General features: G+C 39.7%; 2 protein-coding genes and 2 long non-coding RNA genes across 5 annotated transcripts; 2 read left to right on the forward strand and 2 right to left on the reverse strand.

The window, feature by feature from the left end:
• The first annotated feature begins 1,632 nt into the window (after positions 1-1,632).
• LOC125251862 (protein ANTAGONIST OF LIKE HETEROCHROMATIN PROTEIN 1-like) lies at positions 1,633-4,017 on the forward strand. Its single transcript, XM_048164970.1, has one exon. The coding sequence runs from the start codon at positions 2,520-2,522 to the stop codon at positions 3,426-3,428; it is 909 nt and encodes a 302-aa protein (XP_048020927.1). The 5' UTR covers positions 1,633-2,519; the 3' UTR covers positions 3,429-4,017.
• Positions 4,018-16,780: 12,763 nt separating this feature from the next.
• On the forward strand, positions 16,781-20,541 carry LOC125251533. The gene is made up of 4 exons (XR_007181024.1): positions 16,781-16,870; positions 16,971-17,027; positions 17,508-17,581; positions 20,347-20,541. It is a non-coding gene; the product is annotated as an uncharacterized LOC125251533 (long non-coding RNA).
• A 5,403-nt stretch (positions 20,542-25,944) lies between these two features.
• Positions 25,945-75,401, reverse strand: cwc25 (CWC25 spliceosome associated protein homolog). Of its 2 annotated transcripts, XM_048165055.1 has the most exons (10): positions 75,235-75,398; positions 74,823-74,995; positions 74,426-74,662; positions 65,436-65,505; positions 29,566-29,696; positions 29,361-29,427; positions 28,738-28,943; positions 28,265-28,300; positions 26,442-26,606; positions 25,945-26,202 (listed from the first exon to the last, which is right to left on the reverse strand). In XM_048165055.1, exons 1-10 carry the CDS (start codon positions 75,250-75,252, stop codon positions 26,088-26,090), a joined length of 1,218 nt encoding a protein of 405 aa, XP_048021012.1. In that variant the 5' UTR covers positions 75,253-75,398; the 3' UTR covers positions 25,945-26,087. The 2 variants fall into 2 exon arrangements, with proteins under 2 accessions (XP_048021012.1, XP_048021014.1); XM_048165057.1 differs by lacking the exon at positions 28,265-28,300 and having other exon boundaries at positions 75,235-75,401.
• A 3,373-nt stretch (positions 75,402-78,774) lies between these two features.
• Positions 78,775-80,509, reverse strand: LOC125251675. The gene is made up of 4 exons (XR_007181061.1): positions 80,137-80,509; positions 79,884-79,974; positions 79,045-79,458; positions 78,775-78,969 (listed from the first exon to the last, which is right to left on the reverse strand). It is a non-coding gene; the product is annotated as an uncharacterized LOC125251675 (long non-coding RNA).
• Between the last annotated feature and the right edge of the window lie 63,670 nt (positions 80,510-144,179).

The raw sequence follows: 144,179 nt of genomic DNA on the forward strand, positions 1-144,179 counted from the left end.
CTTTTGGGGGGAGAGGGATTAAATCCTTTAAGTCTTCTGTACTTATATTGCTGAACTACTCTTAGTTGACTGCCCAGCTTGCTGTCCTTGTAAATATATTTTTGGGGGTTTAACTCGGAGCCTGAGCCAAGCCTCGGGTTCAAGCCTTCTTTGAGGACAGCAAGCCAAGTTTATTTTACCATTAACCATTCAGACTGAATGGGCAGGCAAACTTGTGAAATGCTGCTCCAAATTTAGGTTCGGGAGGAGTCTAAACATTCAGTCCTGTCATTTACGAGCATATATAAGCTGCAGTCACTGTGTCATCCCAGCGACAATTCTTCCAGCATCCCTCCTCCTCCTCCTCCTCCCCATCTCCTTCTCTATTTCTCTTATTCTCTCTCTGCGCAGTACTGTAGGGGGGTTTAACTTGGAGCTCAAGCCGAACCTCGGGTTCGAGCCTCCTTCGAGGACAGCAAGCCAAGTTTGTTTTACCATTAACCATTCAGACTGAATGGGCAGGAAAACTTGTGAAATATTGTTGTTCAATAAATATTATTTTATATAAATATGTTGTATTTGGTATTGGATATAATATTATGGACATCGTCCTGAAGAATGAATTTTATATCAGACACAAGTAATGCTCGCCCAGGCAATCTCTCTCTCTAATACTGTTTATTACATGGCTCTGTGGAATACTTGATTCTGATTGGTCACTGGCGCCATCCAGCGGTATGTTATTTCCTGATAACAATCGCTGAAAACAGATAACACAGGCTCATCTCGGTAACTGAAGTCTGCAGCGCTATATGCTTGCTAGGAATGTTTTTTCCTCGTGGAAGTTTTGCTTTTGGTGAGCTAATAAAATATTAAAATGCAGTCAAATTATTATTTTGTGTACAGTTATTTAATTATGTCATCCGGTATTGCTCTCTTGTTTCATACAAACACAGCCACTACCATGTAATGGTATTATGAAATGCCGTATAATATGTGGTATGACTGTACCATATCTCTTAAATGTCCGTGTCCATCTAGGTTGAACTTGCGCAGCAACTGCTCTTTCCACGGAAGCTTTGTGTTTAAAGAGCTAATAAAATATTTCGCCTCAGTTCAATATTTCATGTCTAATTATTTACTTATGTGGCAAGTAGCCGTCTAATAAAGCAGGATAATGTACATCCATCCGATTGCTATCGCAGATTGTTATTGCCTGTCGGGATTTATTCTGTGATAACCAGCTGGACGTATATTATCCCTTACTTATAAAACGGTTAGTTCCTGTCCTTGATTCTGATTGGTCAATAGCTGTGTTTTATTTACGATGAAACACTGCTATGACCGCTTTACCCAACGGTTCTGTGTATCACTACACAACACCCTTAGCAAACACTCTTAGCAATGTAAACATGTTTGTTCTCATCAGTGTTGGGCACGTTACTTAATAATTAGTAATTAGTTACAGTTACTTCTCACAAATAGTAACATCATAAAAGTAACTAATTAACAGGGAAAGTAACTATTTGTCACAGACACGTCAGGTTCCAACATCAACCAATCCCAGCGCACACTATCCCCAGAGTACTGATCACCGCCACCGCCACCTGCACCTCATCACCACACTCATCAGCAGCACCATAATGCTGTGTTCACACCAAACGCGAATAGAGCGTCAAATTCGCGTCTACCACGTCTAGTTTGCCGCTTGAACATTTTGAATGCATTCGCGCGTCTAGAGTGAAATAGACGCGCGTAAAAAACAAGCGTTTGAAGCTAAATTGATGCGCGTCCGAGGCGAAATCCGCTTCTTGTGGGAGGGGCAAGTGCTAGGCGGTTGTCTGTTTGCAAGATGGCTGATGTTGATCGTGCGTTCATCGAGAGAGCTACCGCTTTGTTTTTGCTCTGGAGAGCAGAACAGCGGCGTAGGGGTCAGCGTCGCCGTACTTGGGTCCACCAGACCCTCCGGAGGCGTTCCCAGTTTGGCGAGTATCATCATTTGCTCCAGGAGCTGCGCCTGGATGACGGCCGCTTTCAATCCCAATTTGATGACCTGTTGTCCCGCGTCGGAGCGAGGATCACCCTCCAGGACACCAACTACAGGCGCTCTATCCCAGCTGCGGAGCGCCTGTCCATCTGTCTTCGGTTAGTAAATGTGTATGTATTTTAAATGCAGTATATTATATATATTAAATACAGTATGCTAAAATACACTATGCTATCAATGTTTCTCAAACTACGGATACCACTGTTGGTGCTCTTTCTAGTGATACTCAGTAGGTCTTTGTATTTTAAGTCCTGATTTAATTTTATTTAGACCTGATTTTGTTCTGGTATAATCGTGGTTTAGACCTGGTTGAGTCCTACTTTTGTCCTGGTTTAGACCTGTTTTTTCAGTCACATTTTAATCCTTGTTAATTTGTGATTTAGGCTTCCTTTAAATTCATTAAAGTGGTACTATTGCAGTGTACTTATAATAATATTCTAATATTATAATAATAATATATTATTATAATAACATTATAATAATATTTATAACAATGTTTTCTAGGTTTCTTGCCACTGGGGACTCATTCAGGACCATAGCGTCCAGCTACAGGGTTGGTGTCTCCACGGTGTGCCAGATCGTCCCCCAGGTAGTGACTGCCATCTGGGACTGCCTTGTGGAGGACTACATGGCTGTGCCCACCACTGATGACTGGAGGTCCATCGCAGAGGGATTCCAGGAGCGGTGGAACTTCCCTCTGTGCTGTGGAGCGGTGGATGGGAAGCATGTGGTGATGAAGGCACCCCCCAACTCAGGATCCCAGTTCCACAATTACAAGGGAACCTTCTCCATCGTTCTCCTAGCAGTTGTGGATGCAAAGTATCGCTTCCGGGTGATCGATGTTGGGGGGTACGGCAGGACCAGTGACGGTGGGATTCTGGCGAACTCCGCCTTTGGACAGGCTCTCCGGGCTGGCACACTTCATCTGCCTCCTGACCAGCCTCTACCTGGTGCTGAAGAAAGAGGACCCCAGCCCCATGTCTTCGTCGCTGATGAGGCGTTCCCGCTGCGGAGGAACCTCATGCGGCCCTTCCCTGGACGCACCCTTCCTCCAGAGAGGCGTGTCTTCAATTACCGTCTCTCCAGAGCCCGGCTGGTGGTGGAGAACGCCTTTGGCATCCTCTCCTCACAGTGGAGGATGTACCGGCGGCTCATCGAGGTCCACCCTGAAGTTGCGGAGAAGTGTGTGAAGGCGACATGTGTTCTCCACAACTTCATGAGGTGTTCGGAGGGGAGAGAGGCACCTGCTGTGAGGGGCGCGGGACAAGCTGGAGAGGAGCTGCTGCCAGGTCTGGGTCGGGTTGCAGCAAACTACTCCTCCAGAGAGGCAGTCCGGGTGAGGGATGTCTTCGTGGCACAATTCTCGGCAGAGGGAGCAGTAGCATGGCAGCCAACAGAGTAGTGTTTGAAGTCCTACTCATGACTTCCCACAACGGCTCTTTTAAGAGCCACCCACAAACCTATAAAGAGCATGACTATCTTAAAAGAGTTTTACCCTTATTACTAATATATATACACACACACACACACACACACAAATATATATAATATATATAATATATATATATTTTTTAAGATTAAATGCAATATGTTCTATGTAAGATTATTGGTTTGTATGTTGTTTTGTTCTGCCTCCTCTCTGTTTGCAGGTCATGGCTGCACTGTGTCTGGTCTATCTGTCTGCTCTACTCCTGCTGGCCCAGTTCCAGGCTGTCAGGTCCACCACAACAATGCACATTTAATAATTTTAGACCCTGAGTCATTAACTTTTTCAAATGGTAGGTTTTCCACGTTAGTATATAAGGTAAAATGATAAAAGCAGGTAAAATGATAAAAACATTCATAGTTAACATAGCTGAACAAGGTCATTCCTCATTTGATGTATAATAATTCTATAGGTCTGTGCTGTTTCTTTGTTCAGGTTATTACTGTAAAATAATCTGTCATTTATTTTTGTTTTGATGATAAATGGAGCCAACCTCCAAAAGTAATTAACCTGTCCCGTGATTTCTTTGTTTTCTTCACACAACACTGTCCAGACACACTAAAGTATGTTGGTTGTCTTTTCATTATAATACATGTTTCATATAACCAAGATTTACATATGGAATAAATAGCATTCAATACAAAATGAATATGTGTCATATATTGAAATCAAGTTTTTATGTGATAAAACACTTGCTTTGTTGTGCATTAGAACCACACCAGGCATTTAGTCATATTTCAAAATAATTTATTCAGGCCAAACATAAAATAATTGGAATATAAACTTAAAAAAATACATAATGTACAAACTATTTACATACAGAGACAGCAATAAAAAGGACCTCGCTTGGAACGTGGAAGAGCCTCAGGGAACAAAATGTAGGAGAAGAGGAAGGAGGGCATTCTGCGTTTCCTGCAGAGCCTGCTGCCTCATTTTTTTTAAAGCCTACTGTGGGCTGTGGGGGTCCAATTGTTCCAAATTTAGCACAACGGTGCTGTTTTCCATCGCCAATTTGTACATTTGAAATGTTATCATTTCTTTAGCATGAGGCGGCATGCTCTGCAGAAAAGGCAGAAGGCTGAGGAGGAAGTGTTCGTCGGCAGACTGTGGTGGTAGTGGTGGTGGTGGAGGACGCCTCATGAGCTCAAGCAGCGCCTGCTCCACCTCCGACGGACCATCACGGGGACGCCGGGTGCCTCTCCTCCTCTGTTGGCCTGTGAAATCAAAAATACAACACAAAGTGCAATGAGAAGACAGAAAGATGATAATTGAAATAACAAAATTGTCTAGATATTGGGAGTGAGTGACATACATAGCCAGTGCTTAAATACAAGTGTGAAATTGTTTTGAACTTGCTTTAACATATTTTACATAATTAAAGTTATACTTCAGACATATAAACATTAGGAAGATAAACATGTAAAGGAACAGTAGTTAAAAAGTATGTATGCAGATGATTGGTGGCATACATTGCAATAGAATTGAGTCTGCATTTACAAATACAATGATTATTAGTAAAGGGACTAATTCACAAATTGTTTGGACTTTATGTGAATGTTAAAGCTATGAGTGGATACTGTACTGGTGTTTTCTGCACGTAACATGTTCAGATATTGTTTGTACTATTGCCTTCACACACCTGTGGGTGCAGCAGCAAGGGGTGAAGGACCAGGGACTGGGGAGACAGGAGAAGCGGCAGGGGATCTAGGATCCGCCTCTTCATTATCTGTAGGCTCTGTCAAGACAATACTATATGTTAATACAACACGTTGGTAACAATAGTCATAGAGAGATTACATTATACTCTTCATCTGTACACAATGACTTGGCTTGTGTAAATTGGCTTAATTGGAAAACTCACCTGTTTCTGTATCCCCTGCTTCCGCCTCTCCCTCTCCCTGGTCCCTGGGGTGGTTATACTCCATGACCTGGGCCTCGACCCCCACCATGTTACTGGTGGTCTCCCGTGGGGTGACGAAGGGCTCGAGAAATCCCAGGATCTGTGAGTACTTCCACTTCGTCACTGATCCTGCTGCTGACCCACTCCTCTTCTCCAACTCCTTCCTCTTCTCCTTCAGGTACGTGTCTCTGAGGCTTTTCCATTTTTTCCTGCACACGTCCTCTGAATAAACACATTATCTTGTTAGCGAAAAGTAGCTGTGGGGGGGGGGGGGGGTTGGATAGTTGTAAAAAAATGGCGGGAAGGACGCGCGAATGAGGCGAATTCGCGTCTTCCGCGCCGCGCTAAACGCCTCATTCGCGCCGCGAGACCTCCAGACGCGCATAAACGCGTCTGTACATTGACTTAACATTGAAATCATTCGCGCCAGACGCTCTATTCGCGTTTGGTGTGAACACAGCATAAAGAGTACACACACAGCACTCCATGTCCGGTCTCGTTCGCATATGCTTCTGTAAATGCTTACCTCAAGGACTCCTCATTCCATACTTACCTGTCTCCAGCGTGTCTCCTTCCCTCTGTGTGCCTCGTCTTCTGTGTGGGTGTGCTCCAGTCAGCTCCAGTCACCTCCAGCGATCTCCAAGCTCCAGCGTGTACATATCTGAAAGGAAAAGGACAGTAACTATCTCCATCATTATCATCAAATCATCCATTCACTCTACTCTGCTTACCTGTTTCATGCTCTATGCTCTACTGGTGTCAATAAACGCAAGTTACCTGTTTACATCTGTGTCTGCCTCCTGTGTACCGTAACACTATTGCGTTACTTAAAAAAAAATAAAAAAATAAAAAAAAGTCAATTAACTTGGATGCCCCCCAATATTAAATCTAAAAATCTAAAAATAAATTATTATTTGTTTAAGTAGGCCTATGTTATGTTTTAAATTTATCTATTTGATTATGAAAAGTGAACAACATGAGTAAGATAGGATACATCATAAGATGCACAATATATCGGGAGAAATGGAGTGGGTCAGACATGATTTTGACCACTTCATTAGTTTTGTTTTGTAGAAAGCCTTTCTTTAAAGTGAATTTCGTTTTGTAAAAATTGTATCTTAATTTTAATCAATGTTTCATCAACCATTTGGCTGGATTTAATAAATAAGAAGCAAATATAACAGAAAATATAATCATGACATGGAGGTGCCAGCGTGATCACTTGCACGTGAACTGGAGCATATCTTACAGGCTAAATGAACAGAAACTCAGCGTATAGGCTACTTGCCTCACAGACATGAGAAATATATCTATAGAAAGCTTGAAATGTCTACTTTCAAATGAAATAATTCAAAATTAAAAGAAATAGGCTACTCTCTGATTATGTAATCCGAATGAAATATGCATTTTCTCTCTAAGCGCGTCCACTGAGATGATGAGAGTCAGCAATGTGAACTTCATCTTTCACATTCATAATCATTACTTGGATGAAAGCCGCTTCAGCAAGCTCAATTATAGTAACGTGGCATTTTTTTGTCAGTAACGGTAACACCGTTGTTACGGGGGAAAAGTAATTCACTTGATTACTCATTACTGAAAAAAGTAACACTGTTAGTAATGCCGTTTATTTATAACGCCGTTATTCCCATCACTGGTTCTCATTGATATTGTTCATTGAAGCTTACTGTATTATGTAGAACTAGAAGAGTATTGTGAGAAAGAGACTGAATGAGCGAGTTTATTACCTGCATTCAGATTTAGCATTATCCTTCAGGTCAGTCCTATGTTCATAATAAAAAATTTGTTTAAATGTCCGATGTATTATCTTGTCCTTTTAAGAGTTAACGGGTTTTCCTGTGACTGACAGCACTAGTCAAAGCATTTGTCAGTTGCGTCTTGTTCCGTGTTTACAACAATTCAGTCTTTTCAATGTAAAAGTCTTCGCTACTGACTGACACACTCGTAAAGATAGTCTTTGCCGCCATCTAATGACGTAATAATGTAACTTCTGTTGCTGTTCACGGTAAGGGACTATTTTTTCAGATGGAATGAAGGCTTTTAGTGATTTTACTTGCATTGATACATATTAGTTGCATTGATACATATTTTTGGCTTTAATATTTGTATTGTGTGGTAACCGTTTTATAAAAGCAATAAGGTACTCGAGGCTAGTGCGGTATCGTGAATAAGTCATGGCTGAAGGGTGTTGTTAGGAGTCCTTTATCCGTGACTTATTCGCGATACAGCACAGCCTCTTGTACCTTATTGCTTACATAAAATGCAATGCGTTTCAATGAAGGAACTCAACATTCCTTCGTTAATAGTTCTAAAGTGACGTTTTAGAATTAGTAATGGAGGCTTGGTCAAACTGTCAACTTGAGATTTGAATCCATTGCGGAAGGAAGTAGTTCTTCACAAGAGAGGGTTATAAAGACACTCCGTTGTTATTTCTTATTTATTTACACACTTGTGCCATCAAACTGTTGTATAAATGCAATATCGCATGGCTACGGGTGTGATATTGTTCCTTTATATATATCCTGACAACTAGCAATGGAGTATTGTCCTCTTTAGAGAACATTATATTTTAGTGAATTTCCAGATTACATGTCACAGATTTAAGTTTGGATGTCCTGTAAAGACCTCTCCCTCTCGTTGGTCTTTAAAAATGGCTGACATTAATTTAGTGATCCAATTTAACACTCTTATGAAAATATATTTTATTATCATTTATTTCTGACTAATTTTCATTTCAATTTTCATTTAATTGTCAATATTCCTATGAAATATTATGGGATATTATTATGAAAATTTTGCCAATTACTCCCATTATTACACTTCTTTTTTCATTGTGTTGCTCCAAGAAAACATTAATATGCAAATTACATATGTGTAGATACGTTGTATATGATGAAAAAATGGAAAAAAAAAATATGGCGATTGCATAAAGCAAAATCCAAATCATTCTATTTTTCATAACATAGTTGAGAATCATCTTTATATAAAGTTTGGTATAAAAAAAAATCCTAACACCTAAAAATTGATTGGTGATTTATATATATATTAGGGGTGTAACGGTACACAAAACTCACAGTTCTGTACGTACCTCAGTTTTGAAGTCACGGTTCGGTGCAGCAGATGGGAACAAAAATAAACATAAAATTGCTTCTTTTTTCTTTTATTAAACAGTGGTTTACTGAACAAATTGTGTTTCTGTCTTTAAATATATTAAATTAAATTAAATTATAACGAAGTTGGATAAAAAATCTCTGCTAATGCTATCAACTATGTAAGGAGCCCTTAACTTGAAGATTATGCTACTATAATATTAAAGGTTATAATATAATATTAAACTGTGCTCAAACTATTAGACTAAATTCAATCTCTAATTGATTTTTAATTATAACACTCAAATAACAAATTGTATGCAAACATGTAAGCTGCACATAAGGCAGTTTTTGCATTAACTTCTAAATCTAATTATGAAATTGTTTTACTCCAATTCGTTGTTGAAATATAATCATTTATACACAGCGGCTGTCATTTTCACGATAGATTTATTTAAACATACATTAAATAATCAAGACATCACTAACATATTAAGTAAAATATAATGAATATATAGGCTAATACAGTGCATATATTAAGTGAAAGTTCATTTCTCTGGCGAACTAAGCTGTGGACACAAAATGGCTTTTCTGAGGTAAATGCTACATGACATATTACAAGCTGTTTTATTGACTTCTTTCTGCTGTTGAAACACTGAGCGATTACATGAGATATGACCGTTTCAGTAAGTTCTACTGTATCTTTCAACATACCTTTAGCTGTTCATTCATGTTTATTCTGTAACGAGCATTAACGAGGAAGAGATGATCGTGTTCACTCGAGCTCCGCGCTGCCAGATGAACTGTCACGCCACATCAAAGTGCATCAAAATGGCATTTTCTGAACATTTTGTGATTTTGTGGACAGAATTTGAAGGATGACACCGTTTCTTATGAAAATTTTGCCAATTATTACTCCCATTATTACATTTTCATTATGTGTTGCTCTGAGAACACATTAACATGCAAATTACATTCGTGTAGATACATTGTATATAATGAAACATTAAAAAATATTATGGCCATTTTACACACATATTGCATAAAGCAAAATCCAAATCATTCTGTTCCCTTTCGAAAGGGAACTCAACATTGCGTTTGACATGCTATGGGGAACATCATCATGTGAACCGGTGTCTGAAAGCAATTATCAAATCTCACCAATCCTATTGGCCAACGACAGCCTATGACGCCATTAAAGACACGACCCGGAAGTATAAAGGAGCGCCTAGAGAAGCAGTCAGTATCTTATCGTCTTCAGGGACTGCTTTGTTTGAACTGTGATTCTTCAAATCTGGTAGGAAAACAATATGTCTAAGAAAAGTTTCAGGAAGTGTGTGGATATGTTTCCTAGGTTTTTGACATCCGATGACACACAATCTGTGCGTTTTCTGTTTGGGAGAAGAGCATGCACGGACAATGCTTGAGGGCACTGTCTGTGCAAACTGTGAGCGTCTGCCTTTTAGGATGCTGCACTCTCGTTTGGCCCTCTTCTCGAGGGAAGAGGGGTTGGCATCTGTGCCTGGTGGTTCTGGTCCCGCCCGTGCTGAGGCAAAGTGGCAGCTGAAATCATGGGGCTCTCAGATGGAGCTGGCTGAGGAGTTTGAGAGAGGTGTAAATCTCTCTCAACCCCCAGCAGCTGATGAGGGTGAGCTGCTGGATGATGATGATGATGTCCTCTCATTGACATCATCAGATCCAGCAGCGAGTGCTCTTCTGGTGTTAAGCCCAAGAGAGCAGGAGGTGGCTGTTGAAGAGGAAGAAGGCGAGCCTTCTGAAACTTCAAAGCCCCCCTGCCCCGCATATGCGGAGCTGCTCTAGGTTATGGAGCGCACTTCTGGTAGGCTGCAGCTGCCATGGGAGCGTGTAAAGAAAGGGACCGCACGCGGACGGCTCGATGAACGGTTCCTTTCCGACCATATTCCGGCAGGCCCTGTGAGCCTTCCATTCCTTCCTGATCTACACGTGGGGATCGAAAAGGCATTGAAGAACCCGTACTCAGCTAGTATTCACCGACATCAGCGAGCTAATTTCGCTAATGTTAAGGGAATGAGCCAGCATGGGTATGTGTCGATGCCCCCTATTGACGAGACATTTTCTAACTATCTCGTCACAGGGCGGGCGCCAACATTAAAAGCTTCGGTCCTGCCTTTGAAGCCCCTTAAGATGACATCTCGCTTGAATGGCAGGGCATACACAGCAGCGGGTCAGGCTGGTGCTGCCTTACACACGATGGCAGTGTTACAGACTTACCAGGCTGATCTGTGCTGCACCACAGATATTACTCTCCAGGCCACTAAACAGACTGCTGCCTCAGTGGGAAGATCGATGGCAGCAATGGTGGCCATGGAGAGGCATCTGTGGTTGAACATGGCCGACATCGGGGAGAAAGAAAAGGGCTTTCTCTTCGATGCACCAGTTTCGCCCTCTGAACTTTTTGGCACCTCCGTCGAGGTGGTGATGGGAAAGTTCAGAGAGGCGAAGGCACGCTCAGCAGTGTTTAAAACCTGCATACCGCTCAGATCCGATTCTGGGCCCAGACAGACAGGAGGTCCAGTGTCGCCTCTCGGGCACCTCCTCCTCAGTGATTGATTTCCTCTCCATGAGGGTAGTTACAACTGTCCTCTCCTTTCTTCTTCCACCTCCTGAGTAATGATACATTTTTAACCCAGGCACTTCTTACAATCAGGCCAAGGGCTGGGCCCATGATGATGAATTTTCTGATGGCTCGCCTTCTGGCTTGATAGTGAAGGGGCACTTTCAGGCTTGAAAGAACCATAGATTCCATCCTTCTATGATGATAAGTCACCGTTCTTTGAGCCGCAGGGAGTGAGCTTGGTCTATATTTATATATTAAAATATACTGACCTTAGTTTTCCTGTATAGTTTTTCCTGAGTGTGTGAAAAAGGAAATATAAGGGCATTAGGGCCCCGAAGTTCCCATTAGGTTGGTTATCTTTGTGTTGGCTATATGGCCACCTTTACAGCCACCATATGGTAGAGTAGCTATTCTCCTCTGGTCACAAGCTAGAGTTTGTATTCGAGATTGGCACTATTTACTTCAGATAGATCTATGTTAAGCGTCAGCCTTCAGGGCAGCCTGACATTGTTTGGCTTGGGTTGAGCATCGCTCCTCTGAGCTCTTGTTTTATGAGTTTATTTTCAGAGTTGCCTCCTCTTTATTGAGAATTGAGGCGGAGTTTAAGACCCAGGCAGATCTATGCTTATGTGTGGCCCTATAGGCCCACAGCTATAGCTGGCCTAGGCTAGAACTAGGGTTTAGGTGATATACTGAAGCATTTAACCCTTTTATTACTACTCCTGTCAGGAGAGTGTAGTTTTCCTAGTTCTGGCCTCCTCTTATCAGAGTTGTCAGGCCAAGGCCCGTTACCCCTTTGGTGTAGGTGCAAGATACACAGCAGCTAAGGTAGCAGACTATTGCCAAGTCTACCTGGTGCCGTTGTCTCAGGTGGTAGGCCCCTTATCACTGTATGAATAAGAAAATGCTAGTGTTGCTGTGGCCCCACTTTTCTAGCGCTTTTCATTCTATACTTTTAGTCTTTTCCCCTGAACCCCTTGAATTAAGATTCAAGCTTGAGTGAAACAGTGTTAGCTTTCTTTAAGCTCCTGTTCCCTAGGGTTCAGTACAGATGTCTCGGTCTTTGGTGAAAAGCGCCCACCCTTGAAATTCACAATTTCAGTGTAGTATGAATGGAAAGGGAAGCATTCCCCTGTTTCTCAGGGTTGTTAACTCTCTGGAGTCGGTTAACGCGCCGCCGCGTTTTGCAGGATTTTTTTCACATTGCAGCAAAACAGACTTAAAATACTCCATCATTTCTTGTCATAAGTAATATATCAATTGAAACTATAGAATGTCTTCTTTTATTTGTGTACACTCAGAGTAAAAACACAATGTTGTGCTTTCTGTAAAATAAAGAAAACTAACATGAAGCGTGATCTCTCGTCTCCCTCTGAACGAAGTCCAATCTGATAGGTCTTATTTTCTCAGGTCTTATTTTGAGGTCAAAGTTGCTACTTTGAGAGCTCAAATTCAGGTTTCTAACATCAAACCCTTGATAACTGCTGCTCCACCTTACAGCTGGTCAATATTTGCTCCAGTTTCCCTGGAAACAGTCAAAGAGATTGCAGCTAAGTTAAAACCATCTCCTTCTCCTTATGACATTATTCACCCCCGATATTTTAGGTTAATACTTGATACAGTAGGTCCAGAGCTGGTCTCATTTTTAAATAAATGCTTGAAATCTGGAGAAATCCCAAATATTCTAAAAACAGCTACGATAACACCTATTTTAAAAAAAACCTAACCTTGAGTCTTCTATTCTATCAAATTACCATCCAATTTCTGTGTTGCCTTTTCTGTCTAAACTACTGGAAAAGATTGTGCTTAGTCAGCTCCAGTCTTATATAGATGATAATCATATATATGAGATCTTTCAATCGGGCTTCAAAGCACTACATAGTACTGAGACAGCTTTGGTAAAAGTTCTTAATGATATTCTAATGGCTACAGACTTGGGTGATTCTGTGATTTTGGTTATGTTAGATTTATCTTCAGCTTTTGATATTATAGATCATGAAACTCTCCTTTCTCGGCTAGAACATTATGTGGGTTTAGGTGGTGAAGTCCTACATTGGTTTAAATCTTTTTTTACAAATCGCAGTTTCTCTGTTAAAATTGGTAGTTTCACTTCTTCTCCGGGGCATTTGACTTGTGGAGTTCCTCAGGGCTCGATTTTATCTCCTATGCTCTTTTCCTTATACCTTCTTCCTTTAGGCTCTATTTTTAGGAAGTATGATGTATCTTTTCATTGTTATGCAGATGATCTGCAAATTTACCTGCCTGTGTCTAAGAAAAACCCTTGTGTTTTAAACACCCTGCACACTTGTTTAAATGAGATCAAATCATGGCTTTCCTCAAATTTCCTCTTTTTAAATTCTGATAAAACAGAAATCATTGTTTTTGGCCCCCCCAACGCCAAAGCACACCACCACCTTGACCTTCAGTCACTTTGCTCTACTACAGCTTCCCATGTTAGAAATCTTGGGGTTATATTCGATACTAATCTGTCATTTGATAAACAAATTAACTCAGTTGTTGGTTCTACTTTCTTTCATCTCCGTCTACTTTCAAAAATCAAACCATTTCTTTCTGAGCGTCCCCTAGAAACTGACATCCATGCCTTTATTACGTCGCGGCTGGATTATTGTAACTCCTTATATTATGGTATCACAAAGTCTCAAATCTCCCGGCTTCAGTTAGTACAAAATGCGGCAGCTAAATTTTTAAAGGGCTGTAAAAAATTTGATCATGTTACACCTCTGTTAAGATCATTACATTGGCTGCCTATAGAGTTCCGTATTGAGTTTAAAATTCTGTTACTTGTGTACAAATCTTTACATAATCTTGCTCCCCCATACTTATCTACTCAATTTTATCGGTATAGCTCAAATAGGAGCCTTCGATCAAATGATCAACTTCTTCTTCAGATTCCAAAAGCCCGCTTAAAGACAAGAGGAAATCGTGCTTTGGCTGTAGCCGGCCCCACCCTCTGGAATAAGTTACCCCTTGCAATTAAATTGACCGATGATGAATCTGATGAATTTGTGGCCTGAAGGTGCACAGAGCGCCCTCCGGCTGCAAGTATGAATTGAAAACACAGTATCCAGCACTCATAGTGATGACAATAAATATTGAATAAATATTACTCTGTATAGAAAACTGACATAAACATATAAGAATCCATCAATATTTATCCAAATGTGCATGCTTTTAAGCTAAAAGCCTATATGAAATGCCATAGAGGTAACATAATTGTTCAGACACTTTGCATCACAGAAATACAATATATTTTTAACGTATATAATAGAATACCATTATTTTAAATTGTAATAAAAAAAAAATTGTTTTCACAGTATTGCCGTTTATGAGCTGAGACATGATTACAGAGGGTTTTTTCACAGCCTACCCGACTGAAAGGCCTCATTAATATGCAAGTCATTACAGGTCATTATTATGTGAATCTTTTGTCTTCTAAGGTGTAAATGACCCATTATCCATGATGATTCACGCCTCCACGCATACTGTGTTTCTTGACAAAAAGTGTCTTACAAAAACTAAATCAATATATTGCTTTATATGAAGGAGTAGGCAGCATAATCATTCTGAAGCAAAAACTCTAGTCTACAACCTCCAATACCCAGAAGTCTTGTGAACACAGATTTAACCCTCAGGGGTCTGAGGCTGATTTGGGGCTTGGAGAACATGCCCTGACATTTGTGCTTTTTTCAGTTGTTCATAAACATATTAATGGAAAAAGTGTCATTACACTGTATTCAGCACAAACTAGGCTACAATAATATGTAAGGAACATGTATGTACATGTTTGTATTTTTGAAGGAATAACGTTTATGCGTGGTTATTGAAAAAACAAAAAACTTAAGTCACTGAAATAAAGCCAAAAAAATAATATTAAATCTGTGTTCACAAGACTTCTGGGTATTGGAGGTTGTAGACTAGAGTTTTTGCTTCAAAATTATGTAAAAATTATCATTCCTACTCCTTCATATAAAACAATAGAGAGATCTAAATTTTCTAAAACATCTTTGGTCAAGAAACACAGTATGCGTGGATGCTTGAATAATCATGAATAATGGATGATTCTCACCTGAGAAGACAAAAGAATCAGATAAAGAGCTCTAATGACCTGCAAACTCATCATAATGTAAATCAAACATACAGAAAAAACAGCAATACTGTGAAATATTATTACAATTTAAAATAATGGTATTCTATTATTAAAATATAATGCATTTCTGTGATACAAAGTGTCTGAACAGTTATGTTACCTCTATGGCATTTCATATAGGCTTTTAGCTTAAAAGCATGCACATTTGGAGAAATATTGATGGATTCTCATGTTTATGTCAATTTTCTATACAGAGGAGTATTTATTCATTATTTATTGTTATCACTATGAACGATGGATACTGTTTTTACAATTCATACTCGCAGCCGGAGGGCGCTCTGTGCACTTTTAGTCCACAAATGCCAATGCTAAAGAAGAATAGGCAATCCAGGAAATAACTGAACTAACAGAGGCCAGAGATCGCTAACTATGGCTATTCAATAGAATAGCGCTCGCTCCGTGGGCGTGGCCGCATTAGCGGATAATGAGCTGAATCACGGACTTCTGACATGGCTCTCTTTTCATACAGATTACATAAACACAGAAGGTTTGTTTTCGATTTGACTTACACGATTTAAAACCTGACATTTCAACGTTTCTTTAGACATAAGTCTAATTTTTTTGTCATTAGTATTCACTAAGTTACAGTTCATTTTCTGAGAACTATCAGATTGGACTTTGTTCAGAGGGAGACGAGAGATCACGCATCATGTTAGTTTTCTTTATTTTACAAAAAGCAGAAAATAGCTCACAAAATAGCTCTTAATTGTATGTGCAACATTGACAGAGTATTTTGAGTCTCTTTCACACTGGTTAGAAAAAAACTGCGGTGATCACGCCGGCGTGACCGCCGACCCAAGGGAGTTAATATACTTTTTTTGGCTTTATTTCAGTGACTTAAGTTTTTTGTTTTTTTCAATAACCACGCATAAACATTATTCCTTCAAAAATACAAACATGTACATACACTCTTAAAAATAAAGGTTCTTAAATGGTTCTTTGGCAGGGTATATGGTTCCATGAAGAATCTTTACTATCCAAAGAACCTTTCCATTGCACAAAAGGTTCTTTGTAGTACAGAAAGGTTCTTTAGACTATAAAATGGTTCTTCACACTCAAGAGTCTCATGTTGTGTGTGTGTGTATATATATATATATATGCTATATAACATTATTATTATTATTATTATTATTATTATTCAGGAAAGTGAAAAATATAAATAATGCAATATAAAGGCTCACTGAAAATCTTTGAAAATATAGTTATGTGACTTTGAAGGCGGTGTTCATTAATTTATTATTTAACAAAAAGCAAAGTTTAGTAAAAAAATTCTGCAGTAATGTTTTAAAATTTGTTTTAAACCCTTTGTAAAGGGTTTGCCTTGCCTAAATGAATAGTTCGTAGAACTACAAAATGAGTTTCAAATTTGCGATTGAATAATAATGTAATATAATGCAATATAATTTAATGACATTTTAAATTGTTTATGTAGTGTTTTAATTCAAGATGCTTATTTAAGTGCTGCGTGACGTGTTTATAACGGGCGTGCACTGCTGCGCGCTGAGTTGCCATGGAAACGGGCCAGCAACACCAACTGACAAGTTTAAGAACTCCGTCTTTCACTGATATTTTCACTGCTTTCAGGTGAGTTTAACCCCTAAAATCACACGAGAAATACACACAACTGTTGTTGTCACTTTCTTACATGTAATTGACACGCTTCTGTTGAATATTTACTTCATAGAAATGGTTCCGGAGTCTTCGAAAAAGTCCGTTAGCATCTCAACCGTTTTCCGAAGGGGTAACTTATGCTAAACTCATATTTATGAAAGTTTGGGCTTTTAACCACATCTTTATGTGTAGGTGAGCGGTTTCGATAGCTTTGTAAAGGGTTTGCCGGCGGTTTGCCAATGGTTTATTTGAAGTTGGCTAATTATTTATTTATTTAACCTAAAATATACACTGTAACGTAGCCTGTTAATCGGTGACGTCACTTAATACACGCAGCGTGAAAATTTGCTGCAAACTATTGATGACAGATGAGAAAGCTCATTAAATAACTTCATAGTATTTTTTTTTTTCTCACAACATATTTGCTTATGACCATGCATCTGTTATATTACAGTTTAGGAAGGCTTTGGCATCCAAAAATGAGTGATACTACTATGAGCAATGTTAAATAAGTAAATTTAAAAACATATATAAATAGGTTTTCTTTTAACAAACCTACCTGGCACTGCATGCTAAATATTATATGACAAATTGCATGTTATGTTTCTAGATTCTTCCATGCTGATGGCCGTGCAGCAGAATTGGAGCGGAACTCAATCATACACTAATGTTCAAAAGTTTGAGGTTGGTGCAATTTATTTTGTTTTTTTTTAAAAAGAAAGTCTCACCACTGCTGCATTTATTTGATTAAAAATACAGTAAGAATAGAAATATTGTAAAATATTATCACAATTTTAAAAATACCCGTTTTCTATGTGAATATATTTTAAACTGTAATGTATTGTAATGTATTATGTGATGCACACATTTAATGACTAGCTAAAACATTCTAAGACTGAGCTCAACACACAGCGATTGTTTCCTTCGACTGAAGCAGATTAGCATACTTACACATGGAAATTGAACACCGATTGTAATTGCAGACTGAACGCAACTGGCTCTGACTGGACGTGTTTGAGCATGATCAGGCATAAGTATCAATTTACATTCATAATCGGCCTTACAATCATTAAGTGTGTGCACGGCTTTAGTTGACTGGTAATGATAATCTTTGCAGGAGTGACGGTGATGACCAGGAACTGGGATGAAGCAGATGACAGATGACGGAAGACAGATGACAAGAATCCACAAAGGCAGGTAGGTACACAGGTTGGTATCGTGAAGGAGTCTGTTCGTGTACGTAGAGATGAGACCAGACAAAGAAGTGCAGGTTGTGAATGTGATTATGGTGTGCATTGATGAGGGGGTGCTGGTGCGGTGAATCAGAATTCCGGGGAGAGTGAACAAGTGGGCTGAGCGTGCTGATCTGGTTACGATGGGTTGATTGTGGTCTGAGATGGCTGCGACTCCACCCCTCCTCCACGGGCGGCTCCTGACGGCCGGATGGTACGACGACGGGGCCTACCTCGACCCCTAGGAGCTGGCGATCTAGGTGTTTGGTGTGAAGAACAGCTGGATCCAGAATGTCATCACGGGCAATCCATGAGTGATCCTCAGGGCCATAGTCCTCCCAGTCAATGAGGTATTCAAGTCTCTGGCCCCTCTGTCATGAGTCGAGGGCGGCCCTGACCCGGTAGAAAACTTTCTCGTCTGCGAGCTCGGGAAGAGGAGGTACCTTATCACCACCAGATTGTGTGAAGGGAGACAACAAAGGTTCAGAGTGAGGTTTTAGGAGTGACACATGGAATGATGGTGAAATGCGGTAGTGTGGTGGAAGATTGAGCCTGTAGGTGACCTCGTTGATCTGCCTCTGCACAGTGAACGGACCTATGTAACAGGGACTCAGCTTACGGCAGGGCAGGCGGAGACGGATGTCCCATGTCAAGAGCCACACCTTCTGACCTGGTTGGTAGCAAGGGGTCTGTGTTCTTCGTGTGTCAGCCTGCCTCTTGTGTCTCTGCACTGCCTGTTGGAGATGCACGTGAGCCGAGTCCCACACCCTCTCGCTCTGCTGGAACCAGTGGTTGACAGTTGGAACCTCCAAGGGCCCACCAGACCAGGGGAATAAGGGAGGCTGGTATCCAAGGATGCACTGGAATGGGGTGAGCCGGTGGTGGATTGCCTGAGGGAGTTCTGGCCGTACTCCGCCCAGGAGAGGAATTGGCTCCAGCTATCCTGGTTCTGGTGGCAGTAGGACCTCAGGTACCTCCCGATCTCCTGGATCTTCTGCTCAGTCTGCCCGTTAGTTTGCGGGAGGTAACCAGAGGAGAGGCTCAAAGAAACTCCCAGGAGTTTGAAGAATGCTTGCCATACCCGTGAGATGAATTGGGGGACCGCAATCTGATACAATGTCCTCTGGTAGGCCGAAGTGGAAGAACACATTTTGGACTTCTGCAGCTTCAAATGCAGTAGGTAGACCTTTCAGAGGGATGAGTTTATAAGCCTTGGAGAAGCAATCAGCGATGAAGAACACAGGTATTGTTATCAGATGGTGGAAGGTCGGTCATGAAGTCAATTCCCAGGTGTGACCATGGACGATGTGGAATAGGCAGATAAACCAGCTTCCCCTCTGGCGGTTTGCAGGGAGTGTTGGTAATAACAAAGACTGAGCATCCCCTGATGTATCAGGAGATATCTTGAGCCATGATGGGCCACCAGTAGCTGTGACGTAAGAGCGAGAGGGTATGTTGACTACCTGGGTGTCCAGAGCCTGGAGACGCGTGAGATGAGTCCATGAGGGATAGACGATTGGCTGGTGGTAGGTAGAGTAGCCCCTCAGGACCTCTCGGCAGAGCAGGATCGGAGTATGTAGCTTGGGTGATTTCTTCATTGATGGAGCATTGAATGGGACTGACGATCATGGCACAGAACTGGACGGGAATGCAGACTGGTGAGTATAACAGTTCAGATATGTATAGATGACTTAGCTGACTGGTAATGATAATGTCTCTTTGCATGAGTGACGGTGAAGACCGGGAACTGGGAAGCAGATGACAGACGACAAAGGACGGGAATCCACAATGGGAGGTAGGTATACAGGTTAGTATCGTAAAGGAGTCTGTTTGTGTACGCAGAGATGAGACCAGACAAAGAAGTCCAGGTTGTGAGTGTCTTTATGGTGTGCATTGATGAGGAGGTGCTGGTGCGGTGAATCAGAATTCCGGGGAGAGTGAACGAGTGGGTGGAGCGTGCTGATCTGGTGACGATGGGCTGATTGTGGTCTGAGATGGCTGTGACTCCGTGACAAAAAGTGGTTTGGAGAGTGAATGGATGAATGAATTTGCAAGATTGCACTTTGACTTGCATTGATTTTGTTTCTCTTCTTACTGCTGTTCAGTTTTTTCTTTTCTTTTTTTGTCATGTTGCATCATTATACTTGTGCTAAAACTATGAAAATTGAGAAACTAATTACATTTTCTTTTTCTTTCTTTTTTCTTTTTTTGTTACAGGATCCTACCCAGCCCCAATCATTTATCAGAAGGACTGTGAAAACGGGAACTGTTTAAACCACCAGTGGTGGTTTCCACAGGATAGTAGTGGATGAGAGGGGTACTGACATTAAAGGATTAGTTCACTTTCAAATTAAAATTTCCTGATAATTTACTCACCCCCATGTCATCCAAGATCTCCATGACCTTCTCTCTTCAGTTGAAAAGAAATTAAGGTTTTTGATGAAAACATTGCAGGATTTTTCTCCATATAGTGGACTTCAGTGGCCTCCAAAATTACAGTTTCATTGCAGCTTCAAAGCTTTCTACACGATCCCAGACGAGAAATAAGGGTCTTATCTAGAGAAAACATCACTTATTTTCTTAAGAAAAAATTAAAATTTTATGCATTTTAACCATAAATGCTCATCTTGAACTAGCTCTCTTCTTCTTCTCTATTAGAATTCCAGTAGTATAGACACTGCTAAGTGTATTACTGCCCTCCACAGGTCAAAGTTTGAATTAATTGTTATATACTTGCACTAGCATATTGTATATGACAATTTAGTTCAAACTTTGACCTGAGGAGGGCAGTAATACCCCAGAATTCTAATAGAGAAGATGAAGAGAACTAGTTCAAGATGAGCATTTAAGGTTAAAATGTATAAAAAATTTTTTTTTTTTTTTTTAATGAGCGATGGTTTCTCTAGATAAGACCCTTATTTCTTGTCTGGGATCCCGTAGAATGCTTTGAAGCTGCAATGAAACTGTAATTTTGACCTTCAACCATTTGGAGGCCATTGAAGTCCACTATATGGAGAATCATCCTGGAATGTTTTCATCTAAAACCTTAATTTCTTTTCGACTGAAGAGAGAAGGACATGAACATCTTGGATGACATGGAGGTGAGTAAATTATCAGGAAATTTTAATTTGAAAGTGAACTAATCCTTTAACACGTTGTATTCACTGTATTACACACTATAGTGTATATATATATTTTTAAATTCACTGTGACCATTGAGTACTCAGACTTGACGTTGACGATCATACATTAAAAAGATGATTGCAGTGATCGAGTCTCAGACAGTGTCAAGTCTTAATACTCCAGTACTTGTGCACACCCCTATTAAACGCACAAACACCGTATCAAGGTATGATGTATACTGCAATGATGTATAATGTAAAAGCAATACATTTTTTAATCATATACTGTATTTTGTCAAGTGTTGTTACTATTGGATTTACTTCTAATGTTTGAAATTATTTTATGAACTATTATATGAACTATTAAAGAACATTTATAGTATGATAAATGTGAGGGTATTGATCTAGAAGAAATGGGGCCATAAAGAACCTTTTCATCAGTGGTTCTTTGTAGAACCTTTAAAAAGAGTTCTTTGTAGTACAAAAAAAGGTTCTTTATGGCACCAAGAAAAAAATGGTTCTTTAAAGAACCTTTCACAAAACGGTTCTTTAGGGAACCAAAAAAGGTTCTTCTATGGCATCGCTGTGAAACCCCCTTTTTGGTTCTTCCTGGCACCTTTTTTTTAAGAGTGTACATGTTCCTCACATATTATAGTAGCCTAGTTTGTGCTGAATACAGTGTAATGATACTTGTGTCATTAATATGTTTATGAACAACTGAAAAAAGCACAAATGTCAGGGCATGTCAAAACTTCTCCAGGCCCCAAATCAGCCTCAGACTCCAGAGGGTTAAATGCTCCAGTTTGATTTTGCCCTACACAATGTGAGCCCAATAACTCTATTGCTGCCACAGGTTAGCACCTGTTTCTGTAGTAGTAGGCTTTGTTCTGGCCTCCTTCAGAGAATGGTGATTAAGTTTGTACTCCCCTTGCTAATAAGGGTAAAAAGTGTTTTTTAGTGTATAGTATGTTTAGAGTATATGGCCTGTTGGAATGCATAGCTCAGGTTGAGTTTAAGTGAACCTCACTTTTCAGTTTGGTTTTTATGTAGCTCCCTTTAGAGTTTGAACACTGCCACAAGGTGTTCATCATGTTGTTTGGAGTAGAAGGCTTTGTTTTGGGCCTCCTTCAGAGCACAATAGCTTGTTGTATCACAAGTTTTGTTGGTAGATGTTTAGTCAGAGTTTTGCTCACTTAGAACTAGCACTGCCACATGTTTATGCCCGTGATCATTTGAAGTAGTAGGCCGGTTTTGGCCTCCTTCAGAGCATGGCAGCATATATTTTTTGTACTCCCCTTGCTGTAAGGGTGAAAGGTGTTTTTACTGAGCACATTGCCTGTTGGAATGTGTAAATTAATTAAGCTCACGTTGAGTTAAGCTAGGTAACCTCACTTGATAGTTTGGTTCTCAGACTAGGCTCCCATAGAGCTTAGACACTGCCACTAGCTGACACCACGTGTCTTTCTGGAGTCGCAGGCCCTGTTTGGGCCTCCATCAAGAGCATGATGGCGTAAGTTTGTACTCCTCTTGCTTAAAGAGTAAAAAGTGTTTTTACTGAGTACATTGCCTGTTTGACTTGACATTTGATATTCAACATTGCTTTGATCTGCATTGACACCATTTTCTTTAAGAGCTGCTGTGCAGCCAAAATTATATAGCAGTTATCACTGTAAAGCTGCTTTGACAATCTGCGTTGTAAAAAGCGCTATATAAATAAAGGTGACTTGACTTGTTGGAATGTGTTGAATAGAATTAAGCTCAGGTTGAGCTAAATAGTTAACCTCATTGGATAGTTTGGTTCTCATATATTGCTCCCTTAGAGCTTAGACACTGCCACTAGCTGACACCCGTGTCTTTCTGGAGTCGCAGGCCCTGCTGGGCCTCCTTCAGGGCATGTTGGCGTAAGTTTGTACTCTTGTTTAAAGAGTAAAAAGTGTTTTACTGAGTACAATGCTTGTTGGAATGTGTTGAGGTAGACTGTTATGTGGGCACTCTACAGTCTTATCTGCTAGTTAAACTCGGTTTCAATCTGAACGAGTTCTCATGTTTGTGGGCTCTTTATCAGCAATTGAGCTGCTTTAGGTGTGTGGCCTTCACAGGCTGCCCTATAAGCATTCCCCCCACATCTGGGTGTCTTTTAAGCAGATTAAGCATTTAGTTTTCACATGTATGGCCTTTTGCAAGGCTGCTGCGATATATTCTACACGGTGTAGAATTACTTCATGTGGCAGGCCCTTTCTGGGGCCTCCATGATTTTGTGCCTACAGTATGGTTTATCTGTTAGGTTGAGCCCAGTACTCCCCTCGTTTAGAGGGTTTTCCTGTATAGTACTTAGCTCCCTAAGTCTGGTCAGTGGTTGTAGGCCTCTCTGATGCCTCCCTGTTGAAGATCAGCCCCTAGGCTGATTGTACTCCCCTTGTTTGAGTCCCAGACTGCACAGCCTCCTCAGTGCAAATAATCAAGTGCTGAGTAGATCCTAGGATTGAGCAGGATTTACTAGGATAATCCTAGGATTTACCCTCATTGGTGAGGGTAAAGCGCGCTAAGCTGAGTCCTGCTCTCCAGGATGCCCGTCTCTACATTCTGGTCTGAGTTGGTTACTGCCTCTTTGCAGTCCCCCTTACTGGATATCTTCTCTGAAGAATGTGAACTGAGACTCGGTGATCAGACAGGTCGATGACCAAGACTAGGTTAGTTTGATTAGACCAGGTCGGCCTGGAGGCAGGTGGCATTCAGGGTTGACTTTGTTCCCCTGACAAGTGACTGGCTAGGGTTCCTTTAGGCCCCCTGGCTACATTCCCTTTGAGATACCCTCTTTTCTTTGAAAAGAAGTTTGGTCCCAGAAGCCTTTGAGTGGCCTTGGTAGGCTTTCTGTGGAAGGCCTCTTTGAGGCTTATAGCTTGGGTTGTTGGCCATAGGGAATGTTGTCACTGACAGCCTGTGTGTGACCCGTAGGAGGAGTGGTTTTGGCATTTCAGTTGAAACTGCTAGTTCTGACGTCTAGCCATTTTTTTCCATGCACTCCCCTCAAGCATGGCGGTGTGGGTATATCGTTCCCCATAGTGTGTCAAACACAGTGTTGAGTTCCCTTTTGAAAGGGAACATCTCAGGATACATATGTAACCATGGTTCCCTGAGAACAGGGTAAGAGACACTGAGCAGTCCCTTCAGACAAATTTGAAGGATGACACTTTGTTTCTTATCGAAAGTAACAAAACAGAGCTTATTGCGATTATTGGTGGTTAGACTACAATGCAGTTCGTCGTGTACTTCTTTCATCTTATTCACTCAGTATTGCCAGATTGGAAATGTCCAAGTATCGGACCAGAAGCTCAAAATTATCGTATTAGGAAGAAAATTATCGTACACAAGTTTTTAGTATAGATAAATGAAATAAATTTATATATATATATATATATATATATATATATATATATATATATATATATATATATATATATTCAAGTTTTATTTATTTATATATATATATTTTTTTACAACGGAATGAATCAATACTGAACTTACTTAAGGTAGACAATTACACTATTTTAGCTGCTGTACAGCATTATGTTCCCTCTATCTCTGTAAGGATACTCTGACACAATCTGCATTGTAAAAAGAGCTATATGAATAAAGGTGACTTGACAAGTCAAATGTACAGAATACAGCTATTTATGTAGACCAACAACTTTTTGATATGACCTGCAATTACAATAGGCATACCTTAGTGAGAAACAACTGACCTAAAAACGCTGGGGCAGGAACATTATAACTTGTGCTTGTGAGAGAGAGAGTCATTCTCTCTCTCTCTATTTTATTATATATATATATATATATATATATATATATATATATATATATATATATGAGAGAGAGAGAGATGCACACACACACTATATTACCAAAAGTTTTGGGACGCCAGCCTTTACGTGCACATGAACTTTAATGACATCCCATTCTTAATCCGTAGGGTTTAATATGGAGTTGGCCCACCCTTTGCAGCTATAACAGCCTCAACTCTTCTGGGAAGGTTTTCCACAAGGTGTGTTTATGGGTTTATGAGAATTTTTGACCATTCTTCTATAAGCGGATTTGTGAGGTCAGGCACTGATGTTGGCGAGAAGGCCTGGCTCACAGTCTCTAATTCATCCCAAAGGTGTTCTATCGGGTTGAGGTCAGGACTGTGTGCAGACCAGTCAAGTTCCTCCACACCAAACTTGCTCATCCATGTCTTTACAGACCTTGCTTTGTGCACTGGTGCACACTCATGTTGGAACAGGAAGGGGCCATCCCCAAACTGTTCCCACAAAGTTGGGAACATGAAACTGTCCAAAATGTCTTGGTATGCTGAAGCATTAAGAATTCCTTTCACTGGAACTAAGGGGCCAAACTCAACCCCTGAAAAACAACCCCACACCATAATCCCCCCCTCCACCAAACTTTACACTTAGCACAACGCAGTCAGGCAAGTACTGTTCTCCTGGCAACCGCCAAACCCAGACTTGTCCATGGGATTGCCAGACAGAGAAGCGTGATTCGTCACTCCAGAGAACACGTCTCCACTGTTCTAGAGTCCAGTGGCGTGTGTGTGTATGTATATATATATATATAACACGTACATACATACATAGAGAGAGAGAGAGAGAGAGAGAGAGAGAGAGACCTACTGATGCTGATGACTGGAGCAGGTTGGTTGGGAGAAAGCCCTTTGCATTTTATTTACAAGCATGAGCCTCAATAAAAATGTAAAAACTTTAAAACAATCTTAAACCAGTAGAATACAATAGACAGAGAGGTATCTCAGAGAGGTTCCATGTATGTATTTTTAAGTTCTCTTCATCTTCTCATGAAGTTCTTCTCCAGAGCAGCAGGGGTCCTCTGAATGGAGTGAATGTTTCTTTTCACACGGTCCTCCACAGATGACGTGGCAGCACTCTCTAGCTTCATGTCACTGTAAAGAGATTACAGACACAAATTAATTTGAGAGGAAGTCATTATCCAAACAATTAATTCATGCCATAAGTGCTTTGCCCATAAGAATGTATGCTGAAGCAGAATTATGATATTCCTGATCCCCACACTTCTATGCCAATTAACATAAACCAACCAGGAATTAGACTGTCTGCTACAAATAAAATCACTGGGTGCAGCAGTATTAAGAATTCTGTTTTCAGTAATAAAAATACTGACTGTATAAAGCCAGCATGACGGTCCTGTTTGGCACTGTCGTTGGCTTTCTCCTGTTCCTCTTGTCTCTTATATCTCTTCACATTATTTTCCCTTTCGATCTCCCTTTCACGGGCAAAATCCATCATTTCCCTTCTCTTCTTCTCCAACTCTTCAGCTGAGAGGCGCCTGAGACAAGAGGAAAATGTAGTTGCATTTTATGTGGCTGACAAAACTGAAAGTCTTCTGCAGCTAAAACAAACAAATGAAATGTGTTCATGCCAGAGTTTTTACAGTTTTTTATAATTGCTTACACAATAAAAGCGGTACTTGAGGCCCACTCAGTGAAACCATTCATTTGTATACCTAATCTTCAGACCAAGTCTGTAAAACTGCAAGCACATTATCTGCCTTACTCTCAGTTTGCAATTGTAAAACAAACTTTTTGCAAAACACTAAACACAGTTCCCAACACTTCTTTTTGACATATCATTCAAAACTAACAGCTCTTGTGTTTCATTTTGAAAACATTGCCATTTAAATGCCACAATCATTTCCCAATAGACCCTTTTCACCTGTCCGGGTTTCTCGAAATGGAAGTCATCATAGTTGGGTAAAATTCTATGGTGGTGAATGAGAGAATACATTAAATATATTTTCTGTGTCCCCATTTTCTCAAATAGCAAAAGAAAAACTCATCAACAGTGTTTTCACAACTTTCAAAAAGAGGAAAAAAAAAATAGAGAGATCGATAATGGCAGTCAAAAGAGAGAAAGATGTCATGTTAACTGTCACTCCCATAGCTGCTGTATTAGAAACACCCTCACAACAGTATTAACTTTTTTTTGTAATTTGATGAAAAGGTAATACAATACTAAGTATAGTGTTATAAATGTACATACATTAAAAAAAAAAAGAAAATATAAAAAACTATGCAAGATTCACGATGCTGATGACCATTAAAACGTGTTATCACAGTCTGTGAAAAGGGTTTATTACCTATACCCAATGATCATGTGTGAAAACACTTGTAAATAAATTGATCACTTAGAAATAAAAGTGTTTTGAGAAACAAATACATTTTTCACTCTTGCATTTCTGTTTATTTTGTCAATATATACTGAATATTCATGTCAAGTCACCTTTACTTCTATAGTTCTTTATACAATACAGACTGTTTCAAAGCAGCTTCACAATAGTAACATTCAAATTCTGCTGTAAAACAGCTCTAACAAGCCAATCGTGTCATTATACAGCTCACATCAGTTCAGTGTTGATTCAGTTTAGTTCAATAACTGTAATAAAGTTCACCAAATGACCCTTCGCCGGGAGTTTGATTGACAAGCGATCTAACTAATCATAATGCCGAATCCACCATTTTGCCCGACAAAGCAGTCAGGAGTTAGATTAACCTTGGTGGACTTGAACTTGAAAAATGGTGTGTACTGACGTCTTTCCACGTTTGAAACAACATTCCTTCTCGTTCATTAGATACTATAAATGAACTAGTAGGAAGAGATGATCGGTTCACGAGCCGCTTGAGCTAAGGCGCTACAGCGATCTGTCACAACACATTAAAGAGCTAAAAAACAGTTTTTATTGTTTGAATTTCTTACATTACACAGTTTGAAAGCTGGGACTTTGTTTAATATCATAAGTAACCTGCTCTGTCTTGTTTGTCAAGGTGTTGTCAGTGTCCTCTTTGCTCAGTGATGTATTTTTCACTCTGTGTGGCATGACAAGTGCCATGGCTTGTCGGACAAAGCAACAGTAACTAATGGGGGTGGGTCTTTGCGAAGGGTCAACTGTGTATACATGCTGTATTTACAGTGTATTTGTGCACATACTTGTACGTGACAAACTCCTGTTTGCTCCACTGCACACTGAACATGCAAAAGACACAAGATAGTAGTGTTTTGTGTATAGAGTTTTGAGAAAATTAGCTGTAGTTTCAGATATTGTGCATCTATGTTTTGATCATCATTCTAAATCTGATCCAGATGTAGACTTTGACAAAAACACAATTTTCAAAATGTTTTTTTAATGAAACTTAATTATATTCAAATGTTGACAGAAAAAGAATACATGAAGCTAGCATAAAACAGTTTTTTTTTTAGTTTAAAAGCAGAGGATTTGCTCTTTCCTTTGATATATTGCATGTTCAGATATTCATACAAGAAAATATTCTGGGGACCATAAAACTTTCGCGAAAATTATCAAAAATGCTGGCAGTGGCTGGCAACTTTTTTAAAAAATGCTGGGGGGGAAAGTAAATCATTTAACCTACTACATGATATGGCAACTCAAGGACGTGTCATACTTGCTGTAATTGGTGTACTGCTGTCTTTGATGGCGGTCTTTGTGTCTCTGTGAGCTGGGGTCTTTGGTTTTAGGTCTTCCCTCTGACTCTCGAGAGGAATGATTGCCCCTGTCTGCTTTATGAGAAAATGGTGATCGACTCCTGTCTCTTGAATGATGATTTGTGTGGTTAGATGCTGAAGAGTGATGGGATCTATTTTCTGGTAACTGAAGAAAGAAAGAAAGAAAAAGAGTAAATTTCACTATTTCAAAGTTGCCATGAAATGCAAGTTGAAAGTAAAATGGCTTCTCTAACAAGAAAACAAGCAGGACTTGATTTAGTCCATGGGAAACTGATTGAATCAGTCAACCGTTGTGGTTTGCTATTTCAGCTATCTCATGATTAACTGGCTTGAGTATTTGATAAATATTACCAGATCAATGTTAAGCAATGGCGTAGTATTAAGTCCTGCAGATCCAATAACTACTCTAAGCATCTATATTACTGAGGTCAGCATGACCTATTATGACAATTCGAATGTCAATAAATGTAATTAAATATTAAAATTAAATAAAAGTTAATAATAAAAAAAATCCAAAAGAAACATGTCAGTAAGAAAGCCAGGGAAAAAAAAAAAAAATTACTTGAAGTCCATAGCCTGATTTAAGATGTCCATTAGATGTTGTGACATCTGGTCGTTCCTCTTTGGACCTGATTGGCCAAACAGACACACATATTGTTAGAGAACTTATTTAAATTAAGTATGCTGTCTCTCGAACAAGGATCAAAGAGAGATTTATGCCAGTAAATGAAAAAAATCAAAAGGCACATTAAAAATGTAATTTGTACCTATGCTTCTGGTCCTCCTCATCAGAGCTTGAACTCCTCTTTCTGTGCTTTTTCTCCTTCCTCCTCTCTTTCTCCTCTCTTTTCTCCCTTTTACGTTTCTTCTTTTTCTCCTTCTCAAGATTGTGACGCAACTATAAGGGTAGAAAAATGTCACAGAGCAGTGTTGTCATTGTTGAAACTCCTTTCAGAATTCAACTAACAATGCCTTTTGAATTCCAGTTCACTTACTGAATTTGAACTTAGACAAATGCATTATGCCTTTTTAAATGCTGCTACCTGATCAATTGCTCCTGTCTGCCTTCGCTGCTGAGTGGTTTGCATCTGTAGCTCCATATAGCTTTGTTTTGAATCTCTATTTACTATCATTCCTTGTTGTTTATACTGCTAAATATAACTTACTCATCACCATATATCTGATATTGTCTAATAATGCCAATTATATTAATCTGATGTTGCTAGCTTTTAATCTTTTAATCTAAATCGCTATCACGATGCATTAGCGTTTGCCGGGAGCCAGAGCGCCTGAAAGCAAATTTAAAAGTGCTGGCTGATGCTAATCGTAAATACTATTCACGTCAGTGCTAATGATGTCCGACTTCACCAGTTGGAGATCACTAAAATTAACATTAAAGAGGTGTGTGAACTCACAAATACAATGTCAGACACTGTAATCTGCTCTGGACCCCTCTTTGTTCACTGGAGTGATGAGATATTTAGCAGACTGTCATCACTCGAAGGATGGCTGTCTAAGTGGTGTCCGCAGAATAATATAGGGTTCATAGACAATTGGAAACGTTTTTTTGGGGCAGACATGACCTGTTGAAAAGAGATGCTGGGATGGTGCCGCTCTTTTCTCTAGTAATATGGCACAAAGTCTGAAACATTACAAATTGGGCTGGGGTCAAAAAGCAGACAGACTGGCTAAACTGACTGTCTGCTAGCTGTCTCACATCACAGAAGTCAGATAAATCCCAACACACAGAGACAATTTCACCTAGATATCATCACATAGAGACTGTGTCTGTTCCTCGATTTAGTAAATACAAAAAATTCCTAAACCCATTTAAGGGTAAAAATTTAATTGATGTTCAAAAAATAAAAAAACATATATAATAAAGTTAAACAAATGATAAAGTCTGGATTGCTGAATAATAGATCCCTTTCTTCAAAAGCACTTATTGTAAATGATATGATCACAGATTATAAACTAGATGTGCTGTGTTTGACAAAAACAAACCTGGCTAAAACCAGACAATTACATTACTTTAAATGAGTCCACCCCCCAAAATTACTGTTATAAACATGAGCCTCATCTGAAAGGCAAAGGGCGAGGTATTGCTGTAATTTATAGTAATATCTTCAGTATTACTCAGAGGTCTAGTTTCAAATATAATTTCTTGGTGCTTTATGTAACATTATGTAGTGTAAGTGATAAATCCCGTTTGACATTTGTGCTGGCTACTATATGCAGGCCACCAGGGCACCTGTCACATATCTGCTGTTTCTGTTTCCCCTGTGACTCAGTTTTCCCCAGTTTGATTATTTCACTTGTTCCACCTGTGTCTAGTTAATTATCTCATCACCTTGTTTAGTTCCCTTTGTTAGTCTCTTGTATATATACCTAGTGTTCTCCTTCACTCCTGGTCCGTTCTTGTTTGTGTGTACATGCTGTCATCCCTAGTAGTTATCTCCTGTGTATTATTAAAGTATTGCTTATATCGTTATCTTCGTCTCTGTCGTGCCTAGCTATACAGCAACTGTAACAGAAGAACGGACCAATACAGTTTATTTTTTGCGGCGTTTTCTTTAGTTTATTTTTTCCCGTTACCATGGAACCTGCTGTTTCCCTCTTGTGCCTGGAGCAGAAGGATCACTCCCTGGAGGAACACACCATGGACTTTTTGGAGTTGGTGTGCCTCACACACTATCCTGACCACTCGCTCTGTGTTTTCTACATCGCCAGCCTGAGCGAGCGGTCCCGTGCACGCCTCCCAGGGAGCGGTCCACAGAAAGATTTCGCCGCATGTGTGGAGTGGGTGCTGATAAACAACAACTCAGCGTTCACCATCGGCCCAGCAGAGCCTATCAGCACCACTCCACCAAACCCAGCGCCCAGTCAGCCTACGCCCAGCCAGACGGAGCTGAAGCCTGATTCCACCGCAGACACGGTGCCTGCGCCTGCCGCGGAGACAGCGCCAGCGAGCCCAGCTGAGCCGTGCTTTACCCCGGAGCCAGAGCCCGTTATGATGTCTAACCAGGTGAGCGAGTCGGCAACAACGCCCGTCCCTGAGGGAGTCTTAGTGGAGCTTGAGGGCTCGGAAGGAAGCCCCGCCTACACTCCCGCTGCTGTGTATGAAAGCCATATGGACACTGGGAAACAATTTGATTGTTTAGAGGAGGATTTAAGAGACTGGTTTTCTGAGGTTATTTCTGCAGACACCCCTGTATCTCCTGTTCTCCAAGTTTCTCCAGCGTTCCCTGTATCTCCTGTGCCCTATGTATCTCCAGCGCCTCCCACGTCTGCAGATTGCCCGCCCAGCCTCCCTCTCCCACCTCCTCTATTTCACCAGCCTATTTCTACTGCTGCTACTCCTCTGGTTCCTGTCTGCCCCTCATCTCCTCCTCAGCCATCTCTTCACGGTGCTGCGGATTCAATGCGGGGCTTCCAGTCCCCTGCATGGCCTTGGCGTGAGGATCCCCTGTCTTCACCTCCAGCCACAGAAACCTGCACTCCACCTGGATCCTATGACCCATTGGTTTCGCTTTGGCTCATCGCGCCCTCAACTCCACTGTGGCACGTCATCCCACCTGCTCCACCAGGCTTCCTCGTCTCACCGGCTGCGCTTTGGTCAGGCATCACCCTGGTTCCACCTCGGGATTTCTGGCTGCCGGTTGTACCTCTGCCCTCCATCCCTCCAGCTCCTCCGTTATCCTCGGTCGCACTGGCTCCACAGCGGTCTTCCTTTGCCCCATCTCCGCCTCAGTCCCATGAGCCGTCAGCTCCACCACGGCCCTCCGGATCTTCGGTGTCACCCAGGCTCCGTGTCTCTTCGGCTCTGTCTGGTTCTCCACCGTGGCTGGCAGCGCCGCAGGATGAAGTACCCCTGTCTCCTCCATGGCTCCTCCCTCCTGCACCACTGCCAAGGAACATCATGCTGACTGTGACCTGGGTCATCATCTGGCTTTCTCTGCCCCAGGCTGTCCCCTGGATCCTCCCACCCTCCACTCCCCCTTGGACTGTTTTGTTTTCTGTGGACTTTTGTTTTGCTCCTCTGCCATTCGCCCTCCTCCAGAGCCCGCTCCCTCCCTCCTCTGTTGGACTCTGACGGCGCGAGGACGCGCCTATCCGGGAGGGGGCGAACTGTCACATATCTGCTGTTTCTGTTTCCCCTGTGACCCAGTTTTCCCCAGTCTGATTAGTTCACTTGTTCCACCTGTGTCTAGTTAATTATCTCATCACCTTGTTTAGTTCCCTTTGTTAGTCTCTTGTGTATATATACCTAGTGTTCTCCTTCACTCCTGGTCCGTTCTCGTTTGTGTGTACATGCTGTCATCCCTAGTAGTTATCTCCTGTGTATTATTAAAGTATTGCTCATATCGGTATCTTCGTCTCTGTCATGCCTAGCTATACAGCAACTGTAACAGCACCATACAGACTTTATCAAAGAATTTGATTTTCTATTGGTTAGTACTGGCTGCTGATAAAGTCCTAATTGTTGGTGATTTCAAAATCCATGTAAAAAAAAAAAAGACGCATTGGGATTCGCTTTTATAGACATTTGTGACGACCCTGAGTGTTCTCCTTACCTGTTGGTGGCAGACTGTGGAAGTTTTCATAATATCCCATTTTAATATTGATTTGATTAATATTGATTGAACGGTGGTGTGTTAACCTTTTTTATGTTGTGGCTTGAAACAAGCTGGCTGTAACATTCTAAACTCTATTGGAGTTAGATAACACGATTCAGGACCCACTCATTGTCATAATCATACTTTAGATCTAATATTTTCACATGGAATCGATATTGATGCCATTAAAATTCTGCACCAGAGCGATGACATCTCAGATCATTATCTAGTCTTGTGTAAACTACATTTAGCCAAGGCTGTAAAACCGACTCCCTGTTACGAATATGGTAGAACTATCACTTCTACCACTAAAGATTGCTTTATAAATAGTCTTTCTGATCAGTTTAATCTCCTCATCATACCAGATAGCTTAAAAGAACTCGATGTTGCAACAGAAACTACTGACTCTCTCTTTTCCAGTACCTTAGACACAGTTGCTCCTTTGTGCTTAACTCCCTCGGGTCGGCGGTCACGCCGGCATGATCATCGCGGTTTTTTTCTAACTAGTGTGAAAGAGACTCAAAATACTCCGTCAATGTTGCACATACAATTAAGAGTTATACACCATTTTAATCTGTGGAATATCTTCTTTCATTTGTGTACACTCAGAGTAAAAACAAAATGTTGTGCTTTTTGTAAAATAAAGAAAACTAACATGATGCGTGATCTCTCCTCTCCCTCTGAACGAACTCCAATCTGATAGTTCTCAGAAAATGAACTGTAACTTATAAATACTAATGACAAAAAAAATGACACATATGTCTAAAGAAACGTTGAAATGTCAGGTTTTAAATCGTACAAGTCAAATCGAAAACAAACATTATGTGTTTATGTAATCTGTATGAAAAGAGAGCCATGTCAGAAGTCCTTGATTCAGCTCATTACCCACTAATGCGGCCACGCCCACGGAGCCAGCGCTATTCAGAGGCAAATTCAGTCAATACATGCATTCATCGTCTCAATCGTGTATTTATTGTCTTGAAAAGTGTTTTGAATAGCCATAGTTAGCGATCTCTGGCCTCTGTTAGTTCAGTTATTTCCTGGATTGCCTATTCTTCTTTAGCATTGGCATTTGTGGACTAAAAGTGCACAGAGCGCCCTCTGGCTGCCAGTATGAATCAAAACACAGTATCCAGCGTTCATAGTGATAACAATAAATATTGAATAAATATTACTCCTCTGTATAGAAAATTGACATAAACATGAGAATCCATCAATATTTCTCCAAATGTGCATGCTTTTAAGCTAAAAGCCTATATGAAATGCCATAGAGGTAACATAACTGTTCAGACACTTTGTATCATAGAAATGCATTATATTTTAATAATAGAATACCATTATTTTAAATTGTAATAATATTTCACAGTATTGCTGTTTTTTCTGTATGTTTGATTTACATTATGATGAGCTGAGACATGATCAACAGGGTTTTTTCACAGCCTACCTGACTGAAAGAGCTCATTATTTATGCAGGTCATTAGAGCTCTTTATCTGATTCTTTTGTCTTCTCAGGTGAGAATCATCCATTATTCATGATTATTCACGCCTCCACGCATACTGTGTTTCTTGACCAAAGATGTTTTAGAAAATTTAAATATCTCTATTGTTTTATATGAAGGAGTAGGAATGATAATTTTGACATAATTTTGAAGCAAATACTCTAGTCTACAACCTCCAATACCCAGAAGTCTTGTGAACACAGATTTAATATTATTTTTTTGGCTTTATTTCAGTGACTTAAGTTTTTTGTTTTTTCAATAACCACGCATAAACGTTATTTCTTCAAAAATACAAACATGTACATACATGTTCCTTACATATTATTGTAGCCTAGTTTGTGCTGAATACAGTGTAATGACACTTTTTCCATTAATATGTTTATGAACAACTGAAAAAAGCACAAATGTCAGGGCATGTCAAAACTTCTCCAGGCCCCAAATCAGCCTCAGACCCCTGAGGGTTAAAGAAGATTAAGGAAAATAGTCCAACATTGTGGTACAACGAGCACACTTGGGCCCTTAAGAGAGCAGCCAAAAAATTTGAGCACAGCTGGAAAAAAACAAAACTAGATTTTTTTGCATTTCGTGGAAAGCATTTTTGCTTACAGAAAGGCCTTAAAAACTGCTAGATCTGTGTATTTTTCAACTCTCTTAGAAGAAAATAAACATAACCCTAGGTATTTATTTGATACAGTGGCTAAATTGAGAAATAAAGCTTCAACTTCTGAAGTTTACAAACAGCACAGCATTAAGGACTTTATGAACTTCTTTACTTGCAAGATTGATAATATTAGAGAGAAAATTATAACCATGCAACCATCTACTACAATATCACATCACACAGTGCACTGTAGTGTCCCTGATGAAAAATTCCATTCATTCGTTGCTATAGGAAAGAACTGTCTAAATTCGTTAAATCATCAAAATCGACAACCCGTAATAACTGCATGCTATGAAGCATTAGTTAAGCATTAGTAAATAGTTAAGTCATCACTTATAAAGCATTAATAGACATTAGTAAGCAGTTTATAAATACAGCTATAAATGCTTTATTCTTGATTTATAAGCATATCTTTAAAGTGTTTAACTGTATTTTCATAATTTATTAATAATCAATTTATCATTTCTAAATTAAGTATTACAATATTTACAAACCAGTTATTTAGGAGTTGTCAGTGGTTCATACGTTCATTTAGGAAGTATAAGTAAATGATTAATAAACTATTTAAACATTGATTTAAACATTATTTAGACATATAATAATGGTTAGTGTGTTAATAAATGCTTTATTAACATTCCTACTGCAATTCATGATTAATTCAGGTAATTATAAAACATTTAGAAGTGGTCAGTTAACTATTTTTGTGAGCTCATCTAAAGTGAGGACTATTTATGCTTTGTAAAGCTTTTATAAATGAGATTTAAAGGCTCAGTGATCTTCTGCACTGCTGTTCTCTAATGTTTTAAAGTTAGTACTGAGGTAGTTTTGACACTAGGAATAAATGCTTTATTAACACACCAAGTAACTAACACTCTATGTCTAAATAATAAGATGCATAAATGTACATTTAAATATTTTATTAATCATACACTTCTTAAATGATCTTATGAACCACTGACAATAGAGGTCTGCATTCCTGCGGCTCTCCCGCGGGAACCGCGGGACCTGATAAGATTTCTTGCTGCGCGGGATTAAATTTTGAATGAAAGGCGGATTGTGGTCGTTAACTATAGAGTGCATTATGCAGGAGCGGGCGGTCTAACAATAACCCTGTCGCTCCCGAGATGCTTTGACATCAGCGCATCTGTGCTTGAACTTGAAGTGAACAAAACTTTCTGCAGTGGTGCCGTTCACACAGTAACCAGTTCCCTGTCCTGAGAAACCTGGCAAGATATATTCTTTGCATTAGAGACGTTCTGAAACGGTCGTCAGTCAGCTTCATTCTGTTCTTGCGTGGATGTTAAAAAAGATTTCATTTTGCAGTATAGCTAGTAAGCAAACAGTTTTCGTTTATGTAATTTTGGCTTAGCCTATAGTTTTGAGTGACATGTTGTAGGCTATTTAATTTAGCTTATTTTTCTCTGTGATATTTAGCCTATTATTCTTTGTGACATTTTTTCTCTGACATTTGTTAGGGTGTTGACAGCATCATAGACAAATAACAAATACTTGTATATATGCAACATTTTATATTTGTTATCCCCAATCACTCTCTTTCTTTAGGGGAAGTTTAAATGCAACGCAAGATTCTGGAAACGATCTTTAATGGGACCCGTCGGGTCGGGAAGAAAATCACTCTATGTGGATAGCGGGTAAACACAAGAGTGAATTTTAGGCGGGAGCGGGTTTGTGCAGAATAGAACCATTGCGGGAACGGGACGAAAAAAACAGTCCCGAGCAGACCTCTAACTGACAACTCCTAAATAACTAGTTTGTGAATAATGTAATACATAATTTAGAAATGATAAATTGATCATTAATAAAGTATGAAAATACAATTATTAAACTCATTATAGATATGCTTTAGATATGCTTAAATCAAGAACAAAGCATTTATAGCTGTATTTATAAATGGCTTACTAATGTCTATTAATGTTTTATAAATGATGAATTGACTATTTACTAATGCTTAACTAATGCTTCATGGCGTGAGTTATTATAAAATGTTGTTACCCATGTTTTTTTAATAACAGGTTAAATAATAGCCAGCTTAGAAGTTTTCGGTACATATCCTAGTGACAAAGATTAATGATATTAAGAAGAGGATCTATGACCTCTGGAAGCATCTCTTTCAATAGCTTAGTTTGTATATTAAACCCGTTTAAAAAAAACAACTTAATCCTAGAGAATGAATCAATTACAGGCTGATCTCAAATTGTTTGTTTATGATTTAATGCCATGCGAGCTACCTCAGCTGTATTCATGGCGAGAACGAGATTTATTTATTTTTTATATAAAAGGGGAAAAAAATTATTTTTAAATTTGATCTTAGATAAAAATTATTTTATCTAAGATTCATAAAAGTCAACAAAAAAATAAAGAGTTCTAACAGATTTCAAAATCCATCAAAATATGCTTCAATGATAATGGATTCTGGCACAAAGGAGGATCTTCACCCATTAACAGAAACATGTAGGTTAGCCTGGAGTGCCCTGTTGACAGCGTTTGTAAATAATATGATACCAGCGATTTTCAAACTGGACACAACATTTTGCACCAACCACAGGATTGATTTAAGTTTGTTTGCTGTACATTTATCCCATTCAGTTTGCCATTTCTTACAAATCTAAGTATTTATAATATGTTTGAGATCTGAAGGTGGCCGATCTCACATCCACCTTTTCAGTCAAAAATACTAGAATAGGTAGTATCATCACAACTGTGTTCCTTTTTAGAAAGAAATGGTATCTGCAAGGATTTCCAGTCAGGATTTAGACCGTACAATAGTACTGAGACTGTAATTCTCTATTAGTGGTACTGGATCTTAGTGCTGCATGACACCATCGACCACAACATTCTTTTGAACAGACTCGAGAATTTTGTTGGCATTAGTGGAATTGCATTGGCATGGTTCAAATACTTATCTGACCGTTATTAGTTTGTAGCAGACATATGAGACATACCGATCTCAAGTTCAGTGTGGAGTACCGCAAGGCTCAGTACTATGACCGCTGATTTACACAATATACACGCTACCCTTGGGAGATATCATTAGGAAGCATGGCGTTAGTTTTCACTGTTAAGCTGATGATATTCAGCACTATATTTCTTTGGATATTTTTGTCAGGGTGCAATTCACAATTTACGGAATGCATAGCTGATATAAAAAATTGGATTAGTAATTTCCTACTACTAAATTCAGAAAAAAAAACATAGATTCTAATTACTGGACCAAAAACATCTGCACCTAATAACCTAGAATACAGTCTAACACTTGATGGCTGCTCTGTTAAAGGGTTGGTTCACCCAAAACTGAAAATTCTGTCATTAATTATTCACCCTCATATCGTTCCACACCCATCATTCAAGACCTTCATTCATCTTTGGAACAAGAGACGTCAGAAAGCTGGATGAGCCAGCATTCTGATGTACAAACTGGAAGCAATGAACGTAAAAAGCGTAAGAGAATGACACAGAAGATATATTGTGGAATAAAGTAGTTATATTTGTTTTGTGTTTTGCACACAAAAAGTATTCTCATCGCTTCATAAAATTCAGTTTGAACCACTGCAGTCACATCGACTATTTTAACAATGTCTTTAGTACAGGGCTTGCCAAATCTGGCCCGCCAATCATCTTCATCTGGCCCGCGGCACCCTAATCAGAAAAAAATAGCGCTGTTTTCAGGCATTTCACTAGTTTACTTTGAACTTCACAGCATGGCCCAGTGGAGAACGAAAGCTTAAAGGAGCTGCATTTATTCATTGATTAAACTAGTTTTAAATCGGATGAAACAGCCTCATCATTCCCAATAAGACTGATGAGGAAAACAGGAGAAACGTGCTATGAATGAAGATAAGACTTTTAAATCTCAAAATCACAACACTAACACACAAACTTTTACCATGAATAAACTGTAGTAAATTACCATGGTTTGTGGAAATGTGGAATATTTATATTGAAAACTATGTTATAGCCATTTATATTGCAATATAAATATTAGGTGGGTAGGGGAATATAATTCATTTCTTTGTGAAGGTGTGTATAGTTTTTAACTGTGTTTAGGTGTTTTTATAGACCTTTATAACATATCATAATATATCATTTGACAGTGGTAGTGAGTAGCCATGTATGGTTTTACCTGTGGTTACCAAGTCTCACTGCGATGATATTTTCATTTAAGACTAATAATTAATAAAATCATTTTTACCAATAAGACATGACCTCAAGGCTAGATTATTAGTAGATTAATTTTCTACTGGGTGGTTGCTAGGGATGGGTACTGAAACCCAGTATTAAATGGTCCCCGGGGCTAAATGAAAGACCGGTGTATCGATAAGCTCTGGTGTTAACGGTTCTGCTGTAGGTACTAGTGCTGTAGTGGTACTCGAGTCCGGTCTCGAGACATTTTTCTGTTGTCTCGGACTCTTTGGTATTTGAACTCAGACTTGGTCATTGGTCTCGCTAAAAGTTATAGTTGGTCTTGACCGAGTCCAGCAGGTCAGTCTCACTTCTTTCCAATTCCGAGCCGATCCGTTGTTACCATAGACAATAACGTACATACAAAATTATGTCAAAATGCTGTCTTGCCGTTTATTCAGACAAACACAGTCAGTTTTGGATCGTTAACCCTCTGGAGTCTGAGGCTGATTTGGGGCTTGGAGAAGTTTTGACATGCCCTGACATTTGTGCTTTTTTCAGTTGTTCATAAACATATAAATGACAAAAGTGTCATTACACTGTATTCAGCACAAACTAGGCTACAATAATATGTGAGGAACATGTATGTACATGTTTGTATTTTTGAAGGAATAATGTTTATGCGTGGTTATTGAAAAAACAAAAAAAGCATATTAAATCTGTGTTCACAAGACTTTTGGGTATTGGAGGTTGTAGACTAGAGTTTTTGCTTCAGAATTATGTAAAAATTATGCTGCCTACTCCTTCATATAAAACAATATATTGATTTAGTTTTTGTAAGACACTTTTTGTCAAGAAACACAGTATGCGTGGGGGTGTGAATCTGCATGAATAATGGGCCATTTACACCTGAGAAGACAAAGGAATCACATAGTAATGACCTGAAATGACTTGCATATTAATGAGGCCTATCAGTCAGGTAGGCTGTGAAAAAAACCCTCTGTAATAATGTCTCAGCTCATCATAAACAGCAATACTGTGAAATATTATTACAATTTAAAATAATGGTTTTCTATTATATTCTTTAAAATATAATGTATTTCTGTGATGCAAAGTGTCTGAACAATTATGTTACCTCTATGGCATTTCATATAGGCTTTTAGCTTAAAAGCATGCACATTTGGAGAAATATTGATGGATTCTCTTATATTTTTGTGTGAATTTTCTATACTGAGAAATAATATTTATTGTCATAACTTTGAGTGCTGGATACTGTGTTTTTAATTCATACTTGCAGCCACAGGGCGCTCTTTACACCTTTAGTCCACAAATTCATAATATAAAGAAGAAAAGGAACTAGAAGACATGCCATTAGTTCCTAGAGATCGCTAACCATTGCTTTAACATCCAAATAAACACTTTTCAAGACAATAAATACACGATTGAGACGATGAATGCATGTATTGACTGAATTTGCGTCTGAATAGCGCTGGCTCCGTGGGCGTGGCCGCATTAGCGGATAATGAGCTGAATCACAGACTTCTGACATGGCTCTCTTTTCATACAGATTACATAAACACAGAATGTTTGTTTTCGATTTGACTTGCACGATTTAAAACCTAACATTTCAACATTTCTTTAGACGTAAGTGTCATTTTTTTGTCATTAGTATTCATAAGTTACAGTTCATTTTCTGAGAACTATCAGATTGGACTTCGTTCAGATGGAGAGGAGAGATCATGCATCATGTTAGTTTTCTTTATTTTACAAAAAGCACAACATTGTGTTTTTACTCTGAGTGTACACAAATAAAAGAAGATATTCTATAGTTTCAATTGATATATTACTTATGTCTCTATGACAAGAACTGACGGAGTATTTTAAGTCTGTTTTGCTGCAATGTGAAAAAAAACCTGCAAAACGCGCCGGCGCGTTTTCAGACCTCAGGGAGTTAAATATCTAAGAAAGAGAATGCATGTTGTGCAACAGTATTAGGTCCATTCATGAACTCTTAAAGGGACAGCAGTCCAATATTCCTGCTGCTGTCTGTCATGTTATTTAAAGAAAAGAAAGAAAATCACTTTCTGCTCTTGACTGAATACGTTGTATAACTTAAATGGTAAGAATAAATCTGTATTTAATATTTACAATAAAGAATACAGAAATTAAGGTAACCAATGTAAAATAAAACTCGATGTGTTATTTTACATTTGATTACTTTAATTTTATGTAGTATTTCTTACCTGAATAAAAACCTACTTAACCTGAAAATCTTAGTTTCATAGCTCTCTATTCTATTGCATTTATTTGTGCTGTTGTTTTTTTTTATTTGTTCTTATTTTATTACTGAGTTACTTTTGTTTTTAATGAAAATAAAACTTTGCGTTGAAGAAAAGTAGATTTTTGTTTATATATGCTGTCAATTATAGTTCTTAGAAAGAAAATCGGAATCGGCAAAAATAGGTATTGGCAGATCACACTATCAAAAAAATCAGAATCGGCCAAGAAAATTGCAATCGGAGCATCTCTAGTTCCAATGAAAGCCACAGCAGAACTGTGACTCATATCAATGTTTTGTGAACGAATCTGTGGTTGTGAAAAAACCATGAGAGTCAATGATTCAATTACGCTTTCAAAAATACCGCCACTTGCTTCGTTACTGAATGAATGAATGAATGACTCGATGACTCACTCATTAAGACAGTGACTTACTGCCACCTACTGGTGGTTTTAGTATAATATTTAAATGCATCGCTCATTTTAACATCATTGCTTATTTCTCTTTTGGACATTTTTAATTTAAAACATTATTTTATAAAGGTATTTATAAAAGGTAAAAAAAAAAAAGCGCACTTTAATGCACAATCAGTTTAAAGGGGAAAATATTGTCCCTTAATGGAAAAGGTGTGACTGCAGCAGTCTAAGTGGAAGAGTGGGGGTATGAAGAAGAATGTTAAATGCCTCAGGGGGTATGTGACTGTAAAATGTTTGGGAACCACAGCTGAAGTGAATTTAAATACAAGCAGGCAGCTAATATGCACGTTTAATTATTAGTTTATCTATCGCAAGTCATCGTCATTGCAAAAAAACCCACTGGTTTATTGTTTTAGTTACTTTATAGGCCTAAAATAGATTCTTTAGGACAAGTAATAAGTTTAAGAATAGGAACATGTCATTTTTTTTAGTGACACCTGTGTTGCTAGTTTGTTTTTTTGTTTTTTTTACATTTTCCATTGGTAGCCCAAAATGTGATTGTTACACTATAATAAAAGACTGAAAATGTGAACTTGCACTTCAGCTTTATGTGACTTTAGTGAAATTGCTATACCTAAAGTAAATAAAATGGCCTTATTTGATCCTACAGTGTTGCTACTCTGCACATGCTTTTTGATCATTACAAATAATGATGCAAAATTATTATCTTAAAATATAAGATATGCTGTCTCTCACATCACATAAATTATCAATAGTGTAGTATGTAACGTATCAATAGTATGTAACGTGGTTTGAAGAGGATTTTTTTTTTCTGTCTCTGTCTTGACCGTCTCATTTGGATTCAGTCTTGACTTGGACTCGAACCTATTTGGACTCGGTCTTGACTAGTGCTGGACTTGGACATGTCTTGGACTCGACAAAGGTGGACTTGACTACAGCCCTAGTCGGTACTGGAGAAATCATGAAGAAAATACACATAAATTTATTATTGTTATATAGACATTATCTTGCAAATTCTATCTCACCAGAGTCACCAGCTGTTTCTGTATCCAATAATATATATAGGACAATAGTAATAGGAGCTTTGTTTATGATGCATTTTTGCTATTCGCAATCCTGAGATCGCACTCACGCAGAGGAGCTATAGCTCGCTCACAACATTAAAGCCCTGTTTAATTGTGACGATGGAGGAGAGAACTAAACATTCAAATGTCTGCTTACACTTTTGGCCTGTGATATTAAGCTAATATTATTTCTGATTTCAATTTTGGCTTCCAAGGATCATCAGAAAGAAGATAAAACTATTAAAAACTAGTCACGTTTCGTCTAGCACACTTCCTTCCCTTCACAGTGGTGCACGTTCACTCCTCCCTAAACCCAAACTTAACATCAGAATCAGAACAATCGGAGATAGTTGTAAAATAGTCTTTACTGTTGCTAAACTGCATGATGTTTGATAACTATTATCAACGTTTTTAAAATTTGAAAGCACAATAATCCACGCAAGAGACGCTGTTCCCCGGGCTGAATTGTGTGTGCGTGCTCCAAAACGGATCACAAATAGACAAACAAATTACACTTTCGTCTTTAGGTGCATGTCCAAACGATCAATTACACACACAAATATGTCAAAATGACTGGCCTGGAGAGTGTTTAGCTACTTAAACACAGTTTATATGGACATGAACAGCTGGAAGTAAATCCGATGTGTTAATATATTGTCTTAAGGTGACAGCACTTCACCTTCTGATGATTGTGCCATCAAATCAAACAACAAAATGCAAAGAGAAAATCACTCACAGCTCTTAATCTGAATATAGTTTAATAAGCACTAATTGATTAATTTATACTGTGAAAGCCAAGCATTGGTATTTTAAATTTGGTTAGCCTATTAGATTTCTTTTGTATATGCTATCTTACCTGAACACATGAACAAATGAAAGCACTATTTATTTCATTTATATCTTTGTTTATTTTGTATTTGTCTGTTTGTTTTAACCACTGGTTGCCCTGCATGCTTAATCAACTACAGCTGGTTGAAAATGCAGCAACTAGAGTTCTTACTAGAACCAGGTAGTATGACACTATTAGCCTGGTTTACCAAATTATTATTAATTACCAAACAATATTCACTCTAATCATAGACCCAAGTAGAAAATAGCTACTTTCAACAAAGCACTTTCCCCTTGACAAAGTGCATGAATTAGTGGTCATGATACTAAAATTTCTAACTTCAATACAATACCCTGAAAATGATCAATATTCAGTATTATTTTAAATACCATGAGGAAAACCACCACATATTGTATATTGCCATATATATATATATATATATATATATATATATATATATATATATATATATATATATATATATATATATATATAATTTTTATGTCCATCTATTTTGTCATGGCAATCATTTTTTTCAAGCTTCAAAAAGCACAAGTCTCTTAATCAATTTGAATGCAGTGGTTTAACTTAAGTCTTCTGAAGAGAGTTAGGTCTGTTTTATACGATGAACAGATTTTAATTTAGGCTTTTGTTTACATATTTATACATTGATTAATTACCATTACAATAATCTTACTTAAACATTTGCTCACTCTGCGTATTTGTGTCGCTACAATAGGGTAACTTCGTTGCAATAGCTCACACGCAGTACAAGAAAGCTTGATTTCAAACTGAACTGAACTTACAAAAAAGACAAGTAAACAGTCAGTAATAAAATAAGAACAAATAAAACAAATTACCTCAATTCAGTTGAGGTATTCGAAATATAACTAGGCTTGGGCCGGATTTTGACGGTATGATAACCTTAAGCAAAAATAGCACAGTTTCATGGTATCATGGTATTGCAATTACAGCTCTAAAATGTGTTATTTTAAAATTTCTAGGTAAAAAACGTACTCGGTTACTAACGTAACCTCGGTTCCCTGAGATACGGAACGAGTACTGCGTATGGGGAAAGGTCTCCCTTTTTCCCCGCTGCTGAAGCCTTTTTCAATAACGCAGTGTAACTGCATCGTCATTGGTTCACTCATAGACAAGTTGTTGAACCAATGACGGCGCGGCATAGCTGCGCGACCTATGGCGACAAAGCGCGCGAATATTCCCGCCGAAATGGGCGGGGTTAGGGGCTATATAAGCAGGCGTTTCGCCATAGGATTTCAGTGTAATCGACTGAAGCGACGACCCTGAAGCCGCAGCCTCGTGGCACGGCAAGTGACGCAGTACTCGTTCCGTATCTCAGGGAACCGAGGTTACGTTAGTAACCGAGTACGTTCCCTTTCGATACTTCACTCGTACTGCATATGGGGAACGAATTCAACCACGCCGTGCCACGGCTGGGAACGATACAGCCTGATATTGGACACATGGGAGTGGGTCCAAAAGACAAGCGAGAAGGCAAAGCCTTAATCGAACCCTAGTTACACTTAAGGAAATAATTCCTGGGGTTGTGTGAGGCGGAACTCACCAGAGGCCGCTTAATCACAATGAAAGAACCCGAGCTTGCAAGGTCGGGACATCGAGATGATAGAATCTGACAAAAGTGGACGGGGAAGACCAGCCGGCCGCCTCACAGATGTCTTGAATGGAAACTCCGTTGGACCAAGCCCATGAGGAAGCCATTCCTCTAGTGGAGTGGGCCCTGACTCCTATGGGGCAGTCTGCACCCAGTGAGGAGTAGCACAGGTTAATAGCGTCCACTATCCAACGGGAAAGGCGCTGTTTTGAGACCGGAGACCCTTTGGTGCGGCCACCAAAACAAACAAAGAGCTGATCCGACTGCCTGAAAGGCTGCGATCGCTCCACATAGGTCCTCAATGCCCTGACTGGGCAGAGTAGCTCTAGCTCTCGTTCATCCGCCGAGGGAGGAAGAGCAGAAAGCGAGATGACCTGAGCTCTAAACGGGGTTGAGAGCACCTTAGGAACGTAGCCATGCCTAGGTTTCAGAACGACCTTCGAGTCTCCAGGCCCAAATTCAAGGCATGCAGGGCTCACAGAGAGGGCCTGCAAATCGCCAACGCGCTTAACCGATGCCAGTGCTAACAGCAGAGCGGTTTTTAGCGTTAGGGGCCTGAGATCGGCTGAACCCATTGGCTCAAAGGGGGCTCCCTTTAAGGCCCTGAGGACCAACGAGAGGTCCCAAGTGGGAACGGTGAGGGGGCGAGGAGGATTCAATCGCCTAGCACCCCTCAGGAAACGGATTATAAGGCCGTTACGTCCCACTGATTGGCCAGCAATGGGAGCATGGAACGCCGCAATGGCTGCTACGTAAACCTTAAGAGTAGAAGGGGTGCGCCCCATTTCCAAGCGTTCTTGGAGGAAAGACAGTATGAAGGATACGGCACTCTCCACAGGGTCTATGTTGCGTGAGGAACACCAATCAACAAAGACCGACCATTTCTGGTCATAGAGGCGTCTCGTGGACGGGGCTCTAGCCTGAGAAATGGTATTTAGGACGTCCCCGGGGAGGCTGGTCAGCTCCCATCGAGGGACCAGAGGTGCAGAGCCCAAAGCTCCGGCTGTGGGTGCCAGATCGTTCTGTTTGCCTGAGAGAGGAGGTCCCGTCTCAGGGGAATCGGCCACGGGGCTCTCAGGGAGAGCTTGAACAGCTCCGAGGACCAAACTTGGTTCCTCCAGAGCGGGGCCACCAGAAGGACTCTGTGTTGGTCTTCTCTGATGCGCCTGATGACCTGAGGGATCAGTGCGATCGGAGGGAAGGCGTAAAGGAGCGTGCTGGGCCATGTATGGGCCAGAGCATCGACTTCCTTCGAGAAAAATGTTGGGCAATGAGAGTTGTCTTCTGAGGCGAAGAGGTCTATCTCTGCCCTCCCGAAGAACTCCCAAATCTTGAGGACCACTTGGGGGTGGAGCATCCACTCGTCGGAGGGGATGTTGCTCCGTGACAACATGTCTGCGCCCAGATTGTTCCTGCCAGGAACATGAGTCGCTCTGAGCGACTGAAGCCTCGGAAGAGCCCATTCCAGAAGACGTTTCGCCAGAGCGCATAAGCGGCTGGACGAGAGACCGCCCTGGTGGTTTAAATATGACACCACTGTCATACTGTCCGATCGGACTAGAACATGACGTCCTGTCAAGTGAGCCTGAAAAGACTGAAGGGCCTTCATCACTGCTAGCATCTCTAGACAGTTGATGTGTAGACGGCTTTCCTCGTGACTCCACGAGCCGAAGGCCGGTCTGCCCTCGCACACAGCGCCCCAACCCGAGTTGGAAGCGTCCGTTGAGAGCACCGTCCTTCGTGAGACCGCCTGTAAGGGTACTCCGCGCTTGAACCACATAGGGTCCATCCAAGGTTTCAGGGCTAGAAGACAGGCCTGATTGACTTTGAGACATAAGCGGCCGTGCCGCCAGGCGCTGGGAGGAACCCGGAACTTCAACCAGTACTGAAGAGGCCGCATCCGAAGAAGGCCGAGCTGCAGCACCGGGGAGGCGGAAGCCATCAGCCCTAGTAGCCTCTGGAAAAACTTCAGAGGGAGACAGGCTTTGTTCTTGATCGAGGCCGTGAGCTGCTGAATCGTTAGAGCACGCTCCGGCGAGACTACTGCCGTCATGCGGACTGAGTCGAAAACTGCCCCTAGAAACGAGATTCGCTGGGTGGGGCACAGCGAGCTCTTGGCTAAGTTGACCCTGAGACCCAGACATTGTAAATGGCTGAGGAGCACGGATCTGTGGTATTCCAGCTCGGCTCGCGAACGGGCTAGAATGAGCCAGTCGTCGAGATAATTCAGGACCCGGATTCCCATTTGCCTCAGAGGGGAAAGCGCCGCGTTCATGCACTTGGTGAAAGTGCGAGGAGCCAGAGACAGCCCGAAGGGCAGGACCGTATATTGGTACGCCACTCCCTCGTATGCGAATCTCAAGAATCGTCTGTGACGGGGGGCTATCTGGATGTGAAAATACGCATCCTTCAGGTCCAGCGAGCAGAACCAGTCCTCGGGGCAAATGTGCGCGAGGATCTGTTTCAGCGTCAGCATTTTGAACTTCCGTCTCATGAGGGAGTGATTCAAAAGTCTGAGGTCTAGAATGGGTCTGAGACCACCATCCTTCTTGGGGACCAGAAAGTAGCAGCTGTAAAAGCCTGACTCGCTCTCTGTCGGGGAAACTATTTCCACAGCTCCCTTTCTTAGCAACGTCATAACTTCGGCTCGGAGGACATGAGCGTCGTCCGGATTGACCGAGGTTTGAAGCACCCCGCCGAAGCGAGGGGGCCGTCGTGCAAACTGGAGCGAGTAGCCCTGGGTTACGATCCCCATAACCCATTCTGACACATCTGGGATGGCCTGCCAGGCCTCGGCCCGAGTGGCAAGGGGTTGAATGATATCGGGTGACAGACCGCCGTTGAGGGGGTCGTACACCGAGAGGGGTGGAAGAGGAAATTTGCTCTTTTTTAGATGAGGTGAAATATTGTTCGCCGTGAAAACGGCGTTTGGAGTGGGCGCAACAGGTGTGGGCCCAGCTATCACTTGGAGCATGTTTCCCACGCCCGGAATTAAACGAGGCGGAGGGAAATTACTCGTGGGAGCTTTGGGGGCTGTCCGGTCGCAACGGGACGATCCCCCATCCTCTTCCTTCCTGACGAATCAGGACGACTTCGGAGGCACCGGGTCCAGCACAATCTTGAGCCGGGGTCCCTGGCGTCTCGGGAAGGGAGGGCGCTTCGCAGGGCGCGAGCGCTGGCGATGCTCCTTGGGTGGCGCTGCCTGTGTTGCGGGTGGAGCTGGCTTGTTCTGCTGAGCCGGCGCAGTCCTGGGGCGGCTGGACGCAGAAGCAGAGCTGGAGCGCTTCGGCAAGAAATGCCTCATAGCCTGAGACGATTTCTGCGCAGCAGTAAAGCGCTCGGTGAAGCCGTCCACTGCAGGCCCGAAGAGACCAGAGGGAGAGACCGGGGCATCTAAGAAGGCCGTCTTATCCAGGTCCTTGATCTCCGTTAGGTTGAGCCACAGGTGGCGCTCCAACACTACCAGGCTGGCCATGGAACGCCCGATGGCCTGGGCCGTAGCCTTCGTGGCTCGCAGGGCAAGGTCGGTGGCGCTGCGAAGGTCCTTGAAAGCCGGCGCGTCAATTCCAGACTCGTCCAGCGAGCGGAGGAGTTTGGCCTGGAAGACCTGAAATATGGCCATTGTATGGAGCGCGGAGGCAGCCTGGCCCGCCGAGGTGTAAGCCCGTCCAGCCAAAGTAGAGGTGGTCCGACAGGGCTTGGAAGGAAGGGCCCTCTTGGTCTTCCATCCCACAGCCGCGGGAGGGCAGAGGTGAGCAGCCACCGCTTCATCTAGGGGTGGCAGGTGCTCGTATCCCTTCTCTTCGGCGCTGTCGACGGCGGTGAGGGCGGAGCGGTGCGTTGTGTGAAGGCGGGCGGAATACGGAGCGCGCCACGACTTCGTGAGCTCCTCGTGGACCTCAGGAAAAAAGGGCGCTGAGCGCTGGCGAGGTGCTTGGCGGCGGCCTGGCAGGAACCACTCGTCCAGGCGGCCGCGAGATGGCTCCTCTGGAGGGGCCCACTCGAGGTCCAGCTCTTCCACGGCTCTGGACAGGATGCGGAAAAGCTCGGCATCCATGCCCTGGCCGTGCTCAATGGGCTCCAAGGGAGGCGGGGGAGCGGGGTCATCCGGCTCGCCAGCCCATCCTTCCGCTTCGGAAGCCGCAAGTGACATGGAGTCATCCTGCTCGTCGTCTGTTCCTCCGAATGAGACGAGGTCACTTGCTTCGGCAGAGGGACGCTGCTCAGGGCGAGAGAACAGGACGGGAGAGAGTTCTCTCGGAGGAGAAGGCGAGGCATGCGGTGGCTGGGCCGGCGTGAGCTCGCCTAACTCCGGGCACTGAGTCGCTCTACCCCGCTGTCTCTTCCTGGCCGGTTCGCGGGAGGAAGGAGACGGGAGGGCGCGAACGGCGAGATCGCCCTCCGTGAAGAAGGCGACCCGCGAGCGCAGGGAACTGAGACTCATGCACTCGCAGTGCGGGCATGAGTCTCCAGCAAGCGCGCCGTCCGCATGGGGCTTGCCCAGGCAGGCGACACACTCGCTGTGACCGTCGCTATCGTGCAGGGGGGCCCTGCACGTAGCACATGAGTGACGGGGCATCGTGAGACGCCGGTGCCGTGAAAACGGCAGTTGGGTGGCTCTTTGTAGAGCGGCGAGGGCCGCGGAAGCTCTTAGAAGCGGTGAAAACCGCTGAAATCGCTCTTTTAGAGCGGCGTTAAGCCGCGGGTGAAGCTCTCAGGCGGCGCGCCGGATGGCGGCAGGGGACGCACAGGAAGCGGCCGGGAGCGGGAAGCGGGAGGCGGCGGCTCGACGACGGCGCAGAAGCTGCAGTCAGTGAGGGCGCCGGCGCTGTCCTCAACCGGCGAGTCCAGGCGAGTCCGCTGCGGGAGCCTCTTCAGACGGCGGCGAGAGCTGTCAGGAAGGCGGCGAGCTTCTTCGGCTTCAGGCGGAGATCAGCGAAGAGAAGTAGAGGTCGTCGCTGAAGGAGAAAACACTGAAATCCTATGGCGAAACGCCTGCTTATATAGCCCCTAACCCCGCCCATTTCGGCGGGAATATTGTCGGCTATAACTTCGGCTTTGTCGCCATAGGTCGCGCAGCTATGCCGCGCCGTCATTGGTTCAACAACTTGTCTATGAGTGAACCAATGACGATGCAGTTACACTGCGTTATTGAAAAAGGCTTCAGCAGCGGGGAAAAAGGGAGACCTTTCCCCATACGCAGTACGAGTGAAGTATCGAAAGGGAACAACTTTTTTCCTTTGAACACAATATATTTCTAAGCAACATAGAATATTTGGAAAAGTAGTAAACGTGTATTTTAGATTAAATAATTAAAATAAATAATTTAATTCTTCTTAATTAAATTAAAATTACATAAAATAAATGCAGTCATTTAAGTGAGCCAAAACCTGTAGAATTAGAACAGAAATTGAATTATTTTCTGTAAAAAAAAAAAAAAAAAAAAAGTTAAAGGATTAGTCCACTACCTTGAGTTAAAGGATTAGTCCACTTTTAAATAAACTTTTCCTGATAATTTACTCACCCCCATGTCATCCAAGGTGTTCATGTCTTTCTTTCGTCAGTCGAAAAGAAATGAAAGGGTTAGTTCACCCAAAAATGAAAATTATGTCATTAATGACTCACCCTCATATTGTTCCAAACCCGTAAGACCTCCGTTCATCTTCGGAACGCAGTGTAAGATATTTTAGATTTAGTCCGAGAGCTTTCTGTCCCTCCATTGAAAATGTATGTACGGTATACTGTCCATGTCCAGAAAGGTAATAAAAACATCATCAAAGTAGTCCATGTGACATCAGTGGGTTAGTTAGAATTTTTTGAAGCATCGAAAATACATTTTGGTCCAAAAATAACAAAAACTATGACTTTATTCAGCATTGTCTTCTCTTCCGGGTCTGTTGTCAATCCGCGTTCAAGACTTAGTTCTTCGTCCGTGTATTTGGGTTTAAATAAATATGGCTGAGCAAAAAAATGCAAGTCTTTCCCTGAGTCGAAATCCTTAGACATGTTTGCGAAGGTTGTTTTGTTTACAGTGCGTGTCTCCCTCAGACTGTAAATGAAGCTCAGGCGCACCAGATAACACGTCAGCAGCGTCACTGCGGAGTCGTGAGCGCGGATTGACAACAGACCCGGAAGAGAATACAATGCTGAATAAAGTCGTAGTTTTTGTTACTTTTTGGACCAAAATGTATTTTCGATGCTTCAACAAATTCTAACTGACCCTCTGATGTCACATGGACTACTTTGATGATGTTTTTATTACCTTTCTGGACATGGACAGTATACCGTACATACATTTTCAATGGAGGGACAGAAAGCTCTCGGACTAAATCTAAAATATCTTAAACTGTGTTCCGAAGATGAACGGAGGTTTAACGACATTAGGGTGAGTCATTAATGACATCATTTTCATTTTTGGGTGAACTAACCCTTTAAGGTTGAGGAAAACATTCCAGGATTTTTCTCCATATAGTGGATTTCAACGGCTACCAACAGGGTGCAGCTTCAAAGGGCTTTAAACGATACAAGATGAGGAATAAGGGTCTTATCTAGCGAAAATGGCAGATTGTTTCACTAGATAAGACCCTTATTCCTCATCTGGTATCGTTTAAAGCCCTTTGAAGCTGCACTAAAACTGCAATTTGGACCTTCAACCTGTTGGTAGCCGTTGAAATCCACTATATAGAGAACAAATCCTGGAATGTTTTCCTCAAAAACCTTAATTTATTTTCAACTGACGAAAGAAAGACATGAACATCTTGGATGACATGGGGGTGAGTAAATTATCAGGAAAAGTTTATTTAAAAGTGGACTAATCCTTTAAGCATGTGATCAGCTAAAGAATATATTAATAGTCATAATAATATTAAAAAGTATTAATAGAGTTATTATATGATATAATTATTTGTTTTTTTTATATTACAGAACAACAGTAAGATTTCAATACTAATATTCATGGATGTCTTTATTTCTTGCTTTCAAACGTTAAATCCTTGAGCTTTTATTTTGGCGGAAAACCACAGGGAGATCCAGGAAGATGTTTTTTCTTTGAAAACAGATTTATAAACTACACTCTCAGTACAGATGGTTGGTGCACGTTGTGTTCCTAAATTCAAATTATAAGTGACTCAAACCCACAGCACTTGCAGAGCAGCATTCTCTGTGAATCGAAGCTGAAAGCTGTTTTACTCTATGGAGCGCCTCTATATATTTCTATAATTACTTCACAACCGTTGTGATTTGATGATCACACTAAGCCACATCACATTCTCACATCCATGCATTGTCAAAATTCATAAAAAGTTACCAGGCAACTGGTGAATAAGTGTTTTAGCGCAGATTTTTACTCGCATTTGGCGCTTTGAACCCTGGTGATCATGCTAAATGTCCCACAAATGGCGCTGCGAGCTTGTGCAGCTCTGTCAGAAGCAATCCGTGATTGAAATAAATGTAGGAACTGTGGATGAACCAGACAAATTAATCATTCAGATGACTGTTTCAAAATATATTTCTAATTCAGAATGGAGGTTTCGGCTCCGGCTCGTCTACAGAGAGAACCAATGCTAAGTGCTTTTATGACACACTATGCTTCCTGATAGCAGGAGAAGTGACAAACCAAAGGGTCACCCAAGAAGATAAAGATTGTTTGATCACCAGAGCAAAGAAACAGAGAGACAATGCAGACCCTTTTTCTTCCTTACTTCACAGAAAAACCAAAGAGACTGTTTACAACTAAAACTGCATCAAAATTGTTTCAACAATTTTAATGGACTTATCAAACATCTTTTAACTACATACATTTTGCATTATGTGTCCACAAGTACTACCTGAAAGTTATGCTTTAGAACACTCACAATTCATGTAAATGTGTTAGCCTTGACTGAATGACTGAAAGTATGCCTTATTTGGACTTGATTTATTTCTTTTCATCTTTCTTAAATTATGGCTTGAATGAAATCTGTTTAAAATGTATCATATTCCAGTTAACAGAAATTAGGTTAAAATGGCACTCTGCTAAAGCAGAGACAGACCGGGATGTAACACCTATGTTTATTGGGGGCAGAGGAAGGCCCTCTTGAAACAGGACAATGTCTGATTGGTCAAGACTCCTCAGAGGTGTGACAAACAACAGTTTAAATGATCATATTGCAAGATAGTGAACTGGTTAGTTAGTTCTGTGAAAAGAAGCCAAGACAAGTACCAAGAACAATGGAGTAACAAGGAGAAGCCATCCAACCTTCACTCACTTTTCTTTTCTTTTACTTAATTTTCCTTTACCGCTGAAAGTCTTGTGTCTTAAGTTTCGCCGCAAAGTTCAACCAACGACTTTTGCCGCTTCAACTCCAGCGACAAAGAGACTTCCTTTCATTGTTCCACACGGACCTGACCTGGACCAATCATCGACTTGGGAAACCCTTCTCTGCACGACAAGGGAAATTCACCTTTAAAGGCAATGCAAGCAAGTACCTCCAGATGAAAACTGAACTGGTGCATTTAAATGAATGATTCATGGTTCGTTCGGGTCTTTGAAATGCATTGATAGGAATTCTGTTAATCATCTCTCTCTCTCTCTCTCTCTCTCTCTCTCTCTCTCTCTCTCTCTTTCAAAACTCTTTCTCTCTCATTTCCTTCTTACTGCAACGCGTATGAATGTATGTGTGTGTGTTGGTGTTAGATTAGTTTGTGTTAGAATAAATAAAATCTCCTGTAGATTTTAAAAAGAGTGTCTTGTATTATGTGATTCTAAAATTTAATGTCTTAAACTGTCGATTTTAAGTTACCGTGCTCTAATCAGTGTTTTCACGATTGTTGGGTATTTATATCCATTACCAGAGCTTATTATGGCTCGAGCAAATGAACGCTGGACGAATCAGTTGCTCGGTCGTAATCTAAACAACTCTTTATTCATTTGAGCTAATTTTACTTCATAGGGTGTTTTCCCTACATAAAGTTGTTAGAAAACATTTGTTCATAAGTAATTGCTTGCACCAACCGAGGGGGAGGGGTCGTGTTACTCACTACGCTGCACACAGCCTGGAGGATTCCTGCACTTTGCGTCTTTGATGCAACATAAAAAATAGCTCATACCGCAGGAATGGTATCACGGAAAAATTTAGTGGTTTTGAAACCGTGACATTTTCAAACCACGGTATACCTTGAAACCAGTTACCGGCCCATGCCTAACAACAACACTGAATTTTTATATGCCGCGGATGTTAATGAAAATTTTGTCATTAATTACTCACCCTCATGTTGTTCCAAACCTGTAAGACCTTCGTTCTACTTCGGAACACAAATTAAGATATTTTTGATGAAATCTGAGAGCTTTCTTACCCTCCATAGACTGCAACGTTATTACCACTTTTTATGGCCCAGAAAGGTAGTAAAGTCCATGTGACTACAGTGGTTCAACCTTAAATGTTATGAAGCAATAAGAATACTTTTTGTGCACAAAAAATAAATAAATAAAATAATGATTTTATTCAACAATTTCTTCTTTTCTGTGTCAGTCTCTGACGCTGTTCACGTAGTAAACAGTGCAGCGCTTCTAGGTTCTACGTCAGAACGCCAGCTCATTACTGGCCAGCTCTTTTTTTTTACTTAATTTTTATTTTCCATTTATTTCTTTTTAAGAACAAACTTACATACATCCTGTGTGTAACATACATCATACATGTCTGTTTTTACATTTGTTGCAGGTCCACCTAGTCACCAACCATAAACAAAAAACATATTTAACAAACATTATACAACAATAATCTTCACAGGAAATAAAAAAATAAACAAACAAAAATATATTTTAAAATTATTAAAAACAATACACCAAAATAGGAAACAATTAACAAAACTATATAAATAAATTAATACTTGAATCCAACCAAGGAGGGTGGGACTTTTTATTTATTCATTTTAATTATAGGTATTACTATTGCTGGGTATATATTACTAGATGTGCCATGCCTGGAAAGCAGTCAGTCATAGTCCAAAGCCATTCCTTCTAACCAGGCTGCCCATCTTCTTTTTTTTTTTTAAATGAGGCGTATTGCAATCTAAGAGTATATGTTATTTTTTCCATAACATATTTCTTTAATTAAAGATAACCATTTATTACAGGTTGGAGGCTCTCTTTGGAGCCAATTTTTGGTAATAGCTTTTTTTGCAGCTACCAGAGTATTTGGAGTAAATATTTTCCCTCTTTAGATTTCACCTCTTTCATATTGGCCCCAAGAATAGCCACCATGGGTTCTCCATTTAATTTTATAACCAATGTTTTCTCTGCAATATCAAATACCTCATTCCAAAAACCTGTTAATTTAGGACAAGTCCAAAATATATGTGTGAGATTGGCCAGAGCCTCCACGTAGTCTCTCCAGCAATAAGCCGTTTGGTTAAGATTGATCTTGGATACCACTATTGGTGATCTGAAAAATCGGATTGAGCATTTCCAGCTAAATTATCTCCAATTAACCAAATTTGTTATTTAATGCAAGTCAATAAAAATATTTCTCCAGGCCTCTTCATTTATTTCCTTGTTAAACTCATTTTCCCATTTGTGCCTAATATGTTCAATATTATCTTTTTTCATATCAGATAAGGCCTGGTATAAAGTAGATACCCGTTTTACCTGCCATCTCATTTAGCTGAATTCTTTTAAAATATTGTTCTACTGTTGATAATTGGTTTAGAATTTCTTTTGAATTTGGACATTTAAGAAGAAAATTTCTTATTTGAAGATATCGGAGAAAAAAAAAAAAAGAAAAAAAAAATCAGCTCTTGGTAAACCAAACTCTAATTCCAGCTGTTCAAAAGGTTTTCAATGTAGTACCAGCTAGCAGTTGATGAATAAAACGTAAATTGTACAGTCTCCACCTCTGAAAACCTAAATCTAGCTGTAGGGGCTTTTTTTTTTTTTTAAACATGAGATTTCTGACAGGGCAGAGTCCCAAGTTAAAAGACCAAAACTCCGCTGAACTTCTCTCCACACTAAAAGAGTAATCACTGTCCACCTCCCTAAACAACTATTACAGCTCTTCTCTTCACAAAAAGGAATAGCTGACAATGGCACACATGAGCAATTTGTCTTTATTTCAAGCCATCCTGTATTAGACCCATCTGATATCCACACTGTCATGGCTCTTAATTGACATGCTAACCAATAGTATCTGAAATTTGGAAGAGCCCAACCTCCTTGAGATTTTTGTAACTGTTGAACCTTGTATCTAACTCTAGGGCGTATTCCCTGCCAGATAGATCTGGAGGTTAATCTATCCAACTGTGTAAACATGGACCGTTGAGGTGTGAGAGGTAGTACCTGGAATAGAAACATCAATCTGGAAAGGATATTCATTGTAATTGACTCGATTCTTCCGGCCATAGAGAGGGGCAACATAGACCACCTGTCAAGATCACTTGTAATCTTTTTAATGAGCTTGCTCCCAAATATGTTATGCCTTCTCTTGGCCATCTAAAATGAAAGGAAGCTTTTGTGTGAAGGGAAATGTGTGCATTTAAAGCTAGGGCTTCAGTTTTATTAACATTCTTTTTATATCCTGATAAATTTCCATATTGTTTAATTTCCTCCATTAATATTGGAACTGAACTTAAAGGATCCGAAACATAAACAAGGACGTCATCTGCATAGAGGGACAACTTGTGTACATAATTATCTATATCAATTCCTTTACTTTGTAAGTTCTCTCTAATAGCCTGAGCCAGGGGCTCTATACTCACTGTAAACAATAGTGGGGATAGAGAGCATTACTGCCTTGTCCCCCTACTTAATTGAAATGGTTGTGACAGACAGCCATTTATTCTGACCATGCTCTGTGGGTCTGAGTACAACAATTGGATCCACTTAACGAATTTAGGGCCAAATCCAAATTTCTCTTAACACCTTAAACAAAAAAGGCCAAGATATGCGATCAAACTCTTTCTCTGCATCTAACGCTAGTGCCATGCAAGGAAGTTGTTGAGAGGAGCTATATGTCATGATATTGAGTAGCCCTTGAATATTATCTTGCAAATGCTGCCCGATCACAAATCCAGTCTGATCTGGATTTATCAGATGCACAACAATTCTCTCTATACGCCTAGCCAGTATAGATGTTAAAGGTGCCCTCGAATGAAAAATTGAATTTATCTTGGCATTGTTAAATAACAAGAGTTCAGTACATGGAAATGACATACAGTGAGTCTCAAATTCCATTGTTTCCTCCTTTTTATATAAATCTCATTTGTTTAAAAGACCTCCGAAGAAGAGGCGAATCTCAACATAACACCGACTGTTACGTAACAGTCGGGGTGTACGCCCCCAATATTTGCATATGCCAGCCCACGTTTCCAACATTATAAAAGGCATTAGACAAGGGCAGCCAGTATTAACGTCTGGATGTGCACAACCAAATCATCAGACTAGGTAAGCAAGCAAGAACAATAGCGAAAAATGGCAGATGGAGCAATAATAACTGACATGATCCATGATAACATGATATTTTTAGTGATATATGTAAACTGTCTTTCTAAATGTTTCGTTAGCATGTTGCTAATGTACTGTTAAATGTGGTTAAAGTTACCATCGATTATTACTGTATTCACGGAGACAAGAGAGCCGTCGCTATTTTCATTTTTAAACACTTGCAGTCTGTATAATGCATAAACACAACTTCATTCTTTATAAATCTCTCCAACAGAGTAGCATTAGCCGTTAGCCATGGAGCACTATCAAACTCATTCAAAATCAGAAGTAAACAATATAACAGTATACAATACTCACATAATCCGACACATGCATGCCGCATGCATGACGAACACTTTGTAAAGATCCATTTTGAGGGTTATATTAGCTGTGTAAACTTTGTTAAGGCACTGTTCAAGGCAAGCGAGCTCTGTGGGCGTGAACCACGGGATTTAAAGGGGCCGCAGCATAAAATCGGCGCGTTTATAATGATGCCCCAAAATAGGCAGTTAAAAAAATTAATAAAAAAAAATCTATGGGGTATTTTGATCTGAAACTTCATAGACACATTCAGGGGACACCTTAGACTTATATTACATCTTTTAAAAACATAATCTAGGGCACCTTTAACAATTTGCAATCAGTGTTAAGGAGGGCAACTGGCCTGTACGAGGCACAATCCGTAGGGTCCCTCCCCTCTTTATGAATGACTGAAATTATTGCCTCCCTCCATGAATATAGCACTTTATCTGAATATAGCATTGTACCCGTCACTAAATGCTTTATAAAACTCATTTGTATACCCATCTGTCCCAGGGCTTTTATAATTCTTTAATTTTTTAATGGCTTCCATTATTTGTTCCTTTGTTATGGGGTTATCAATTACGTTTGAAGTTAAAATCTCCATCTTGGGGAGGTTAATTTTATCTAAATATGATTTTATTTGTTCTGGCTCTGAGCATATGTCTGCATCTGAATAAAGGTTTTTATAAAAAAGCAGCAAAGGTCTCTGAAATTTCTTTATACAAGAAAAGTTTATCAGCAGAGTTGGTCTTGATTTTTTTCACTATGTTTAAACCAATTTTTTTTCCGCAACTGAGAGGCTAACAAATGGTTAGCTCTGCTCCCATGCTCATAAAATTTTTGCTTTAAAGATGCCCTAGATTCAAAATTTGAATTTACCTTGGCATAGTTGAATAACAAGAGTTCAGTACATTGAAAAGACATACATTGAGTTTCAAACTCCATTGCTTTCTCTTTCTTATGTAAATCTCATTTGTTTAAAAGACTTTCGGAAAACACGCGGATCTCAACATAACACCGACTGTTACGTAACAGTCGGGGTGTACGTCCCAATATTTGCATATGCCAGCCCATGTTCCCAACATTTTGAAAGGCATTAGACAAAGGCAGCCAGTAACGTCTGGATCTGCACAGGTGAATCAACAGACTAGGTAAGCAAGAACAACAGCGAAAATGGCAGATGGAGCAATAATAACTGACATGATCCATGATAGCATGATATTTTTAGTGATATTTGTAAATTGTCTATCTAAATGTTTCGTTAGCATGTTGCTAATGTACTGTTAAATGTGGTTAAAGTTACCATCGTTTCTTACTGAATTCACGGAGACAAGAGCCGTCGCTATTTTCATTTTTAAAACACCTGCAGTCTGTATAATGCATAAACACAACTTCATTCTTTATAAATCTCTCCAACAGTGTAGCATTAGCCGTTAGCCATGGAGCACAGCCTCAAGCTCATAGAGAATCAAATATAAACATCAAAATAAATACTTTACTCACATAATTCGAAGCATGCATACAGTATGCATGACGAACATCTTGTAAAGATCCATTTGAGGGTTATATTAGCAGTGTGAACTTTGTAAATGTGCTGTAATATAATCGAGAGCTCGTGTGGCAGGGAGCACGCGAATTAAAGGGGCGGCGCGCTGAAAAAAATCAGTGCATAGTTAATGATGCCCCAAAATAGGCAGTTAAAAAAATTAATTTAAAAAAATCTATAGGGTATTTTGAGCTGAAATTTCACAGACACGTTCAGGGGAAACCTTAGACTTATATTACATCTTGTGAAAAAGCATTCTTGGGCACCTTTAAAAATCTTAGGTTCCTCTCTACTTTCTCTGTGAGTAAATCATCCAGATCCCTTCTCACCTCCTTGAGCTGTTTTAGATTCTATGTTATTGGGTTTTGCTTATGCTGTATTTCCAGAATTTTTATTTTTTGTTCGAGTTTGTTTCGCTTTTCTATCCTCCTTTTTTTAACGCGGAAGATCATTAAATAATTTTCCCTCTTAACACAGCTTTAGCCGCCTCCCATAATGTTATGGGTGATGTATCTGGTTTATCGTTAAGTTCTAGGTACTGTTCAAATTCATGTCTTATATATGTTTTAATCTCTGGCCTTCCTAATAGTGATGTATTCATCCTCCATTTACTACATGAAGGTCTTTGGCCAACTTCCCATATCAGTGACACAGGAGCATGATCAGATAATGAGATATTATAAATTTCACACTCTCTTGCTCTACAGACTATGCTTTTTGGCATAAAGAAGTAATCTATCCTAGAATATGTCCTGTGAGGATGGAAGAAAAAGGTATAATCTCGTTGTTTTGGATGTAAGAATCTCCAGATATCTAAAAACTCGACTTCCTCACAAACATTCTTAAGGGCTTTGGCCATTGATGTCTGAGGTGAGGATGAGAGTGGATATTTATCTAATAACAAAGAGATTGAACAATTAAAATCTCCCCCAACCAATAAAGGGCCCTTTGCTCTTTCTGTTATTACACTAACAATGTTTTTTATAAATTGTGGTTTATTGTCATTCGGTGCATATACATTACACATGGTTACCCATACCCCATCTATCATTCCATTTACTATGATATGTCTCCCCTCTTTATCTTTAAATATTGAATCTAAACAAAACTGAACTGACCGGTGTAATAAAATGGCTACTCCTCTCTTATGGCCTGAACTGTAAGAAGAATAGTAAACCTGTAGAGCCAAAGACTTACTTAATTTCTTGTGCTCGTCATCAGATAAATGTGTTTCTTGGAGGTATACAATATCAGAATGCATATTTTTAAGCTGATCCATAATTTTTCGCCACTTAATTGGGTTATATAAACCTTTCACATTATAAGATACATTATACCCCTTCATTTACGTTGTCATATTGGATTGCAATTTATTCTCCTGTTTTAACCAACTTAACCCTCCAATATCACTGCACTTATCCCTTAAACCATGACGTATTACCTGCATATGCACTTTTCTAAGTCCCACTCTTTTAATACTCTTACAATAAAGAAAAAGAACATAAAACCAAAAATAAATTAAACCTATATTGACAAGGAACAACAGCAAAGAACAATATATTGTGGAGTCTGAAAAAACATAACCACTTCCACAACAACAATCCCCCCAGAACCATGGGATTCCTTTAGCCATTTCTAACTGAGATGACAAGTTCAACGTTTATCACAGCAGCCCTATTGGTGCTTGGGCCTTCCCTGCCTGATGTAAAAGGCAGTAAAGCAGGTAATCTATTAGACTATTAAATGCCATTAATTATCTGCTTCGAATTTTCCTTCCAAGTTCGCCCTTTTTCATTCAACCAACCCCTTTAGTCAGCATCAAACTGGGTTTAATCCGTTATCCCTGAGTGCAACTAAATATTTTGTTTTTATTCTGTATTTAACACAAAGTCAAACATTTTATCAAGTTTGTGTAGTAAGGAAAACTGTTTACATAGGACAGTCTCTAGAACTTTTCTAAACTTTTAAGTCCGTACAACTTACTTGCCTGAGTATATTATTCACTTTGAGAGCAATTCAATATCCCCAACCAGAGTTTTAGATAACTGTGTCTCCATGCGTTTCCACGGCAGCAAGCCCAGCTTGAACAAGTCTCTTTCTCGCATCTCAGCCTCTGAAAGTTTCGCTCGGATCTCCAGATGTTGAAGACCTTCCACCGCCTCCCAGGCTGAGCTATAACTCACTTCTCCATCTTCAAGCTGAACTTTCAGTATCACTGGGTAAGGTGACTTAAACTTGATCTTGCGTTCTTTCAGCTGCTTTTTGATGTCTTTATACTCTCTTCATTTGCGTTGTACTGCATTGGAATAGTCATGATCCAGCGCGACACGACTCCCATTAAACTGCAAATCCTTAGTAGCCCAGGCTTTGTGCAAGACACACTGTTTCATCTGAAAATGCAAAAACTTAACCACGACTGATCGCGGGGCCGCATTTGGATTTGCCGGTTTCATCCCGAGTGATCTATGTGCGCGCTCTATACCCAAGTCCTCGGGTAGATGAAGTATCAATGTTGTCGAGACAAATTCAATCATGTTTCTGTTTCCTTCTGCACTATCTTCCAGTCCATATATTCTCACGTTTGAACGCCTTAAGCGGTTTTCCAAGTCCTCTAACTTCTCCAACTGAAGCTGTTTTTTCATCATATATGTCCGATTGCTCGCATCTGTCCTCAGTAATGCCAATTCTTTCTTCGGATTCCTCCATTCATTTTTCGAGTCCTTTTATCCCTTCATTTACCTGTTTCAGTTTCAATTCCTCCAATTTTCCAAACTTCTCATTTATTTCCTTTCTTATGCCACGTATTTCGTTGAGTATTTCAGAGGTCGGCGAGTCACTGAAATCATCCTGGTTAGCATTTGCGCTAGCCGCTTGGCTAGGCTTGAAGGCATCGGTTATTTTTTGGCAGTTCCCTCACGATTTCTTCGACTTTGCATTTTAGATTCACTGTTTAGTTACAAGAACGAATTTTCATACATTAACAACCCATATGTTATATTCTGAATCGTTGTCTGGGGCAAGTTTTAACTTAAGTGAGGAGCCCTGTTATTGTGCTGCCATCACAAGGCCAGACCAGAAAAAAAAACATGGCCAGCTCTTATATATATATATATATATATATAAAATTAAAATAGGTTTTCATTGGTCCGTTTATGATCGGATATCTTAATTGGCTACCGATAAGTCAGTCAAAGGTTTGAATATTAATTCAAATTGTAGGCGTACTCTGTAACGGAATGTGCTTTTACAAGTAGTAAAGTAGATTACTTAGCTTAATTTGTATTTAAGTACAAGTAAAATTACAGATTTAAAAATGTACTCAAAAAAGTACAAGTACCCAAAAATGCTACTTAATTACAGTAGCGTAGTAGTTGAAATTCATTACTTCCACCTCTGCTAATTACTTACAAAGCACTAAATGGTTTAGCTCCCCAGTACCTAAGCGAGCCCTTAACGCATTATAGCCCTTCACGTCTATTGCCATTTCAGGATTCTGGCCAGTTGGTAATACCTAGAATATCAAAATCAACAGCAGGCGGTATATCGTTTTCCTATTTAGCACCTAAGCTTTGGAACAGTCTTCCTAGCATTGTTTGGGAAGCAGACACACTCTATCAGTTTAAATCTAGTCAAGTCAAGTCAAGTCACGTCACCTTTATTTATATAGCGCTTTTTACAATGCAGATTGTGTCAAAGCAGCTTTACAGTGATAACTGGTAAACTATTACTGGTATAACTATTATACTTTTGGCTGCACAGCAGCTCTTAAAGAAAATGGTGTCATTGTCCATCTTAAGTAAATTCAGTATTGATTCATTCCATTGTAAGAATCAATAGTTATTAATTTAGTTAATTTATTTATATCAGCACTGGAGTAAACAGTGATGTCATCATCCAGGCTCAGTTCAGTTAGGCTAAAAAACACATCGCTTTAACCTGGCATACACATTTATCAATGTATATTTTCACATCCGTTAAAGGATTGTTAGGCTGCATAAATTAGGTCAGCCGGAGCAGGGAACACTTTCTGTAACACCCGATGTACTTGTTACATTATAAGAACAATGGCATCTATGCTAAAATTAGTCTCTCTGTTTATTCTGAGGTTTACCATAGTCAGCCGGATATGGGCTGTATCCAGATCAGAAGAAGGACCTGCGAATAAACACAAGCACAACACATCCCTGATGTGTCTGATCCCAATCTGACATGTAATGCTGCCTGAATCATAAGCATGAGCATGTTGGCCAGAGAAGAACTAGTCCCCTGACTGAGCCTGGTTTCTCCCAAGTTTTTTTTTTTTTTTTTTTTTTTTTTTTTTTTTCCCACCTGATGGGTTCCTTGCTGTTGTTACCTCTGGCTTGCTTAGTTAGGGACACTTGATATTTAACAATGTTTTTGATCTGCCTACACTGACACCACTGTATGTGAACTGAACTGAACTGAGCTGGACGATGACACTTTTTTCCAGAGCTGATGTGTATATATAAATTATCTAAATTAATAACTAATGATTTTTACAACAGAATGAATCAATACTGAACTTACTTGAGCTGGACAATGACACCATTTTTTTCTAGAGCTGCTGTACAGCGAAAATTGTGCTGCTTTGAAACAATCTGCATTGTAAAAAGTGCTATATAAATAAAGGTGACTTGACATTATTCCAGTTAGATTTTTATTTTAAATAGAAAAGTTAAAAAAAAGTAAAAAGAAGTCAAACATTATGCCACAGTTTCACAGACAAGGCTTAAGATAGTCCCAGACTAAAAAGCTTAAAATTTAGATTAAAAATCTTAAAATATGTCAGTGCCATTGTTTTGTCTCAAGATGCACACCAGTAATGTTTTGTTTCTAGGGCACGTTTATAAAAGATACTTAAATGCCCTAATTGAACTAAGGCTTTATCCTGGCTTAGTCTAAGCCCTGTCTGTGAAACCAGGCCTATATTTAATAAATTAACCTTTATTTTGTGGACCAGAGTGAAATGACACTTATTTTCCCAGAATTCCATTAATTGTTGGATTTCTTGGATTGCAATTGGGTAAACTCCTATTTTTGTCAAATTTCCAGTGCAACTGATGTGACCAATTAATGTCAAATTCCAAATAATGAATTAAAAGCAAGTTAAATCTTCAATTCTGACAACTAAATATCATGCAAAGTATTCTACTCACCATCTTTTGGATTTCTTTCATTTTAACAGGATTTGTTAGAACTACTCTCTTCTTCTCCTCCTCCCGTTTGCTGAAAACAAACAGGGATTATACCTACTGTAAACATTTTAATTTACCAGCAATTATAGGAATATTTCCAGACCCAAATAAATATTTGAGTTAAGCTCAAGCTACACATAATTTTAACTCATCCCTAGTTCTCTTTAAAATAGTTGATTACCCTTGCTAACAGGGCTGTAATGGTACACGTATTTGTACCGTATTTCAGTTTGACAATGCAGCATTGGTTTAAAGGCCCACTGAAGTGTCTTGGAACGCGCAGCATTATTCAATATGTTGATATGTTGTAATTTCAACTGAAACAGGAAGACAGGGCGATATATTGAATAGCCCCGCCCCTTTTTTTAAAATAGCCAATAGCGTTCCGTTTATAATCACAGCTCGGCCAGAGCCGTTAAACTCAGTAAAACCTCCGTTTCCTTTTAATATCTAACAGTTTATCCTCCTAATCTCCTCTATATCACTTTAAAATATAACATTCTGTGCAGAATTTAAATGGGTCTGATACCTTTCTTGGTCTGAGCCAACTCACGGACATGATCCGCTCTGTGCTCTAGTGTCCCTGGGCCATAGCAGACTGTGCTGTTGTTTACGTTATACTAACACGAAAAACGGACTTTATTCACGTCAATGGAAAGCATATTTACACTGTCTGAATCGTCCCTTATCCCCTATATAGTGCACTATGTGCACTTTACCATGTAGAAACTGGTATATGTGTGAACAAATGACCGATTTCAGCCACAGCTTAAGTGTCTGTTGACAGTGTAGGAGGGGGCGGGATTTCAGATTCTAGAGAGCATTTGATTGGACAGAAGATTTGATGAGAAGCTGAAGTGAGATGTGATGTCATGAAAATACGTGATCCATTTATTGGAAGTGAGAGACTAAGTTTTGAATGCTTATCTCCTAAATGCAAATTTTGTCATTGTTTTGGAAAACACCAGCTTATTCATAACCTTAAGCAGGGCTCGACAATAAGGACTGCTCGATGGCCCGGAGGCAGTGTGAACGACACTCAGGACAGGGGGACATTAAGGATATATATGAAGAGTTTGGTCCCAAAACGCGATGAACACCATTTTTTTTAAAAATTGAGTTTCTGCCAAAATCAGTATTCTGCTGTGCTCTGAATACACCCAGCATCCTAGTTTTCCTTATCTGCTTTGTACTTTGTGATCAACAAAAACAGAAAAATTAATACGTTTGACGGCATTGATGAACCTGTGGTGGTTTCTGTGGTGGGGAAGAAACGCAAGTCATTGAAATGTAATCATTTACGTGAGAATATTAAGATGAGGAGGCACTCGGTAAAGCTGTTGCTTGTTACACGACAGCATCAAACTTCTGTCACGGTCCACAAAACTGAATCATGGGCAGTTTTTAAAAGCCGTTTTTAATACCAATGTACTCGGCATATGTGTTTATTTTAACCGTGCGGTGGCGCCGGATACTCTTTAATCGGTAATGACAAATAATTAATTTATGACATTAACAAGATGACCAGTTGAATTCACTTTGGGAGCGACGACTGAATGTATTTTTAGTAAAATGCCTGTATATAAAGATAAGTACTGGCAAAGTTCAGACGCTGTCATATATGTGAATCAACTTACTTTGTTGTGTATTTTCAATTTTAAAAATAACTTTTTTATTGATGGATTAATGGACCCTTCGCTAAGCCATGCCCGAAAATCGCCACAGGCCAATCGTGGTTTAGCAACCGTTACTAGGTGCAGGAGGTCTGTCAAGCTTTCGAGCGAGGGAACGTGCCGAAGCATTGTGCTTTATGGATTGTGTTAACCTGATACCCGGTATCCTAAAAGTTTGGACGTGGTGGTGGAATTTTTTTCTCTTCCCGAAACCTAAAACCCAAGGGGAGAAATGCCGGTGTTCTGACAATTTGTGCTACCCTGTCAGATTTTGCTACCTCCCATTGAAACAGTAGGTAACGTTAGCAAAATCTGAAAAATGCTAACGTTACCCATCAGATTGTGCTTCCAACGTGATATTAACGTGGACTATGGCTTTATTACCATGTACACCTACCCCAACACTAAACCTACCCTTACAATAATGCATATACAGTAATTTTGTGTTATTTATCATGACAACAATGATGTAATATTGATGTATGCATATGCAGTAAGCCCGGGAGGACAACCTGACGGGTAGGTTAGCTAGCTAGCTAACTCAGCACATCATTGCTTGGAAATAATGACGGTTCTTTGTTCATAATGCATATATTTGAACGTGAAAAAAAATGATTAAAGGCAAGACGGAGTTACGTTAGCCTGGCGTGCTAAAAATATAAGCGGGAGAATGTTATCATTGCAAAGTGGTCAGGCTAACGTCTTGTGTTTATTCCACAATACTTGTGGATAAGCTGTTTGATTTATAATTATTTGGTTATTTTCACAAATTTCACTTAACCTGCTGTGGATGAACAAAGCTTTTCCTCAATAAATTGTGTGTTTCCCATTTGAATGGTCAGCGTATGAGGCGGCTGCTGCTCGCGCTCAGAGCTTTAGCTTCAATTTTGATCAAATTATTTTCTAATCGGTTACATATGTCGTGGATATATCCCTCGAATGCATACTGCAGTCCCTTTTGTCTTGCTCTCTCAGATATTTCACCTGTTCGCCAAAAATGACTAATTATCTCCTTGAAAATGTCTGCCACCGGTGCATACATACTGTAAATGACTTGCCAGACGCGAAAGCTTGACAGGCGTAGCAACAGTAACTAAGGAGGGCGGGGCTTAGCGAAGGGTCCATTGCATTTTGGAAAAAAAAAAAAAAAGAAAGTGTCATGGATTTATTGCATTTTGGGGGAAAAAATAATCCGCTTTTATAATAAAAAGTTTGAAACAGAAAATAGTGGTTTTCATCTTGCCGATTTCTTGGTAAAGAAAACACCTTTTTACTCAAATTAATCAAAATGGAGTTATTGCATTTTGGAACCAAACTCTTCATATCGTCTATCATATCGTAATTGTTGATTTAATGATCTGACATTATAGAGTATGTCCCTCACTTTACAAAAAACAAACACACACACATTGAGTGCGCGCGCGCATAAACTACATGACGTGGTCTTGTACGTTAGACTAGTGCGCGTGAATATTTAGAGTGTACGCTTTCACTGCGTGATTTAGTCTACTAAAATACCTTTAGAATGCCCCCAGAATTCAAGATAAGGACAAAAATGCCCCTGTATATCTTTTATATTTCTATAATTTAATATAGTTAACCAATATTACATGAAAAGTGCCATTTTTCTCGGAATATCAGCATGATTACAAATGGGATATTGATTTTATACATCGTACAGTTTAATAAACAAGCAGTTTATATTAAGAGACTTACATTTTAGAAACCCCATCACATGTGTGCTCTATTTCGCCAACGAAAATAGTCCCAAACAAAGTTCACAGCATTGTTTGGCTTCTTTGAGCAACACTTCCTGACTGACTCAGCCGTTTGAATGAATTGGTTGAATCTCAATGACTCGCTCAATAACAGGGATTTGCTGCCACCTCCTGGCAGGTTTAATTTCACATTTAAAGGATTAGTTCACTTTTAAATAAACTTTTGCTGATAATTTACTCACCCCGATGTCATCCAAGATGTCCATGTCTTTCTTTCTTCAGTCAAAAAGAAATTAAGGTTTTTGAGGAAAACATTCCAGGATTTTTCTTCATATAATGGACTTCAATGGGCACCAAAGGGTTCAAGGTCCAAATGACAGTTTCAGTGCAGCTTCAAATGGATTTAAACGATACCAAACGATAAATAAGGGTCTTATTTAGCAAAACGATCGGTCATTTAAAAAATAAATAAAGTTTAAGTTTTATAAGCACAAATACTCGCCTTGCTCTGTTCTGGGATGCGCGTTCGTGACGTCACGTAATACACAATTACGTTGAAAAGGTCACGCTTGACGTAGGCGGAAGTACGAGTCGTGTTTACAGATTGAACGTGCGAACACTAAGTTAAACGCCGTTTACAAAAAAAAGTAAAACAACAATGTCGAAAGATTTTGAACTTCGAGGAGAAGATGAGTTTTTCGCCCTGCCCTACCTTTTTGAACCGGAATACACAGAGGAAGAAATTAGGCAGATGGAAGAGACTGCTGCGGCGACACACACCTCTCCAGCATCGGGCAGACGAAGATCTAACAAGACGTGGTGGTGCACAAGTGGCAAATGCCAACAGAGGAAGAATCTAGATGCTGCCATGACTGGACCATTTCAATCCCGCCATTAGAATCAGTCGGTGAGTCCGTTTCCATCTCGCTGCATTACCGGACAAAATGGATTTCCACAGTTACTGAGCAACAGCGTTTTAAGGGGGTCGCACACCGGACGCGAAGCTCAGCACCGCGCCACGTCTTTAAAATTCAAATGCATTGTTTTCTATGAGTCTACACACACCGGCGGCCCCCAGCAACAACTCAAAATCCTGCCGTGCCACAGAGCGCCATGTACATTGTTTTACATTAAATGTATATTGAATTTCTCTCAAATCGTCATTAATGTACATACTGACTTCACCCTATGCTGCAAGATACATTAGTTTTACATTTTTAGTTTAACAGCTTGAATAAAGTCTAAAAATCTATAATAAACATAGCCTTTCTTTCCTTTTGCTTTTTTTTGCCATTTTTCCATGTACACTAAACTCAGTGCGAAATATTAAAGCGTAGGCATATGTAACGTTTCCCTGTTATTGTAAAACACTCCCATTGTGCAGCTCTTCTATCAGGAGTCGAGTCAAAATTGTGCTCACGCGTATATAATGTGCGCGCCGGTGTGCGATACCTGTGAGTTGTCAGAGACGTGACGCTTCGCGTCCGGTGTGCGAAGGGTAGGACAGTCTGATGGCACTGACAACACAGGGTGGAAGAACCATTAGTTGTTTTACCTTTTTTTGTAAACGGCGTTTGACTTCTAAACACTCGGTACTTCCGCCTCCGTCAAGTGTGACCTTTTTGAACATAACTGCGTATTACGTGACGTCATGAACGCACATCCTAGAACAGAGCAAGTGAGTATTTGTACTTATAAAACTTTTTTTTTTTTTTTTAAATGACCGATCGTTTCGCTAGATAAGACCCTTATTCATCGTCTGGTATCGTTTAAAGCCATTTGAAGCTGCGCTGAACCTGTCATTTGGACCTTGAATCCTTTGCTGCCCATTGAAGTCCATTATATGGAGAAAAATCCTGGAATGTTTTCATCAAAAACCTTAATTTTTTTTCGACTGAAGAAAGACGTCTTGGACATCTTGGATGACATGGGGGTGAGTAAATTATCAGCAAAAGATTATTTTAAAGTGAACTAATCCTTTAAAGTATCTTTATATTTTATAAATAATTTCAAATAACAGTATTTAATGTTTTACATTTTAAAAACATTATGAATCTGTAACTACTCTTGACTGATTAACTTTAATAAAGTTTAATCTATAGTAGGGCTGTGCAATTAATCGTATTTTCAATTTAAATTTTGATTTTGGCTTGCAACGATTATGAAAACAAGATAATCGAGGTAAAACGATTACTGTACCGCTGCTGCATTCCGTTCAGCACACCTTCCTTTCCTTCACAGTGGTGCGCTTTCATTCCTACCTAACCCAAACTTAACATCCAAATCAACCGAATAAGAGAGGGATGTAAAATGCAGTCTACTGTTGCTAAACTTTGGGATGTGCTTGATATTAAACAAACAGTGCTATTAAAAGCACATTAAGCCATGAAACGGACGCTGTTCCCTAGGCAGCCACCTGTGCACACGCTCCGAGACGTTGCAGAACGCACATTAGCAGAGGGCTTCAGAGACGCGCCTAAACAGTCAAATAGCCAACACAAATATATCAAAATTCCATTTTGGTAAGTATCCTCGTAAATGCATGTGTATTGCTGCCTTCACATGCTATTGGAAATTTGATAATTACTACTTCTGAATTCGTGATTACGAGCTCATCGCATTCATGTTTCAAAATGAAAGGGTGTTCATGTGCAATTTTTACCTAGGAAACTTGTATTTACCATAATTCCGAGACCTCGTGAAGGCAGCATAACAGTAGGCCTACGTTGGGTTCGTGCAGCTCTTAAAGGGACAGCAGCCAACATTAATGATTGCTAAAGTCATTGTTAATCTAACAAGAAAAGACAAAGATAAAATCACTCAATGCTCTTGAATGAATATTTTTTTATTTTTAAAGGGTCATGAAACCCCAGAACACATTTTTTGAGCTGTGAACAGATTTATATAGGCTGCAAATCATTGAAAACAATAAAGGTACTCAATTTTATTTAAAAGTTGAAATAAGTTATTTTTGCATTTTTCAGAGTGATTTCTGTCTTCCGGTTTGAAAAGCAAAGTCAGAGCAACGTCACAAAATCTGACGTCATCGTTTACTAGCGGCAAGATCCGGAGTTCTGATTGGCTCCAGTATGGGCTGGTCGAACATGCTGATGTCAACAGTTTCTGCATTTATTCATGACATAAAGCTCATTCAGTCCAATCACTGCACTGTAGTATGCATAAGATTATAAATGCGGTATTATACATGAGGAAGTATCACTTCTCTTGCCTCTGTCTCTGTTGTCATTCAGGGACATGGGTGCAATTGTTTCCTCAGTGCTACAACACAAAAAATATGTTTTCCTGTGATGCGACCAGAGCAGAAATTTGGGTGCATGTGGTTTGTTTTGCTGTAATCTACCAGCACAAATGGAAAATTGTTTGCATGAGATCGCATTACAGTGGAGAATTCAAATGTCACAAAAGTGCTGTTCATTCACCTCTGCCTGCTCTGCGTTTGGACACACGAGCCGTGTGTATGTTTCCCTCAGCAGAGCTAGCACGAGTGCTGTTTGAATTTTGCCCACGATGCGGTCAGAACTGGAGTTTTATTACGAACACATGAAAAATACGATTGATACACGCGGATATGATATGATCGGTTTCAGCGCGGAGCTCCGCTATGAGTTTAACAACACTAGCCACGTGGCTCATAGCTCACATACAGAATAAAGTATCCATGTTTAAAGTTTTTATAGACATATTTCACACATTCTCCTGCACCAAACATGAACCAGCACAGTGTATGCACACATATTTCATCAAGTCTTCTTCAAATGAAATATATGTGCAAACTGGACACTGATACAGTGGTGTGAACGTGATGACACGATTATTCTAATAGACAAAAGACTGATTTAGATCGAAAATTCAAAGAAAAATTGAGAAAAAATAAATTCTCTTTATTCTTTCTGTGTTAAACTATGTGTCATTTATCATGAGACTGCAGTGCTTGTAAACGTAATGAAAGTATTATTAGCCCTTTTAAATATTCTTTCGCATTTCTCCCTTGTGCTTGGGAGTTTGTTGTCATTTTTCTCCATGCTCATGTATTAATATTCATTATTTTGTATAATCAGTGTGTTGTAGGTCTGTGTTTCATTGGTTGTTCTCTCCCCTCTTCCCCCCCTCTACACTCCCACTTTTCCAGAGCTTTTAAGCTTTGAGGTGTGAACGACCAGGCTAAAACAGGGAGGTTTCATGACCCTTTAAATAAGAATTAGTTTGTAACCATCTCTTAGCTCTGTATCAAAGAAAAATTTGGTCTTATTTGCACTTTGAATATTGAGAGAGTGCGATGGTTGCACTTATTGTAAAGTGTTACCATAAAAATGAATAACAGTTTTCTCTTAATCTTATTAAAGGTGCTCTAAGCGATCCTGGGCGGAGTAACTTCCTGTTGACGTTCAAAGTGTTGTCAAACAAAACAGAGGCTAGCTAGACTCCTCCTCCTCCTCCTCCTCCTCCTCCTCCTCCTCCTCCTCCTCCTCCTCCTCCTCCTCCTCCTCCTCCTCCTCCTCCTCCTCCTCCTCCTCCTCCTCCTCCTCCTCCTCCTCCTCCTCCTCCTCCTCCTCCTCCTCCTCCTCCTCCTCCTCCTCCTCCTCCTCCTCCTCCTCCTCCTCCTCCTCCCCTCCGTGCTTCCTGAAACAGTCATGAACGCGCATTTAAAATCATTCTTGTCGGTTATTGGCTGGAGCATGTTTATTATGATTCGGGGTCCAGGCTGCAATAGTTTGTTTTTATTGCCATTTTCGGAGCTTGTGGCGACTACAGAGACCGTGTTTTTTTACAGTGTGTTCAGGGGACAGGCAGCTAGCGGATAATGAGGAGATGTTTGCTGTATGTGACAAAAAATGTTTTGGTCTAAAAACGCGTGACATCGCTTAGAGCACCTTTAAGCACAAACAGTAAGGTTTCATTTGTTAAAATTAGTTAATGCACTGTGAACTATCATGAACTAACAATGAATGACTAATTTTATTAACTAACATAAACAAAGATTAATAAATACTGTAGCAAATATATTGCTCATTGTTAGTTGATGTTGGTTAATACATTAATGTTAATAAATGAGACCTTATTGTAAAGTTTTACCATTTTTATTTATACTGTTTTTATTTCTATTATCAGTTTGTGGAAAGGAGTTCAGTTAGGAGGTCAAAAGTTGTAGAAGTTCATAAATCATATACAGTAAGGTCTGAAGAGACTGAAATCATACAGGACATAAGTCAGTCAGTTGAGTTTGTGGCAAAACCTTTTACAGTACTTGAGTATTGTTGTCTTTTACTGCATATGATAATTCATACTCAGAAAGTAGAACTGAAATGACATTCATTACAAGATGATTAGTTATTCAAATGCACCTGTAGAGTATTTTTTCTAGTCATGTATTTTGCCATTGAGGATTTCTTAAAAATAGTGTGTAAAAATCTTGTCTCGTCTCATCTCGTGAACTCAATCTCGAGTCTTGTCTCGTCTCGTCTCGTGAGATACCTGTCTCGTCACACCCCTAGTTACAAGCCTTCTAGGTAAAAAATAAAAATAAACCATTCCAGCTTACCGGATCTCAAAAAGAGGGTCTTCTCTGATCTTAGCAGCCATATCATTAGTAGAGGCAGAACCTGTGGGGTTAAATATGGAACCAGGCAGAAGGCCTGTCTCAGCTGATGGACCACTCTCAGGCTCCTCATACTGCTGGGTGATCTGCTTGTCAATGGGGCGACCGAGAAGGTATTCCTCCCGAGAGATCTGTCCCGCTGGACCCTGGTACATCCAGTCCAAACGGTCGTCTTTCTTCCTGCAATAGTGGGGAATTTTATATTACATTACAGGCTTAAACCAGAGTACGTTATTATTACGATTATTATTATTACATATTATTATGCGTTATAACATATTTTTGTAATGTAAAAGCGCTGTGTTGGGATTGACAGAGGAAGTGAATGGATGTTACACACTTAACAGCGCCTGTCTCTTGCGCATATCTGGTCATCTCCTCTCGGGCTCGCTCCTCTTTAAGTTCCTTCTGCAGTTCCTCGATCTTCTTCCTTTCCGCCTCATGTTTCTGCTCCGCTTTCCACACTCGCTCGATGTTTTTCAGAGTTTGCGGATGCCAACTCTTTTTCAAGTTCTGGTGGGATTCGCGGAAATTATGTTAAGTAAGTCAGATTTAGGTAAAAATGAACATATATGGAATCAATCATTTTTATTAAATGGCCAGAGTTCTTTCAAATAGACGTCTTCGTTTAAATAATTTAAAGCCGGTGATACCCATTAACAAGTCGAATTAAACCTCACTGGTTCTCATTAGCAACTGGGTTCTAGTCATTTAACATAACTGCGCTACTGACAAAAACAAATTGTACTTACAAGGTCACCACCTCCCATGTTGTTGAGGCTGCTGTACAAATAATATTATAATGTTTTAAAACTGTTTATTTCAAACACACAATCCTAATGTCGATTGCGTGTATCTAAACTTCCATTTTGTTGTGGAACGAAGCTCGAACGGACTTCCGGTTCAACAATACTGTTGCAAAATAAAAGTCCTGGTGACATTTATAATAGTGTGCACTGCAGTTTATTTCTGACATTCAAATATAATAAAAAAGGCTTTTGATCCAGTTCAGACAGCTCACATCTACAGAAAGCTTCAGGATCAGTAGCAGGATATACTATAGGTTCGGTACTATAGTGCAGGAAATAAATGTTTTTTTTTGTTTTTTTTGTTTTTTTGTAAAGGCCATCTTATTTTCAAACTAGCCTCTCATTTATTACTTTTTTTAAATTGCTTACAGTTTTTGAAACTATGGCTCAAATTCTTGAAACTCTGCACACAAAACATGCCCACAACATGCAAAATATCATACATATCTTTTAAAAGCAAACACTTAATTCAAAACTATTTTAACTCTTCTAAAAATGGTTCTATTGCATACAGTAACTCTACACACAAACCATCAAATCATTAACCATATACACCCCAAACTACACGGATGTGAAAAATGTAAAACACTACTATCTTGTGTCTTTTCCTTGTTCAGTGTGCAGTGAAGTGTGCAGGAGTTTGTCACTCACACATATGTGCACAAACAAACTGTATATACAGTATGTATGCACAATTGTTGCACAATTGATGAACTTTACAGTTATTGAGCAGAACTGAATCAACACTGAACTGATTTGAGCTGAATAATGACACTGTTAGCTTTAAATCTGCTTGAAGAATTTGAATTTGTTGCTATTTGTTACTATTGTGAAGTGGCTTTGAAACAATCTGTATTGTTTAAAGCGCTATAGAAATAGAGTTGACTTGACTTGCATATTCAGAATACATATACAAATAAACAGAAATGCAAGGTGTCGCTCCAGAGCAGGCCGCTGTCGCTCCAGAGCAGCCCGTTCTCCTTGTCAGTCCTGTCATGGCCAAGAGGGCTGTTTTCACTTTTTATGTCTTGGCTGTCCTGTGTGCGTGGAGGATGTACTCGAGCCCTGCGGTCTGCCAGTATGGGGGTAAATTGATGCCAAATCCATTGAAAATGGACAGACTAAAAGTCACAAATAGATATTACAACTTGTAAACACAAAACACAATCTACAAATAGATAAAAAATCCGCAAACAAAGTCCTCATGATCCGCAAATGTAAAACAAGATCTACAAATAGATACAAAGTCCTCAAACAAACTCTTTGTGATCCACAAATATAAAGCATGATCTACAAAAAGATTAAAAATCCACAAATAAACAAATCCTGATTCACAAATAGAAATCAGTGACTTGTACTTGAAAACCAGAATTTGAATGAATGTAAAGTGACTTGTTTGCAGGTGAAGATCATGTTCTGTTTGTAGATTGTGTCACATTTGTTTTCATAATTCTGACACTATTGTTTTGCTGTTGTGACAAAATAATGCCATAATCATTGAAAATGAAATTTAAAATCTGCAAATGTAAAACACAATCTGTAAATAGATTCCAAATCTGCAAACAAACTCCTCATGATCCGCAAATGTAAAACAAAATCTACAAATAGATGAAAAATCCACAAACAGACTCTTCATGATTCACAAATAGAAATCAGTGACTTGTACTTGACAACCAGAATTTGAATGAATGCAAAGTGATTTGTCTGCACATGAGGGTCATTTTTTATTTGTAGATTGTGTTGCATTTGTTTTCAGAATTTTGGCACAGCTGTTTCGCTGTTTTTTCCTCACAATTTGCAAACAAACACGGTCTAACTTGTATTTTCAAACCACTGTAAAAAGACATTCGTACACATTCTGTGCAAAGCTCAGCATGCAAGTGTTCAATCTGTGTTTGCAGATCACAGGGCATTCACAGATCCCTCTGCACACGTCTACAGATCTTTTTGGCACTATCTTTCCGCAGAGTGTGTGACTATGATCCACACGTGTAGTCAGCCAATCAGGGGTATTGCTTCAATGTGATATCACGCCCCCTCAATAAGCCCTTTTCAAAATAAGAGCTGACACTTCTCTGATGTGTGGGCTGGGCTCACTGCCATTTACCGTTGCCGGTGTCACAGCGCTGACAGGCGGACAGAGCCTGGGCAGCGCTGCAGTAGGAGTAAAATCTTTAATACGTGGAAGGGGGAGCTGCCACGGGACCTGCCACCGTTATATGCGCCTGCCTCGGGACCTGCCACGGTACTATCTTTTTAAGTACACTAGTAGGCTACTTAAAAAGATCCTTAAACAATATTTCACAGACCACAATGTGATTTTACCTGTTCAATTTACTCACCTTGGCTGTGACATGTTTTGTTCTGTGCTCTCCTGCATCAGTCCTGGGTGTCTGGTAGCTGTAAACAGTGAGAGATCTTGAGGCAGACGCGACGCTAAGCTGTGGCAGGCGCGACGCTAGTAGGAGCTAAGAGACGCGCTCCATATGGGCAATAAGAGCGAATAAAATATAAGTTAAGATGACAAATTGTGCAATCCTGCTCTTATTTATGTATCCGTTTGCTCTCATGTGTCAATCAGAGTGTCTGGTACCTGTAAACAGTGAGAGATCTTGAGGCAGGCGCGACGCGAGCAGGAGCCACGAGACGCGCTCTATTATGGGCAATACGAGCGAATAAAATATTAAGTTAAGATGATAAATAGGTACATAAGAGCAGGATTGCACTGTTTGCACGCATTCATCAATCGGCATATATCATATATGCATCATATATCCGTGGCAGGTCCCGAGGCAGGCGCGTATAACCGTGGCAGGTCCCGAGGCAGGCGCGCATGACCGTGGCAGGTCCCGAGGCAGGCGCGTATAACCGTGGCAGGTCCCGAGGCAGGCGCGCATAACCGTGGCAGGTCCCGAGGCACGCGCGCATAACCGTGGCAGGTCCCGAGGCAGGCGCAGGTCCCGTGGCAGCTCCCCCTTCCACGTATTAAAGATTTTACTCCTACTGCAGCGCTGCCCAGGCTCTGTCCGCCTGTCAGCGCTGTGACACCGGCAACGGTAAATGGCAGTGAGCCCAGCCCACACATCAGAGAAGTGTCAGCTCTTATTTTGAAAAGGGCTTATTGAGGGGGCGTGACATCACATTGAAGCAATACCCCCCCATACGGTAAAAAAATATATTTTCAAATATATTTTTAAATATATTTCAAAATATAAAAAAATTGGCCAAAAAATATATTCGCTATAAATATATTTTCACATATAAATATATTTTCTAAAAATATGTTTTTCTTGGCCATTTTTTGTATATTTTTAAAAAATATATTTTCAAATATATTTATATAAATATATTTTCCTAAAATGTATTTTTTGGCCATTTTTTGTATATTTTTTAAAAATATATTTTCAAAATATATTTTACAAAAGCATTTAAAAATATATTTTGCCCTACATATATTTCAACCCAAGAAAATACATTCACATGTCACATTTGAAAAACTTTTATTTGTTGTCTATAACACATGAACATTTGAATAATAATCAGCAAGGAACATACTTTACAATGTTCAAAAAATTACAATATTCAAACAAATATAACTTTTTTGCTTTCAAGAAGTCTCAGTTTCCCCACGTCAAATCCTCAAAGCCTCTTTGGACACATTTGGAAATCTCTTCTTGACTGTGAGACAAAAATCAGTTATTTTTTTAACTTAATGTTTCTAGTAAATGTTCCTTTCACTAAGTATTAACTTACCGTATATATGGCTGCCATGGTTTCCTCATCAAGGGCACTTCTTCTCTGTCTCTACCACTGTACTCATACAAAAGACAAAACACAATAACTGAACATCAGTACAGGTACAGAGAGCATGCACTTTGTCCTCTAACTAGTTTTGGATTTCCTGATATTTTTGTTTACATTGGAACTAAAACAATTACAGGTATACTGGATTTTAAAGATATTTAATGGGACTATTTTTAGACAGTACAGTAAAGAAACTGATGATTGAGGAGAGGTCGAATTAGCCTTTCTTTACACTTCTGCATTGCATTTTCACTTTTACAAATGAAGGGATAGTGGAATATCACAAAGTCACTCAGTTAAGCTAACTTAACAAAGGGATACTTATCCTCATGCTGTTCCAGTTGATTATGACATTCTCTTTTTCTTTGGAATACAAACAGAGATATTTAGAAAAATAATCCATCTCTGTGTGTTCACGCAAGAAGGTCAAAAACCAAAGTGAACATGACGGTAATCCACATGACCTCAGTTGATTAATCAACTTCTTCTGAAGTGAAACAATAGGTGTGTTTTTGGAAAATACTGTTATGTTAAATTTGTTACATTACAGATTTGCCAACTGTCCAATATGGGCTCAAAGTCAAGATGTTGTAATTTGTGATGTGTTTTAAAGCTTGAGGAATCATTTGGATGTACAGACTTTAAAATATTAGTATTTTTCTAACACACACCTAGTGTTTCACTTCAACTAGGGTCATGTTGACTATTTCATGTTTATTACTGTGAAGCTGTTTTGTATAAAGTGCCACAGAAATGAAGATGACTTGACTATGAACATTATCCTGTACCTGTGACTTGTGGTTCTCCAGCACAATCGTTGGGCTGGTGGGGCGGACAGCAAGTGGACAAGCGTCTTGACAGATGGGTTTTGACCCGCACCTGTTCCAGACAGAAACAGATATTAACACAAGTGCAGAGAACATATCAATTCATAAATTACACCAATAATAATAATAATAATAATAATATAATTTGCTTAACAGTGCTTAATTTAAAAAAAAAAAAAAAAATCTACTTCTTAAAGTGTCTCATCATTCTCACCTGGTTGCTGTTGCACAAACCGTCTCTGCTTCTGCTACTGAAAATAAAAAGTATATTTTTTTACAGTAATGAATGACACATGTAAACCTGTAAGTCGTGACAAATAAGCATCTTCTGTTACAAGCAACTTACTGAATCACTGGCTCAACTGGATAATCGAAAACAGCTTGTCATTCAGCAGAAAGTGAATAAAAATTATATTATAGTAAGGCTATATTAATAATGATAATAATAATAGTAGAAAAATTGAGCGTACGAAATGCCATTAATGCCAAACCAGCATATGCCTGAACTTTAATAACGAGCAAATAACGTGTGCCTAATTAACAAGTTTAGTAAAACATTAAATTTAGCAACAACAACAAAAAAAAAAACTTACATTACAGGCTCCACTATCAGTGACAGGAGCATCATAGATCGACAACTATGGAGTCAAATTAATGCCTTAAAGTTTTGCACAAAAATAAAGTTTTGCAAAACAAAAAAAGAATTGAGCAATAAAAAAATGTTTTGCAAACAAAAATAAAGAATTGCAAAGGAAAAATAAAGTATTGAGCAGAAAAAAATAAGTTTTGCAAACAAAAATAATAAATTGCAAAATAAAATAAAGTAGTGCAAAAATAAAAATATAATCAATTACAAAAATCAATGACAGCTGTAATCCTATTTTATCTTTGCCACATATTTTTCATGCTCAAACCTACTAAATCATTTGCAACGCTCATTTTATTCTGCGTTTCAGTCAAGCGTGCGCTCACGATACCGGTTTTCTTTTGCGCTGCACTTTTCTGTGCGGATCTCTTTATGGCACTGGTTTGACGTGGGGGTGGAGTCAAGAAACGGGGCACAAAATGCATTGGAGGGGAACGTAATCGGCGACAGGTGAAATAATTCTTTGACATGGTTAAAAATAATGAATGGTTTGTTTTTGTTGGTTTGTTTAGCATATGTTGTCGCCGATTACGACCCCCTCCAATGCATTTCTTATAGTAATATGACCTGTCTCACTGCCTGTATCCACTTTTGTGTCCTTAAACATTAGTTTTTTGGGGTCGACAGCTTATAAAAACTTATTTCTGGGTTTTTTAGCTTGTTAGCTGTACACCTTGTCACACAGCAGCTTTTAGGCATTGTTCTGTTTTTTGTAATGAGTCAGAAAAGACAAGGAGGCAGCCTCATGCATTACAAAGTCAATGGAGACGGTTGGATTGATTTTTTCCCCCGGTTGGATTGTTTTTCCCCCGGTGGGCGTGGTTTTCAGATTATAATAAATGCGCTCTGTCTCTATGCTTGATCTGTTCTGTTGCGATCTGCGTCTCCTGTCGATGACGTGTTTTGCGGGGGCGTGCCCCCGTTTCTTGACTCCACCCCCACGTCAAACCAGTGCCATAAAGAGATCCGCACAGAAAAGTGCAGCGCAAAAGAAAACCGGTATCGTGAGCGCACGCTTGACTGAAACGCAGAATAAAATGAGCGTTGCAAATGATTTAGTAGGTTTGAGCATGAAAAATATGTGGCAAAGATAAAATAGGATTACAGCTGTCATTGATTTTTGTAATTGATTATATTTTTATTTTTGCACTACTTTATTTTATTTTGCAATTTATTATTTTTGTTTGCAAAACTTATTTTTTTCTGCTCAATACTTTATTTTTCCTTTGCAATTCTTTATTTTTGTTTGCAAAACATTTTTTTATTGCTCAATTCTTTTTTTTGTTTTGAAAAACTTTATTTTTGTGCAAAACTTTAAGGCATTAATTTGACTCCATAGACAACAGCAGGCAGCACGGTCTCCCAAACACTCTACAGCTGAAATTTAAAAAAAAATATTAAACATTTTTTGTGTGTAACGTTAGTTTTCACGTGTCCAAATTAAAAACAACTAACTTTAAAACGGAAATCTGAAAATATCAAATGCGTCTCATGTGAGCAAATAAACAAACGGGGCATTAATTTGACAAATAAAGTTAAAAAAAAAACCTTGACAAAACATTATACATTCAAAGTAGCAATGAACATTACATATGTGAAAAATGACGACTAAAAATAAAGTTATAACGTTAGCTCTTACCTTTTACTCCGAGAACTCCTGGTTGACTGACGACCGTTACAGTTCAAAATGACGCGCATGCGCAGTACTCCAAAAGTCCGTGAGCGCTGCTAGTGGTTTCCCATTCAAATTACGTCACAGTTAACATCGTACATCTAGCGATTTTATTAATCTATTTATTTGTATTTGACGCAGATCTAAACGCTATATTACACTGACAATAAATGACAATTAAATAAATAAATAAATAAATGAATTAATTAATAAGTAATAGACTAAAACACACATTTGTGAGGTGCCATGATCACTATTACACAGATCTGTATTTTTTGGGAAGATATGTGAACAAAGTGTCAATGTAGAAAATATGTGGAAATTCATGTTTTTCTGTAAGTGTTTAAAATTCTTCAAACATAATGGATAGTTTTGTTCGCAAGGCTTTCTTCCACGCACATTTGCATTGTCGACTGTAAGATTGGAAATGTATTTTCTTGCGCCCTGAAATATATTTTTTATATATAAATATATTTTTCCTGCCCCTGAAATACATGTTTAAATATATTTTAAGTATATGAAGGTTGAAACAAAATATATTTTCAGTTTCAAAAATATATTTCATTGAACTTCACTGTTTGTAACATATATTTACCATATATTTAAAATATATTTTGGCCAGATAAAATATATTTTTTTACCGTATGGGCCTGATTGGCTGACTACACGTGTGGATCGTAGTCACACACTCTGCGGAAAGATAGTGCCAAAAGGATCTGTAGACGTGTGCAGAGGGATTTGTGAATGCCCTGTGATCTGCAAACACAGATTGAACACTTGCATGCTGAGCTTTGCACAGAATGTGTACGAATGTCTTTTTACAGTGGTTTGAAAATACAAGTTAGACCGTGTTTGTTTGCAAATTGTGAGGAGGGCATTTGTAGATTTTTTAATGGAAAAAAAACTGCGAAACAGCTGTGCCAAAATTCTGAAAACAAATGCAACACAATCTACAAATAAAAAATGACCCTCAGGTGCAGACAAATCACTTTGCATTCATTCAAATTCTGGTTGTCAAGTACAAGTCACTGATTTCTATTTGTGAATCATGAAGAGTCTGTTTGTGGATTTTTCATCTATTTGTAGATTTTGTTTTACATTTGCGGATCATGAGGAGTTTGTTTGCAGATTTGGAATCTATTTACAGATTGTGTTTTACATTTGCAGATTTTAAATTTATTTGTAGATCTTGTTTTGTGTTTACAAATTGTAATATGCATTTTTGACTCATAGTCTCTTCATTTTCAATGATTATGGCATTATTTTGTCACAACAGCGAAACAATAATGTCAGAATTATGAAAACAAATGTGACACAATCTACAAACAGAACATGATCTTCACCTGCAAACAAGTCACTTTACATTCATTCAAATTCTGGTTTTCAAGTACAAGTCACTGATTTCTATTTGTGAATCAGGATTTATTTATTTGTGGATTTTTAATCTTTTTGTAGATCATGCTTTATATTTGTGGATCACAAAGAGTTTGTTTGAGGACTTTGTATCTATTTGTAGATCTTGTTTTACATTTGCGGATCATGAGGACTTTGTTTGCGGATTTTTTATCTATTTGTAGATTGTGTTTTGTGTTTACAAGTTGTAATATCTATTTGTGAATTTTAGTCTGTCCATTTTCAATGGTTTTGGCATCAATTTACCCCCATATTGCCAGCCCGAGCCTGCTGTCGTCCCAGAGCAGCCCACTGTTGTCCCAGAGCAACCCGCTGTTGTCCCAGAACGGCCTGCTGCCGTCTCAGGGCAGCCGTCCGTCCTGCTGCCGCCGCCCAGGCCGTCTGACCTGCTGGAACCCGTCTGGTCAGTTCCTCCAGCGCCGCCCTGGCAAACAGCCAGGACTCCAGACCTGCTGGAGCCCGCCTGGTCAGTTCCTCCTGCGCCGCCCTGGCAATCAGCCAGGACTCCAGACCTGCCAGCGCCCGCCTGGTCAGTTCCTCCAGCGCCGCCCTGGCAATCAGCCAGGACTCAAGACCTGCCGGCACCTGCCTGGTCAGTTCCTCCAGTGCCGCCCTGGCATTCAGCCAGGACCCCGACCTTCTTAGAGTCCCCGTGGTTTGTTCCTCCGGCTCCTCCCTGGCCTTCGGTCGGGGACTCTGGACCTGGCCCACCATCCCTCCCTCTGGTCCTCCTCCAGTCCACCTCCCTCCTGAGAGTTTTGTTTTTTTTGTTTTTGTCTTTTGGAGCGTCTGGTAGCTGCTCCCTAGAGAGGGTACTGTCATGATCATTACTGGGAGTGCCCTTGTCTGCCACTAGGGCACTCCAATCTGGACTCTTGGTTTTCATCACTCAGAACTTAATTTCCCATAACCCACTTCCTGGACTCATTATCCTTCATTGCACTAGCTGTTTTGAGTTTGTAATTAGTGTTCTGTCTATTTATACTCAGTTGTTTCTGTCTTTGTTTTTGGTTTGTTGTATTATGTTACGTGCACTTTTGTATCTCTGGCTTTCTGTTTTTGTGGACTGTTTTTGTGGAGTTTGACCCTTGCCTGTTTCCTGGATTATGTGTTTGGATTATCCCATTAAAGCTGCGCTTGGATCTTACCATCTTGTCTTTGTGTGCAAGACGTGACAGTGTTTTCACACATGATCATTGGGTGTAGATAATTGGGAAATGATTCTGGCATTTAAATGCTAGTGTTTCCCAAATGAAACACAAGAGCTGTTAGTTTTGAAAAATGTGTCTAATGTAAGGAACTGTGTTTAGCATTTAGCAAAAAAAAAAAAAAAGATTTACAATTGCAAACTGAGTGTAAAGCAGATTGTGTTTGCAGTTTTGCACACTTAGTCTAAAGATTAGTATATGAGTGACGTCTGAACAAAGGCATGCAAGATGGGCCAAGTGTATTGGGCTAAGGCTAAACAAATGGCCTCACTGTAAGGACTGCAACAGACATAATAGATTGTGCCTCAACATGACTAAAGTATTAAATTATAAAATCTGAATATAAACAGACATTTTGTTTATAGGCATGCAAACATATTTTAGCGCACACTTTCAGAGCTTTTGCTAGCTAAATGTTTACACCAAATCTAGCGAAATTATGCTGTACACGTATCCCCCGAGTTTTCCAATGTGGGGCAGATATTTACCTGTATTTCCTTTTAGATAGAACTATCTGAAGGCTACATTTCATGACTCCTGATACTGCTCTTAAATATAAAAGATGCCGAACAGGACAATGAATGCTCTTCAGAGGAACTCTGCTAGACGGAGATGGTCGCATAAAAAGACAGGAGGACAATAGCTGAATCCACCACTGACGTCTTGATGAAACAAGCTAAACGCAGAGAAGGCTGCAGGTTTTCCTACTATAAAACGTGGATCGCTTGCTAAAATTTAAAAAGGCTTTTTTTTTTTTCAAGTTGTGCTTGTGCATAGCATGAGCGAGTGTTGTAACACAATTCGTTTATAAGTCTGTATTTTTTTTTTACCTGCTACAAATTAAAATATTTAAGAAATCTGCTAGGCTGATTCTGTGTAAATCGATGTCAAACATAAATGTGTGGTTACAGCTATCGGGGAGTTGTAACAATAGTAAACATTTCAATTTTATGCTTGAATTGTGTTAATAAAATGTATTATTCAAAATAAATAATAACTGGGGTACAAGCAAAAATAGCCCATGTAGATGATTAGCGATCCAATATCTTATGATGTGGTTTTTGTACAGCAATAGCCTATATTTAATCATGCCTGGAAACTTGAAAAATATGTTTTACTGAAGTCTATAAAAGTTAAACATTTAATTATCCTGTGGAACAACATTAACATCACAATCTTCATCATCATTTAAGATGGCTGATAGGCTAGTTTAGAATCTGCTTTTAGCCTCCTGAGCACCATAAATTAATGTTGCTCAGAATGATATTTCTTTTTAGAGAAGTTTACTTTTTGCACACAAAATATAAGCATAATTGTAATAATGTGATATACCAGACAAATGCTAAATGGTTTAATAAATCAAAATTATTTTGCCAGCATGGTCTAGAGCTGTATGTGCATGTTCTACCACCAGTGTGTTTGACATGTTGAACAAAAATTTGTGTTTTTAATAAAAAACAAATAAATAAAATAAACAAATAGAAATATATAATTGATAGGCTAACTCTAAAGCATAACTGTGTACGTGTTATTTGCTGGGGCCTGTGGTTTACACTGGCCTGACTTTTTGTGCAGTCTTTGTGGGTCAAGCCACTATATTTCTTTCTTTTCTTTCTTTTGTTTTGAAAACAAAATGTGGGGTCTCATTTATAAAACAGATCTGAACTTGTGTACACTGTCATCTTTGATGTGGAAAAGTGCTTAGCACCACGACAGGGTCTAAGCAGACGTACGCACTTTCCTTGTGCCAGACAATTGGAGTTCTCAAACCATTCAGTTGCGCACAGTTTCATGTGTGTGTGTGTGTGTGTGTGTGTGTGTGTGTGTCTGCACATACGTTCTCTGAATCACACATAGGCTACGCTGTGCATTTGAGAAATGATCATAAGATCAAATATAGGACAGTTTCTGCTCAACATTTTATAAATGAGGCCCCTGCTGTTTTAGGTGACACCAATCTGTCATTTAACATTCATAGTATGATCAAGAATACACTTCATGTGACATTTTACTTTCTGACCTCAGACAGGCTTGTCCTGTAAATCTACAAAGATTCTACTGTGGTGGTGTGTGGTCATATAGTCACCTTTGAAAATAATTTCAAATTGGTGTTATACAGTAGCCTAAGTCACCTCCCTGATTTCTCCTTTACAATATCACAGTTGCGATACTGACAAAAGAAAGAGACAACCTTTTTACGTAATGATAACGATACACATGAAGGTTTTTTTTTCAGCATTTTTTTTATGTAGTCCTCATAAATGCTACCATTAGCAGGTTATTTTGACCAGATCCAGATTCATACAATTTAGAAATAGCCTACACATTACACAGAAGTGTGCAGGAAAAAAAAAAAAAAAACAGAGATATTGTCTACTTGCCTGCTTACTGTAAAAGTACTGCTCTCGCCAGGCATTATCTGCTCTACAGATCCTTTTTGTCCAGGCCATTTTTGAGGAGTTATGATTTGACTAAGAGAAGGAAATGAAATTAGAGAAGTTGTATTATCCCAAATGATAATATTAAAAACTCTGATATGATCACATTTTACATTCTTAATTAACATAATTATTTCAGTGAAGAAAAAGGTCACTCTTCTGATGAATGCAAAAATGCCTTGCCCAGTTGTAATAACTGGCATTGTTGTATTCTGTTGTACTGTAGCTCAGGAAACAAGAACATGTTTCTGTTTCCAAGGAACTAGAGCCCTGTTGTACATTTGTAAATGAAATGTCCCCTGGTGATAATTAGATCACATTAAAGTGTGATCTAATTATTTTATTCATAGACCAAAGCAGTTGCTTTGCTGCCCAGTCTATGGAGAATCCCCATAGTGATAATTCTATTCATGGAAGATGACTGTAGTTTTAAGGAAATGCTTTCTACACAACAGTAAGATCAGTTAGTGTGTGATCATAACTTGGATTGATTGAGCGGAAGTTAATATTTTCTCCATGTTAATTACAACACGTCCATGTTCTGCATTTATTCACATACTCTTCCAGAAGAAAAACATGAAATCACTTTTAGATAGTATCTCTTTTTATCTTTCCTTGTTTTCACGAAACCCCTGGAAACCCCTGATCAACTGACCTTGATCAGTAATATTAGCCAAAAGAGTCTCTCTGGCCAAGAGTTTAATTTGATTCTAATGTCAAAATAAAAACTCAAGAGAATAAAATCTTTACTTTGATTAATTCCTACCAGAGAAACATTTGAAATTTTTATCAAGACTGGCAGAAACTATCATTCCCAGCTGGTTACTCACTCTTGTCTCTTTTACCTTCTGTTGAAGACTTAAGACACTGCAGTAAGAAAAGGTGACTGTGAACACACCAGTCAGAATCAGCCATCCATCTGCATCTGAAAGATGCACACATATACATAAACACATTTGTGGCAAGCATAATTGTGAGCAAACATAATTAGACTAATAGGACATCTTTAGGATTCACTGGAATGGTCCTGCCAGATTGTGGCACATGTTCACCCCTGATGTCCCTTTAGAAAAGGTCAAAGAGATGGAAAAATGTAGCTATTTCTGACCATGGGGGCACCATGTCCCCAAGGAGAGTCCCCTTGTGAGGACCAACTCTCATAGCAGGCAAATAATCCCAGTCATCAATGCGTTCTTCACTGATCCTGGAAAAGGATGCATCAAATATTATGCATGGCAAAAAAACGTCTCGGGTTACAACTGCAACGCAGTGCGAGTTCCCTTTCGAAAGGGAACTTATGACACTACACACTAAACTATAAGATGAGCTATTTGTGTCTAAGTGGAGACCAACCTTCAGACAAGACGAAAAAACATTAAAATTAAAAACATCTGTTTTGTTGAAAAATTGCAAAGTTAAAAAATGAATCTAGTAGAATGCGCTAAATAGGTGAGATAATATAAATCATGATGTGATGATGCCTGTTTATTCTGATACATCACAAATATATCATCACCTTACTCAACAGTAGGATTCACTGAGGAGATGAAGTGTCACTATTGAGTCTTCTTTTCCCCCTCTTGCTTCAATCCCTTTAATAACTATTTTATAGATTCCCCTGGATCTCTGTCTCTCCAACCAGCATCCTCCATTTCCATGACATCATCATCACCCTTCTCCAGAATCCTATTTTAAAATGTTATGTTATCAAATATTTATAAAGGTCCTTGACAGAAATGTGTCAGTGACTCTAGTCGTCTTTTCAATCTTTTGCACATAACCAAGCCTTTAACCACATGTCTGGCACCTTCAGGTGACCAATGCCAGGGCCCGTCTGACTGAGGCTGATCTTTTAATGGCCCCCTGTGTATTTATGTGTGAATGGGGTGGGGCTAAAAAAAAATCACACTTATGACATTTACACTCTGATGCCCTTTAGTTCAGTAGAATTACATTGTGCTGAGCATGTATTGTAAAAACTAGGATGTTAGCTGAAATGAAAGTCCTTGGGGAGTCTAAAGACAGTTGTGGCAGACTCAGACTGTATGACTTTGAATAAATCAGCATTGACCCACATAGACATATAAATAAGACCATGGAACATAGAAAATAAGAAATAAGAAATAACATAGAAATAAGACCATGAATTTATATTTTTAGCTTGGATATGTATATCTCACAAATAACATGGATATTGTATTGCAAGGAGCGTCAGACTTACTTTTGAAAAAAATAGTGAGGTAAAAACAGCTGGTGTATGGATCCTATCTCAGGCCAGCTTCCCTTCACCAGCAGAGGGAGTGAGTGTTTTACAGATCCTTTGACTGTGAGAACAATGGTCATGTCCATGTTCTGAAATCGCATCATTACATGGTTGGTTTCAGAGCAAAGAATATGTGAAGGCTCTTTACAAAAAATAACAGATCTTAATTGCTTAATAAATGCTTTATTTGGGAAAATATAATCTTACCACTAATCATGATTGGACAAGTTGTGATCATAATCACTATAAATAATATTGTAAATAAATAATATTGTAAAAAATGTAATGTGAACTTGTGGCAATGTATCTGTAATTCTTTAAAAATTGAAATGTGAAAAACTGAAAATTGTATAACTCTAGTCAGTCTCAACTCTCTGTTGGCTATCTTGTCACTGAATCCCAAAAGTAATGTAGTGAAAGATTTTAAGCCCGGAACACACCAAGGCGACGCTGTCGAACTAGTGGTGACGGAAGCAGACTGCAGGGTTGACTCATGTCGGCAGTGTCTTGAAGTTGCCCTGACACGGCAAACCGTCGCTCAACACCCAACAGCCAAGTAGCACGTCTGTTCTGTGCCTACGTAAGAAAAAATGCCTTTCCGTACCAGCAGGTGGCAGTAGCTGAATAGTTTATGATTAAATTAAATAGTTAAATGATTAGATCGCCTGACTGACTGTTGAGCTCCGATACCGATTCAACATGTCGAATCGGTTGAAAAAAGCCGACGAGGACCAACTTCAGCCAACAGGTGTGGAACACACTGAGAAAACTGCCCGACGGCCAACCGTCGGCTTGATATGTTCCGGGCTTTAGAGAACAAAAGAGAAAAGACACACTTGACAATAAACAGTAAAATGTACTTTTAGAGAAGCCTATTGCAAACATGAATGGAACCAATCACAACCAATCACAGTTGTTTCATTGTATCTTTGGAAATTATAGTCAATTAAACACATCATTTTTTGTTTTGCTGTATACAATGATTTGGATTAAGCTTTGATTTCTAAATAAATAATTCCACACCAGACTAGTGTTGTCAGGCATCCATACATGGAATATTTTTGGCAAGGGAATAAGTTTTATACCTGCCAATTTCCATTCACTCTCTGTCACACTTAAGTTTGGAGAAACACCCATGGGGTTGAAATTCATCATATTTCCACAGGATTAAAAACACAATTTTAATGTAACTGGTCCATTTTTTGATTTCTTTTTCACCACAAATATTGTGTTTGTCAGTGAATTTGTCCCCAGACTGTAGGCAGGAGCTAACAAAGCTCCAAAACATTTATATTTTCTCTTTAAGGAAAAGCAAATGCCCTGTCTTTGACTGAATGGAGAAAGTAAAATTATATCCAACAGTTCAATAAACAAGACATTAATGGGGATTTTAAACAAAAATAGTTCCAAACAAAGCTAAAGCAGAATCAGCCATGCATGGTATGTTGTGTCTCTGTAGTAGTGCTGTTTTGTGAATTAATCAGAATTTTTTTTTAAACCTTGGTTGGTTGAATGATTCAATAACTCACTGCTGTAATGAAATTACTTGCAGCAAAGGTTACTGTAAAAACTTCACTATGTAACTCTGAAATCATAGAAACAGTGAAATGTCCCAGTACTGTTGAACCAAAATTTTAGAACCCTTGTATAATAGCTATCCAATATACAGTGCAATATCTGCAATAAAAAAGTACATTTGTCTACCAACAGGTTCCCATTACCATGTTTTCATTAGTCACAGTCTTGCTCGATCTGTCTTACCGCAGCCACCACAGCACACAAACAAATGTTGAGTTATGCAGTTATTTTGGGACACTGTCTCTCCATTAGGTTGTACTGCTGCTTGTGAGAGTATGAGCTCTCTGCAGAACAAAAGTGGGTGTTTCTGTATTTGTGGGTGTTTTCAAACTGGTGGGTGTTTATATATCATGCAATGAAAATGATCCCCTTCACCAGACCCCACCCCCACACTCTGACGTGGGCAAATCAGGTAACGCTCTCAAAAATGCCCCTCTGTTTATGGCCTCGCCCATCAATCATTAATGTCCTGCAGAGACCTGGGGCCTGTACCATGATGGTAGTTGAACAAACTCAGGCTTATAGGATTAGTTTCAAGTTGACAAAACCAAACTACTCCAATCCGGCTTTGTTAGTACCATGATGCTAATCATCAACTTTCTCTGTCAACTCAGGCTTTGATCCTTAGTTTGTGGAGCATGTGCACATGAATCCATGACATCAGAAGCAAACAGCCAATCACATGCCTTGCAACAGAGATAAACTATGTCATTTACTTCTCACGAGAGAGTCGGCGCGATTTAAAACTCTTTTGCTGAAAATTAAGAATTTAAATGTATTTACACCAATGGAAAATACTTGTCTGTGAAAGAGAACAAATAAAAGAAATGATCTTTCTCTATCAGTGCAAATGAAAGTTGTGAAGTTATATAGTTGATAATATATAGAGATAGAGACTCAAACATACAATGTCACATGTAGTCATATTTAAAGCGTATATTTACACCTTATAAATATTACATATGATCTATATATATTAATATTCATTGAAACTAAATGCTTAATAATAACTGTTAAACTAAACTTGCATGTGTGTAATGGTTTAATAAAAATATAGATCATATTATTAGACAAAAATTATAAAATAATTCTAAGCAATTATCATTAAAACCACACAATTTCATAAATATTTGTTTTTACTATATAATGACCTTTAATTTGGAGGAAGAGAAACTGGGGGAGTGACTTTATTATGTTGGGTGTGTCAGTGTCACTTTGCTCACATCCGATTGGTCCAATTTCAGTTTGAGATCTCTAACCCAGAACATAACCTGCCCTGGAGCAGGTTAGCCGTGGAGTGTAAGTTACCATGGCAATGAACACCGCTAAAAGTCAAGTCACTTTCATGATACCTAAAACCCAGGATTGGCGCAAACTAATCTGAAACTTACCTGGCTAGCCAGCTAATCCGGCTTCATGGTACAGGCCCCTGTACTTGGCTTGCGATGGTACTTTGTTAGCTCATGTCATGTCTGTTGTCACTGTTTGTGATAAATGTTCCTGCAAACTGGGAATATTGCATAATTCTGTGTGTAGGTGTCCCCGCAGCTAACCCCCATTGTTTATTTATGCTATAGATTTTGTTATATCTTTGGCTCAGAATGCATTTTGAAATCCACACTGAATTTTGCTACAAATATCACATGGCGTTATGATGAAAATGCAATCCTAAGTATCTTAACCATGAGTTTAAATGCATTTAGGACAAATAACATTTAAATGATCATTTTGCTACTGTTATGGCTTGGACAGTGACACATACCAAATCAATTTGAGTAAAACATTTTCATTTTCATTTCGCAACTTATAAAGCATTAAAATGAGTATGTAATTTACATATTAAAACTACTATTGGAAATGGCAAAAGTAAATTATATAATTTCATTTTCATTTTCCACCAACTTTGCACATATGGTAATGGAAAATGTAAATTTAAATAGAGAAATACATTGCCATTTTGCATATTGCATTGCCATTTTGCATATTACTTTGCAAATTCTGCTACACATATGCTTCCATATGAGATCATTAGTATATATAGAAAAAGGTTTTTAGCATTTTGAAATGTAGAGTTTTTATTTATTTAACAAAATGTGGTTTTGGGCAAAAAATTAACTATTTTGCTAATTGTGTGATGTAGGTGTGTTGCTAATGCTTGTTAGTAATTCTAAAAAAAAAACTGTAAATAGACAAAGAGAGAAACAATCTCAAACACAATGTTAATCTATTCTCCATAAAAAGAAAAGAACAGATCATCTGCCTGAATGCAGCCCTCCTCCCCCTCCATCTCCTCTTCTTCTTTCTTCTTACAGACAGTAGGGGAAGTCTGTTTCCATGACAACAAGTAGAATAAAGGGCAGAGAAGTGCAATTCTAAAATGACAAGTTGGATTGCTTTCTGAGTGTAATATCAACCTGAAAGTTCATATCAACTTTCAGGCTGATATGACTTACCCATACCTGGACTTGGGATAAATCATTATTCAATCATTTGAATTTTGCTTAGACTTCTGTAATAAGGCATTAGGATTGCTCTGAAGAGATTCTGTGCCAACTTTAAATTTTGTGTAGAGACACAATGCCACATTAAAAACCATACTAAATTAGTTATGCATGTATCTCTGACTCACCTCAGGAGATGGTCCTCACTGCAGAACACAAGATCCAAGGGGCGGGGTTGGATCTAGATCCAACTCCTCCCACTTTCCATAGCCCTAAACCTACCCGACTCCGCCTCCCGGCTCTAAACCTACCCAGAGCCATAGAGAGAGAGAGTTGCGACAACTCCATTAGACTTGTTCGACTTGATGCAGCGCTGCACAGACCAATCGGCGGCTGACTTGAAGCAGTGTATGCCGGTAAGAAATTTTGTCATTTTGTCAGACAGCGCAGACGCCATGTGACTGTGACGTATGGCTTCAAAGTACCGCAAGAGCGATTCGAGATCAGCCACCTAAGTCCATAGATATACATAATAAAGCAGGGGCGCAGGAGACATTTTCAAAGTGAGGGGGACCAAACTGCGTTCCGGGGGTGGGGGGGGGGGTGTTATGACAACGTGCTGTGCATGTATGCATGTGCCGAACGCGTCTTTCCCATGGTCTTTCGGCGCTCATGGGCAAAGGAGTTTCTCTGGAAGGCTCGCGCGAGACTGAACGGAACGCGGGAATTTAAGTATACCCAGGCCTTAACCGCTCTAAATTGTAATGGACTGGAGCTCACGTTCACATCGGGAACACGGGAGCACCGCTAAGCGACCGCAAAAGGCACTTTCACTTTCACGATCAAAGTGCACACCATTGATAAGCATTGTAAATGCAGTATTACAGTATACACATACCAATGAAATGCACAGATCTCCTCTCGTGCATCCTCCACTGGATGAGGCAATATCACTTTCGTTTCTATTTCAGATATCTCTTTTATAGATGCCATCAATGCTTTTGCCTTTCAAGATGTAATTACCGAAATCAAAACAGTCCATAAACTATAAATCCTCACAAAAACTTCAGTCAAGCCAGCTCGCGCATCAACCTGAGAGATCAGCCTCCTTACCTTAAAATGTCAAATTTCTCGGTTTCTGAATGGACGGTTTGGCTTGATTGACAAACACTAACGTTCAGGCATGACCATCAACCTGTCCTAAAACGTTAGCACGCTTTGATCGATGGTTTGGAGATCGTGTGTTTCTCCGTTCGAGAGCGCATTTCCTGTTCACATCCGCGACAAAACAGCTGATTATTTACGAACGGAAGCTCACAGAAACGTGAAAATGGTCTCATTTGAAAGAAAATATCCTAATCTAAAAGATGATATATGACTAATTGAAGCAGCCCTTATCAAAAGTGTGGGGGTCGACTTCTATCTTTTCAAATCTGCGGGGGTCCTGACCCCCCTGTCCCCCGTGCCAACGGCGCCCCTGTAATAAAGGCTAGATGTCTCGTCCGCGCTGCTGGCCAATGGAGGTCGACGTCCGCACCTGGCGGCCATCTTGTCACAGTCAGCTCGCTCACTCGTAACATTGTGTTTTAATGGTGCATGTACTTTTTAAATAACCATAACTAACTGTTTGGTTTGTTATAAACGTCAGAAATGTACTTATGACACTGCATACTTATGAATAATTATAACCATGGACTTCCATATAAAAATAACATTGAACAGAACTGATAGGTGCAATGAATATACACACAAGGTATTTATGTTAAATCAATACATTGGCTACTAAAAGTTTAGTGTACAGAATGGCAACATGAAATATATATATATATATATATATATATATATATATATATTCATTATAAAAGTGTGTATATATATATATATATATATATATATATATATATATTTTTTTTTTTTTTTATATATTTATTATGTATAGTATGGTTACGTATATATATATACTATATATTTATAAATTTACTATATAATAGTAATATTAATATTCATATATTAATATAGTTGTTACGGTACACAGGAGGCAGACACAGATGTAAACAGGTAACTTGCGTTTATTTGACACCAGTAGAGCATAGAGCATGAAACAGGTAAGCAGAGTAGAGTCAATGGATGATTTGATGATAATGATGGAGATAGTTACTGTCCTTTTCCTTTCAGATATGTACACGCTGGAGCTTGGAGATCACTGGAGGTGACTGGAGCTGACTGGAGAACACCCACACAGAAGACGAGGCACACAGAGGGAAGGAGACACGCTAGAGACAGGTAGGTATGGAATGAGGAGTCCTTGAGGTAAGCATTTACAGAAGTATATGCGAACGAGACCGGACATGGAGTGCTGTGTGTGTGTGCTCTTTATGGTGCTGCTGATGAGTGTGGTGATGAGGTGCAGGTGGTGGTGATCAGTATTCTGGGGATAGTGTGCGCTGGGATTGGTTGATGTTGGAACCTGACGTGTCTGTGACAGTACCCCCCCCCTCCACGGCCCGCTAATGAGGGCCGAGGACCCCGACACCATGGTGGTCGTCCTCTTCCCCGCGGTGCCGGTCTGTCAGGGTGGTTGTCGTGGAAAGTTTGGAGTAAGTTGGGATCAAGGATGTCGTTTCTTGGGACCCATGAGCGTTCCTCGGGGCCGTATCCTTCCCAGTCGACTAAGTATTCCAGCTGACCACCACGACGAGTCCAAAATCTCATGAACCTCGTATGCCGCGCTGTCCTCCAGGATGAGTGGAAGGGGGGGTTCGGCGGGAGCCACGTCAGGTCCTGTGGAGAGAGCAGAAGGGTGGTAAGGTTTGAGGAGAGAGACGTGGAAAGTGGAGTGAATGCGGTACCCTCGTGGTAGCTGGAGTTGGTAAGTGACTGGGTTGACCTGCTTGATGATGGGAAATGGGCCAATGAACCTGGGACTCAGCTTTCTGCAGGGCAGACGCAGTCTGATGTCCCAGGTGGACAGCCAAACCTTCTGACCGGGCTGGAAGACAGGGGTGTCGGAACGTCGAAGGTCAGCTGTCATTCTGTGTCTGCGCAGGGCTCGTTGCAGCTGATGGTGCACTGAGTCCCAGACCCTCTCGCTCTCTCGGAACCAGTAATCCACTGCCGGAACGTTAGAGGGTTCCCCGGTCCAGGGGAACAGTGGGGGTTGGTAGCCGAGTACGCACTGGAATGGTGTGAGTCCTTGTAGTCGACTGCCGGAGAGAGTTCTGGGCGTACTCGGCCCAACCCAGGAACTGGTTCCAAGAGTCCTGGTGGTCATGACAGAAGGTACCTTCCTTTCCGTCTGCCCGTTCGACTGCGGATGGTATCCCGAAGTTAGGCTGACGGCCACACCTAGGAGGGAATGGAATGCCTTCCACACTCTGGAGATGAACTGGGGTCCTCTGTCTGATACAATGTCCTCTGGTATCCCAAAATACCTGAACACGTGATTGAATGACGCGGTTTCCATGGCAGTGGGCAATCCTCGTAGTGGAATGAGATGACAAGATTTGGAGAAACAGTCTATGATGACTAGGATGCAGGTATTTCCATCTGAAACAGGGAGATCAGTTATGAAGTCCACTCCTAGGTGTGACCATGGTCGGTTGGGAACGGGCAGAGGAAGGAGTTTCCCAGCTGGCAGATGACGAGGACTTTTGGAGATGGCGCACTCCCGACAGCCCTGCACATACCTTCTGACATCAGATGCCATCCCTGGCCACCAGAAGCGTTCTTTTAGCAACGAGAGGGTTTCATTGACCCCCGGGTTACCAGTGCCTAGTGACGTGTGAGCTGAGTGGATGGTTGGAGTGCGTCGTGTCCGGGTGATGTAGAGCAAGCCAGGTGGACAGCCCGGCGGAGGGTTTGTGGAGGTATTGGAGGAGGGAATGGTCTCCTCTGACCAAGTAATGGGGCTTACAATGAGTGAGCTCGGGATGATAGGCTCGGGTTCATCTTTTGGCAGAACGAAGATACTCCAGGTTTTTGTGGTCTGTTAGCACCAGGAACGCATGTTTGGCTCCCTCCAGCCAATGCCTCCACTCTTCCAAGGCAAGCTTACCAGCTAGGAGTTACCTGTCACCGATGGAGTAGTTGACTTCCGCCGGGCTGAGCTTGCGGGAGAAGAAGGTGCATGGATGGAGTCTACTTGGCGTCCCCTGCTGCTGCGACAACACTGCTCCCACTCCAGTGGTAGAGGCGTCCACCTCTACGATGAAGGGTTGTTCTGGATCGGGGTGAACGAGTAAGGGAGCGGTGGTGAAGGCTTCCTTGAGGCGGTTAAAGGCATTGGTGGCTGCTGGGTTCCAGGACAGAGACTTGGGCTTGTTTCGGAGAAGGCTGGTGAGTGGATGGGTGATGGAGCTGTAGTCTTTGATGAATCAACGGTAGAAGTTTGAGAATCCAAGGAAGCGCTGTAACTCTTTGATGGTAGTGGGTTCTGGCCAGTTGGTGATGGACTCCACCTTCCTCTCGTCCATCCGGATGCCACTGTGGTCGATGATGTATCCGAGGAATGAGACGGTGGGTTGATGGAATGAACACTTTTCTGCTTTGAGGAATAGATGGAACTGGCGTAGATGGGTGAGGACCTCCGCAACGTGTTGGCGATGTTCGGCCTGGCTCCAGGAGTAGATGAGTATATCGTCGATGTAGACTAGGACGAAGCGGTTGAGGAACTCCCGGACCACCTCGTGTATGAAGTCCTGGAATACAGAGGGGGCGTTGACCAGGCCATACGGCATGACAAGGTACTCATAGTGACCAGTAGGGGTGATGAAGGCGGTCTTCCACTCGTCCCCCTCACGTATCCGGATGAGGTTGTACGCCCTGCGGAGGTCCAGCTTCGTGAACACAGTGGCACCACGGAGATGTTCCAGGGCCGCTGGGACGAGAGGAAGGGGATACCTGAATTTGACAGTGATTTTGTTGAGAGAGCGATAGTCAATGCATGGCCGCAAGCCTCCGTCCTTTTTAGCCACAAAGAAGAAACTGGAAGCAGCAGGGGAAGTAGACGGCCTGATGTATCCTCGGGCTAGGGCCTCCTTGATGTAATCCTCCATGGCCTTCTCCTCCGGGATGGATAGTGGGTAGATCTTACCCTTCGGCACTGGTTCACCCAGAAGCAGGTCGATGGCACAGTCCCATGGCCGATGTGGAGGCAGCTTGGAAGCCCTCTGTGGGCAGAAGACGTCGCTGAAGGGGGCGTAACACTTGGGGATGTCGATGGAGCGTTGTTCAACTGGACTCTCGATGGATGTAGCACAGAGGGAGAGATCAGAAGATGGAGAAGATGGCACAGGAAGTTCAGTTAGACAGCGAGAGAAACAGGTGTCGCCCCACTTCAGGATTTCGCCTGTCTTCCAAGAGATGGTCGGGTTGTGCTGCTCCAACCAGGGGCGCCCTAGAACCACGTCAGCGGTGGAATCCTCCAGAACCAGCAGATGTAATTCCTCTTGATGGAGTAGACCGACTTGAAGCTTGAGGGGTCCTGCTACAGTGCGGACATGTTTACGGCTGAGAGGCTTGCCAGTTATGGAGTTGATCTGGTAGATCGTCGGAGATGGAGAGGTCTTGAGACATAGCTGCCGGCAGAGGGCGCCGGAGACGAAGTTGCCGGCTGACCCTGAGTCGAGGAGCGCGACCACTGTAAGGGAGATATCAGCGGCAGTAAGATTGATGACAGTGGTGAGTGGTTTCATCTTTTGAGTAGAAGGAATGATGGCACTCACCATGGGTCGAGGAGGTTGTGTGGGGCACGCTGCAATCACATGCCCAGGAGCCCCACAGTACAAACATAAGTTCAGGGTCAGCCGACGGCAGCGCTCAGCAGGCGATAAACGTGAGTTCTCTACATCTATTGATTCGTTGGCTGGTTCTGGAGAGCTGACGGGTTCGGATCGGCAGAGGAGCGTGTTGGGAAGTGACGGGTCCTGGTGCTCTTGGAGGCACGCCTGCATGCGAGTGGCAGAGCGGATGGAGAGCTGGATGAACTTCTCGAGGCCGATGGAGTCCTCGCATGCAGCGAGATGCAGCCGTACCCGAGGTTCCAATCCTTGACGATATGTGGTAATCAGAGCTTGTTCGTTCCATCTGCTAACTGCAGCAAGCGTTCTGAATTGCAAAGCATAGTCGTAAATAGACATTGATCCTTGTTTTAAATTATAGAGTTTCTCACCAGCAGACGAGTCCGTTATCGGCTTTCCGAACACCTCCCGGAAGTGGGAAATAAACGCCGGATAGGACTGTGTCACTGCACCACGTTGTGACCAGATGGAATCGGCCCACTTCAATGCTTTGCCGCTTAACTGAGAGACGATAAAGGCGATTTTGGATGTTTCGCTCAGGTACAGATGCGGCTGCATCTCCAGGACCAGTTCGCATTGCAGCAGGAATCCACTGCAATCCTCCGCCGATCCTGAGCAGGGCGGCGGTTTGGCCATGGGACTGGCGTACGGAGGCGGTGAAGAAGATCCTGTTGTGCTGGCTGTGGTGTTCGCTGGTGCAGGTGAGGGAGAAGTGACTGGAGATGGTGGCGGTGGATTGGCGATGAGGGTTCGCCGGAGCACATCCACCAGGGCCTGAAATGGATCCGGTTGGCTCATACTGGGTCTGCGGTGTTGGTCCGGTCTTCTATTATGGTACACAGGAGGCAGACAGGTAAACAGGTAACTTGCGTTTATTGACACCAGTAGAGCATAGAGCATGAAACAGGTAAGCAGAGTAGAGTCAATGGATGATTTGATGATAATGATGGAGATAGTTAATGTCCTTTTCCTTTCAGATATGTACACGCTGGAGCTTGGAGATCGCTGGAGGTGACTGGAGCTGACTGGAGCACACCCATACAGAAGACGAGGCACACAGAGGGAAGGAGACATGCTGGAGACAGGTAGGTATGGAATGAAGAGTCCTTGAGGTAAGCATTTACAGAAGTATATGCGAACGAGACCGGACATGGAGTGCTGTGTGTGTGTGCTCTTTATGGTGCTGCTGATGAGTGTGGTGATGAGGTGCAGGTGGCGGTGATCAGTACTCTGGGGATAGTGTGCGCTGGGATTGGTTGAGGTTGGAACCTGACGTGTCTGTGACAACTATATGGTACAAGTTTATTTAGGCTATATTTAACATTCACTGTGACATTTTCACCCGTTTAAACTTAAAAATTCAGTCAGTTTAATAGTATTAAAAATTCAGGTTGAATCTAGTATAAAAATGCTTTAAATTGCTTAAATTAATTCTATGAGTTAAAGTAGCCAACCTTAAAAATGTGTTGTCATGACTTTTTCATCATATTTTTTTTACAGTCTGATAACGAGCTGTATTCATTTTATATTTTTTTCTTACATATTTTTTTTTTTTAATTTTTGTATTAGTTTATTGAAAATAAAGTGGCTAAAATAGAAGCAGACACATTTAAATTAAAACATCCACAAAAACATGACTAGGTCTTGAGGAAAATATATATATATATATATATATATATATATATTTTTTTTTTTTTTTTTTTAAAGAAACCGCCAGATAAAATACAACTACTAACATATAATATTAACAGATATTTAAAAGTATTTAAAACAAGTGTATTTTAAGTGAAAGTTTCTTCAAAAGTACAGAAGTCAGTGGGCAACAGAGTTTCAACAGGAGAGTTTCAAAGTGGCTTATTGTGTAAACTTTTTTTTCCTACCACACACCAAACTCATAACATTAAAAAAACAAACAAACAAACAAAAAAAAACACGACGCTCCGACTTTTAAAAAACTCTCCTCGCTCCAGTCAAAACTGCGCACATACTCTGCTCGGCAGCAGCAGACACTGGCAGATGCGCTGGGGGAGGGTTGGTCCCATTGACAAACATTTTAAACAGAGCGCCCTTCCCCCTATCTCAAACTTGTGAAGTGTTGCAGAGCAAGCACTGTTAGGTTGGGTGAGTGCTTTTTATGCACACAAGATAATGTAAACATTATACATTGATATATAAACGGAACACAATTGGTTTGTTGTTTTTGTTTGTTTTTCTTTAACATTTTTATTTTATTTCTTTGTCTTTAAGGAACATTGGATGGCAGTAAAGATTCTGTACAGTTATTGTTCTAATAATACGGAGCCATAATGTTACATATTTTGGTAAATTCAAACATCAAACATCAGCAGTTATTGAAATGAACTGAATCAACACAGATCTGCTGATATAAATAAATAGGCCTAAATAAATAGCAAAAACCAAGATTGGGTTTGTACGGTAGTTCATTTGAACTATAATTTAATAATTTATGTTATGATGTTATAGAGATACAATGTACAGATGGCTATATGTTTTGCATAAAGTAAGAATATTTAATAAAGAATCTTAAACTTCCAATGTTAAACATGTTCTCGTCATTTTGCTCTTAACTGCAGTCAAAATACAAATAGGCCTATAAAATATTCATATGCATTGTGTAGCCCATTGTGGAGAGTCTGATTAGGCGCAAACTATCTATAGCAGTAACTTTTTATCTTAATAGCCTAGCACTTGTTGAAAAACAAAATGTTGATTATTGATATATCAACGTTTTTTTGTTCATAATTGTGTAGCTTATGGCATGACATTTCTTTTTGTAATGTTTATGAGCGTGTTAATGGATACAAACTGCACAATTGCAGTTTATCAGATTGTTACATAGCTATAATTGCACGATATAGTTGAAACATTAACACATTAAAATCGTCTGATAATCATACAGTAGTTAACATGAACCCTTTGTAAGCGATGTATTACCATTACATTAAACTAATCCTAATGATGTCACACCACTGATGTAACATACTAGAACCAAAACCACGGAGCTGTAGCCTCTACATTAAACTGTTATATATATATATATATATATATATATATATATATATATATATATATATATATATATATATATATATATATTTTTTTTATAAAACAATTATCTAACGTTTAACAATTCTTCAATAACTTTTTTAAATTTTCTTTTTTGATTTGTTTTTTTCATGCATTAAAACTCTTAATAAGAATATGCTAATTCATCTCTTCTTCAGTTACGTCACACGCCAGTAGTAGCCTGTTATGTTATGCTGCGTTCACGTCACCTTGTATTTACCGGATTCTTGAAATGACAACACGTGACGTTATATTCAGAGCTGTTCACGTCCTTTTGGTCTTTGGACTGGGAATTATGCGTTTCCATGGCACCACTATCAACGCCTAAATGAATCTACAGCTGTCAGGTGGTACAGCGGCCACGTGAGACATGTGGGAGCTTTCAGAAAACTCCCAGCTTACAAGCTGTAATTACGAGCTCTACGAGGACGTGAATGCTTTTTATAAGCTAGAATCTCGTAACTACAGGAATTACGAGGCCGCGTGAACGCACCTTTATTCGTGCAAATATCCGGATTTCAACCAGCAGCGCCCTTTTTATGTTAAAAAATGGCTAACCCGCTATCTATTATGCATTTAATAAAGAAAAACGACTTGACAAGGATGACAGGACGCCGTAACAACTTTTATCGTTTGAACGAGAACTAACAGATAGGCTAAATGAGTTTATGACGATATCAACATCTTCAATTCAAAACCCAGCTGACTCTGACTTGTTTAGAACAGACATCAGCCATACAGGGAAAGCTATAGGTGTTTAGTCTGGCCCGCCATGGCATGATAATGCAAGTGAATAAATACATAAATTTGCCCTGTCCATTGTATATTGTAATGGTCTCGTGGTAGAATTTTTGGCAAGCGTTTCTGTTGTAATAACATTTATTAAAAATGCTAATAGCTTTATGTAAATGTGGCCTATTGTAATGAGACTTGTTTTATTAGGTTCAGTGGGTCATGCTGAGAACATTGATGCCAATTTTACAATAGTCATCCAAACTTCCTTTCCGCCATTTTGATTTTCTTTAAAACCTACTTTTTCAAACTGCTCTCAGACCATTCATCCAATTTTCACCAAAATCGAATCGTATCATCTTCAGACCATGTCGAATTAAAGATATGGATTTCGTGTTGATAGACGAAACAGTATTCATACACCACAGCGAAGAATTAGAGTCTTGATGCCCAAATGACTCTTGAGGATGTATTGTTATTGTTGTATTGTCTATTGTTATTGTTGCCGTTCTTTTTTTTTTTTTAGGGGCCAAGCACCGAAGGTGCGGAGGCACCTATTGTTATTGTTGGCGTTCTTTTTTTTCTTTTTTCTTTTTATTAGGGGCCAAGCACCGAAGGTGCTTAGGCACCTATTGTTATTGTTGGCGTTCCGTACGCTTATTATTATTCTTCCGCTTCTTCTTCCGCTCTTGAAGTCTATGGCAGCCCATAGAACCGCTTGCGGGAAAGTTGTGAAATTTGGCACACAGTTAGAGGACAGTCTGACCTTTGTCCAAAGCAAATTTGGAGTCTCTAACTCAATCCCTCTAGCGCCACCAGCTGTCCAAATTTGCACTTATATTTATGCTAATAACTTTTGAACCATAAGGGCTAGAAACAAAATTCTTCCTCCCCCCTGATTCCTTGGGTCAAGGTCATTCGAAAGCACCATATGACGTCTTTTTACGTCATGAAAACTTTTCCACCATTTTGAATTTTCTGAAAAAACTACTTTTTCGAACTCCTCCTAGGCCGTTACTCCAATTTTCACAAAAATTAAACCAGATCATCTTCAGACCATGCTGACAAAAAGTTACGGAATTCAAGTCGATTCCTCAAACCGTTTTCGTAAAACACGCGAACGAATCGTACGTAGTGCTTGCAAAAATAGACATAAGGCTGTATCTCCGCAACGCTTTATCGTATTCAGACCAAACTTGGTACCTGTCATCACAAGCATGACCTGAGGCACCATGCAGTGTTTCGGCGCAGCGCCACCTACTGGTGCGGAGATATGAAAAATGGGTATTTTTGCTTATAACTTCTGATGGGTTTGGCCAAAAATCATAAATTTGGTCTCATTGGATTCGGGGAATCATGCCGAGTCGAATGATATCCAATTTTCCCACTTTGGCCATTTTGGCCGTCGGCCATTTTGAATTTTGTGCTAAAATGCTGTATTTTACGAACGCATTAGCGTATCATTACGAAACTCGGTATGAGTCATCAGCACAATGCCCTGAAGGAGCCTGAGAAGTTTCGGACCGGCGCCACCTTGTGGTCAAAAGTTATAAGAAAATTTACAAAAATGCTAATAACTTTTGTCTATATTAACCGATTGTAATGACACTGGTCTCAGTATATTCCTTGGGTCATGCTGAGAACATAGATATCAAACTTTCTATAGTCAGCTGAACTTCCTGTCCGCCGTATTGTTTTTCTTTAAAAACCTACTTTTTCGAACTCCTCCTAGACCGTTGCTCCGATTTTCACCAAAATCGAACCGTATCATCTTCAGACCATGCTGACAAAAAGTTATGGATTTCAAGTCGATAAGTCAAACCGTTTTCGTATACCAGAGCAACGAATTTGAGGCATGATGCAAAAATGACTCTTGAAGCTGTATCTCTTCAGTGCTTTGACATATTGACACCAAACTTTGCAAGTGTCATTGTCACCTCACTCTGACCATACCACAACAATTTGGACACAGCGCCACCTATTGGTCGAAAGTGATGAACCAGTAAATCCTCATTTTTGATCATTTTTCAGCTATTTTGCATAAAATGATCTTAATAGGTCTTTAATTGCTCACTGCTGCTGTTGGTCTGATGCTCACAGCCATGTTGGCTTGCTTCTTGTGCCGTTTTTGTGCTTGGCCCCGTAATAGCTATATTTAGGGGCCAAGCACCGAAGGTGCGGAGGCACCTATTGTATCCGTTGGCGTTCTTTTTTTTATTTTTTTTTTATTATTATTATTCTTCTTCTTCCGCTCTTGAAGTCTATGACAGCCCATAGAACCGCTTGCGGGAAAGTTATGAAATTTGGCACACAGTTAGAGGACAGTCTGAGCTATGTCCATAGCAAATGTGGAGTCTCTAACTCAATCCCTCTAGCGCCACCAGCTGTCCAAAGTTGCACTTATGTTTATGTTAATAACTTTTGAACCATAAGGGTTAGAAACAAAATTATTTTTTTCCTCTGATTCCTTGGGTCAAGCCGAATCGATTGCACCCTATGACGTCATTTTCCGTCATGAAAATTTTTCCGCATGCTGAGTCGAATGATATCCAATTTTCCCTCTTCGGCCATTTTGGCCGTCGGCCATTTTGAATTTTGTGCTAAAATGCTGTATTTTACGAACGCATCAGTGTATCATTACGAACCTCGGTATGGGTCATCAGCACAATGCCCTGAAGGAGCCTGAGAAGTTTCAGACCAGTGCCACCTTGTGGTCAAAAGTTATAACAAAATGTACAAAAATGTTAATAACTTTTGACTGTATTCACCAATTGTAATGAAACTGGTCTCAGTAGATTCCTTGGGTCATGCTGAGAACCGAGATATCAAATTTGCCATAGTCAGCTAAACTTCCTGTCCGCCATATTGTTTTTCTTTAAAAACCTACTTTTTCAAACTCCTCCTAGACCGTTGCTCCGATTTTCACCAAAATTGAACCGTGTCATCTTCAGACCATGTTGACAAAAAGTTATGGATTTCAAGTCGATATATCTAACCGTTTTTGTATACCAGAGCAAAGAATTTGAGGCATGATGCAAAAACGACTCTTGAAGCTGTATCTCTTCAGTGCTTTGACATATTGACACCAAACTTTGCAAGTGTCATTGTCACCTCACTCTGACCATACCACAACAATTTGGACACAGCGCCACCTATTGGTCGAAAGTGATGAACCAGTAAATCCTCATTTTTGATCATTTTTCAGCTATTTTGCATAAAATGATCTTAATAGGTCTTTAATTGCTCACTGCTGCTGTTGGTCTGATGCTCACAGCCATGTTGGCTTGCTTCTTGTGCCGTTTTTGTGCTTGGCCCCGTAATAGCTATATTTAGGGGCCAAGCACCGAAGGTGCGGAGGCACCTATTGTATCCGTTGGCGTTCTTTTTTTTATTTTTTTTTTATTATTATTATTCTTCTTCTTCCGCTCTTGAAGTCTATGACAGCCCATAGAACCGCTTGCGGGAAAGTTATGAAATTTGGCACACAGTTAGAGGACAGACGGAGCTATGTCTGTAGCAAATTTGGAGTCTCTAACTCAATCCCTCTAGCGCCACCAGCTGTTCAAAGTTGCACTTATGTTTATGTTAATAACTTTTGAACCGTAAGGGCTAGAAACAAAATTCTTTTTTCCTCTGATTCCTTGGGTCAAGACGAATTGCACCCTATGACGTCATTTTCCGCCATTTTGAATTTTCTGAAAAACGTACTTTTTCGAACTCCTCCTAGGCCGTTACTCCGATTTTCACGAAAATTGAACCAGGTCATCTTCCGACCATGACAACAAAATGTTATGGAATTCAAGTTGATTCCTCAAGCCATTTTTGAAAAACACGCGAACGAATTGTACGTAGCGCCTCCGAAAATAGAAGTAAGGCTGTATCTCTGCAACACTTTATCATATTCAGACCAAACTTGGTACATGTCATCACAAGCATGACCTGAGGCACCATGCAGTGTTTCGGCGCAGCGCCACCTACTGGTGCGGAGATATGAAAAATTGCTATTTTTGCTTATAACTTCTGATGGGTTTGACCAAAAAACATGAATTTGGTCTCGTTTGATTTGGGGCATCATGCCGAGTCAAATGATATCCAATTTTCCCATATTGGCCATTTTAGCTGTCGGCCATTTTGAATTTTTTGCTAAAATGCTGTATTTTATGAACGCATTAGCGTATCGTTACGAATCTTGGTATGGGTCATCAGGACGAAGCCCTGAAGGAGCCTGAGAAGTTTCGGCACTGCGCCACCTTGTGGTCAAAAGTTATAACAAGATTTACAAAAATGCTAATAACTTCTGACTATATTTACCGATTGTAATGAAACTGGTCTCAGTTGATTCCTTGGGTGATGGTGAGAACATAGATATCAAATTTTCCATAGTTGGCAGAACTTCCTGTCCGCCGTATTGTTTTTCTTTCAAAACCTACTTTTTCGAACTCCTCCTAGACCGTTACTCCGATTTTCACCAAAATCGAACCGTATCATCTTCAGAACATACCGACAAAATGTTATGGATTTCAAGTCGACACGTCAAACCGTTTTCGTATAACGGAGCAATGATTTTGAGGCATGATGCAAAACACACTCTTGAAGCTGTATCTCTGCAATGCTTTGACATATTGACACCAAACTTTGCGGTTGTCATTGTCAACTCACTCTGACTATACCGCATGAATTTGGTCACAGCGCCACCTATTGGTGGAAAGTGATAAACCTGTAAGTCTTTATTATTGACTGTATATGTGATTTCTCAGCTCTTTTGACTAAAATGATCCTAATAGGTCTTTAATTGCTCACGGTTGCATTTGGTCTGATTCTCACAGCCATGTTGGCTGGCTTCTTGTGCCGTTTTTGTGCTTGGCCCCGTAATTGCTGCTTGCAGCTATATTTAGGGCCCAAGCGAAAATTCGCGCAGGGCCCTCTTGTTCTTCTAAGGATTATTATTATTAGGGCCCAAGCGAAAATTCGCGCAGGGCCCTCTTGTTTTTCTAAGGATTATTATTATTTTTTATTTTATTTTTTTTATTTTTTTATTTTTTTTTTTTTTTCCGTCTTCCGGGGCTTTTTGGGGGCCTTAACATGCTCAAAAACTCTTGAAAATTGGCACACACATTGGAATCCGCGGCCAACAGGGCCGGGCAGAAGCTGGTACCCGGGCGTGGCAGGGGGGCTCAACAGCGCCCCCTTGAAAAAGGTCTGAAAATGTGGTCCATATATTAAACACGCTTGCACGTATTAGTCTGAAACTCGGTACACATATAGACCTCATCGGGCCGAACAACTTTCGTGCTCTAAGTTAAACGTCACGCCAACAGGAAGTCAGCTATTAAGGGTTGTTTGAAAAACGCATGCTCTGGAATTTGATATACTCCTCCTAGACGATTAATCCGATCGCCACCAAACTCGGTCAGCATGAAGTCAAGACACTGATGATGAAAAATTGCCAGGGGATTTTTGATATCTCAAACGGTTTGTCCGTGGCGAGGCAACGAATTTATGGCGAGAAAAAGGAAACAGGAAATGTGTTATAACGTCTGCATACATATATTGATCTTTATGAAACTTCACAAGTGTGTTCGTTATAGGAGTCTGATCACATGTATGTGACTATTGTGAGTCAAAGTTATAGCGCCACCAACTGGCAGCAGGAAGTGTATCACTTTTTGAAATGTTTTGAGATCACCCTCTTATTTTTACCTGATTTGCTTCAAACTTCATCAGTGTAATGTCAATACACAGCAGATGTAGACCTATGACAGGATTTTTGATATTTGAAATATTGTTGCCATGGCAACAGGTCAAACTGTAATAATATTCTTGAGTGTTTTTGAGGCTCTTAACATGCTTCAAATTGCATGAAACTCGACACACACATCAATATTGTCAACCAGTAGACATGGACAAAGCCATAGAAATGGGCGTGGTGGAGGGGCTCAGTAGCGCCACCTTTTGACAAAAGTGGGGGGGGTTTGTTTTTCCTACAGTCACCAAACTTGGTACACATATTGTTCTCATCAAGCCGGACAATTTTCTAATTTACATTCATTAGCTCCGACCAACAGGAAGTCAGCTATTTTGGTTTGAATGTTAATTTTTTGAAAAAACAGGCTATGAATTTTATACTACTACTCCTACAGGGTTTATCCAATTTACACCAAGCTTTTTTTAACTTGTTGCTAACACATTGAAGTTGTTTAATTGCAAACGGATTTTGGATATCTCAAACGGTTTGGCCGTGGCGAGGCAACGAATTTATGGCAAGAAAAGGGAAACAAAGTGTTATAACTTCTGCATACATTAATTGATTTTGATGAAACTTCGGCTTAGTCTTCGTTGTACAAGGCTGATCACATGGATGTGACTATTGTGATTCAAAGTCATAGCGCCACCAACTGGAAGCAGAAAATGTGTCACTTTCAGCATACATTGAGATCACCCTCTTATTTTTACCTGATTTGCTTCAAAATTCATCAGAATAATGTTAAAACTTGGCACATGTAATCCTTTGAAAATGGGCAGGGAGGAGGGGCTCTATAGTGGCACCTTGTAGTGCAGTAAATGTGGAGTGAATTTGACATAGTCCTTTGATGTTTAACCGTTTTAAGTGCCTATTGCCCGCTGTGCACAGTTGCCCTGAAGCCACCGGGGTGGCGGTGCCACCGGGCTTGGGCCCGCCATCGCTGCTCGCAGCTATATTTATTATTATTATTTTTTTTTTTTCGTCTTCCGGGGCATTTTGGGGGCCTTAACATGCTCAAAAACTCTTGAAAATTGGCACACACATTGGAATCCGTGGCCATTAGGACGCCGGAGAGGCTGGTACCCGGGCGTGGCAGGGGGGCTTGACAGCGCCCCCTTGAAAAAAGTCTGAAAATTTGGTCCATATATTAAACACGCTTGCACGTATTAGTATGAAACTCAGTACACATATAGACCTCATCGGGCCGAACAACTTTCGTGCTCTAAGTTAAACACCACGCCAACAGGAAGTCAGCTATTAAGGGTTGTTTGAAAAACGCATGCTCTGGAATTTGATATACTCCTCCTAGACGATTAATCCGATCGCCACCAAACTCGGTCAGCATGAAGTCAAGACACTGATGATGAAAAATTGCCAGGGGATTTTTGATATCTCGAACGGTTTGGCCGTGGCGAGGCAACGAATTTATGGCGAGAAAAAGGAAACAGGAAATGTGTTATAACGTCTGCATACATATATTGATCTTTATGAAACTTCACGAGTGTGTTCGTTATTGGAGTCTGATCACATGGATGTGACTATTGTGAGTCAAAGTTATAGCGCCACCAACTGGCAGCAGGAAGTGTATCACTTTTTGAAATGTTTTGAGATCACCCTCTTATTTTTACCTGATTTGCTTCAAACTTCATCAGTGTAATGTCAATACACAGCAGATGTAGACCTATGACAGGATTTTTGATATTTGAAATATTGTTGCCATGGCAACAGGTCAAACTGTAATAATATTCTTGAGTGTTTTTGAGGCTCTTAACATGCTTCAAATTGCATGAAACTCGACACACACATCAATATTGTCAACCAGTAGACATGGACAAAGCCATAGAAATGGGCGTGGTGGAGGGGCTCAGTAGCGCCACCTTTTGACAAAAGTGGGGGGTTAGTTTTTCCTACAATCACCAAACTCGGTACACATATTGTTCTCATCAAGCCGGACAATTTTCTAATTTACATTCATTAGCTCCGACCAACAGGAAGTCAGCTATTTTGGTTTGAATGTTAATTTTTTGAAAAAACAGGCTATGAATTTTATACTACTGCTCCTACAGGGTTTATCCAATTTACACCAAACTTTTTTTAACTTGTTGCTAACACATTGAAGTTGTTTAATTGCAAACGGATTTTGGATATCTCAAACGGTTTGGCCGTGGCGAGGCAACGAATTTATGGCAAGAAAAGGGAAACAAAGTGTTATAACTTCTGCATACATTAATTGATTTTGATGAAACTTCGGCTTAGTCTTCGTTGTACAAGGCTGATCACATGGATGTGACTATTGTGATTCAAAGTAATAGCGCCACCAACTGGAAGCAGAAAATGTGTCACTTTTAGCATACATTGAGATCACCCTCTTATTTTTACCTGATTTGCTTCAAAATTCATCAGAATAATGTTAAAACTTGGCACATGTAATACTTTGAAAATGGGCAGGGAGGAGGGGCTCTATAGCAGCACCTTGTAGTGCAGTAAATGTGGAGCGAATTTGACATAGTCCTTTGATGTTTAACCGTTTTAAATGCCTATTGCCCGCTGTGCACAGTTGCCCTGAAGCCACCGGGGTGGCGGTGCCACCGGGCTTGGGCCGCCATCGCTGCTCGCAGCTATATTTATTATTTTTTTTTTTTTTTTTTTTTTCCGTCTTCCGGGGCTTTTTGGGGGCCTTAACATGCTCAAAAACTCTTGAAAATTGGCACACACATTGGAATCCGCGGCCATTAGGACGCCGGAGAGGCTGGTACCCGGGCGTGGCAGGGGGGCTCGACAGCGCCCCCTTGAAAAAAGTCAGAAAATTTGGTCCATATATTGAACAAACTTGCACGTATTAGTATGAAACTCGGTACACATATAGACCTCATCGGGCCGAACAACTTTCGTGCTCTAAGTTAAACGCCACGCAAACAGGAAGTCAGCTATTAAGGGTTGTTTGAAAAACGCATGCTCTGGAATTTGATATACTCCTCCTAGACGATTAATCCGATCGCCACCAAACTCGGTCAGCATGAAGTCAAGACATTGATGATTAAAAATTGCCAGGGGATTTTTGATATCTCGAACGGTTTGGCCGTGGCGAGGCAACGAATTTATGGCGAGAAAAAGGAAACAGGAAATGTGTTATAACGTCTGCATACATATATTGATCTTTATGAAACTTCACGAGTGTGTTGCTTGTAGTAGTCCGATCACATGGATGTGACTATTGTGAGTCAAAGTTATAGCGCCACCAACTGGCAGCAGGAAGTGTATCACTTTTTGAATTGCTTTGAGATCACCCTCTTATTTTTACCTGATTTGCTTCAAACTTCATCAGTGTAATGTCAATACACAGCAGATGTAGACATATGACAGGATTTTTGATATTTGAAATATTGTTGCCATGGCAACAGGTCAAACTGTAATAATATTCTTGAGTGTTTTTGAGGCTCTTAACATGCTTCAAATTGCATGAAACTCGACACACACATCAATATTGTCAACCAGTAGACATGGACAAAGCCATAGAAATGGGTCTGGTGGAGGGGCTCAGTAGCGCCACCTTTTGACAAAAGTGGGGGGGTTAGTTTTTCCTACAGTCACCAAACTCGGTACACATATTGTTCTCATCAAGCCGGACAATTTTCTAATTTACATTCATTAGCTCCGACCAACAGGAAGTCAGCTATTTTGGTTTGAATGTTAATTTTTTGAAAAAACAGGCTATGAATTTTATACTACTGCTCCTACAGGGTTTATCCAATTTACACCAAGCTTTTTTTAACTTGTTGCTAACACATTGAAGTTGTTTAATTGCAAACGGATTTTGGATATCTCAAACGGTTTGGCCGTGGCGAGGCAACGAATTTATGGCAAGAAAAGGGAAACAAAGTGTTATAACTTCTGCATACATTAATTGATTTTGATGAAACTTCGGCTTAGTCTTCGTTGTACAAGGCTGATCACATGGATGTGACTATTGTGATTCAAAGTAATAGCGCCACCAACTGGAAGCAGAAAATGTGTCACTTTTAGCATACATTGAGATCACCCTCTTATTTTTACCTGATTTGCTTCAAAATTCATCAGAATAATGTTAAAACTTGGCACATGTAATCCTTTGAAAATGGGCAGGGAGGAGGGGCTCTATAGCGGCACCTTGTAGTGCAGTAAATGTGGAGTGAATTTGACATAGTCCTTTGATGTTTAACCGTTTTAAGTGCCTATTGCCCGCTGTGCACAGTTGCCCTGAAGCCACCGGGGTGGCGGTGCCACCGGGCTTGGGCCCGCCATCGCTGCTCGCAGCTATATTTATTTATTTTTTTTATTTTTTTTTTTTTTTTCGTCTTCCGGGTCTTTTGGGGGCCTTAACATGCTCAAAAACTCTTGAAAATTGGCACACACATTGGAATCCGCGGCCATTAGGACGCTGCAGAGGCTGGTACCCGGGCGTGGCAGGGGGCCTCGACAGCGCCCCCTTGAAAAAAGTCTGAAAATTTGGTCCATATATTAAACACGCTTGCACGTATTAGTATGAAACTCGGTACACATATAGACCTCATCGGGCCGAACAACTTTCGTGCTCTAAGTTAAACGCCACGCAAACAGGAAGTCAGCTATTAAGGGTTGTTTGAAAAACGCATGCTCTGGAATTTGATATACTCCTCCTAGACGATTAATCCGATCGCCACCAAACTCGGTCAGCATGAAGTCAAGACACTGATGATTGAAAAATTGCCAGCGGATTTTTGATATCTCGAACGGTTTGGCCGTGGCGAGGCAACGAATTTATGGCGAGAAAAAGGAAACAGGAAATGTGTTATAACGTCTGCATACATATATTGATCTTTATGAAACTTCACGAGTGTGTTGGTTATAGTAGTCTGATCACATGGATGTGACTATTGTGAGTCAAAGTTATAGCGCCACCAACTGGCAGCAGGAAGTGTATCACTTTTTGAAATGCTTTGAGATCACCCTCTTATTTTTACCTGATTTGCTTCAAACTTCATCAGTGTAATGTCAATACACAGCAGATATAGACCTATGACAGGATTTTTGATATTTGAAATATTGTTGCCATGGCAACAGGTCAAACTGTAATAATATTCTTGAGTGTTTTTGAGGCTCTTAACATGCTTCAAATTGCATGAAACTCGACACACACATCAATATTGTCAACCAGTAGACATGGACAAAGCCATAGAAATGGGCGTGGTGGAGGGGCTCAGTAGCGCCACCTTTTGACAAAAGTGGGGGGGTTAGTTTTTCCTACAGTCACCAAACTCGGTACACATAATGTTCTCATCAAGCCGGACAATTTTCTAATTTACATTCATTAGCTCCGACCAACAGGAAGTCAGCTATTTTGGTTTGAATGTTAATTTTTTGAAAAAACAGGCTATGAATTTTATACTACTACTCCTACAGGGTTTATCCAATTTACACCAAGCTTTTTTTAACTTGTTGCTAACACATTGAAGTTGTTTAATTGCAAACGGATTTTGGATATCTCAAACGGTTTGGCCGTGGCGAGGCAACGAATTTATGGCAAGAAAAGGAAACAAAGTGTTATAACTTCTGCATACATTAATTGATTTTGATGAAACTTCAGCTTAGTCTTCGTTGTACAAGGCTGATCACATGGATGTGACTATTGTGATTCAAAGTCATAGCGCCACCAACTAGAAGCAGAAAATGTGTCACTTTCAGCATACATTGAGATCACCCTCTTATTTTTACCTGATTTGCTTCAAAATTCATCAGAATAATGTTAAAACTTGGCACATGTAATCCTTTGAAAATGGGCAGGGAGGAGGGGCTCTATAGCGGCACCTTGTAGTGCAGTAAATGTGGAGTGAATTTGACATAGTCCTTTGATGTTTAACCGTTTTAAATGCCTATTGCCCGCTGTGCACAGTTGCCCTGAAGCCACCGGGGTGGCGGTGCCACCGGGCTTGGGCCCGCCATCGCTGCTCGCAGCTATATTTATTTTATTTTTTTTCCGACTATTCGGGCATTTTTGGGGCCCTTACCATGCTCGAAAACTAATGAAACTTTGCACATACATTGGAACCCGCGGCCATCAGGGCCGGGCAGAAGCTGGTACCCGGGCGTGGCAGGAGGGCTTGACAGCGCCCCCTTGAACAGGGTCCGAAATTTTGGTCTATATATCAAACACGCTTGCACATATAAGTATAAAACTCAGTACACATATAGACATCATCGGGCCAAACAACTTTCGTACTCTAAGTTATACGTCACCTCAACAGGAAGTAAGCTATTACGGTTTGTTTGAAAAACACATGCTCTGGAATTTGATATACTCCTCCTAGGCGATTAATACGATCACCACCAAGCTCGGTCAGCATGAAGTCAAGACATTGATGATGAAAAATTGCCAGCGGATTTTTGATATCTCGAACGGTTTGGCCGTGGCGAGGCAACAAATTTATGGCGAGAAAAGGGAAACAGGAAGTGTGTTATAACTTCTGCATACATTGATTGATGTTTATGAAACTTCAGCGGTGTGTTCGTTATAGGAGTCTGATCACATGGATGTGACTATTGTGAGTCAAAGTTATAGCGCCACCAACTGGCAGCAAGAAGTGTGTCACTTTCAAAATGCATTGAGTTCACTCTGTTATGTTTACCTGATTTGCTTCAAACTTCATCAGTGTAATGTCAATACACAGCAGATGTAGACCTGTGACAGGATTCTTGATATTTTAAATATTGTTGCCATGGCAACACATCAAACTTTAATAATATTCTTGAGTGTTTTTGAGGCTCTTAACATCCTTCAAATTGCATGAAACTCGATACACACATCAATATTGTCAACCAGTAGACATGGACAAAGCCTTAGAAATGGGCGTGGTGGAGGGGCTCAGAAGCGCCACGTTTTGACAAAAGTGGGGGGGGTTAGTTTTTCCTACAGTCACCGAACTCGGTACACATATTGTTCTCATCAAGCCGGACAATTTTCTAATTTACATTCATTAGCTCCAACCAACAGGATGTCAGCTATTTTGGTTTGAATGTTAATTTTTTGAAAAAACAGGCTTTGAATTTAATACTACTACTCTAACAGGGTTTATACAATTTACACCAAACTTTTTTTAGTTGGTGCTAACACATTGAAGTTGTTTAATTGCAAACGGATTTTGGATATCTCAAATGGTTTGGCCGTGGCGAGGCAACTAATTAATAGCAAGAAAAGGGAAACAAAGTGTTATAACTTCTGCATACATTAATTGATTTTGATGAATCTTCGGCTGTGTCTTCGTTCTACAAGGCTGATCACATAGATGTGACTATTGTCAGTCAAAGTTATAGCGCCACCAACTGGCAGCAGGAAATGTGTTACTTTCAGCATGCTTTGAGATCACCATCTTATGTTTACCCTATTTGCTTCAAACTTCATTTAAATAATGTCAAAACACGTCAGATGTAGACCTTTGAAAAGAATTGTGATATCTCAAACACAGTTGCATTGGCAACGCATCAAACTTTTATATTGGTTTTGAATGCTTTTGAGACTCTTAGCATGCTTCAAATTGTTTGAAACTCCACACACACATCAGGATTGTTAGCCAGTAGACATGGGCAAAGCCTTAGAAACGGGCAGGGAGGAGGGGCTCTATAGCGCTACCTTGTAGTGCAGTAAATGTGGAGTGAATTTGACAGTCCTTTTATGCTTAACTGTTTTAAATGCCCATTGCCCGCCATGCACAGTTGCCCTGAAGCCACAGGGGTGGCGGAGCCACCGGGCTTTGGCCCGTCATCGCTGCTCGCAGCTATATTTATTATTATTCTTCTCCAAAGTGAATCGCATTTTTGAGGTCCTAAACGTGCTCGAAAACTCATGAAACTTTGCACACGCGTCAGAAGTGGTGAAAATTTACATCTGTTATGGGTCGCAGCATTAGGCGTGGCAAAATGGCTCGATAGCGCCATCTAACGTACAGCCCCCCTCGCTACATTTCACTAGGGTTTTGAAATTCAGCCCAGTACCTACAAAAAAGTCTCTTGGAGCGAAATCCGAAACTGAACAGGAAGTCAGATATTTTGAATTAATTCACCGTTTTTTGCATTTTCCAGACGTTGTACTTTAACAAACTCCTCCTAGAGCTTTTATCAGATCAATGTCATATTTGATCAGTCTAATCTAAAGGCCTTTGCGACGTTAAATTGCGAAGATCTTTTCACTGAAGGGCGTGTCCGTGGCGCCCTGACAAAGTTTGATGTTTTCGCCATGAAACAGGAAGTTGTTGTAATTCAGACAAACAATGTCCGATCTGCCCCAAACTTCACATGCTTTATTAGAGACCTGGCCTGAAGACATCTTCATAACAATATTCGGTTACAGTCATAGCTCCACCTGTAGGCAACAGGAAATGACATGTTTTACACTGTGATTAACTCATCCTAGAGATTTAACCAGATCAACATTGTATGTTGTCAGTCTAATCTTAAGACCTTAGTGATGATAAATGTCAAAGATCTTGAGTTTTCATTGAAGGGCGTGTCCGTGGCGGACTGACAAAGTCTGATGTTGCGCCATGGAAGAGGAAGCTGTTGTAACTCAGGCATACTATGTCTGATCTGCCCCAAACTTCACATGTGTGATAAGAGTCCTGGCCAAAAGACATCTATTTGACAATATTCAGTTAGCTATAGCACCACCTGTTGGCAGCAGGAAGTGTGGCACTTTTACATGATTTTGCCATAATTCTCCTATATTTACTCGCTTACATGCATGTCACCCACTTTTCACTGTTTTCCTGAGGCCAAAAGGTGGCGGTTAGCACGGGTGCGAGGGCCCTTTCATCACTGCTTGCAGCTTTAATTATTTCTTCTTCTTCTTCTTCTTCTTCTTCTTCTCCAAAGTAAATCACATTTTTGAGGGCCTAAACGTGCTCGAAAACTCATGAAACTTTGCATATGCATCAGAAGTGGTGAAAATTTACATCTGTTATGGGTCGCAGCATTAGGCGTGGCAAAATGGCTCGATAGCGCCATCTAACGTACAGCCCCTCTCGCTACATTTCACTAGGGTTTTGAAATTCGGTACACATATTTATACCTACAAAAAAGTCTCTTGGAGCAAAATCCGAAACCAAACAGGAAGTCAGATATTTTGAATTAATTCACAAGTTTTTTGCATTTTCCATACGTTGTACTTTAACAAACTCCTCCTCAAACTTTTATCAGATCAATGTCATATTTGGTCAGTTTAATCTAAAGGCCTTTGTGACATTAAATTGCGAAGATCTAGAGTTTTCACTGAAGGGCGTGTCCGTGGTGCCCTGACAAAATTTGATGTTTTCGCCATAAAACAGGAAGTTGTTGTAATTCAGACAAACAATGTCCGATCTGCCCCAAACTTCACATGTTTTATTAGAGACCTGGCCTGAAGACATCTTCATAACAATATTCGGTTACAGTCATAGCGCCACCTGCAGGCAACAGGAAATTACATATTTTAGACTGTGATTAACTCCTCCTAGAGATTTAACCAGATCAATGTCATTTTTGGTCAGTCTAATCTTAAGACCTTAACGATGATAAATGTCAAAGATCTTGAGTTTTCGTTGAAGGGCAAGTTTTCCATGGCGGCCTGACAAAGTCTGATGTTTCGCCATGAAAGAGGAAGCTGTTGTAACTCAGGCATAGAATGTCTGATCTGCCCCAAACTTCATATGTGTGATGAGAGTCCTGGCCTAAAGACGTCTATATGACAATATTCAGTTAGTCTCAGCTCCACCTGCTGGAAACAGGAAATGGCTTGCTTTACTCTGTAATTCACTCCCAGAAACACATTTCAATATGCCACGAAGTACCAAACATGCTAGAGACACATTAAATCATGCAACACTTGGCTAAGTGCTAATGTATGCAATTAATGCCACGAAACAGGAAGTTATTGTAACTCAGGCATACAATGTCCGATCTGCTCCAAACTTCACACATTTGATAATATGTCTGGCCTGAACACATCTATATCACAATATTCGGTTACGGACAAAGCGCCACCTTTTGGCTGCAGGAAGTGTGGCACTTTTAAATGACTTTGCCATAATTCTCCTGTATTTACTCGCTTACATGCATGTTGCCCACTATTCTCTGTTTTCCTAAGGCCAATGGGTGGTGGTGAGCCCAGGTGCGAGGGCCCTTTCATCGCTGCTTGCAGCTTTAATTAGGGCCCGAGCACCGATGGTGTGAGGACCCTATTGGAATTGCTCCGTTTATTATTATGCCCAATGTGCTTTGTATGCACATAAAGTTGCTTTAGAGGGCATTTTCTCTGGGTCATATTTCTAAAATAAAACATCAGAAAATGTTCTAATGCAGGATCTCGTTAGAGAGTGATTTACTGTTGCCCTCTACGTGCTCCTTTTCTTGAGAACCTTTGAAATAACAAAATTATGACATGCCCAATGTGCTTTGTATGCACATAAAGTTGCTTTGGAGGGCATTTTCTCTGGGTCATATTTCTATAATAAAACATCAGAAAGTGTTCTAATGCAGGATTTTGTTAGAGAGTGAATTACTGTTGCCCTCTATATGCTCCTTTTCTTGAGAACCTTTGAAATAACAAAATTATGACATGCCCAATGTGCTTTGTCGGCACATAAAGTTGCTTTAGAGGGCATTTTCTCTGGGTCATCTTTCTGTAATAAAACATCAGAAAATGTTCTAATGCAGGATTTCGTTAGAGAGTGAATGACTGTTGCCCTCTACATGCTCCTTTTCTTGAGAACCTTTGAAATAACAAAATTATGACATGCCTAGTATGCTTTGTATGCACATAAAGTTGCTTTAGAGGGCATTTTCTCGGGGTCATATTTCTAAATTAAAACATCAGAAAATGTTCTAATGCAGGATTTCGTTAGAGAGTGAATTACTGTTGCCCTCTACATGCTCCTTTTTTTGAGAACCTTTGAAATAACAAAATTATGACATGTCCAATGTGCTTTGTATGCACATAAAGTTGCTTTAGAGGGCATTTTCTCGGGGTCATCTTTCTATAATAAAACATCAGAAAGTGTTCTAATGCAGGATTTTGTTAGAGAGTGAATTACTGTTGCCCTCTACGTGCTCCTTTTTTTGAGAACCTTTGAAATAACAAAATTATGACATGCCCAATATGCTTTGTCAGAATACAGTTGACTAGGGCACGTTTCTTCAACAGCACATCAGAAATTGCGGTAATACAAGATTTAATGCGAAAGTTAAATAATGTATATATCTCTTTAATCCCTTACAGTAATGGGTAAATTCCAAGAAAGATCTAAACTGACAAAACCATTACATCACAGCTGCAAACAATATTTGCTTTTTCCATTCATACAGGGTATGTTGAAAAAAGACATTGAGTAAGGCATAGAGCTTAAAGAAAAGAACTCTGCCTGAATTAGTCAGATGCATCATTTATTGAAACAAACAATACATTTTTACAGAACTATATATTTTTACCGTTCAATGTTAAAGGTGCTAAAGAGGATGTTTTGTTTTATACATTTTTGCAATATTACTTGAAACTGTCTTTACTAACTAATAAAAGACTATTTATTAGGTACACTGAAAGGAATAATATTAATATACAGTAGGTGGCCATCCAAAACGGTGTTTCTACCGCCGCGCGTGCCGCCGCCGCCGCGTCGCAAAGTGCATTTGCAGCTTTTGACCGCTGAGTGGCATTTTAACCACATGTTATCCAACAAATGCATCAAAGCACATTTATCTTTATGCAAAATGTCAATTTTCTCACATATTAGGCCTATATTTATCACAAATACATTTTTATTTATGTTTTAAACTCATTTAATAAAACAGCATGGATTTTTGACACGCACATACTTTGTTATTTGTTACCTGTCCTTTATTTGACAGATAACTACTTAGGAAAAATATAGCCTATCTGTTTGGACACTGATTAAGAAATTGTTGCGTGTTTCATGAATTATATCCTTTATTTTAGTAAAACGTGAGTCACTGAATAATTTCGCTCCCATTATTAAGGCACGATTTAGCTAAATCATTGAAACTAAAAAGAATAGACGGATTAATAAAACGTCATAAAAAAACTGCAACTCCTGCAGCTGCATTTAATGTGTATTCTATTCCTTAAAATATCAAATATCAAATTCAGAAACAACACATTCCAGCGGATAGATTGCCTCTTATTTAACACAGACCTACGAATTTATTATCGAATTGAGATATTTCTTTCTTTTTAGGTACAATTATTCACTGAGTTTAAGTTCACTTTTGAGACGTTTCAAATTCTCGCAGAGAGACAGCTGAAAGCGCACCCTGTTTTTATTTTATTTTATTTTATTTTATTTTATTTTATTTTATTTTATTTTATTTTATTTTATTTTATTTTATTTTATTTTATTTTATTTTTCAAAAGTACAAGGTTTTGTTGTTATTGTGAGCGTACACAAATAAAAGTAGACCATTTGTAGTCTTGCACTAATCTGTAGGCTATCGCCAAAAATGACGGAAGGCCTGTTTTAAGTTGTTTCAGCTGTCATGAGGAGAAAATCCATCAGAACGTGCCGGCGCGATCGTCGGTCAGAGGGATAAAAATGTAACCAATTTAGTTTCATATTTATATTTAAATATTGGGCTATAGCTTAATATAATTTTTTTTAAGATGTCACCAATGTTGATTATGAAAAGTGAATAGCATGACAGATGCGCAATGTTGGGAGACAAATGCAGCGGGTCAGACATGAGTTTGACCACTTCATTAAGTTTTGTTTTATAGTAAGTCTTTCTTTAAAACGAATTTCGTTTTGTAGAAATTGTATCTTAATTTCAATCAATGTTTCATCAACCAATTATTAATAATTAGGAAGAAAACCATGAATGTCGGGTGTAGAATGGATTGAAGTGCGTAACAAACGAACTCATGTTTCCACGGCCTTTGAATAAGGCTGAAGCAATAGACGTCTTTCTGTTTTTATTAAATTTCTTAAATACATGCCTTTATTACTTAATTCATTGATAAGATGTTTTGGTCTAACAATATATTTTAGGTGGTCTAAATTCTAAGTTAGACACAAATTTGCGTATAGGCTAGGCTATATAAGGTTCCCTTCTAGACAAGCGCGTAAATTGCTGTTTCGGCCGCAAATTTTCAGTAATTTCGATCGGTGCATCATATGATATAGGCCTAAACTAAAGTCATGTATTTACAGTAAAAGAATAAAGAAATAGATATTTAAGTAGATATTTTTACGTTTGGGCAATATATAATAATAATAATAATAATATCTCAGCAAAGACCGAACATATTTATTTTGTCTCGGCACACGACCACTAACAGTAACACAGTAGCACAGCGCATCAAAGCTTGCTGTTGTCTTGGCTACCTTACAAACGGCGATGGAAACAGTGATTTTTTCCCCCTTTTGTGGTAATTTAGCACTATTTTCTATGGTATTCTGCTTACATTTTTGGGCTTCAGCTGGATGCTTAATTTTTATCTTTAGTCAATTTAGTTTAGTTCTAAAAAAAAGCAAAGGCTTTGGTGGTGCGGGGGTGTCCCGTACGCCCATGATGTAATGGTAATACATCGCTTACAAAGGGTTCATGTTAACTACTGTATGATTATCAGATGATTTTAATGTGTTAATGTTTCAACTATCGTGCAATTATAGCTATGTAACAATCTGATAAACTGCAATTGTGCAGTTTGTATCCATTAACACGCTCATAAACATTACAAAAAGAAATGTCATGCCATAAGCTACACAATTACGAACAACAACAAAAAAAACGTTGATACCCCAATAATCAACATTTTGTTATTCAACAAGTGCTAGGCTATTAGGATAAAAAGTTTCTGCTATAGTTTGCGCCTAATCTGACTCTTCACAATGGGCTACACAATGCATAAAAATATTTTATAGGCCTATTTGTATTTTGACTGCAGTTAAGAGCAAAATTACGAGAACATGTTTAACATTGGAAGTTTAAGATTATTTATTAAACATTCTTACTTTATGCAAAACATATAGGCATCTGTACATTGTACCTCTATAACATCATAACATAAATCATTAAATTATATTTAATAAATTATAGTTCAAATGAACCGTACAAACCCAATCTTGTTTTTTGCTATTTATTTAGGCCTATTTATTTATATCAGCAGATCTGTGTTGATTCAGTTCATTTCAATAACTGCTGATGTTGCAAACTGTGGTTAAGCTGTAAAGCAGCTCGAAAGAATTGACCAAGATATGTAACATTATGGCTCCGTATTATTAGAACAATAACTGTACAGAATCTTTACTGCCATCCAATGTTCCTTAAAGACAAAGAAATAAAATAAAAATGTTAAAGAAAAACAAACAAAAACAACAAACCGATTGTGTTCCATTTATATATCAATGTATAATTTTTACATTATCTTGTGTGTATAAAAGGCACTCACTTGCTCTGCAATACTTGACAAGTTTGAGATGGGGGAAGGGCGCTTTGTTTAAAATGTTTGTCACCAAAGCCATTAATCCAGAGGGCGGGAGACTCAAAATATTAGCCTAAGCTATGCGTGTGACAGACCTTTTTGCAATCTTGGTGCTTTTTGTTAATTTTAACCCTCTGGAGTCTGAGGCTGATTTTGGGCCCTGGAGAAGTTTTGACATGCCCTGACATTTGTGCTTTTATCAGTTGGTTATAAACATATTAATGACAAAAGTGTCATTACAGTGTATTCAGCACAAACTAGGCTACCATAATATGTGAGGAACATGTATGTACATGTTTGTGTTTTTAAAGGAATAATGTTTATGCATGGTTATTGAAAAAAAAAAAAAAAAAAAGTAACTGAAACAATACCTCAAAATGCATACTAAATGTTTTTTCACAAGACTTTTGAGAATTGTATATTTTAGTGTAGAGTTTTTGCTTCAAAATGATGTGGAAATGATCCTCCCTACTCTGACACATAAAACATTGTATTGATTTTAAATTTCTAAGACACTTTTTGTTTAGGTAGGCCATATGCGAAGAGGTGTGACTCTTCATGAATAATGAAGTGATTTACACCTGGGGAGATTAAGACCCTGCCCCTAATGAGCCGCATAATGAGCCATTCAGTCAGGAATGTGACTGAGTCAACTAAGAAAATGCAAAGACAAGACATATCATTGTTTTTTTTCTTTTTTATTTAAAATAAAGTTAACAATATAATCCACATATAAACTATGGTCAAAGGCACATTTTGTGTATACAGGCAAATAAAGGTAAGGTTTATAAAAAAAGCCCACTTTTACACCCTATACATAACCTGCTTGATCACATATAGATAATCTTTGCAGCCCAATGGTCAGTGAGAGGTGGTGAACAGAGAATCTGAACAGTCACACATCTGTGTGCCATTTTTGAAAACAGTTCCTTTTCAACTGAAGACACAAGTAAATGTCACATGCCTGGCATTTCCAAGGTGTGTCTTGCCTTTTACCAAGCTGTACTTTGCATAGCATGCAGTTCCGACGACCAGCGGTGGCATTATTCCTTGCATCTGATGTCAGCTCTGCTCCTGGAACTGGTACATGGTCACTTTTGGTCTGTTTTGGAGCTGCTTTCTGTGACGACACACCACAGAGCTCTGCAATAAGCTGTTCTATGAACTCTTTATGGGTCATGGTATCGTATAGGTCTTTGTGTATAATGAAAGCGTTTGTGGCAGCAATGTCCAGGAAGTGTAGAAAGATCTTTCTGTACCACTTCATTGTTTTGTGTTGTGTTGTGTAGTATTGTATCAGCTGATCAGACAGGTCAACACCCCCCATGTGTTGGTTGTATGCAGTCACAGGTGCAGGACACGGAAATGTCTTTGTCCTCCATGTACCTTGTGATTTCACCCTCCTCTGCACAGTGTCTCCACTATAAGCAGCATGGATGGTAGAACAGACAGATATATGATGATTTATCATATATATGATATATCATCATCAAATATATTATATATATATTATCATCAAATATGAATTTTATGAATATTATCATCAAATATTATCATCAAATATGATGATTTGCTACTTATGAAACATTTCTGAACAATCGTAAACAATAAATGTTTCTTGAGCTGCAAATCATCATATTAGAATGATTTCTGAAGGATCATGCGACACTGAAGACTGGAGTAATGATGCTGGACATCACAAGAATAAATGACTTTGTGAAATATATTCAAATAGAAAACAGTTATTTTAAATTGTAATAATATTTCACAATATTACTGTTTTTACTGTATTTTTAATTGAATAAATGCAGCCTTGGTGAGCAGACGAAACTTATTTTAAAAACATGAAAAATCTTACAGATTTCAAACTTTTGAACGGTAGTGTATATAGGCCTACCATATAGTGGGTATAAGTGTACTTACTCTTTCTCATTTCCACCTGTGTTGCTGCGTGCCCTCCTAGTGGGAATTGCAGGTGAATGTGAGAGTGATGGATCCACATTCCTAAAAAAAAAATTGTCAAAAAAAAAAAAACTGTTATTATTAGCATATAAGATAATACTCTCATACCATTAGCTATGCATAACTGACAGGAAAGTAACAGGTATACAAGCATGCTGTATATGTCTGTCAATTGGCCATTACCGGACAAAGTGTGCGAATGTGTAAACGTTTACAGTCTGCTATATCAGTTAGCACATTTAGCAAATAGCAACATGTTCGCGCATTTCACAACCAAGCATATTTTAGCACATTCACGGCTATCATATACGCTACTTAGATACGCTATATATATATATTTATAGATAGATGTAAATATAAGGCAAATATAGATGTACGCTTATATATAAAAAAAAAACACGTCAAATAATTTAAGTATATCAACAGAAAAGCATTCTATTTATAAGCATTTTTATGAGATAAAGTTATATATATATATATATATTTAAATATATATAGAGATAGATAGATAGATAGATAGATAGATAGATAGATGTAAATATAAGGCAAATATAGATGTACGCTTATATAAATAATTTAAGTAGGCCCTATATCAACAGAAAAGCATTCTATTTATAAACGTTTTTATGAGATAAAGTTATATATATAGTTATATAGATAGATGTAAATATAAGGCAAATATATATGTACGCTTATATAGAAAAAAAACACGTCAAATAATTTAAGTAAAACTAAATCACTTACTCATCAGAAACTGTATCTTCAGCTGGATCAAGTCACTCTTCAAAATGCAGACGTTCATCATCAGAGTCGTGTTCTTCTTCCGAGGAAAGAGTGAACTCTTCCTTACTGTCCAGGACCATCTGAAGAGCCTGCTCACCTGTGTAGTGTGCCATCTTCCAAACGCGAAGGAAAGCGAATGAATCTGATGAAACTTGATGCTTTTTAAGACGCTGTTAGGGGCGTTTACAGTTTGCATAGATCGCCTCAGCACATTATCTTATGAATAGAGCGCTCTGCGCGTGGGCGGGCACACATTAAAGATAATTAGGTCAGACAGGAGAAACAGTACCTCTCTTTACTTTTATACTGATTACATAAAGGGAGAATATTTGTTTTAGAATTTATTTGTTTTGTTTAAAAGTAGATACTTAAAGCTTTCCAAAGACATATCTCTCATGTCCATGTAGCATGTATAAGCCATCTATTTTAGTTACTTTTAGTGACGTTTTAGAATGATGTTTGCAGAGACGGAGACGGCAGGACAGCACACCCTGTATATTTTATTTATTTTTAAAAAGCACAAAGTTTTATTTTGATTGTGAGTGTACACAAAAAAAAAGAAGACATTCTATAGTTTCAATTGATATATTACTTATGTCTCTATGACAAAAAATGACGGAGTATTTTAAGTCTGTTTTGCTGCAATGTGAAAAAAAAACTGCAAAACGCGCCGGCGCGTTTTTAGACCTCAGAGTGTTAACATCCTGATCTGATCATATGAAATAAGCTGACGAAATACACAATTGTTAGACTCTGTTATGAGTATTTGCAGTAAGTTTCTTTATTTGTTTGTGTTATGGGGATTTGCAGTGTTTCACGCTCCACTCCAGAAGTTCCGAATGGGATCAACCCTCCCCCCGCGCGTTTGCCAGCGTCTGCTGCTGCCGAGCAGAGTATGTGCGCAGTTTTGACTGGAGCAAGGATTTTTTAAAAGTCGGAGCGTCGTGTTGTTTTTTTTTGTTTTTTGTTTTTTGTTTTTTACATCCGCAAGAAATGTTATGAGTTTGGCATGTGGTAGGAAAAAAAAGTTTGCACAATAAGCCACTACGCAAATTTGTGTCTAACTAGACCAGCTAAAATATATTGTTCGACCAAAAACATCTTATCAATTATTTAAGTAATAAAGACATGTAATAAAGTAATAAATAAATTTAATTAAAACAGAAAGACGTCTATTGATTCAGCCTTATTTAAAGGCAGCGGAAACATGGTTTCATTTGTTACGCACTTCAATCCATTCCACACCCAACTTTCTTGGTTTTCTTCCTAATTATTAAATATAGGCAATTGGTTGATGAAACATTGATTGAAATTAAGATACAATTTCTACAAAACGAAATTCACTTTAAAGAAAGACTTGCTATAAAACAAAACGTAATGAAGTGGTCAAACTCATGTCTGACCCGCTGCATGTCTCCCGACATTGCGCATCCGTCATGCTATTCCCTTTTCATAATGAACATAGGTGAAATAAAAAAATAAAAAAAAGGCAAATAGCCCAATATTTAAATATAAATATGAAACTAAATTTGTTACATTTTTATCCCTCTGGCCGACGATCGCGCTGGCGCGTTCTGATGGATTTTCTCCTCATGACAGCTGAAACAACTTAAAACAGGCCTTCCGTCATTTTTGGCGATAGCCTACACATTAGTGCAAGACTACAAATGGTCTACTTTTATTTGTGTATGCTCACAGTAGAGTATCATACACCTTGTGTCAGAATGATGATTTATTACCCTAATTTATGGCTAAATTTATGACCCAAATTTCTATGTGTTGTCACTCAAGCTGGCTGGACAGTGGATGTCAAATATGTTTTATGAGGGCTGTGAGCCTTGATTGGCAGGTCAGTGGTTGTCAATGGTTGTTTTTTATGGCTGAATTTATGGCTGTTGTCCCCTGATTGGCAAGTCAAGAGTGTCAATGAGAAATAGGGTGAGTTGGATTTATAGTTAGATATATGGGTCAATTTATGGAGGTTGTATCTCAGCCCAGATTTGGAATTTTTATGACATTTTGGTGAATCCTGGGTATCTGGCTTCTTCTAATCTGTTGGGAACTGATGGTTGCCATGTTTTTCCTTTGATTGTGGAGTGAATGTCACCCTAGCAAATTTCACACCTCACTGTTAAAATCAGTGCTGGTTGGTCAATGGGGTATATGTTAATTGAGTCAGAATATCTGAGTCAAGACATTAAGGATGTATTACCCCTACACCACACTGGCTATATTTATTTAAAATTACATGTCTGGGCATGTTCTTTTTTACAACAAGTGTGTGTGTGTGCGTGTTGGCACCATAAGATGATCAGTAATACCAAAACTATAGATTAATGTTAGTTCCTAAGACAAAGAATCAGAAATATTCATCAAGCCAAAGAGTCCTCATTCAACCACACACCCCAGAATAGGTGTTGTTTGGGAAATGTTCTTTCTGGAGCATCTGTATCTGTGTTTCCAAACTCACCGATATGATCTATGTTAAAAAGACAAAAGAATGAAAAACATTTATTTAACTCACAGTGAAGGTGATTCTGAGTCAACCCGGTGGGGGGATCCTCTGTGTTTGTGTTAATGGTTTTACGACATTGTTTAGATGTCTTCATCAAAACCTTTCTGGTGATTCGCTGGGCTCTCACACAAAAACATCTTATGCTGATTTAGTCTACATAACATTATTCAATTCAATTCACATCTATTTGTATAGTGCTTTTCACAATATGCATTGTTTCAAAGCAGCTTTACAGGGAGTGCATGTCAACGTTTCAATAATCTGGTATCAGAGTGTGCAAGTTGTGCAATTTCAGAAATGTATATACAAATCACCCAGTTAGCTAACAATTTATTAATTTAAACAATGTATTAAATTAAAACAATGTGCTCACTGAAGTTATGAGAATATGTTAACAAATAATTAGGATACAGTATATAGAAAAATTTAGCACTGGTGCATGTTGATCCAGAGTTTGGGGGTCCTTGCAGGGGGTTGGGGTCATATCTCCACAGGGGTTGAGGCATCTGAAGTCTTCTTCAGATCTGAATGTGTCTTTACTTTTGATACATTTGAAATGTTTTAGTTTTAATAGTGTGTGTGTGTGTGTGTGTGTGTGTGTGTGTGTGTGTGTGTCTGTGTGCATGTGTGTTGCAAAAGAACAAATACATAGAAATACAGTAAAATAAGACACACAATTTTAAATGTTTAAATATTTATACATTTGTTTGCCACAAAAGCAAGACATGTTGTCTATTTTCTTTAAACTTTTTACTTTTATTTTATTTTTTAATTTCTTTTAAAACAGTCTGATGACCAGCATTTTTATAACTAATGTAGCTGAGTGGTTTTCTCACACGAGCAAAAACTAATCTAGGTGTTATCTTTGTGAGGGTAGAACACAAAAGTTTGTGTTGAGTGATCAAGATTAGTAGTATTTATGCTACACGACCTGTCACTTTTTTTGATTGATGACCTTTGACCTTACCTTTGACCTGACATTTGACCTTTATGACCTTATGAATTATGATATTATCCCTCTGGATATTTCCCCCTCCCGCAAGGTTGACCTTTGACATGGGCTATGAATGTGTCCATTGATTCCCGGGATTTTTGAAATACCTACGGTGTTGACCCCAGGGGTCATTCATGTGGTGAAACAAATGGATAATTTTTTAACTATGACCGTGCAAATTGGACATCCTGAGGTTAATTTCCGGGGGTTGAGGGTAACACGTGTTGAGCAGATTTATTGAGCAGATATCTGCATTCTGGCTCATCTCTGCGTATGTGACAAAAATAAGATTTTAATGAAGAAACAGCCAGATCAAAATAACAAAATAATAAACATGGTACATTTTATAAAATAGAACACACACACACACATACATGCATTTCAAAAAGTGAAAAACATTCATATCTCCAAAAGATTATAACAAGATTATAATAAGAAAATTTATTTTTACTAAATTTAATGAGACTGTTTATTATAGTTGAATTAAAACATGGAAAATGTTTTCCATTCATCATTCCACACATCATTCCGTCCAGCAATGATGTTGGGTTAACAATTGCTTTTAGCTTGAAATATAAAACACCCAAAATGTGGACATATAAGTAAAGGTATATTAATTTTAACAAGGCCGACGCAAAAGGAATTTTATGTGTAGACATGTCCAGACATGTTGGGGTTTCCATGGTTTATGTAGGGTTTACATAGACTTATTTATTTTTCTGTATAATCTGTCCTCATGTACCGTAGTAAACGTTTTCATCTTTATATTTTCAAAAATATCATTTAGTATAGTTTTAAAAGTATAATTTTGTTTTGCAAATGGGGGTACATTTTTGTAGTTAATTAAAAAAATCTAAAAAAAAAAAAAAAAAAAAAACATTTTGCTTTTAGTTTATACTGAGATCTAAATCTCTCTCTCTCTCTCTCTCTCTTTCTCTCTCTCTCACACACGCACACACACGCACACACACACACACACGCACACACACGCACAGACACACAGAGCCTTGCATAAGACTCAAAAGCAGACTGAATAATAAAAACACTTACTAAATTTACTGAGACTGATTATTATAGTTTATAATAAAATAAAATAAAATTCAAATTCAAATAAATGAAAATAAAAATAAAAATATCTTACAGTTTTTAGTGAGTAGGAAAAAGTGTTCCTTCTTGATGTCCTTAACACTAAATGGTTTTCTCATTGTCTCTCCAAGTGACTTGTAACAATGCATGATAGTGTCAGAGACAGAGGGGGGAGAGCACTGGTCAGTGGGGGTACATGAAACAATATTTTGTTCAAGCTAACTTTTTAATTTTAAAGCATAAATGTAAAAGTTTAAATTTCATCTTTTAAAATGAAACAATTGTTCAAATTAAATCTTTTTAGTTTTTAAATTATATTTTTAAAGTCTTAATAAATCAAACATTTGACATTTTATTATCAGTGTATGTGTAAAAATGTATGGGTCTCACAAGCCATCTCTCACATTGTGTAACATTTTCAATAATTCAATATGAAAATTTTCAGCATTTTCAGAGAGAAACAATGATTTCATTCAGACCCTGTGATGCCTCGGGTTAGTTCTATAAAAGTAACTTGTCTCTATTTTAAAATTAAATGATTCTTAATATAAATATCAAATATGTTGCTAAAAAAATATTTAAACAATTGAAATATAGGCTAAATGAAAATATAAATTAAAAATATATATTTTTTAAAAACTTACATTTTCAGAGAGCTGAAGAAGTAGTTCACTTTTAGTAGTTCACAAGAAGTTAATTTTGCAATGACAAAAAAGTAAAAATAAAACAAAAAGCATTAATAAAATAAAATCATTTATTAAACAGCCCCAGATCCTCCCAGGAACAAACTCCAGTGTGAATGAGAGATGGGAGGGTGGAGTCAGACAGATGAGTCTCTGTCACAGTGTGTGTTAAGACAGCTAACTCATTCCAGAGTGAATGTTTTTGTGCTAAATTTATTTCAAAGCACAATCTCAAAAGTTTAAAAATAGTCTTTTAAAATGAAAATATTGTTTAAATTAAATCTTTAAAGATTTAATAAAAATAAATAAATAAAAATATTTTTTTTTTTCTACAGTATCAGGATAACATCTGATGCCAATGGTAGAAATGATTTTGCTTAAATTTAACCTAAAGTATACTTTTTATTAAACAACATCTGTTCAAAAACCTGTACATAGTCATCTTAGATCTTATTTCTCAAAGATTCAGATTCAAGCAGAAGGGTTAGGGTTAAGTTTTTGAGAAAACAGTATGTTAAAAACACTATGTTAACTAGAAATATTTAATTTGCTTTGATTAAAAAAAATAAATAAATAAATAAATAAATCCAAACATGAAGGTGTTACAACAGAGACACGGAGACTGAAGTAGAAGCAATCCAGTTAAGTATTTATTCACAAGTTGATGAGCACAGAGTGATAGCAAGCAGATATAGAGTTCTGAGAGATGAATGGAATGTAATACTGTCCTTTTAAACTTGCAGATGCTGGATGATAGATGCAATGGAGGGAGACGATGGAGACACTCACACACACAGGTAGGTTTGCACACGGGGAGACCAGGAGACGAAGGAGATGAAGGAGATCGCTGGAGCAGGTAAGTAAGTCATTTGGTAGTCCTTAAGGTAAGCATACATATGTTGTAGTGCGAACGAGACCGGACAGTGAGTGTGTGTGAGTGTGGTGGCTTTATGGTGCTGGTGATTGCCGAGTTAATGACGTGCAGGTGGCGGTGATTAGAAGGCTGGTGATTGAGTGCGTGGGTACTGCAGTGAGGTGGAACCTGACGTGTCTGTGACAGTAACCCCCCTCCCACGGCCCGCTCCTGAGGGCCGCGGACCTCGACGCCATGGTGGTCGTCCTCTAGGTCGTGGGGCAGGTCTGTCCGGGTGATTGGCGTGGAAGTTCTGTAATAGGATAGGATCAAGGATATCATTCTTGGGCACCCATGAGCGTTCCTCGGGGCCATAACCTTCCCAGTCAACGAGGTATTCGAGCTGACCACCACGGCGCCGGGAATCCAGGATCTCATGAACCACGTAAGCTGTGCCGTCCTCCAGGATGAGTGGAAGGGGGGGCTCGGCGGCTGCCACGTCAGGTTCTGTGGAGGGAACAACAGAAGGGTGGTGAGGTTTTAGCAGAGAAACGTGGAAAGTAGGATGAATTCTACTATACTGTGCAGGGAGTTGGAGACGGTAAGTGACGGGGTTGATCTGCCGAAGGATGGTGAACGGGCCAATGAAGCGGGGACTCAGCTTCTTGCAGGGCAGACGCATCCTGATGTCCCTGGTGGACAGCCAGACCTTCTGCCCCGGTTAATAGACTGGAGCGTCAGAGCGCCGAAGGTCGGCTGTCCTCTTGCGTCTGCGCAGGGCTCTCTGCAGTTGGTGGTGAGCTGAGTCCCATACCCTCTCGCTCTCCCGGAACCAGTAGTCGACTGCAGGGACATTGGAGGGTTCCCCATCCCAGGGGAACAGCGGGGGTTGGTAGCCGAGTACGCACTGGAAGGGTGTTAGTCCAGTTGTGGCTTGACGGAGGGAGTTCTGTGCGTACTCGGCCCAACCCAGGTACTGGTTCCAGGAGTTCTGGTGGCCGTGACAGAAGGTACGCAGGAAGCGGCCAATCTCCTGGATCTTCCTTTCCGTCTGCCCGTTCGACTGAGGATGGTATCCAGATGACAGGCTGACGGTCACACCCAGGAGGGAGAAGAAGGCCTTCCAGACGTGGGAAATGAATTGGGGTCCTCTGTCGGAGACTATATCTTCAGGTATTCCATAATAGCGAAAAACATGGTTGAATAGCATCTCTGCAGTGGCCATAGCGGTAGGTAGACCCTCCAGGGGTATCAAACGGCAGGACTTAGAGAAGCGGTCTACCACCACCAGGATGCACGTGTGACCGTCAGACTCAGGGAGATCGGTGACGAAGTCCACTCCCAGGTGTGACCAGGGTCGCTCAGGAACGGGCAGAGGAAGTAGCTTGCCGGTGGGAAGATTGCGTGGACTTTTGGAGATGGCGCACTCCCTGCAGCCCTGCACGTACCTTCTGACGTCGTTGGCCATGTTGGGCCACCAGAAGTGTTGTTTGAGCAACGAGAGGGTCTCATTGACCCCCGGGTGACCAGTGCCAAGTGATGAGTGGGTATTGTGCAGGAGTGGAGTGCGACGTGCCCGTGTGACGTATTGCAAGCCTTGGGGGCAACCCGGCGGAGTGCGTGTGGAGGCATTGGAGGAGGGAATGGTTTCTTCAGACCACTGGATAGGGTTCACGAAGATGGACTCCGGCAGGATCTTTTCAGGCTCTTCGGGCTTTTCCTCAGGGGAATGGATACGAGACAGAGCGTCAGCTTTAGTGTTCTTAGAACCAGGGCGGTAAGAGATGGAGAAATTGAATCTCGAGAAAAACATGGCCCAGCGAGCTTGGCGAGGGTTGAGTCTTTTGGCAGCCTTCAGATATTCGAGGTTTTTATGGTCAGTGAGAACTTGAAACGGATGAGTAGCCCCCTCCAACCAATGCCTCCACTCCTCGAGGGCAAGCTTGACGGCCAGGAGTTCGCGGTCACCGATGTCATAATTGACTTCCGCCGGGTTGAGCTTGCGGGAGAAGAAGGCGCATGGATGGAGTCTACTTGGCGTCCCCTGCTGCTGTGAAAGGACCGCTCCCACTCCGGTGGTGGAGGCGTCCACTTCCACGATGAATGGTAGATCCGGGTTAGGGTGGACGAGGAGGGGAGCGGTGGTGAAGGCTCTTTTCAGGGTCTCGAAGGCGTTGGTGGCAAGTTGGGACCAGGACAGAGACTTGGGCTGGTTACGGAGTAAGTTGGTGAGTGGACTGACGATGGTACTGTAATTCTTGATGAATCTGCGGTAGAAGTTGGAGAAACCTAGGAATCGTTGGAGCTCTTTGATAGTTGATGGAGTGGGCCAGGACTGGATAGCGGTGACCTTCCCCTCGTCCATCCGGATGCCACTGTGATCAATGATGTATCCCAGAAACTGGACGGATGGCTGGTGAAAGGAGCACTTTTCAGCTTTTAGGAAGAGGTGGAACTGCCGTAAGCGTTGAAGGACCTCCGCAACGTGGTGGCGATGTTCGGCCAAGCTCCGGGAGTAGATGAGGATGTCATCAATATATACCAGAACGAACTTGTGGAGAAACTCCCGGAGCACCTCGTGAATGAAATCCTGGAATACGGAGGGGGCGTTGACCAGGCCATACGGCATAACGAGATATTCGTAGTGTCCGGTGGGCGTGACAAAGGCGGTCTTCCACTCGTCCCCCTCACGTATCCGGATGAGGTTGTACGCGCTGCGGAGGTCCAACTTCGTGAACACAGTGGCACCGCGGAGATGTTCCAGGGCCGCTGGGACGAGGGGAAGTGGGTAGCGGAATTTGACGGTGATCTTGTTTAGGGCACGGTAGTCGATGCAGGGCCTCAAGCCTCCGTCCTTCTTTGCCACAAAAAAGAAGCTTGAAGCAGCAGGGGAAGTAGACGGGCGGATGTATCCCTGTTCGAGTGCCTCTTTGATGTATTCCTCCATGGCCTTCTCCTCCGGTAGTGATAGGGGGTAGATGCGTCCCCTAGGCACTGGTTCACCCGGTAGCAGATCGATGGCACAGTCCCATGGCCGGTGTGGAGGAAGTTTGGAGGCGCGCTGCGGGCAGAAAACGTCACTGAAGGGGGCGTAGTCCGGGGGAACATCCACGGAGCGTTTCTCGACAGGGCTTTCGATTGAGGTGGCGTTCATGGAGAGAGACTTGGAGAGTGGAGACTTTGGAACAGGAAGCGCTGGGAAACAGTCAGGAAAGCAGTGATCGCCCCACTTCAGGACTTCGCCCGTGCGCCAAGAGATGGTGGGATTGTGTTGTTCTAGCCACGGGCGCCCTAGAACCACGTCAGCGGTGGATTCCTCCAGAACCAGCAGATGTACCTTCTCAGAGTGCAGGACGCCGACACAGAGTTGAAGAGGTCCCACATAATGACGGATGTTCTTACGGCTCAGGGGTTTGTCCGTGATGGAGTGGATTTGATAGCTAGTCGGAGACGGGGAGACCTTGAGGTTGAGTTGTCGGCAGAGGGCGCCAGAGATGAAATTTCCTGCTGACCCTGAGTCGAGGAGCGCCACCACTGGAACAGAGGTGTTTGCAGCAGTAAGGATTACAACAGTAGTGAGTGGTTTCATTTTTTGGATTGAGGGAAAAATTGCACTCACCACGGGCCGAGGAGGACGGGTTGGGCATGTGGAGATGACATGCCCCGGAGATCCACAATATAAGCATAAGTTCAGGGTCAGCCTTCTTTGTCTTTCATTTGTGGTGAGACGAGAATGATCAATCTGCATGGGTTCGGTGGCTGGTTCTGGAGGGCTGACGGGTTCGGACCGACGGAGGAGGTTGATGGTAGTTGACTGGCCCTGGTGCTCTAGGAGACACGACTGCATACGGGACCCCACGCGAATAGCAAGTTGGATAAAGCGTTTGAGTCCAATGGAGTCCTCGTACGCAGCGAGATGCAGCCGCATATTGGGTTCCAACCCCTGACGGAATGTTGTGATGAGAGCTTGTTCATTCCATCCGCTGGTGGCGGCTAGCGTTCGGAACTGCAAGGCATATTCGTTAACAGAGAGATTTCGTTGTTTTAGATTGTAGAGTTTCTCACCAGTCGATGAATCCGTCAGAGGTTTCCCGAAGACCTCCCGGAAGTGAGAGACGAACGCCGAGTATGATCTGACAACAGGGCCTTTTTGAGTCCACAGAGAGTCTGCCCATTGCAGGGCCTTACCTTGCAATTGCGAAATGATGAACGCTATTTTAGCCGTGTCGGTGGTGTAGAAGTGCGGCTGCATCTCCAGGACCAGTTCGCATTGGAGAAGGAATCCGCTGCATTCCTCCGCCGATCCAGAGTAGGGCGCCGGTTTGGCCATGGGACTGGCGGTGAATACTGGTGAGGAAGCGGTGCTGGTTGGTGCTGGAGTGGAAGCGTTGCTGGAGGAAGATGACGATAGCTGTGGTGTGAGTGCTCGGCGCAGCGTGTCCACGAGCTCTTGAAACGGGTCGTTGGTGCTCATGCTGTGAAGTTGTTATGGTCCGGTCTTCTGTTACAACAGAGACACAGAGACTGAAGTAGAAGCAATCCAGTTAAGTATTTATTCACAAGTTGATGAGCACAGAGTGATAGCAAGCAGATATAGAGTTCTGAGAGATGAATGGAATGTAATACTGTCCTTTTAAACTTGCAGATGCTGGATGATAGATGCAATGGAGGGAGACGATGGAGACACTCACACACACAGGTAGGTTTGCACACGGGGAGACCAGGAGACGAAGGAGATGAAGGAGATCGCTGGAGCAGGTAAGTAAGTCGTTTGGTAGTCCTTAAGGTAAGCATACATATGTTGTAGTGCGAACGAGACCGGACAGTGAGTGTGTGTGAGTGTGGTGGCTTTATGGTGCTGGTGATTGCCGAGTTAATGACGTGCAGGTGGCGGTGATTAGAAGGCTGGTGATTGAGTGCGTGGGTACTGCAGTGAGGTGGAACCTGACGTGTCTGTGACAGAAGGTATCTGTGTGTTTGACGACTCGCAGATGCAACTAACACGTCCCTGTAAAATAGAGGACTCAGCTTTGCTCTTATTTAGTTTAAGTTGCATCTTTAAGAAAATCACTATGCATTTTCAGAGAGGGACCCTCAACAATCATTAATGATGGCCTCAGGATATAGGCTGATGAGGTCATTTACAGATCAGTCACTTCTCTGTGCTGAGCCTGTCTGTTGCCCCTTGAGCATCCTTTGGGGGGGAGATGACACTAGCAGGATACATGCCCCTTTGTCCCCCAACAATTTTGCATGGGTGTTAAACACCCTACTGGTAGTCATTTATTTCAACTGTGTTAATTTCAAAACAGCATTTTTTAATCGAGTGAATCTACACATCTGAGGTCTTTCAGGGACATCAAGATCAGTGGGTCTCATGAGAATATTTAATTGTGCTTAAAAACCAAAGATCAGGCCAAATCCCCTACATGACCACGTCCACATCAGACTCGGTGCTTGAAAATATTTGTTTATGTTTAAAAAACCTCACATGTAAACTTACATTTTTTTAAGGTGACGCATGTCTCATAGATCTATATGATTTACTTATTTCTATACCTTCAATTCCTAATAAATATAAAGTAAACCAAAAGAATACTGCTAACAAATATGTTTGCGGCAATGTTTTTAACAAATAGATTACTTTATTCCAAACAGTTCCTCACACAATGAAACCATAAAGGATAGCCAAAGGCTCATGACAATGACACATTACTACGTAAGATATGTAAGATAGTTTTACCAAAATCAAATACTGTATTACATTTAAAAAAAAAAAAGAAGATAATATTGTTTTAAAGTTTTAATAAAAAGTTAAAAGCAAGCGTATCTTCATACCATGTGTTCTGACACAATTTTTGCATTATAAAATTCACAGTTGTTATTTCTGGTTCATGCTACCATTATCAGCCTGTTAAATATGAAGGTAATACATGATGAAACAAGAGAATCATGTTACCAAATTCTTTTGACACAATGTTTTTAAGAAATATGTTTTTGTTTGTTTGTTTTTAAATACAACTAAACCAGATAACACAATGTTTTTTCTTTTTACAGACTATTAGACAAAAATGATTTTCCCCAGTGGTTTTTGAACAGGACTTGTTTAAAAGTTTTGGTCATTTTCAACATGCATTATACAATATTTGTACCTTAGTATCAAGGGTCCACACCATGATGGTTTTAATAATGCTTTAGATCAGAGTCCAGATTTTGGCACACAACATGCCATTATATAGTTGTACCAGTGTACAAGCGTGTCTCAACTGTTTATAACAATTTTTTTAGATTATAATTTTTTATTCAAACAGATATCGAATATAGCTTACTGACATTGCTTTTTCCCCTACAGAAAAAAGCCAAACATTTTCTATGTAGAAATTAACTCAATGAGAATATTTTATACAGTTATTCAGAAATTGAAAGGACGCTGTTACAGAGAAAATAAATTGATAGATCTTGTAGTGCAATTATCCATCTCTTCGATGGGGGTTTGCGTGAAGCGTCGATGCGAAAAGTAAGTCTGGTTGTTTGCACTTGAAATGATTAAAACTGAGACATATCTAACCATTGCGCTAAAAGCTATGATTTCATCCAGTTTGAGATGGGTAAACAAAGTTACACAGTGTAGTAAAGTTATAGATACATCTCAAACATGATCTTTGTACAATTTTGAACAAATTAAGTGAACACGATAAATTCACACATGTAAATTCAAGAGGCCTAGTAACTAAGAAAGCATCGACATCATGTAAGAAAAGTGTCATACTGCATGCAGAAGTCCACTCTTGATTTATTGTGATAGGCATTTGTACCCCCTTCACTGGTCTTAGTCACATTATAAAGACTAACAAGATCGCTGATAACATTTTATCTGTTGGTCTGTATATGTTTTTAGCCGAATACTCCTCTCGGGCCGCTGTCAGTGTAAGTTTTTGCAATTCATCACATGTGTGATGAACACAGGCCATTCATTTAAACATCTTTCAGATGTATGACTGAACTTTTGACAAAACCAATTCTGTTTAAAGTGTTTAACAAATCATTTCTTTCAACATCCCAGCATGACGTTAAAGAATGCATGTACATATTATAGTACAGAGTTGTGTTAGAGTCTATGCCACGCTGTTGTAATGCAAGCTCATTTGAGAACTATAGCATTGCATACCCTTGTAAAGAAGAAATTCAAACAATCATTATACAGGTATTATATAATTTACCATGTGTGTACAGTATAAGATACAATTAGCTATAATGTAAACATAATACAGAAAAGCTCTCTTCTGATCTATTGCAAAAGATTGTAAATGCCATTTTCCCCACTCTCAGTCTATCACCCTGCTTCCAATTTTTGTTAATTTATCATTTATTAATTTTGTTAAAATACAGTTTTAGATGAAGACTGCTCTCAGAGTTTGGTCAAAAATGAACTTTCACTGTTTCACTCAAACCACCCTTGTTCACATTACTTAAAAAACTCATGTAACTACATGAACGTAATTTAACTGCGTTGTTTCTACTAAAATTGAGTATTGTCAGCTTTACTTAGTAAGTGTTTGTTCAGTCAACTTAACATTGCTGTGTGAAACGCACACATTATTGTTGACATAATTAACTGTGCAGTGGATTCGTAGAGTAAATTTAGGGATTAAAGTGTTATTTTATGTGTTTTTCAGTAAAGGGAAAGATGTTGTTAGTTTATGTTAGTGTTTAATGTTCAGTTATGTTGGACATTTAGAGTAGTTTCTGTAATGTTTTTGAATTTTGTGGTTACCATCATGCAGAAGAGTGTCATCTGTGTTTAGGCTGTGAGCGCTCATATACACATGCTTATAGGATGAAATTCCTGCTCTCAATTCAATTGAGTTTGTTCAATTAGTTATTTTTTGAGTGCATTTTGGGGTGAGGGGCTGCTTTCTGATATGTTGTATCCTTTTTATTTAAATGATTAATCAAAAAACAAAAAAAAACAAAAAATGTGTTCACCTTACGTAATCAACATAACATTATTAAGTAAACTGCACATATAAATATTATGTAACAGTGACATTCAAATGATTTGTATTTACTCAAAGAAATGTTGTCAGCTTTATTTGAATTTCTTTTGTTCGTTCAACTAAATAGTTTTTTGTACAAATTACTCAATATTGTTGCGTGGAACCACTTGACACTTATTTTTTAAGTAAATCCAACAATTCATTTTTTTAAGTTTACAGCTAGTATTTATGAAAATGAATGAAAACATGAGAGATGTAGTACTGACGTTCTTTTTGATGTTCTGATCTCATCTTTCTGGTCTGTCTGCGGTCAAAGGACACATCATTTTAAACTTTAAACAAGTCTTGCTGTTTTTCTGGTACATTCTGTTACATACTATTACACTTAGTTACAGCATGTTACAGCTGTGAAAAAATATTGCCTCTGTACTCTAAACAAGACTTCAATAAAAAGTAACTTGATTAGTTATTTTAAGTGAAAGGTTAGTTGATTCAGGCCATTTTACGATTGTTTAACATCTCTTAAATTTTAATATATGCTCCTGCTTAAATATTACTTGTTTTCATTTACAAAGAGGTCAGACAAAATATATATATATATATATATATATATATATATATATATATATATATATATATATATAAAAATATAATATTCATAAATAACTATGATAGTGTTACAGGCCCTAGGTACAGTTGGGTGTCTGTAGGAGAGAGAGCGAGAGATGATTAGGACTCAAGACGTCCTGTCATTAATAAAAAGTTTCAGCGTCATTAAGACAAGCTCTGTAACTGTATTTGTAGATACATTGAAATAACTGTAACCATACAAATATCAGCTATGAATAACTAAAACAAAGCCTAACAACATACACACATGACTCTAACTCTTTCACAAACCAGACTGACCCCAGGTATGGATATCTCAAATACCCAACTCGCAATAGTTAGATATCTTGACTTTATCCGCATGTTTAGGGGCGCTACCGTTCTTGTCCTCATAAATTTTATGCTTCTTCCCCATTTTATTCACTTTTTTTTTGAAACACAGTGTTTTAACATGTACATTCTATTTGTCTGTAATTGTAATTTTAAACGTATTTGTTTTCCATTACCGTTTTACCCATTACCGTTTCACCCATTTCATCTTGTCCGAAAATCAGTGTTTTCTACACATTTAGGTGTAATGCGATGTTGAAATTGCACTCTCGCTGTTCTCTGCATCTCTTTTTTCGTACCATTTAATTGATTTAATAAAAAGGTGGTGTAACCACACTCTTACTCATTTTATGTAGCCTACTGTATTATATTTTACGGCGGAGCAAAGATCTTTGAAACATTGTAGCCTGTAAAACATTTAAATGACTTCAAACGCCATATATAGACGTTTTAAAGTCTACAGGTCCTACCTACTGAATAAGCTTTAGGAAACAGTCTGCAAATCCAGAATGGCTACTCCACAAGTTCCTGAAACTTCTGTTGAAAGTTATATTAAAACGGAAAAAAATCTTCCTTACGCTCAGCAGACAAAACACAGGATTCGTTTGACCAAGTTTCTTCGTGAAGATGAAAATTTTGTGAAACAGGAATATCTGTTGGAACAAGACGATTCATGACCAAAACCTCATTAAGTTGATGAAACCCTGTGAGGGATATGAAATGGACTTTTGGTCTAAAAGCAGCGACGTTTCTGACGATGAGTGGGACAGAAACTGGCCGGTTCCAGAGGACGACCCCTTCGAATGCTGTATGTCTACAAACAGTCTATATTTTGAGTGGAGCGATGTTCCTGCGTTACATACCGTCTTTTTAACAATAGACAAGTTGTTTAATTCGAGCTGAATTCATTTCAAGCGCTGCTAAATTTTTAATCAGCCATGGTGATTATATGTATTAGAATGGTAACGTGATATAGCAAAACCTGAATTGTACAATGATATTGTAATGTATCATGTACTTGCTTCTGTTTTGTGTAATTGTTTTTGTTTAATATACTGATTGGATCCAATTTCCCTCACCTCTAAGAATGTTACAGACATTATGGTTTATTCCAATTCTAGAATTTGTTTAAAGTATATTTTTGAAAAACATTAAAATAAGACCTTATTGATGCATAGTGTAATATACAATATGTGCATTACGTTTAAAGTTTTACTTGAGATCATTTAATACGATGGTGTTAATAAAAGTTTTTAATAGTAATAGTAAAGTAATACTAAATTAAAGTATTTTAATATCTTAATCTTAACTTAACTCTTTAGTAAAAGTGAAACGTCTGGACAAAAAGAAATTCCATCCTATCTACATGATATGGATCTTATTGTGAACCATTCATAAGTGCTTGTTTTTTGTTTTGTTTGTTTTTGACCTCGTGACTTTTTAATCAAAATATCTGGATTGAGTGAAATGAGTGATTTAACTTCTCTCTGATGAAATATGCAGGACTTTTACATATTGCTATTTCTGTTGCACATTGTGTCGTTAATTATATAGGGGGGGATGGGCATGGGCGTCCCCAATCGGCTGTCCAGATAAAAACCATGCTGTGCTTCACTTATCGCAAGCATCCTGGGTTTCCTAACCGGTCTGTGTGAGGGAGCTGGTGCTGCAGCCTATAGACAGCTGTACCAAAGCAGACTGCTGTGCTACTGCAACATCTCTCTTGATCAAGGAACATTGTCTGGTTGTTACATGGACCGCCAAAAATCAACTTTCCTGATTGTCTGAGCCTGAGACTTCTTTGACTCACGCTTTGGGGGATCAGATCCAAAAACCCAAACTTCAAACCATTAATAAACTGTGTAAACTGTTGGACGTGTTTTAAATCGGGATATTGAAGAAAGTCAAAGACAAAGTTTTAAGGACTCGAAAATCCATCTTCATTGCAGAGTATTTCTGAAATGTCTACGCAAAATCTGAAGGAGAATGACCCGCCTTTGAGCTCTGATGAGGGTGTGCACCGACACCCCGCGTGCCAGTGCGCCACGGGCAATGAGTGCCCTCTAAAAGGGATCTTGGACTGTATGTTTAAAGATTATTTCAGAGGACCGATGGTTGACCTGATGCACAGGATCATCGAAGACACGTGCAATCAGGCTGATGATGATGATGATGATTGTACGGAGGAAACCAAACGTGTTACAAATCTCAAAAAAGAGATGGATGTCGTAAGAGACCTGTCAAGTTCATGGAATTCTGATGTGACGAGCATGTGTGTTTACACCAAAGAACCAATCTGTGTAATAATAAGAAAAGTTCTGGATGTGATGTCTGGATGTACCGAAGAGTTAGGAGTTACTGACATCATATGTATGTGTACAATTGTAACAGATGTCTGTGTCTCACTGCGTTCAAACAATGCTGATGATACCACCATTGGCAAAATTGTCGAAATGCTGGTCAATCATGTCCTAGACCGAAACATGATAGCATGCAGAGATTTTCTTTTATGGTTAGATCACATGTAATTTCATGATGACTGTTTTACTTATGTATGCATTTCTTCAATGTACATTCAACAACTTTGAAATAAAAGTTTGAATCATATGTTGTTATTTATGACCATGTCAGGGCTCATTAAAAAATGGTAATACAAAGTCTCTAACCCCTGGAGGGTAAAACGTCTATATATGGCGTTTGAAGTCATTTAAATGTTTTACAGGCTACAATGTTTCAAAGATCTTTGCTCCGCCGTAAAATATAATACAGTAGGCTACATAAAATGAGTAAGAGTGTGGTTACACCACCTTTTTATTAAATCAATTAAATGGTACGAAAAAAGAGATGCAGAGAACAGCGAGAGTGCAATTTCAACATCGCATTACACCTAAATGTGTAGAAAACACTGATTTTCGGACAAGATGGAATGGGTGAAACGGTAATGGGTAAA

This window comes from Megalobrama amblycephala, linkage group LG17 (genome assembly GCF_018812025.1).
Source record: "Megalobrama amblycephala isolate DHTTF-2021 linkage group LG17, ASM1881202v1, whole genome shotgun sequence".
Taxonomy (NCBI): Eukaryota; Metazoa; Chordata; class Actinopteri; order Cypriniformes; family Xenocyprididae; genus Megalobrama; species Megalobrama amblycephala.

Coding starts and splice junctions, on each gene's coding strand:
- LOC125251862 (XM_048164970.1), top strand. CDS start 2,520: ATGTTTTCTAGGTTTCTTGCCACTGGGGACTCATTCAGGACCATAGCG.
- cwc25 (XM_048165055.1), bottom strand. Junction 74,663..74,822: donor CAAGAGACAGGCGCTGTTAA/GTGTGTAACATC, acceptor CCACTATTGCAG/GAAGAAAGACGACCGTTTGG. Junction 29,428..29,565: donor GAGGAGGACCAGAAGCATAG/GTACAAATTACA, acceptor TTGGCCAATCAG/GTCCAAAGAGGAACGACCAG.